The sequence below is a fragment of the Piliocolobus tephrosceles genome, chromosome 3, assembly GCF_002776525.5.
Source record: "Piliocolobus tephrosceles isolate RC106 chromosome 3, ASM277652v3, whole genome shotgun sequence".
Taxonomy (NCBI): domain Eukaryota; kingdom Metazoa; phylum Chordata; class Mammalia; order Primates; family Cercopithecidae; genus Piliocolobus; species Piliocolobus tephrosceles.
The window spans coordinates 119,435,147-119,579,325 of NC_045436.1; the positions used below are offsets into that span (position 1 = coordinate 119,435,147).

The 144,179-nt window shown below is 34.5% G+C and overlaps 4 protein-coding genes across 5 annotated transcripts; all 4 read right to left on the reverse strand.

Moving 5' to 3' along the window:
- Window positions 1-7,971: 7,971 nt before the first annotated feature.
- FDCSP (follicular dendritic cell secreted protein) lies at window positions 7,972-16,378 on the reverse strand. Its single transcript, XM_023190229.1, has 4 exons — window positions 16,357-16,378; window positions 11,273-11,329; window positions 9,150-9,182; window positions 7,972-8,163 (listed from the first exon to the last, which is right to left on the reverse strand). The coding sequence occupies exons 1-4, from the start codon at window positions 16,363-16,365 to the stop codon at window positions 7,996-7,998; spliced, it is 267 nt and encodes an 88-aa protein (XP_023045997.1). The 5' UTR covers window positions 16,366-16,378; the 3' UTR covers window positions 7,972-7,995.
- Window positions 16,379-41,642: 25,264 nt separating this feature from the next.
- On the reverse strand, window positions 41,643-50,033 carry ODAM (odontogenic, ameloblast associated). The gene is made up of 11 exons (XM_023190265.1): window positions 49,970-50,033; window positions 49,831-49,872; window positions 49,234-49,281; window positions 48,395-48,628; window positions 47,929-47,976; window positions 45,620-45,724; window positions 44,726-44,773; window positions 43,899-43,970; window positions 43,298-43,459; window positions 43,001-43,059; window positions 41,643-42,041 (listed from the first exon to the last, which is right to left on the reverse strand). The coding sequence occupies exons 1-10, from the start codon at window positions 50,018-50,020 to the stop codon at window positions 43,030-43,032; spliced, it is 840 nt and encodes a 279-aa protein (XP_023046033.1). The 5' UTR covers window positions 50,021-50,033; the 3' UTR covers window positions 41,643-42,041; window positions 43,001-43,029.
- Window positions 50,034-69,258: 19,225 nt separating this feature from the next.
- PRR27 (proline rich 27) lies at window positions 69,259-97,166 on the reverse strand. 2 transcript variants are annotated; one of them, XM_026446913.1, is made up of 8 exons: window positions 96,929-97,166; window positions 95,309-95,332; window positions 92,492-93,154; window positions 89,540-89,584; window positions 87,900-88,182; window positions 85,087-85,127; window positions 83,990-84,031; window positions 69,259-69,315 (listed from the first exon to the last, which is right to left on the reverse strand). In XM_026446913.1, the coding sequence occupies exons 1-4, from the start codon at window positions 96,977-96,979 to the stop codon at window positions 89,573-89,575; spliced, it is 750 nt and encodes a 249-aa protein (XP_026302698.1). In that variant the 5' UTR covers window positions 96,980-97,166; the 3' UTR covers window positions 69,259-69,315; window positions 83,990-84,031; window positions 85,087-85,127; window positions 87,900-88,182; window positions 89,540-89,572. The 2 variants fall into 2 exon arrangements, with proteins under 2 accessions (XP_026302698.1, XP_023046022.1); XM_023190254.1 differs by lacking the exons at window positions 69,259-69,315; window positions 83,990-84,031; window positions 85,087-85,127 and having other exon boundaries at window positions 85,316-88,182; window positions 92,492-92,596; window positions 92,687-93,154.
- Window positions 97,167-104,271: 7,105 nt separating this feature from the next.
- On the reverse strand, window positions 104,272-117,683 carry LOC111524925 (alpha-S2-casein-like). The gene is made up of 8 exons (XM_023190235.1): window positions 117,631-117,683; window positions 114,861-114,884; window positions 111,060-111,086; window positions 109,562-109,585; window positions 109,425-109,469; window positions 108,415-108,534; window positions 107,757-107,799; window positions 104,272-104,356 (listed from the first exon to the last, which is right to left on the reverse strand). Exons 3-8 carry the CDS (start codon window positions 111,060-111,062, stop codon window positions 104,295-104,297), a joined length of 297 nt encoding a protein of 98 aa, XP_023046003.1. The 5' UTR covers window positions 111,063-111,086; window positions 114,861-114,884; window positions 117,631-117,683; the 3' UTR covers window positions 104,272-104,294.
- Window positions 117,684-144,179: the final 26,496 nt, after the last annotated feature.

Below are 144,179 nucleotides of genomic sequence, written 5' to 3' on the forward strand. Positions count from 1 at the left end.
TCATATCTTTTTAAATAATCTTTTTTGTTTTGTAAAGAAATATAGAAGAGTTTTTAAAAATATTAATTGTATTCTTATTCAACTTATCCTATCTATTTGAACTTAAAACTGCTGTTGAAATGAAAAATAGCCACAATACTTTCACATTTTAATTGTTTCTTTTAGTTTAAGAACGTGGATTTCAAGTGATACTGCATCTGGTATAGACTGTGGTTGGTCTTCTTCCTTCCAGAATTACAATTATTGATTTTTAAAAATTAAATAATTGGCCATCTCACACATACCCAAGAGCACCTCCTTATAAAAGTCAAATCTGTATATGAAACATTTTAATTGGTGTAAAGTGGGGAACCATTTGCATTTGAGCTGCAGCACATTTTCTCCCATATGCATTGACTACATACTTAGTGATTTATTATTCTCTTATGAATAAACTTTTTAAAGATTTTAAATTTCATTAATACAGGTGAACCATTTTGAAAAAACATTATTAAATTATTGAATTGGAGATATTCTGTTTTAAGGAAAGTCATTTTGACTTAGAGCATAAATCACAAACCCACTGACATTGTGAATATTTTGGCAAAAAATAGCAAAACAAAAATTTTGTTTAGATGATTCAGGAAAGAATATTTTCTTTTACTTGCTTTTCTCAAGAAATAATGTTAACTGTGACTTCATTTTGGCTGTGAAGAACTGACCAGATTGAGGAACTTACAGGAATTAATGTAAGACTGCCAGAACACAAATAAGAAATAATATCAGCATTGTAGTTACATCTATGTTCCTATCTGTTTCTTAGAACTATTGCATGTCTTAGAAAGTTAGGAACAATATTTTAAACCCTATAATACTTATTTGGATTACACAGAGTAAAATGAGATTTTCTGTTTCTCAGAATAGTTGGTTTTTGCAGTTCAAAAAGAGATGACAGAATTTAAAATTGCTAAACCAAGCTGCTAAAGTAATAACACCAGCCATTCTATCTGAACTATTTAGTCACAGTGTTTTCCTTTGATTCTCAGGGTCCATGGTTGAAAGACTATGACCTGGTCATTCCTCAAATTTTGAAGGTGTTCTATTTCACATAATAATTTCTCAGCCATTGATTTAAAATCATAAGAGTGATAATGATTTTCAGTTGAGTATTGAATTATTTAATTTACAAGTAGCAGACACTCAGAACACTTCTGAAGACATTGTTTTCATAGGAAAATATATTTTAAGAACATCTGAGAGTGCTAATAATCTTTTCTCCCACCAAGATAAACACATGTTTACCATGATATCATCCATTCACTTCAAACACTCATGTAGCTTTTGTGGGGCTTTGCAAAACTGGACATTATTATTTGAGCACATACATTATTTTAGGTACTGGACATTATTCTTTGAGCACATACTTTATTTCAGGTACTGTTTCAGGCAGTAGGGATAAATTAGTAACCAAAGCAGGTAAACATCTCTGTTCTTGCGGAGTTCGTAGTCTAAAATTTACTTGAATACTGGTAACTTTGGATATTTCCCATGTCTACTGATCTAAGGCAATCTTAGTGAAAGTGTTTTGTTTTGAGTGACTGGAGTAGATGAACTAGGTGGATTCTATAATGGAGCTATCCAATGCTCTTGTGTTTTCCAAAGAGAAACAAAAGGAGGATCAGAACTCGCCTGACCTGAAATCTCCAAGGAAGCTGCAATAGTGCTGAAGAAGGCCTCCAAATTGAGAGTGTTTATAATTTGGAACGAATCCACCAGTCTTTATCTAGTTATGCATCCATCAATAGGGGGCATGGCCTGATTCTGGAATATCCCTGAATTATGGGACGAGAACCAACAGGCTTCTCAGTCCAACTGCAACTTCCCTTTGTTTAGGTCCTGATAGTCAGTGCATATTCATACCACCATTCACACACTGGGACTGGCTAAGAGGCTATTGTGGGTACATAAGTTCACATTTTAAGCATTATAAACAAAAACATTTTGCAATAAGTGACATAATGATTATTGACTCACATACACTATTTTATTAGTAACAACTTTTTGTTACTCTGTTAATGTTTCTTACATTTGAAATGTACATCATGTCTATTTTATCTTCCTTTGATGGTATTTACATGCATGTAGTTTTATTTTTTCTGTCTCATTTTATTTATCGGCCACTTCATTAGTACCAACCAGGCTGACCTCAACACTCTATTTTGTTCTTGAAGTACAATGATGTCTGTAACGGTAGTTGCAATGTAAATGACAAACACAGCTTTTCATAGGATTAGTAAGGCATCAGAAAATTGATACTTTAGTGTAGAAATTTGTATGCTTCAAAAATCTTTGCCATACGTATGTAAAAACCATGGAAAAAATAGCATAAAATGCTCTTAAAAATGGTCAACAAACTAGAGCAAAGTGGAATATCAAAATTTTACTCTCCTGTAGCCACATCTGTTAAACAAACAATGCACATACAAACTGTTTGTATTAGAAACAAAGTACTTTTGGGAGTATAACAGACAGCCACAATCTCTGTTTGAGGAGATTATCTAAGGAGATAGTGCTTTCTCCTGAACATTTACAGAAAGACTATTTTGAGTTTGTGAGGAGACATTTGATGTCATCTGGAGCGTAGAGTGAGTGTCATTAGGACTTTAGCATTAGCGCACACATTAATTTATTCCTCAGTAAGTTTTAGAGTCCAAAGACTTCTGAAGCCATTAAAATATACAGATTTAAAAATACAAGGAATAATCAATTTATGTAAAGTGTTATTTCTCCAGCATGATCCCAAGACCCCTATAATCCTGTCTTATGTTTACTTCATTCTTATCATTCTTGTTACCATTCAAAATAAACAGCCAGCTCATCAATGATCTCTGTGTAGCCAAATCTAATGGTAGCTGTTAGATATTCTTCCCACTCAATATTTTAGCAGCTCTTGGCATGGTGATTCATTTTTCTGACTGGTAAAACTTTTTGATTTTTCCTTCTTTTTTTTCCCATCGAGTCACTTAAAGCTGCTCTTAATTTTCATTTTGGTTCCTCTTATTTTCCTCAAACTCTAAATTTAGGAGAACTTTTAAAAATTCTTCCAGCATCCACCACCACTCTATCTTTTCTCCCTCTATCTTTAATATCTTTCTAGTTGATGTACTCAAGTCTTGTAACCTTAAGTATCATCAATAGGCTATTGCCTTCACTGAAATCTAGATTCAAGTATCCAATAGCTATTTTAAAATCTCTATTTGCATGTAAAATAGACATCTCCAAATTATGAACAAAACAAAATCTTTTATTTCCAAAAATACCCTGTTTCACAACTAGTTCTCCACTAGTCTCTTTGCTCCTTTAGTAAACAGAGCCATGATACTACTAGTGGCTCAAGGGCCATCTAGTGACCCCTATAGGTCATCTTTTCTCTCCTCCCTGCAACAACTTCTTAGAAGAATTATTAATTCTATCTTAACAGTATACTCCAAATCTGACACCACTTTCTAATCTGACCTTTGTTGCTTTAGTCCCGGCCACTGGCGTGTCACACCTGAACCGTCCTAATATTTCCGTTTTTGGTCTCTTTACTTTCACTCTTATCACCCTATATTCATTTTTTACACAGTTATAAAAATGTTATTTTTAACATATATCTGACATGATGATTATTCTGCTTAAATTCTCAATAGATTCCTATGCACTTACAACACATTCAAACTTTTTGCTACGAACCGTTTCTAAATAATTTGGTCTCTATCCATCTTACCTTAACTTCTACCCCTTTTTCTCTCACTGTGTGCTGGTTTCAATGACCTTTCTGTTCCTAGAATGTGCCAAATTCTTTTCTAAATCAGGAACTTCCACTTATATTCATGGTCCCTGAAATGTTCTTACTTCAATTCTCAGAAATGTTCCCTGTATTATTTGGAATTCACCTCAAATGTCTTCATTTCATAGAGGCTTTCCTTGGCACTTTGTCTAAATACTTCTTCTTCATCACTATTATTTTACCTTTTATTTTCCTCATATTACGACATAAAATGTTTTTTTTTTTAACTTATATATGTTCATTTACTATTTCCTGTCCTTTTCCACTAGAAAATAATGGTCCCAGTCTCTAAACCTTTGCTCGGCATATATTAGACACATACTTTTTGAGCAAATGATTAACTATCTGTACTACTTGTTTAAGTTGCAAATTCCTGCCTAACCCCACAACATGGAGTCAAAATTTTCAGAGCAGAAATGTTCCTAGAAATCTGAGTAACACATAAGAAACTAAATAATTTTTTATACAGATCAATGTTTTGGTTACTGCTTTCCTCTGGATGAGGCCAGAACCTAGGCAAGAAGAACTTCTAAAATAATCAGGCATATTATCTGTTTTCCCCTTGAATTCTAACTTCATAGAAGAGATAGAACATGTAGAGGAGGGATGGATTTTTCTGGGCTCTATTTTCCTGTGAGTGTATTAGAACTGACCTTCCTCTGACTATTGGGGAGGTTGGTCTGTAGCTGGGCTCTCATTTAGAGTGACCACAATTAGAATTCAGTGTGTCTCTCTGCTCTTATTTCATTCCCGTGCTAAAGCTTGGATATTTGAGGGGAAAGTAGACTCTTCCTTAAGCGATTGTGGGGAGGATCCATTAGGTGGTCCATGCCTTGCTGTACTGCTATTAGTGTCCTTCAGCTACCTTGGTTTGATGCCCATGGCTTTGGCCAGAGTTTCAACTCTGCCCGGGCATTATTGAATTAACACAGAATTCTAAATAAATACTGTCTCCTAGATATATTAGCTATTTTCATAAGGAAATAACTCATCAGGTTCCCTTTACTTTGTATCTGCATGAAAAATTGATAGAAATGTTATTTAGTGAACAAGAATATTATTAGGATGTTTATCTTTTGCTTCTCAGGTTAGAGGTTGTTCCCTAAGATTAATAGAACTTTATATATTTATTAGAAGTATGTTTTAAAGTATTTTACTCCCATCTTTTGCTCTTTTATCTTTGTCCAATGAAAATAAACATCATTAAAAATACCCATTTTCAATAAAATATAAAACAAAAAGAAAATAAAAGCAACAAACAAAAATACAAATTTGAGTGTAGAGCTTATCTAGTAAATGTCTATTAAGCATAGAATTTGTGCCTGTTTCCCTGTCAGTAACCTATTTATCCATTAAAGTTCAACTCAAAGTCACCTGTGGGACCTTTCCTAATTTGTGTAGGCAGAGTTAGTTTCTCCTCTGCTTTAAAACAAAAAGCTCTGTACTTTTTTGGAGCATTTATTACATTTCTTGAAATTTTGTATATGTTTATCTCCCCTATCTAACCTGTAAGATCGTTAAAGAGAATCTTTTTTCCTAATCTCCAGTATTTAGCACAACAGTATTTTCTCCAAATCTCCGGTATTTAGCACAACAATTGACAAAAAATAAGTATAGTCATGTGCTATATAACAATGTTTTGGTCAATGCCTATTTATGATGGTGATCTCATAAGATTAAAATGGAGCCAAAAAACTCTTGTTGCTAGGGGTGTCTTGATAATCCTGGCCCTGTGTAGGCATAGGCTAATATGTATGTTTGTGTCTTGGTTTTAAACAAAAAAGTTTAAAGGTAAAAAAGGTATTTAACAGTAGAAAAAACTTATAGAATAAGGATATAAAGAATAAAGATGTATTTATATCTTTTGTTGTATCTTTATATTCTAAAGATATTTTCGTACCTTAATTCATTATTGAAGAAAGAAAAATATGTTTTCATAAATTTAGTGTAGCCTAAGTTTGCAGTATTTATAAGGTTCACAGTAGTGTACATTTATGTCCTGGGCCTTCACATTTAATCACCACTCACTCACTGACTCACCCAGAGCAAATTCCAGGTCTCTAGGTTCCACTTATGGTAAGTACCCTATTTAGTTGTACCATTTTAAAAATCTTTTATACCGTATTTTACTGTATTTTTCTATGTGTAAATACACAAATATTCCCCGTTGTTTTATAATTACCTACAGCATTCAAGAATAATGCCCAAATTCACTGGGTGGGGGAAATAGTTAATTAATTTTAATAGGAACAAATCCAGCATTAAAAGTAGATGACAGAGTTGTTTTTTCTTCAGAAAGTCATTATGACACAAAATAAGGCAGATAAAAGAAAAGCTCTGAGAATTAAGAAGAAATGTCAAAGACTTTTAATGAAACAAAAAAGTGGGATAGATTAGATTAGATAGTAGATTAGTGGCACAGTAGATTACTTGCAGAGCTGACTCTTCCACATTTCAGAGCAACCATTTGTCTTTGGCCCCTCTTCAGGGCTCTGATTGCCTTTGTTCTCTCTGCCCCTCTATCTTATTTTCCCATGACTGTCTCTCCCTGGTCATGCAGTTGCCTCCAATCTGTCAGCTGTAAAGTGAGGAAACACTGCCTATAAAATTAATTTATCAAATTGTATTGACGACTGTTTGGTTTTCTTGTTGTCTTTCCCATATTTTAATTGGGATCACTGACTTTAATACCAAGAAATATTTAAATATTTGAGGTACCTGTAATCCCTGAAAGTGACCAAGGGAGTTAGCCATTTCCCTAGTCAAGTGCCAAGTGGCTCATTAGGCTGACTCTGATTTGTAGCCAGTTATGGATGAATGGTGGCAGAATTTCCATTGTTGATGCTAAGGGTCTCAGCAAGGTGAAGAAACACAATCTTTATTCAAAGAGAATTTTTCTGATTTCCTGATAATCAACTTGTGGAGACAAAGGTAGTCATTGTGACCCACTGAAAGGCTTATTGTGCAAGTAGAATCTTGTTGGATGACTTTTGTCACATGCTGTAGGACAGTTTGTTATTATCACCATCTGCCACCTCTTCCTTCTTCAGGGGATTGCTGAAGATTGAAAACAAATCAAGCACTTATCATGGAATTTGTGGAAATTAAGAAACCAAGACCTTTGCTTTCATGTTTATTAAAGAAGATCACTAAAGATATTGACTAGAGAATGCTGTGTGCTATTTCAATTACATTTGTTATTCTTTCATTAACAGGAATTTTGATTCTTCAAAGAAGTGGCTCACATTTAATTTTAGGTGACCTGAAATAAATAACAGACATACGGTTATTAATTGCAATGGGTCATTTTCTTGGAAACATGTACATTTTCTGCATTTTAATGACAACTATTGGCTTAAAAATATATCTAGTTCAAGGACTGGGAAACCATCTGCTCAAGAACACTGAGTAGATATAAAAAGAAAGCAAAGGTCTTTAGTGGTAAGTATTGTCTGAAATATTTTGTTTCCTAGAACAGATCTCTGGGTTCTAATTTAATCTTAGATAAGATTATTTTATATATATTAAATTTTAAATTATTACAGTAGATTAGATCTATAGTCTATGGTATAGACTATATTTCCTCAATTTATCTAGTAATTGACACATCATCCACTTTGTTTTTGATGTGATGAAATGACAGGGGTCACTGTTATAGGTGAAGCATGAAACCTTTAAAATTTTTTACTATAATGTGACATTCGGAAGCTAAGTTTGGAGTTTTAGTATTAGAAAAATTACATGGTTCTCTAAGGACTAAGCTGAAGTCTACTTTAAACACTAGGCCCATAAATTCATCTACTATGATCTCCACCTTGGTTACTCTGATTCAGTCCAAAATGCAGTTATTGACAATAGTATAAAGAGTTGCAAACATTTTGTAAACAATATTTTAATAACATAGGGATTGTTTCTGTTACATCACAACAAAGGAGGGATTGAAAGTGCTGTACTGGTTAGATCATGGAAGGGCACATATGTGTATCTGAGTGGACACACGTTACAGTATCTACCAGAGAAAAACATTAAAACAAATTGAAACTTAAAGGGGCCAACTGGGGACACAGTTAACATTTTTTTCCTTGAAATTATGGATTCCAATCTGCAAACTTAAACTATGATTGTAACTATGTGTACTTACCACATATTTCATCTTCAATTTTATTGTGACTTTTCATTCTTGTTTATTTTTCGCTAGGAAGGGGAGTTGTAGGGACAGATTCAGGTACTGGAACAGGAAAATTTTGTCTAAACCATGGAAATCTTGGAAATGGAAATGGTGAAAGTGGGCGAAATGGATATGGGTAATGGAACACAAAAAACCCTGAAGAAAATTCATCGCTGTCACTGATCTGTTGAAAGAAAGAAGTTAAAGGGTTATTTTACTTTTTACAAAGAAGAGAAATTAAACAGCTTTGCTTTTTAAATAATGGGCCTTTATTTTTAGGAAGAGACTTTAGAAGCTCTAAAATCCTTTATCCTTTCTGTGTGTACTATGGATGGGGAGTTTATTAATTTGCATCATTTAAAAATTATTTAGAGAGGTATGTTCTTGTATCTTTCCACTTCAAGGCAAATTTTTCTGGCAATTACTTCTTTACTTACAAGGCCAAGATGAATGTGGCGTTGCAGTACCATAAAATTTCTCCCTTTGCCTTCATGCAAGTTCTTTACCCAAACCACATGTAGGAAACAATCTCTCTCAGTATTTCAGTTCCTTCTTCCTGCTTTCTCTCTCAATTATCTGTCTGTATCTCTATTAGTTTTTGTATTCTTAACTCTCTGTTTGTAGTTTTTGTGATACAATCATGCTTTCCAGATAATAGGATTTCCATAAATAAAAACAAATCTTTAAATAAGGCTTTCCCTCTTAAATTTTATTTTCTTTTTATTAAACAATTTTAGTTAACTGTTTAGACTCATATAATCCATGAGCAAATTTGCCACTGGGAGGATCATAAAAGCTGGCCCACATCTCTTAATGCTCGGGTTTCATTTTCTACTTTTTTTGAAATGAGTTTCATAGAGCTCAGGCAGAGTGGAGGCCTGAGTTATTAGGCCAGATAAATCTAGTAAAAAATATTGTAACCCAAATCATCACAGAGTGATCCTGGATTTCAATCCTATTCTTACCGTGATATGAGATATGGAGATAATTTCCTTCCTATGGGCAGAGTTCAAATCCCTGAAGTCTAAACCTCTGTTGAGTGCTAATACCAAAAGCTTGTTATGAATCTCTCCACAGTTTGGGAGGTTTAGGTAAATCAATATCTTTAACAACAGTTATGAATATTTCACACATAAAACTTACATGTAAAAAAGAGAAAAGGTAACTTACACTTCTTTTTTCTCGTTCCTGGTCTTGAGAGACCTAACGGTCAAACAGTGAAATTAATTAAACTCTTGCTCATGAAAACACACAAATAAATATATACATATGCATGAGGGAAATAATTTGACAATCTATTACCTAATATTGTCTCATAATAACCGTTTTTTAAAATACCCAGAATTTGTCTAGAAAATGTAGAAATGATTTTCCTGAAAAGTCTTAATATGTATTCTTAAATGGCTCAAATTCACCACTACACCAAAGATATGTGGAACTGAATTATGCACTGAATGGTATATGATTTATAATATTTTCTGGAGTGTAATGATAAAAGGGCAGGTGTTAGGTATTCTTACAGAATACAGCATGTGTGTTGGGTATTCTTACAGAAGACAGCATGTGAAAGAGAAAAAACCCTGAAGATTCATGAATCAAGACAAAATATACAGTCATGCATTGTCTAACAGCAGAGGTAAGTTCTGAGAAATGGGTAGTTCAGTGATTTCATCATGCAAACATCATAGAGTGTACTTACACAAAACTAGATGGTATAGCCTACTACATACCTAGGCTAGATAGTATAGTCTCTTGCTCCTAGCCTACAAAACTGTATGGCATATTACTATCCTGAATACTGTAGGCAGTTGTAACACAATGGTAAGTATTCATGTATCTAAAAATATCTAAGACATATCTTAACATAGAAAAGGTACAGTAAAAAATATAGTATAAAAGATGGAAAATGGTACGCTTTATACCTATACACTTACATAGGTTACGTGCCATAAATAAAGCTTTCAGGACTGGAAGTTGCTCTGCGTGAGTTAGTAAGTGGGTTATTGCATATGAAGGCCTAGGACATTACTGTTTACTCCTGCGGACTTTGTAAACACTGTACACTTACACTACACTAACCTGATAAAAACGTATTTTTCTTCCTTTGATAATAAAGTAACCTTAGCTTACTATAACTATTTTACTTTAACTCTTTTGTAATAACACTTAGCTTAAAACAAACACATTTTACAGCTGTACAAAAATATGTTCACTCTTTATATCCTTACTCTATACGCTTTTTCTTTTTTACTTTTAAACTATTTTGCTTAAAACTGAGACACAAACATATACATTTGCCTAGGCTTCCACAGGGTCACGGTCATCAATATCACTGCTTTCCACTTCCCCATCTTGTCCTACTGGAAGGTCTTCAGGGGCAGTTAGACACGTGGAACTATCATCTCCTATGATAATAATGCTTTCTTATGAATACCTCCTGAAGGATGTGTCTGAGGCTGTTTTACAGTTAATGTTAAAAAAATAGTAGAAGGAGTAAACTCTAAAATAATGATAAAAGCATAGTACAATAAATACACAAACCAGTAACATAGTTGTTTATTATTGTATTATGAACTGTGCATGATTTTTTGTGCTCTACTTTTATATGACTGACAGAGGGTAGGTTTGTTTACACCAGCATCATCACAAACACATGAACACATGACTAATGCATTGCCCTATGACATAATGATGGCTACGGTATCATTAGGTGGTAGGAGGTTTTCAACTTCATCATGATTTTTTTTTTTTTTTTTTTTTTTGAGACGGAGTCTGGCTCTGTCGCCCAGGCTGGAGTGCAGTGGCCGGATCTCAGCTCACTGCAAGCTCCGCCTCCCGGGTTTACGCCATTCTCCTGCCTCAGCCTCCCGAGTAGCTGGGACTACAGGCGCCCGCCACCTCGCCCGGCTATTTTTGTGTATTTTTCAGTAGAGACGGGGTTTCACCGTGTTAGCCAGAATGGTCTCGATCTCCTGACCTCGTGATCCGCCCGTCTCGGCCTCCCAAAGTGCTGGGATTACAGGCTTGAGCCACCGTGCCCGGCCAATTTTTTTTTTTTTTTTTTAAGAGAGGTAAGATTGCTCTGTTGCCCAGGCTGCTTTTGAACTTGTGGGCTCAAGTGATTCTTCTGCCTTGACCTCCCAAATTACAGGGAATACAGGTATAAGCCACTGCACTTGGTAGCTCTGTTATAATCTTATGGGACCATCCTTGTATATATGGTTCCTGGTTGACAGAAATATGCGGTACATGGTTATACATAAATATTTTAGAATGTAGAAATCGATACTTACTGGGAAACCAACAGCCACTGCCAGGATGGCTGTGATCAGAAGGAGAACTTTCTTCATCTGCAAAATGGAGTAAATAAAATAAAAAATAAGAAGAACTTTCATTTTATTCATAAATATCCTAGAAGTCAGCAAAAAGACTATGAATTCAAAAGATCCAGTTAAACTATGAGTTAGTCGACAAATAGCTCTTTGAGTTTGAGCAAGTCACTTACAATCGTAGGAAATCAATCTATTTGTTAATAAAGAACTTTTATAAGATCAAATAAAAGGAGCTTTGTAATTTCAGAACTATAGTACACTGGTTACTTTAAAAATAAGCATTCACATATTATTTAAGAATAATAATTCCTATGTAACAAACCTACACATGTATCCCTGAACTTAAAATAAAAAATAAAAGAATAATACTTCTATGTACTTGTAAAGTACATAGTTTCTGGAAGAAATAATGCATGGGTTTATACACAGAATGCTAGTTTTGGAAGTTAGAGTGTTAGTTTGGAAGTAAGAAGTAAGTTTGAATTTAGTGATCTCAGAAAGTTCAACATTCCTTATACTAATGTCCATGAAAGTAATGTAGGTGACAGATTTATTTGCACTGGTTCCAGGCAACCCCAAAAAGTCCATGATGTGAAGAAGGATCTGTTTTCATGCCTGCTAATACAAAATCCATCCTGCAGTCCATGTATCAAAGAGTAATTTTGACTTTCAAGTTTTATTATTTAATAAATAATAAAGAACTTTTCCAAAGCATTTTGTTGTATTTTAATTTTCACTGTAGATTCCTTATCATATCACACACACTGTTAAAATGTATCAATTACAATATCGTTATATTTGAGAAAGCTGACCTAAATTAAAGATTTATTCAATAATTTTATAATGGAGTACACAATGAAACATAGAACATTTGCATTTACAAATATTTGTCATTAACACAATAAATGTGCATACTACTGGATTTCAAATAATAATGGGAAATTTTCTGTATTGGATGGTATCATTAGGCATTAATCCTCTTCTTTGTCATGGTGAGAATGCAGTATATGCTAGAGAACATGTTGGGGGTTCTGGGAAAGGCAATCAAGTTGAAAATGTGGATTAGCTATGGGACTTTCCTTGAAGTTTGCCTCATATTTGTTAATTTATTAGCTTATAAAGTTTTTCTTGATAACTGATTAAGTATGAGATGTTATTCTAGGTATTGTGTATGTGCAGGCATACCTCATTTTATTGCACTTCATACATATCTTGTTTTTTACAAACTGAGTGGCAATTTGTGGCAATCCGGCCTCGAGCAAGTCTATCAGCACCATTTTTCCAACAGCACATGCTCACTGCATGTCTCTGTGTCATATTTTGGTAATGCTAGCAATATTTTGTAGTTTTCAGTATTATAATATATTTTAATATCTATAAGACATTATAAATATGTAATAAGATTTTATTATACTTTTTATGGTGACCTGTGATGAGTGATCTTTGGTGGTGGTACTTTGATCCAATTATTTGGGGCTGTTATGGGAAAAATAAGTGGCAAACTTATTTGACAAATGTTGTGAACGTTTTGATTGCTTCACTCACTGGCCATGCTCCCAGTTATCTCTTCGTCTCCTCAGGCTTTTCTATTTCCTGAGATATGAGAATATTAAATTTGGGCCAGTTAATAACCCTACAATACCCTCTAAGTGTTCTAATGAAAGGAAGAGTCACATGTCTCCTACTTTACATCAAAAGGTAAAAATGATTTAGTGAAGAAGGAATGTCAAAAGTCAAGATAAGATGAAAGGGAGGATCTTGCAGCAACTAGTAAGTCAAGTTGTGAATGCAAAGGAAAAGTTTAGAAGGACATTAAAAGTGCTACTACAATGAACACAGGAATGACAAGAAAGTGAGAGTCTTGTTTCCAATAAGGAGAAAGTTTTAGTTGTCTGGATAGATCAAACCAGCCAACACATTTTCTTAAGCAGAAGCCTAATCTAGAACAAGGCCCTTATGCTCTTTAATTATACAAAGCCCGAGAGATGTGAAGAAACTGCAGAAGAAAAGTCGGAAGCCAGCAGAGATTGGCTATAACATAAAAGTGCAAGATAAAGCAGCAAGTGTTGATATAGAGGCTGCAGCGTTATCCCGAAAATCTAAGAACACTGATGAAGGTGTCTACAATAAGTAATAGATTTTTATTGTGGATGAAACAGTCTTATTTTGGAAAAAGATGCCATCTAGAACTTTCATAGCTAAAGAGAAGGAAACATTGCCTGGCTTCAAAGCTTCAAAGGACAGGCTGACTCTTTTTAAGGGATATAGCTGGTGTCCTAAATTGAAGCCAATGCTCATTTATCATTTCAAAACTCCTAGTGCCATTAAGAATTATACTACATCTACTCTTCCTGTGCTCTATGGATGGAACAACAAAGCCTGGATGGCAGTACATCTAGCACAGCATGGTTTACTAAATGTTGTCAGCTCACTTCTTAGGAAAAAGTATTTTTTTTCAAAATATTACTGTTCATTGAAAATGCACCTGAGCCCCCAAGAACTCTGAAGCAGATGTTCAAAGCGATGAATGTCGTTTTCATGCCTGGTAACACAACATCCATTCTGCAGCCCATGGATCAAAGAGTAAATTTGACTTTCAGGTTTCATTATTGAATAAATACATTTTGTTAGGCCAAAGCTGGCAAAGACAATGATTTCTTCGACGGACCTGGGCAAAGTAAATTAAAAACCTTCTGTAAAATATTCACCACTCCAGATGCCATTAAGACCATTTGTGATTCATAGGAGGAGGCCAAAATATCAACATTACAGGAGATTGGGAGAAGTTGATTCCAACTCTTGTGGATGACTTTGAGGGATTCAAGACTTCAGTGAAGGAAGTAACGTGCAGATGTGGTGGAAATAGCAAGAGAACTAGAATGAAGCTTGAACATGTGACTTAATTGCTTCAATCTAACGGTAAAACTTGAGTGAATGAAAAATTGCTTCTTATGGATGAACAAAGGAAGTGGTTTCTTGAGATGGAATCTACTCCTGGTGGAGACACTGTGAAATATTTTTCAAATGACAGTAAACGATTTAAAAACATAAACAATGGATAAAGCAGTGGCAGGGTTTTCAAGGGTTGAGTCTAATTTTGAAAGAAATATTGTGGGCAAAATGCTTCACGTGCTCCAAAATGCTACAGCATCTCATGCTGCTGAGAAATCTTTTGTGAAAGGAAGAGTCAATCCGTGTGTCAAATTTTGTTGTTGACTTATTTTAAGAAATTGCCACAGCCACCCTAGCCTTCAGAAACCATCACCCTGATCAGTCAGCAGCCATCAACATCAAGGCAAGACCATCCACCAGCAAAAAGATTATGTCTCAGTGAAGACTGAGATAATTGTTAGTACTTTTGAGCAATAAAGTATGTTTTAATTAAGATTTTTATGTTGTTTTTCTAGACATACTGCTATTATGCTTAACATATAATGCTATAGTGTAATCATAACTTTTATGTACATTGGGAATCCAAGAAATTCACTCGACCTGCCTAACTGTGATACACATTCTATGGTGGTGGTTTAAGAACTGAATCTGCAGTATCTCTGAAGTTTGCCTGTAATATCAGTTTGGAAAGTCCCTGATTTATGGATCTTTTAATCTCACTGTTACATTGTTATAGGTAAATACATTACAAAGTTTTCTAAAGATTATTTAATTTAATATTTTACATTGAAGAAAATGCCAATTTTTAATGTCATTATCATTTTCAAGTACCTTTGAGATAGTGGAGATTCTAGGGAAATTTTATCACCTTTTGATGTTTCCTATATATCTATAAGACAAAAGAACACAGTGTAAAAAATGTAGCAACACTTTGATCTCTGCCTTTATTTTCTGATGTTAATCAAAATTTGAATTCAAATTCAAAAAAGTACCAGATAATCTAATAATTTTGAGAAGACAGGAATGTAAAATTCCAGTCAAGTTCAGACTTCTACAGGCAGATTGTTAATGTAGGAAATCAAGAGTAAAAAATTATACAAACACTCACATGCATACACTCACACATTCTCACAGACACACACATACATATACATATGTCTACTTTCTATGTGAAAAGCATTGTGGTGGGTGCTTTCAGGGATACAATGAGAAAGCATAATTTTTTCCATATGAGACTTCCACATGGAAGACAGTTACAGATATTTCTATAATGCAATACAAAGTGTGATATATACCATATGTAGAAATTGCAAAATATTGGGAGTATTTAGAATAAGAAAGAGACAAGTTGAGGAAATAGTTTTAGAGAGGGTAGAATTCAAGCAGGGCTTTTACAATTTCTTTCAACAGGTTTCAAGAATTATTTAAAACTACATTAAGCAAAGAAGTAAATAAACCACATCACAGACTCTTCCAGATCATGTCTTAGAGTCAGGACATAGCATAATTACCAGATATCTCCTTTTATTTTTATACTTATCAAGTCATGATACCCATGGCAGTTTATTGCTGTGTGCTATAGAATAAATGATACCCCAGATAAATTAGATGCATCTTCCTAGAAAATTAATTTTATTCAAGAATTTATGGGAAAGACAAATGACTTTTATATTAAAATCAACATAAAATGTTATGGAATGGAATGTAAGTACTGCATATATTTTAAAGATAAAAGAGGAGGCCAAAGAAATTGGCTGTTGCTCAGATGTTAGAGAATCTCTGGCGGTGCATGTTTCCTCTCTTTGCTGACCTGGTGGCCACAAAGTTAAAAATAAACCTGAGGCTCTGTTGTCTCACTCTGTCCGCACTATTCCCAACCAGGGCTCCACTCCTACAAATATTCGTTTATGGTCACTCTAAAATAAATATTTACTGCAACAAGATAGTGATTTAAAAAAAAAGTTTTGCAAACAGAATACTAAAAATGATTTTCTAATTACTAAGTCTACAAATTCAAGCAACCATTACATGACAGTCTCAATAATTTAAATTTTTATGATTTAAAGAAAAATATATGGAGAGATGCTATATATTTATATTTACAAAATAGATATACAATCTTAGTTTACAATGATATTTAAGACCTTTCTTACCTCAGACATTTCAGTCAATTCTTTGTCTCTGACGCTGTTATAAGAAATAGCAAGTATCTGGCCCTGGAATATTGCAGCTGTTTTATATACTCGAAGGTATAATGGATTGGAGAAATCTGTGGCTTAAAGGCTTCTCCCGAAGGATCAGTTATTACTCATCAACTATCACACTATGTTGAAATTGGGGAATAACCAAAGTTTAGTTTCATAGAAACTACCAAATACCAAAATCTTTTGTGTTTTTTTCCTCCAAATTTTGTGTCTTGTATATTTGAAGCTTATCACTTTACATGTTGTTGTTCCGTTGTCTACTGTCACAATTTTTTTCCTTTACTTCCCACAATTTAAAATACCTCCAAGCGTTTTACTGGTATTGATTATAATCTATTGCAAAACATATTTGATAGTGCTGGAATCTTAAGAAAATAAAAAATCTAAAAATCGTTAAAGATGGGATTAAAATCTTTTGCATGATTCTGCTTTCAGCTTCTTCATTTTATTATCAGGATTAGAGCTTCATAGATGAGTGAATTGTATTTTTGGAGCACCACAGCATCTTGTTTACCTTATGGAACACTATACTTTGTTTCTCAACTAAAAATTCACTTGCAACAGAAAGGGTATCATCATCGTTAAGTGCTGGACTAGAAACTAGAGTCCACAAAACATTCAAGAATTACCTTAAATATGCACGCATATTGTATATGCCTTTTTCAAGAGTCATAAAATTTGAGCTTTAACTCATTTGAGAGCTTTCAAGAATATTCTATTATTGAGTTCAAGTTCTACTTCGAAAGAGGTTATATAGTTCAGATTGTAGTAGTAGTGCATCAAAGTCCCTTTTCTTCTTTTTATTTTTTCTAGAAATCACTTCTCAAGGGAACTCAGAAAAATAATAACAGCTAAGTTTTTTTGAGAACTTCAAGTGCTGAAGCACAAATTTAAATGCTTTATATATATAATATAATTAAATTCCCCAAACCACCTTAAGAGGAAAGTACTATGATCAACACCATCCCATTCTGAGACTGAGAAGCGAGAATATTAGTAATCAGTTTGGGTATTATAACTAGTCTCTGGCAGATACTGAATTGAGCACCAGCCATTTGATTCTAAAACCCACATTTATAACTAGTGCCTTATACTGTCACTGTAACAGAAGGTGAGAAAAATCAGCACAAAGTCAGAGAAACATTAAACTTCCTTTACCTCTAACTTAACGTTTAATCTTATCTCAATGATTTAAAGACAACTACCTGAATCAGAAACTTAACATATTAAACCTGGTACGTTATTGCATATTGTTTTCTGTTTTGACCAATATGGGGCTCACAGTACATTTCCCCAGGGCTGGGGATGACAGATGTGTGTGTGTGTGTGTGTGTGTGTGTGTGTCTGTGTGTGTGTGTGTGTGTGTATTATCCATTTCCTTACCTAAAACCTGTCTTTCAATGTGTTTTACTTCAATTTCTTTTATCTGAAATTGCTCTAATGGAGGTTGGCAATTGCCACTGAATTGTGAAAACCGTAAATGATTTTCTGTCCTTGTGTTACTTCAATTCTTTTGACATTTAACTGTGACTATTCCCATCTAGAAATCTATTTTTCTCTTCCTTGGATTCTTTAAGCCAATTTTTCTCTTCCTTGGATTCTTTAAGCCAATGGATTATTTTTCATGTTCTTTTTCTTTTAGTAGCAACCATAGGTCTTATTTTCTGATTATTTTTCTTTGATTTATTATACTTGACAATTTATTTTCTTACTCTTCACTTTCTCTTATAATATAATCTACTTCTGACTCCTTAAGCTCTGCCTTCAGCTAAAACTCTTCTCTAATTACCCACAGTCTTGTATCCAACTGAATAAGCATCAAAATATCAAACCCAACCTATTCAAAACCTAGTTTACTATTTTTCCCTCTTAATACGATCCTCACTTTTATGTAATCTCTCAGCTGATGATCATCAATCACTCAGTTATCCAAGCAATCAGTCTAAGACTCATCCTGTTTTTTTCTTGTGCCTTCTCTTCCATATCAAATAGTTGTTAACTTTTTCCTTCTTATAATGCTCTGGAATAAATCTCTTCCATCTTCTTTGTCTTTTCCTTAGTTTGGTTTCTCATTCTCTCCTAGAGTGTTATAGTAGCCTCTTATATAGAGTCCCTGTCGCCAGTATTTTCCTCTTCAAGCTATCTCCCACAGCAATGCTATAATGATCCTTAAAGTGGCTTTCAAAATTTTAAAAATAAAAGCCACAGTAAAAAATGCATTATATGTCATAACTCAGTCTGCACAAACACACATACACACACAACTAGGACAAGGATTTAATAAAATAATTTTTACATTGTTTACATGAGGAACATACTGAAATTTTCAATTTTTTCAGGTATGTTCTAACCTAGTTTCTTACATGTCTTTCATTCTATTCTAATTTATATCTCTTAAATTCTAGTAGTGACCCACAAAATTCATTTCTCAATGGAAAGAGAAGGATTTAAATAGTGGCAGAATACTAACAATCTAGAAAACGAAATAAACTGCTCATTGTATTATTCTTACTCACTTGAAGGTTTAAATTTTTAAAAATACAATATTGGGGAAAATTATTTTACTGAAACATTCTCTTCCTCATTGGCTTCTAAGCTCCATTAGGGCAAGGATGATGCATTTTTAATTCTTAGGTGTTGGATATCTAGCATAATGATTGCCCCATAACAGGTAATTAATAAATATTTGTTGTGCAAAAATATGCATTTGACTAGTTCCTAATATACTTGGAAAAACAAGAAGGAATTGTGTTTTGAAAGGAATAAGAAGATCAGAGGACTCCACTCTAGAAAAAGAAAGGCTAATTTGTATGAGCAATTGAAGTTGTTGTAATGGAGTTCACTGGACAACTACCCAATACTTTGTGTTGCTATTGTTTGTAATATAATTTTGCCCCAATGGGTAAAAATATGACTTAATATGAAAATATCCCAGGATTTTGTATGAAAAGCATTCTTTTTCAGTTACATTAAAAAAAAAAGTTTTCAGAAATTAAGGTCGATCCTTATCCATGTGCAAACATGTAGGCAAATCATGAGACTCAGTTTTCATACCTTAGTGTATAACTAAAGGTATTTTAAATATTTAATTTAATATGTTGACTTCATAATCTTAAATGTTGTGTCGTGCACATTGCAGATAGTAAATAATTGTCAGCTGTATTGAAGGAATATTCCTCTCTTAGCCATGTTTTTATCTTCAAAGAAAATAAAAATTGCTAGTTTTTCAGGACAATCTCCTTTTACAGATCATTTTAACAGTGAATTTGAGTAACTGAGGAAAAGAATAAACAGTTTTCATTGAACATTCCCTAGTTATTAGTTACACTTGAAATGACCTTTGTGGTTCATTTTCAAGGTGAAGCTGTCAACTCTGGATTTGTGGAAGGTTTGTATTATTTTCCTCAGAAAAGTACTTTGATATAAAAATCCAACAAAAAGAAGCTATACATTTCTTATGTTCGTTCGTCTTTCCTGTATAGAACTGGATTCCAGTGAGCACTTGTTCCTTTCTTGATTTTGTCTCCCATCTGTGTTGGCCCACAAATAGTTCTGATCAAGCCGGGAGGTTGTTGCCTAAATCTGTGACTATGCTGTTACTAAAATTCTAGCCACCATGAGGCAGTAGGAATAATGAAGTCAAGGATGGATAGCTCTAAGCTAAATGAGTTAGGAAGAACTATAGATTTCACAGATAAGACTGTGTTTAGATATTTAAATCTTCATCTTTATTAGTTGTAAGTGGACAAATCAGGCTTTCTGAGTCTCAATTTTCATCTCTAAAGGGAATTGTCTCTGGAATTGAGAATAAAATGAAATGAAAGGTATAAAGGCACTAATCATGTGTCTGACATCATTAATGGTGGTTTCTGCAGCATCAGAGGCATTGGCTCAGGATATCCTTTAAGTGTAGCTTTGAGTAGATCAGACTTCTTGCTGCCACCCATTTTCAGGGGTCCTCAGATACATAGGTTCGCTGGCTAATCTAAAGGTATATGAAAGCCACTTAAGTAGTAACTGGAATAAGACAGTAATATCTTAACAATAAGCTTAATATGTTAATTAAATCTGAATGTAAGTAGGCGAAGTCTAAACCAAGCAGTGTCAGGTAGGGGTAATTATTCTTTCTGGTTGGCAATCTGGTTATGTGACCTCCACACAACCTCCCAGTATTGTCTAACTAACTGTAATCCTGGCTGAACTTCTGCAGTAGAACCTGGGGTTGCTTTTTGTGTGAATCTTAATTCAATTGGCAAGAATACAAAATATAGAAAAGACTAACAATGTAAAAGTTACAGCTACAAAAATCCCCTCTGCAAATTCTTTAGTACATGATTATCCTTAAAAGGCAAGGGCAATCGAAGGAACAGCAACCAGGATGTTTTACTGGAAAGAAAAGTTGTGAGTTGCTTCACAGGAAAGAGGTTGGACATGTTATATGAAAAAGTCATACGTTTATTTGAGGGGATGCAGATGGAAGAAGTAAAAACTAATTTGGTTTTTCGTTTTAGTTTATTAAATTAAAGGTATTAATTTAATTTAAGGTATTAAATTACTCTATAAGAAAGGTATTAAATTACTCTACAAGGTATTAAATTACTCTATAAGAAATTTACTCTATAAGTAATTTACAAGGTATTAAATTACTCTATAAGAAAAAACTTTTTAAAGAACGAAAACATCCATCTATGCAGATATTCAAGGAGTGGATAGATGACCAGAGGCTGAATTACAGCAGAGGGGATTTTTGTGTAGCCATTGGAATTTATTAAATGAACTCTCTGTAATTCCCCTTTCAACCATGATATCCTCAGACTGGGTGTTACAGGGATGAGAATTATCTACTGGAAGAGGTTAAGCAACTTACTAAATACAAAGGCACCATTATCATTAAAGGATTAGACATTAGTACTAGGGAAATGCCCACTATGGGAAGCCTTAGCAGTGGACTAACTCACTATTACAACAATAAGAGAGCAGAAATATTTTATTTCATATCTTTTGGCCTATGGATTTTGCAAAAATTCAAAGCATGCATACCTTTTAGGCAATCATCCTTCTCTTCTGTGAATTGGAAACCATGATAAATGATCTGACCTTTACCAGGCTCACATATATGTCAATACTAAGGAGAAATTTTTCATTTTAAAAAGGGTTTGAGAGACTTTCTAAGAGAATAAACACAAAACAATCCACGAATTCTTATTCCATACTCTATGCCCATGTGTACACATTATTTAGCTTCCACTAATAGGTGAGGACATGTGGTATTTCATTTTCTGTTTCTGAGTTGCTTCACTTAAGAAAATGGCCTGCAGTTTATTTTACTTATTCATTTTCTTATTTAACTTTTACCCTTAGTGCTAGGGCAAAACTTAATTCTATCAACATGGTGTTTGCAGTTACAAGGTTGCTTTTCTGGTAAAAAGCCAGGGATGTTTATCAGATTCAATAAAAAGCCAAGGATGCTTATCAGGTTCAAGAAAAAGTCAGAAATGCTTATCAGTTTCCTCCATGTAGGTAGGATTCTAACTGCTTGCTCATCTCCACTGCAAAAGAAACTGCTGAAATGACTGCTCAGTTTTTTGTTGGTTTTTTTTTTTTTTTTTTTTTTTTTAGTTTTCCAGCTATTGGTTTCCCCCGGGATCCTTAATATCTTGTCTTGCATGTGCATATTTTATGGGTCAGCCAAGGATTTGGGAGAAATACATACACAGATTTCAAGGCTCCTAATTGAGAAGTTCTCACCTTTATGGGACTTTCTCCCTCAGCCATTCCCAAACTCTCTCTTTTGATGCCTCAGGCTAAAAAGACTGTGACTTAATTCTTGAAGTTTCTGCCCTCACACTCTGAAGTTGGGAAATGCCTACAAATGGAAACACAAATAAATATTTATCTGACATTTCTCTCAAAAATCAATTTCCTTGAGTTTCTGCCTATATTCCATCACTGTTGAATGTCTTCAAAGTGTTATTTTTCATATTTTGTCCAGAGTTTATCATTATTAGTAACAGAAAGTTTTAGGTCAATATAAGCTTCGTCATTACCAAAGGATGCAAGTCTATATTCTGAAGGTTTACTCTTATGAGTATCTCTTCAATCTCTTTCTTTTTATCTTCATTGTCACAACTCTCCTAAAGGTCACCCTCCTTGCTTGGCAGGATCAAGATATACAATGCTTTCATGTTCAGTCTTCTAACATAGAATGATCCATTCAGAAACGGAAGCCTAACCATGTTCCTCCCTTCATTAAAACCATTCAATACGTTCCAATTGGTCTCTGTTTAAATTTCAAAATGTTTTATTTGGTTTAAAAGGTCCATAATCACTTGGTCCTGGTGATAAATGGTCTGCCATTTACCTTCGTTGATTATTACACACTAGCCAAAGCAAATTCCTTTATACTCCGTGGAATATGCCTTGTACCTGTGATCTCTAAAATTTCACACTCTGTTTCCTCTGTCTGGAGCATTGCTCTTGATCCTCTTGATTTGGCTGATGCCTTATTGACTTTCACATCTTTACTTTTGTGTATTTCTATAGTACTGAACTTCCTCAGTCATTTCACATAGAAATTCTATTGTTATTTTTGTTCAATTTGTCTAAGAAGCTTTATAGCCTCTTATGGCTCTAGGAAGGCATGGACGATGTCTTCCCTGAATATTGTATTACAGTGCTATGCCTAGTGCCTGGCATATAATTAAAACATGATAAATGTTTAATGAATTAACAAATATAAACTACTTTGGAAACAACCTGATTCTATCCATAATTTCGAAACTTAAATGGCAAAGGTCAACAGCTGGCCAGTCACGAACTAATTTATAAGTCTTACAAATCATAAGACATGAAAAGTCTACCAAAACAATTTCTATATCATATCAAATTTTATTAAGAATTGTGTTGGGAAGCCGAGCCGAGCAGATCATGCGGTCAAGAGATTGAAACCATCCTGGCCAACAAGGTGAAACCTGGTATCTACTAAAAATACAAAAATTAGCTGGGGGGCATGGCAGTGGACACCTCCAGTCCCAGCTATTCGGGAGGCTGAGGCAGGAGAATCGCTTCAACCCAGGAGGCAGAGGCTGCAGTGAGCCAAGATCGCACCACTGCACTCCATCCCAGTGACAGAGTGAGACTTCATCTAAAAAATAAAAATAAAAAAATAAAAAATTGGTTGGTTTCAAAACTTCACTTGTCTCAATCAAAAAGTACCACCTTTTAAAATATATAGTTATTATTTAAAGCATATAAAACTAAAAAACTACATTGTCAACTAGTCTTTTGTTTAAATATATTTGAATGAAACCTCTCTTTCATTATAAAAATTGTTTTTAAAATAATAGCTAATGAAATTATTTAAAATTTTTGCCATCCCACTGTGATTCACTAGGTGGACTTTCCCCTAATTCATTTCATGTTCTGTGTTTTGTGGTTAGGAACTGATTAATTCTGAATTCGAGTTACACAGTTTATAGATTTGTAACCTTAAATACCTAACTTTCTAAGCACATTTTCTTCACCTGTAAAATGGGGCAATTTTATAATTTATCCTATGTACATCTATGGTGAATGTGTGTGCATGTACATATACACTTGTTTGTGTGTAGGGGAGGGGTGTGTATATAAAAAAGTGCTTGTCAGTTTCATAAGTATTTTGACAATGTTACATTAAATAATGTACACCTAGCAGGTCATTATCTAATTATATGAATCCCTTAGGATTTAGTGTAATTAAAATCTTTGTTAAATGCAAAAAAAAGACTTCTTATACTTAGATAATTCAAAGATAAAAACAATGGGACAAAAACTTAAAAGTTTGGACAATTAATGTGGTGAAGATCAGATATATACCCAAAGGAGACTAGCAGTTGAAGTTTGTACTTTTGACGTCAACACACTGCCATATAGAAAGCATCGTTTTTGTTTAAATTATTGTTGCTATGTGGCAAATAGAAAAACATGTTACTGTCATTTTAATGTGGAAAAAACTAAATGTTTTGCCAGGCATGGTGGCTCACATCTGTAATTCCAGCACTTTGGGAGGCTGAGGTGGGTGGACCATGAGGTCAAGAGTTCAAGACCAGCCTGGCCAAGATGGTGAAACTCCATCTCTATTAAAAACACAAAAATTAGCTGGGCATGGTGGCAGGCACCTGTAATCCCAGCTACTCTGGAAGCTGAGACAGAGAATTGCTTAATACCAGGAGGCAAAGGTTGCCATGAGCTGAGATCGTGCCATGACACTCCAGCCTGGGCGACAGAGTGAGAATCCTTCTCAAAAAAAAAATAAACTAAATGATTGTAAAAGGTTAAGAGATTTGCCCAAGTTAAATCTAGATGGGCATGATTCAGACCTATATGCGTGACTCCTCAGGCCTCTCTCTTAAACTCTGCAAAAGAAGCTTGCAACTGGGAAAAATATCTACTCAGCAGAGTCACAGGAAGACTGTCGATAGAGCTCTGTGTAATACAGACATGGCACCAGTACAATAAAACATGTTTTATGTCAAAATACTTATGGTCTAGTCAAACATTATAGAAAATATATATGATAGTGTATAGAAAGGGGTCTTTAATTTTTGGTGGATTCGTATTTAAAGCAATATTAGTTTTAAATGGAGATATTATATATTTTGCAAAGAGAAAGAGAAGTTTAGGAAAAGGTTACATAGGCAATTTGTAATATATACAAAATACAGACCTTTCTACCACTTAAGCCATGAGGTATAGAAAATTATTAATAAAACTTGATATACATTCAAATTATACTGGTAAAACCATGTGTTATGAGTGTGGGGGACAGTTAAGAAGCAGGGCTTCTCAGCTGTTGCTCTTCAGGCTTCAAGCTACGATATAAATGACAAAAAAAAAAAAAAAAGCACTAAGAAATATCCAAGACAGGTACTGAGGAGCTTAAATCCTTCACTCAATATTTATGAAGCACATAGTTGGTGCCAATGTAAGCCGAGCCCATTTCAGTGAGCAGTATGGTGGACATAGGGCTGTGTGGTAGTGGTTCTGGCAGTGGTTAGTAAGAAATCTGGGCATGAGAACTCTGCAACTACTTCCCTTTTTACAGCTGGGGCCAAGTATGCCCTAGAGATTCAGGAATTGACAGCTCTTCAGATTCTACAACATTGACACACAGGGTTCTAATTATTTTGTAAGAATCTACAGATGCTAAGTTGACTTTTAGTTGAACGCATAATGTTAGGAGAGGCTTTAATGAGAATTCATGGATTAATTTGTATTTATTCTCTTAGAAAGTCTCTCACAGGCGTTTTAAAATTAAGAATTGCTCCTTAGTATTAACATATATGCGAGCCTGCTAAAGGTCAGATCATTTATCACGGTTCCCAATTCACAGCAGAGAAAGATGATTGCCTAAAAGGTATGCATGCTTTGAATTTTTGCAAAATCCATAGGCCAAAAGATATGAAATAAAATATTTCTGCTCTCTTATTGTTGTAATAGTGAGTTAGTCCACTGCTAAGGCTTCCCATAGTGGGCATTTCCCTAGTACTAATGTCTAATCCTTTAATGATAATGGTGCCTTTGTATTTAGTAAGTTGCTTAACCTCTTCCAGTAGATAATTCTCATCCCTGTAACACCCAGTCTGAGGATATCATGGTTGAAAGGGGAATTACAGAGAGTTCATTTAATAAATTCCAATGGCTACACAAAAATCCCCTCTGCTGTAATTCAGCCTCTGGTCATCTATCCACTCCTTGAATATCTGCATAGATGGATGTTTTCGTTCTTTAAAAAGTTTTTTCTTATAGAGTAATTTAATACCTTGATAAATTAGTTTTTACTTCTTCCATCTGAATCCCCCCAAATAAACGTATGACTTTTTCATGTAACCTGTCCAACCTCTTTCCTATGACGCCGCTCACAACTTCTTTCCAGTAAAACATCCTGGTTGCTGTTCCTTCGATTGCCCTTGCCTTTTAAGGACAATCATGTACTGAAGGATTTGCAGAGGGGATTTTTGTAGCTGTAACTTTTACATTGTTATTCTTTTCTATATTTTGCATTCTTGCCAATTGAATTAAGATTCACACAAGAAAGCAACCCCAGCTTCTACTGCATAAATTCAGCCAGGATTACAGCTTGTTAGACAATACTGGGAGGTTGTGTGGAGGTCACATAATCAGATTGCCAATCAGAAAGAATAATTACCCCTACCTGACACTGCTTGGTTTCAGAATTTGCCTACTTACATTCAGATTTAAGAAACATATTAAGCCCCTATCTTATTCCAGTTACTACTTAAGTGGCCGTCATACACCTTCAGATTAGTCAGCGAATCGACGTATCTGAGGACCCCTGAAAGTGGGTGGCAGCCCGAAGTCTCATCTACTCAAAGCTACACTTAAAGGATATCCTGAGCCAATGCCTCTGATGCTGCCAAAACCACCATTAACGATGTCAGACACATGATTAGTGCCTTTATACCTTTCATTTCATTGTATTCCCAATTCCAGAGACAATTCCTTTAGAGATGAAAATTGAGACTTAGAAAGCCTGATTTGTCCACTTACAACTAATAAAGGGGAGGATCTACATATCTAAACACAGTCTTATCTGTGAAATCTATAGCTCTTCCTAACTCATTTAGCTTGGAGCTATCCATCCTTGACTTCATTATTCCTACTGCCTCGTGGTGGCTGGAATTTTAGTAACAGTATAGTCACAGATTTAGGCAACAACCTCCTGGCTTGATCAAAACTACCTATGAGCCAACAGAAATGAGAGCCAAAGATCAAGAAAGCAAAACCTACTCACTAGACTCCAGTTCTGTGCAGGAAAGACGAATCAACATAAGAAATATTTAGCTTCTTTTTGTTGGGTTTTTCTATCAAAGTACTTTCCTGAAGAAAATAATACAAACCTTCCACAAATCCAGAGTTGACAGCTTCACCTTGAAATGAACTACAAAGGTCATTTCAAACGTATCTAATAACTTGAGAATGTTCAATGAAAACTGTTTATTCTCTTCCTCAGTTACTCAAATTCACTGTTAAAATAATCTGTAAAGGGAGATTGTCCTGAAAAACTAGCAATTTTTATTTTCTTTGAAGATAAAAACATGGCTAAGAGAGGAATATTCCTTCAATACAGCTGACAATTATTTACTATCTGCAATGTGCACGACACAACATTTAATATTATGAAGTCAACATATTAAACTGAGTATTTAAAATACATTTAGTTATACACCAAAGGTATGAAAACTGAGTATTATGGATTGCCTACATGTTTGCACATGGATAAGGATTGGCCTTAATTTCTGAAAACTGTATTTTTTTATGTAACTGAAAAAGAATCCTTTTCATACCAAATTCTGGCATAAATAATTTCATATTAAGTCATATTTTTATCCATTGGTGCAAAATTTTATTATAAACAATAGCAACAGAAGGTATTGGGCAGTTGTCCAGTGAACTTCATCATAACAACTTTCAATTGTTCATACAAATTAGCCTTACTTTTCTAGATTAGAGTCCTCTGATCTTATTCCTTTCAAAACACAATTCTTTCTTGTTTTCCCAAATATATTAGGAACTAGTCAAATGCATATTCTTTGAAAAACAAGTATTTATTGATTACATATTATAGGACAATCATTATGCTAGGTGTCCAACACCTAAGAATTTAAAATGCATCATTCTTGCTCTAATGGAGCTTAGGAGCCAATGAGGAAGAAAATGTTTAAGAAAAATAATTTCCCCCAATATTTTATTTTAAAATATTTTAAATCTTCACATGAGTAAGAATAATACACTGAGCAGTTCATTTCATTTTCTAGATTGTTAGTATTCTGCCACTATTTAAATCTTTCTCTTTTCATTGAGAATTGAATTTTTTGGGTCACTACGTGAATTTAAAGATATAAATTAGAATAGAATGAAAGACACGTAAAAAACTAGTTAAAATATAACATCCCTGAAATAAAATTGAAAATTTCAGTATGTTTCTCATGTAAACAAGATAAAAATCATTTTATTAAACTCTTGTTTCAGTTGTGTGTGTGTGTGTGTGTGTGTGTGTGCAGACTGATTTATGGCATATAATGCATTTTTCTTTTTACTGTGGCTTTTGTTTTTAAAACTTTGAAAGCTACTTTAAAGAGCATTATAGGGTGACTGAGGGAGATATCTTGAAGAGGAAAAATACTGGGAATAGGGACTCTAAGTAAGAGGCTACTATAACACTCTAGGAGAATGAGAAACAAAACTAAGGAAAAGACAAAGAAGTGGAAGAGATTTATTCAAGGACATTACAAGAAGAAAAAAGTAAATGACCATTCGATGTGGAAAAGAAGGCACAAGAAAAAAATAGGATGAGTCTTAGATTGATTGCTTGGATAACTGAGTGATTGATGATCATCAGCTGAGGGATTAAATAAAAATGAGGAGCATATAAAGAGGGATAAATAAGTTAGGTTTTGAATAGGTTGGGTTTGATGTACCATCAAACTTCTAAATAGATTATTCAGTTGGATACAGAAATAGAAAATGAAATACCACATGTCTTCACTTACTAGTGGAAGCTAAATAATGTGTATACAAGGACATAGAGTATGGAATAATACTCAGAAAAGTGGGATTGTGGGAGAGGGCTGAGAGGTGAGAACTGACTTAATGGTCACATTGTACTTTATTTGGCTGATAGTTACAACTAAAAGTCCAGACCTATCACTACACAATATATTCATGAAGCAAAAGTGCTCTGGTGGTACTTAAAATATGCAAATAATTTTTTTTAAAAAAGATAATACAAAACAAAACAAAAACCTCCACAAGGGCAATATGAGCAATGCAACATTCTTCAGAGGAAGATGAAAGAATACAGGGTTTCTATTTTATCATTTACAAAGTCAAGCATACAGTCCAAAGTAAAACTGAAACAAACCAAAACCTTACATATATGATAGAAGCAAGTGAATGTGACCTGTACTTGAGAGCAAAAGTCATTCAGTATAGATCCATAGACAACCTACATATTGAAATCAGCAGATAAAAACTTCAACCGGGCTCCAACCATTCCAAGATGGCTGAATAGGAAGAGTTCTGGTTTGTAGCTCCCAGCATGATTGACACAGAAGACTGGTGATTTCTGCATTTCCAACTGAGGTACCTGGTTCGTCTCATTCAGACTGATTGGACAGTGGGTGCAGCCCATGGAGGGTGAACTGAAGCAGGGTGGGTCATTGCCTCACCCAGAAGTGCAAGGGGTCTGGGAATTTCCCTTTCCTTGTCAAGGAAAGCTGTAACAGACTACCTGGAAAAATGGGACTCCCTGCCCAAATACTGTGCTTTTCCCAAGGTCCTAGCAACCGGTAGACAAGACGCTTATCTCCCACGCCTGGCTTGGCGGCTCTGATGCCCACAGAGCCTAGCTCACTGCTAGTGCAGCAGTCTGAGATGAATCTGTGAGACTGCAGTCTGGCTGGGGGAGGGGTGTCTGCCATTGTTGAGGCTTGAGTAGGTAAACAAATGTCTGGGAAGCTCAAACTGGGTGGAGCCCACCACAGCTCAACCAGGCCTACTGTCTCTAGACTCCACCTCTGTGGGCAGGGCATAGTTGAACAAAAGGCAGCAGACAACTTCTGCAGACTTAAACATCCCTGTCCAACAGCTCTGAAGAGAGCAGTGGTTCTCCTAGCACCACATTTGAGCTCTGAGAATAGACAGACTGCCTCCGCAAGTGGATTCCTGACCCCCACATAGCCTAACTAGGAGACACCTCCCAGTAGGAGCCGACAGACACCTCATGTAGGCGGCTGCCCCTTTGGGATGAAGCTTCCAGAGGAAGGACCAGGCAGAAATATTTGCTGTTCTGCAATATTTGCTGTTCTGCAGCCTCCGCCAGTGATACCCAGGCAAACAGGGTCTGGAGTGGACCTCCAGCAAACTCCAACAGACCTGCAACAGAGGGACCTGTCTGTTAGAAGGAAAACTAATAAACAGAAAGGAATAGCATCAACATCAACAAAAAGGTCATTTACACCAAAACCCCATCTGTAGGTTACCAACATCAAAGACCAAAGGTAGATAAAACCACAAAGACAGGGAGAAATCAGAGATGAAAAGGTGAAAATTCTTTTTTTTTTTTTTTTTTTGAGACGGAGTCTCGCTCTGTCGCTCAGGCTGGAGTGCAGTGGCCGGATCTCAGCTCACTGCAAGCTCCGCGTCCTGGGTTTACGCCATTCTCCTGCCTCAGCCTCCCGAGTAGCTAGGATTACAGGTGCCCGCCACCTCGCCCGGCTAGTTTTTTGTATTTTTTTTTTAGTAGAGACGGGGTTTCACCATGTTAGCCAGGATGGTCTCGATCTCCTGACCTTGTGATCTGCCCATCTCGGCCTCCCAAAGTGCTGGCATTACAGGCTTGAGCCACCGTGCCTGGCTGAAAAGGTGAAAATTCTAAAAATCAGAGCACCTCTTTTCCTCCAAAGGATTGCAGCTCCTTGCCAGCAACAGAACAAAGTTGGATGGAGAATGACTTTGGTGGGTTGACAGAAGTAGGCTATAGAAGTTCGGTACTAACAAACTTCTCTGAGCTAAAGGAAGATGTTCAAACCCATTGCAAGAAAGCTAAAATCCTTGAAAAAAGATTAGACAAATGGCTAACTAGAATAAACAGTGTAGAGAAAACCTTAAATGACCTGATGGAGCTTAAAATCATGGCATGAGAACTTTGTGATGCTGCACAAGCTTCAATAGCTGATTCAATCAAGTGGAAGAAAGGATATCAGTGTTTGAAGATCAAATTAATGAAATAAAACGAGAAGACAGGGTTAGAGAAAAAAAGGGTAAAAAGAAATGAGCAAAGTCTCCAAGAAATATGGGACTATGTGAAAAGACCAAATCTACATTTGATTGGTGTACCTAAAAGTGATGGGGAGAATGGAATCACATTGAAAAACACTCTTCAGGTTATTATCCAGGAGAACTTCCCCAATCTAGCAAGGCAGGCCAATGTTCAAATTCAGGAAATACAGAGAACACAACAAAGATACTTCTCGAGAAGAGCAACCCCAAGAGACCTAATTGTCAGATACTCCAAGGTTAAAATGAAGGAAAAAGTGTTGAGAAAAGCCAGAGAGAAAGGTTGAGTTACCCACAAAGGGAAGCCCATCAGACAAACAGCAGATCTCTCAGCAGAAACCCTCCAAGCTGGAGAGAGTGGGGGCCAATATTCAACATTCTTTAAGAAAAGAATTTTCAACCCAGAATTTCATATACAGCCAAACTAAGCTTCATAGTGAAGGAGAAATAAAATCCTTTACAGACAAGCAAAAGCTGTGAGATTTTGTCACCACCAGGCCTGCCTTACAAGAGTTCCTGAAGGTAGCACTAAACATGGAAAGAAACAAGCAGTACCATCCACTGCAAAATTGTAAAGACTGTCGATGCTATGAAGAAACTGCATCAATTAACAGGAAAAATAACCAGCGAACATCAAAATGACAGGATAAAATTAACACATAACAATATTAACCTTAAATGTAAATGGGCTAAATGCCCCAATTAAAAGACACAGACTGGTAAATTGGATGAAGAGTCAAGACACATCAGTGTGCTGTGTTCAGGAGACCCATCTCACGTGCAAAGACACATATAGGCTCAAAATAAAGGGATGGAGGAATATCTACCAAGCAAATGGAAAACAAAACAAACCAAAACAAAAAAAGCAGGGGTTGCAATCCTAGTCTCTGATAAAACAGACTTTAAACCAACAAAGATCAAAAAAGACAAAGAAGGCCATTACATAATGGTAAAGGGATCAATTCAACAAAAAGAGCTAATATCCTAAATTTATATGCACACAATACAGGAGCACCCAGATTCATAAAGCAAGTCCTTAGAGACCTACAAAGAGACTTAGACTCCCACACAATAATAATAGGAGATTTTAACACCCCACTGTCAACATTAGACTGATCAATGAGACAGAAGGTTAACAAGGATATCAAGGACCTGATCTCAGCTCTGGACCAGGTGGACCTAATAAACATCTACAGAACTCTCCACCTCAAATCAACAGAATATACATTCTTCTCAGCACCACATCACACTTATTCTAAAATTGACCACATAATTGGAAGTAAAGCACTTCTCAGCAAATGTGAAAGGACAGAAACCACAAAAAAATGTCCCTCAGACCACAGTGCAATCAAATTAGAACTCAGGATTAAGAAACTCACTCAAAACTGCACAATTACATGGAAACTGAACAACTTGCTCCTGAATGACTACTGGGTAAATAACAAAATGAAGGAAGAAATAAGGTTGTTCTTTGAAACCAATGAGACAAAGACAAAGACAAATGACAAAGACAATGACAAATGACAAAGACAAAGACAAATGGGACGCATTTAAAGCAGTGTGTAGAGGGAAATTTACAGCACTAAATGCCTGCAAGAGAAAGCAGGAGAGATCTGAAATCGACACCCTAACCTCACAATCAAAAGAAGTAGAGAAGCAAGAGCAAACAAATGCAAAAGTTAGCAGAAGGCAAGAAATAACTAAGATCAGAGCAGAATCAAATAGATAGAGACACAAAAAACCCTTCAAAAAATAATGAATCCGGGACCTGGTTTTTTTTAAAAGATCAACAAAATTGATACACCACTTGCAAGACTAGTAAAGAAGAAAAGAGAGAAGAATCAGGTAGACACAATAAAAAATGATAAAGGGGATATCACCATTGATACTGCAGAAATATAAACTACCATTAGAGAATACTATAAACACCTCTATGAAAATAAACTAGAAGATCTAGAAGAAATGGATAAATTCTTGGACACATACACTCTCCCAAGACTAAACCAGGAAGAAGTTGAATCTCTGAATAGATCAATAACAGGCTCTGAAATTGAGGCAATGATTAGTAACCTACTAACCAAAAAAAGTCCAGGATCAGACCGATTCACAGCCGAATTCTACCAGAGTTACAAAGAGGAACTGGTACCTTTCCTTGTGAAACTATTCCAATCAATAGAAAAAGAGGGAATCCTCCCTAACTCATTTTATGAGGCCAATATCGTCCTGATACTGAAGCCTAGCAGAGACAGAACAAAAAAAGAGAATTTTAGACCAATATGCCTGATGAAAATTGATGCAAAAATCCTCAATAAAATACTGGCAAACTGAATCCAGCAGCACATCCAAAAGCATATCCACCACATTCAAGTTGGCTTTGTCCCTGGGATGCAAGTCTTGTTCAACATACACAAATCAATAAATGTAATACATCACATAAACAGAATGAATGACAAAAACCACATGATAATCTCAATAGATGCAGAAAAGGCCTTTGACAAAATTCAACACCCTTTTATGCTGAAAACTCTCAATAAACTAGGTATTGATAGAATGTATCTCAAAATTACAAGAACTATTTATGACAAACCCACAACCAATATCATACTGAATGGGAGAAACTGAAGCATTCCCTTTGAAAACTGGCAGAAGACAAGGATGCCCTCTCTCACCACTCCTATTCAACATAGGAGTGTTGGAAGTTCTGGACAGGGGAATCAGGCAAGAGAAAGAAATAAAAGGTATTCAATTAGGAAAAGAAGAAGTTAAATTTTCCCTGTTTGCAGATGACATGATTGTATATTTAGAAAACACCATCGTCACAGCCCCAAATCTCCTTAAGCTGCTAAGCAACATCAGCAAAGTCTCAAGATACAAAATCAATGTGCAAAAATCACAAGCATTCTTATACACCAAGAACAGACAAACAGAGAGCCAAATCATGAGTGAACTCCCATTCACAATTGCTACAAAGAGAATAAAATATCTAGGAATCCAAATTACAAAGGATGTGAAGGACCTCTTCAAGGAGAACTACGAACCACTGCTCAATGAAATAAAAGAGGACACAAACAAATGGAAGAATATCCCATGCTCATGGATAGGAAGAACTAATATCATGAAAATGGCTATACTGCCCAAAGTAATTTATAGATTCAATGCCATCCCCATCAAACTACCAATGATTTTCTTCACAGAATTGCAAAAAAACTATTTTAAAGTTGATAATGACTCAAAAAAGAGCCCTCATGGCCAAGACAATCCTAACCCAAAAGAACAAAGCTGGAGGCATCACGCTACCTGACTTCAAACTATATTGCAAGGTTACAGTAACCAAAACAGCATGGTACTCCTACCCATACAGATATATAGACCAACAGAACAGAACAGAGCCCTCAGAAATAATACAACACATCTACAACTATCTAATCTTTGACAAACCTGACAAAAATGAGAAATTGGGAAAGGATTCCCTATTTAATAAATGGTGCTGAGAAAACTGGTTAGCCACATGTAGAAAGCTGAAACTGAATCCCTTCCTTACACCTAATACAAAAATTAACTCAAGATGGATTAAAGACTTAAGTGTTAGACCTAAAACTATAAGAACCCTAGAATAAAACTTAGGCAATATCATTCAGGACATAGGCATGGGCAAGGACTTCATGACTGTAACACCAAAAGCAATAACAACAAAAGCTAAAATAGACAAATGGGATCTAATTAAACTAAAGAGCCTCTGTATGGCAAAAGAAACTACCATAGGAATGAACAGGCAACCTACAGAACAGAAGAAAATTTTTGCAATCTACCCTTCCTACAGAGCACTAATATCCAGAATCTACAAAGAACTCAAACAAATTTACAAGAGGAAGACAACCCCATCAAAAAGTGGGCAAACGATATAAACAGACGCTTCTCAAAAGAAGACATCAACGCAGCCAACAGGCACATAAAAAATGTTCATCATCACTTGATCATCAGAGAATTGCAAATCAAAACCACAATGAGATACCATCTCACGCCAGTTAGAATGGCAATCATTAAAAAGTCAGGAAACGGCAGGTGCTGGAGAGGATGTGGAGAAATAGGAACGCTTTTACACTGTTGGTGGGACTATAAACTAGTTCAAGCATTGTGGAAGACAGTGTGGTGATTCCTCAAGGATCTAGAGCTAGAAATACCATTTGACCAGTCATCCCATTACTGGGTATATACCCAAAGGATTATAAATCATGCTACTATAAAGACACATGCATTCGTATGTTTATTATGGCACTATTCACAATGGCAAAGACTTTGAACCAACCCCAATGTCCATCAGTGATAGACTGGATTAAGAAAATATGGTACGTAGACACCATGGAATACTATGCAGCCATAAAAAAGAATGATTTCATGTCCTTTGCAGGGACTTGGATGAAGCTGGAAACCATCTTTCTCAGCAAACTATTGCAAGGACAGAAAACCAAACACTGTGTGTTCTCACTCATAGGTGTGAATTGAACAATGAGATCACTTGGACACAGGGTAAGGAACATCACCCACCAGGGACTGTCGGGGGTGGGAGGCTGGTGAAGGGATAGCATTAGGAGTAATTCCTAATGTAAATGATGAGTTGATGAGTGCAGCAAACCAATGTGACACTTGTATATCTATGTATCAAACCTGCAAGTTGTGCACATGTACCCAGAACTTAAATTGTAATAATAATAAAAAGACACTTCAGCTAGAGTAAACATGCTAAAAGATTGATAGGAATATGCTGAATATATCGAGTGATGAGTTAGAAAATTTCTGGAACTATAAGAAAAGTGTCAAAAATTAAATACAAAATCCTAAACTTAAAAATTTTAAAAACTGGATGTATTTATTAGATGGTATCAGTAGCAGAAGCAGATTGGCTCTAATAAAAGAAAGAGTATGTGAAGCTGAAGTTAAATGGAAATTTTCAAACTGAAGTGCTCAGAAAATATAGATCAACAAAGGCTTAATGACCTAAGAAATAGTATCAATTAATCCAATATACATGTAATTGGAGTTGTAAGAATGAGAGAAGAGAAAAAAATGAAACAGAAAAATAGTCAAAGAAGTACTGATGAAACTTTTCCAATTTTTATCAAAATCAATTCACAGATTCAGAAAGCAAAGTGCACACCTAATATGATTCCTACAAAATTAGCCGCAGTTAAGTCTCCTAGAGTTAAACTGCTGAACACCAAAGAGAGAGAGAAAGTCATAAAAGCAGCTCTAGAAAAAGATACACTGCATACAGGGGAACATCAATATGAATGGCAGGTGACTTTTTATCCAAACCAATAGAGGCCAGAAGATAATGTTAGAACAATTTTAAAGTGTGGAAAGAAAAAAAAAATCAGTCAACTTAGAATTCTATATTTTAAAAAAATCTACAAAATGTGGGCCTAGTAAAGGCATTTTTTGATAAATAAAAAATGGAGGAATTTATAACCATCAGATACAAACCAAATAAATTTTGGAGACATTTCTTGATATAAAAGGAAAATTATAGTGGATGAAAACTCAGACCTATAGGAAGAAAGAGCACTGAAATTGGTAAATATGTAAGTAAATATATTTTTTTCTTTTAAAAATTATTTGAAAGCTATATGCAGAAGTAGTACACTTCAAAGAACATGTTATACTAATGACTGATAAGTACAGAAACAAATGTAACACCATTAGTCATCAGGATAATGCAAATTAAAACCATGAGATGCCTCTTTGAACATTTTAAAATAAAACACAGAATCCAGAACTATTTAATATATGAGACTGTAAATATGCTGAGATACAGATTTAGGAGCCAGTACCTTTTTATAAATCCTATTGAAGTCAAAATGGAAATGTTCATGCAGCAAGTTTTCAAAATTATACTTTATGTTCTGGGGTACATGTGAACAACGTGCAGGTTTGTTACATATGTATACATGTGTCATGTTAGTGTGCTGCACCCATTAACTCCTCATTTACATTAGGCATATATCCCATTGCTATCCCTCCCCCCTCCCCCCACCCCACAACAGGCCCCAGTGTGTGATGTTCCCCTTCCTGCGTCCAAGTGATCTCATTGTTCAGTTCCCACCTATGAGTGAGAACATGTGGTGTTTGGTTTTCTGTTCTTGTGATAGTTTGCTGAGAATGATGGTTTCCAGCCATGCAGTAATTTTTTAAAAAATCTATGCAGCCATTTTTTGGAGAGAGAGGAGAAAAGAGGACTGAGGTCAACCTCTTTGAAGGTTAACATTTAAGGGATGTGTGAGAAAAGAGGAATTTATAAAAAACAATTTTAAGAAAAGACAATTCTATAATAATTGTGCATGAGAAATTAGAGGAATTGGAATTCTTATACACTCCTAATAAGGGTATAAAATGGAAGAGCCACATTAGAAACTATTTAACAGTCTCTCATAACGTATACTTATCCTTTGAGTTAGAGCTATGTCTTGGTATTTACTTAAGAGATGAAAACATGTGTTTACAAAAAAATGTACAAGAATGTTCATCGCAGCTTTATTTCTGATATCCAATAACTGGAAACAACTCAAATGTTCAACAATAGGAGAATGGATAAAGAAAATGGCATATATTAATGCAATGTAATATACTACTTAAGCAATAACATGAATGAGTCACAAAAGCATAATGTTGAGTAAAAGAAGCCAGGCACGAAAGAATACATCATGTATGATTTAATTTATATAAAAACCCAGAGTAGGCTAAATTAATATATGTTAATTGAAATACAAAAATAGTTGCTTGACATGAGAGTGGGGAAACTAGATTGATTAGAGAAGACTATGAAAGAAGTTTATGGGGTGTTGGAGATGTTCTGTATCTTGATGGGGTGATGATTACAAAATATATACATTTTTCACACTACACACTTAAAATATCTTCATTTGAAAGTATTACTCTATTAGGCTATGATAATAGATTGAATATAGATGTAATGGAGGAGGTGAAGTCATGCCTGGATTCTGTATTTCATTCTTTTTTAAAAATTTTACTTTAAGTTCTGTGATACATGTGCAGAGCATGCAGGTTTGTTACATAGGTATACATGTGCCATGGTGGTTTGCTGCACCTATCAACCTGTCATCTAAGTTTTAAGCCCCACATGCATTAGACATTTGTCCTGACGCCCTCCCCTCTCCTTGCTTCCCACCCCCAACAGGCCCCTGTGTGTGATGTTCCCCTCCCTGTGTCCATATGTTCTCATTATTCAACTCCCACTTATAAGTGAGAAAACGTGGCGTTTGGTTTTCTGTTCCTCCATTAGTCTATATTTCATTCTTGAACTAATGCTGTTTCATTTAGATAGGAAACATCCAGTGGATAATTATTGGTAGGGAAAGTTTTGAGAATTACCAAATGTAAGCAAAGCTGATTTTAGAGAAATTTTCTATATAAAATTTTCTGGTCAAAACCTGTTCAAAATCTAACAGCTTTTCCTGCTTTGCCCTTTTCTTACGAGGCTGGGAGTAAGGGGACATTGGGATGCCAGAGGTAAAAGAAATAAAAACTACACTTCTCTGCATGTATTCTGATGATGTTTCCTTAAACTTCATACTCTTTCTAACTTTGTCAACAAAAATGATAGAATTTAAAGTTCCTTTATATAATATTTTGAAAATGGAATATTTCACTGATGGTGATTGCAGTATTCAGGTATTTAAACTGATGGTTGCAGTTGAATAGCTAAACAAAAGTTAACATCTTTCTGTAACAGATTGGGTACTAAATAGTTAAAGATTAGGTAATTTATTTTCAAGTCTTGAGTCATTCAATTGGATCAGAGTAATATAAAACTATACAGAGTAATAAGGTCCTATTAATATTGCCTGGAAAAAAGAAAGAAAATTAGTATGTTTGGTTGGACATTAATTTTTTTTTCTTCTTTTTTTTAGTGATGGGGTGTTGCTATGTTGTCCAGGTGGTCTCCAAATCCTGGCCTTACAAAGTCCTCCCACCTTGGCTTCCCATAGCACTGGGATTTTAAGCGTGCACCACTGTGCCTAGCCAACATTCATGTTAATGTTTATCGTTGCATTACTTTATTTATGTAGTATTTATCTACTTTATGTTCTTGTATATCTAATGTTACATTTATACAATCTCCATAATATCAATCAGTATTCTTCAGAGAAACAAAACCAATAAGATATACAGGTATACCTTATTTTATTATGCTTTGTGTTTCACAGATTTTGTGTTATATAAAATTATTATGATTTTATCTATTTTTTTTTTTTTAAAGACAGAGTGTCACTCTGTCACTCAGGCTGGAAGGTAGTGGTGTGATCACAGTTCACTGCAATCTTGAACTCTTGGACTCAAGAGCATTTTTGTTTGTTTGAGAGAGACATTTTTTTGCTCTCTTGCCCAGGGTGGTCTTGAACTCTTGGCCTCAAGCAATCATTCTGCCTCATCCTCCCGAGTCACTGGAATTACGGGTGTAAACCACCATGCCTGGCTGCAGATTTTGTGTTTTTTACATATTGAATATTTGCGGCAAGTAGGTGCTCATTTCACTAGCATTCTTAGTAACAAAATATTTTAATTAAGGTATATACACTGTGATTTTATACATAATACTATTTCATACTTAAGAGACTATAATGTAGTATAAACACAACTTTTATAAGCACTGGGAAGCCAACAAATTCATATGACTTGCTTTATTGTGATATTCACTTTGTAGTGTTCTGAAACCAAACCCACAATATCACTGAGGTATACTTTTATGTGGATATATTGAAAGAAATCTATTATGAAAGATTTGCTTATATGATTATGGAGGCTGAGAAGTCCCAGGATCTGCCATATGCAAGCTGGAGGCCCAAGAAAGCCAGTGAAATTGTTCCAGTCCAAATCCAAAGTAAATTCTGGGTCCAGTCTAAAGGCCAGAGACCAGAAGCTACAACGTCTGGGGCAGGAGAAGATGGATGTCCCAGCTCAAGCAGAGAAAACAAATTTGCCTTTCCTCCACCTTTTTCTTCTATTTTGGCCCCAGTGGATTAGATGATTCCCACCCACATTGAGGAAGATGATCTTCTTTTCTCAGTCTACTAACTGAAATGCTATCTTCCAGAAACATCCTCATAGACACACCCAAAATAATGTTTTACCAGCTATTTGATCATCCTTTAGCCAAGTCAAGTAGACACGAAAAATTATCACAACATCTTTTTCAAAGTATTTATTATCATACACCCCATACTGCCAAACTTTTGAGTTTCTTATAACTTGATATTTAGTTTTATAGGTTTTTTTGGGGTTCTTCACTGTTCGCTCTTGAACTGAATTATTATGTTGCACTTATTTTTCCTCTTTAGTCTCTGATCACTCCTTTTATTCTCCTCATTAAAGAGAAAAGCTAAGCATTCACTATGTTCCAGGATTTATTCTAAGATTTTAGTATGAATTACCTCATGTAAATTTTTCCTTGGTCCTGTAAACTATTGGAATTTTGCGTACAAGGTTCGTAGCTTCAGAATACCTGATTTTTTTTTTTATCAGACATATTATTGTTTGGCTCTCTCTGTCATTTCTAATATTAAGATATCAGTCAATTACCCAGAATTATATTCATTCAGTACATAAATTTAGGGAAAAAGGATGCAGAATAAAATGAAAGTAGAATGGATGAGTATTGGGTTACTCTTCCAAAAACCAAGTAGTAGATTCTAGGGTCATAACATTACTAAACGCTGAAACAGGTAAGATTCTAGGAATTGTGATCTACTTTAAAGTCTGGAATACTCATCAAGTTTATTGGAAACCACCTAATACATATTCATTCATTCACTTATTCATTCACTTAACTCATTCATTTTTTTTGTTTTACATACACCTACTCAAACACATCAACACACACATTTATATTACATCGAATACCAATTTTCCTATTTTCTAAAACTTTCAGCTGATAGTCTAAAGTTGAAAAAATAAGTGAAACATACAAATACTTTCATATTCACATGTGAAGGGAAAAAAATAACATTTTTATGAGCGAGGTATATTCATGTGTTAGTTCATGTAGTTCTTTCAGAAATTGTAAAAGGTGTTATTTTCAATTTATACCTAAAAAAGGTGACACTCATACAAGTGAAGTGACTTGCTGAAGATTAAAAGCTAGATTGAAAGCCAGATCTGATGAAACCCAAAATCTCTACCTTATTCTCTACAGGATGCTGCCTCCCCCAAGCAATCATACACTTTCCTATCCTTTTGAGTAAGGACAGACACCTCTCTATGTAACTGTGTCATATTAGGAATAAGCACTTTATGATATCTGCCACTGAATAATTTTGATTGTCATGAGAATGTCTCAGAAGGCAGCTGACTGAACGGACTTAGGGAAATAAACAGATGACATGTCAAATCTAGATACATATTTTACTTCATCAGTTCCAAACACAACACTCATCATCCATCCAATGACAATATACCTATCTTCATGGGTACTACCATTTTCCAGAGGCATCATTTACTAATGCAATTATCCAATTAATTTAATGATACTAGCTTTATTCTCAGTGTTATTATATTCCAGTTTATACAATGATAGGATATTTGAAAATACATATAATTTTGTAAAACAAGACTCATTACATGATTGTATTATTTTCTATGACATATTTAAAGAGTTTAATAACATTTATAAGTAAAAACAAATTTAGGAGAAGAATCCAGATATTTCATGTAGTCCAAAGAACTGATACTAGCATTATCTAATAGCCTAAAATTATATCCAAGGCATGGCCACGTCTTTCACCCTGAAAAATATAATAGAAAAGCATTTTAATATCAGTGGACTGCTTTGCATAAAATGTCTTAGATACCTTACGAATTGTTTATTAAAGAAATAGCTGTTCTTTCACTGACTCATACATACAGAAAAAAGGTCATAAAAATACTGAAATCTCTTTAGTATTTCTTACTGAATAACTTGATTTGCCTTGTACAATATAGTACCTTAGTGAGGAGGCTTTCCTAAAGTGGTATTATTACTATTTACTCAGTTGTATTTTTATAAACATTTTTCATCTGAAGAATGCTGAGTGCTCATTTTTATGGAAGGAGAGATCAAAAGAGGCTCATGGCAGCAGGGAGGAGATTTCAAAAACTTTGTCTTTTCGTTTGCCCTTCAGGTTAAATTGTTTGCTTTTCAGTGTACGTTTTTACTTTTTGGTGCTGTTCCCAGACTGCCCTTCTATCAAACTCCTATTGCAGCCTCATAGCCAACCAAGCTGATTAAAACAAGTAATTAGGTCAAGATTATGTCTGATATAGAAGTCATGGAATTTGAAATTTTCTTTTCATTGTACAATTTCTTTATCATTTTGAGATTTTTATTTTATTTCAAACTAATATACATATATTGGAATTATTACAATGTTTAGTTTGCAAATTGAAATGATGATTTGGGAGAATTGAGTCTGTATGGAGTATCTACAGAATGTCTTTTATAATGGACCTAGCATATCTAGTATTCGTGTTTTCAGAGAGTATACCAAGCTTATAGTATAGGCAGACACGATTCTCAAAATTTAATTTTGTTTTTAAAAACCGTTGAAGTCCATACTCACTATTAATTTTATAAGTATATATAGCTAACTTATTTTTATAACTACTTTGGTAAGAACTCCATTAGCTCCTCTGACAACTTTTATCTTTTGTCTTCATATGTAGGAATTGTCATGGCACCGAATGCGTGACTTTGGCAAATACCTACCCAAATCTCTGAATGATTAGGGCAACTTCTTATGGTTCCCTTAGACTATCAGTCTTGGCCTAGTGAGAAAAGGACATTCATAAGAAGCCTTATTAAATTGAAATTAAATTATATTCTGATTAATCGATTATCAAAGATAACTTTTGGCCACCTTATTCAGAGTTAAGACCACATATTTTTCATTAGTTATCTTCTTAATTTCATGACAAAGTCCTATAAATTAAAGCACTAATTTTATCACTGTATTTTTTCATTAGACAATATTTTTTACATAAAATGAACTTTTCATAACTCTACCTTCTCTTCTGGGAACTTTGCGGTAATAGATCGGTCTATAGCAGAAGTGAAAACATTGGTTGTGCTGGGTTTTGGTGAAGTCGAGGGCATGAAAACTCCTGCACTGTCATGTCTAAAGTTTATCACTTCTTTTTGTAAATATGGTATCTCTTCTCCTGTTGACTACAGAGAATGAGAATGAAAACAAAGTTGTCATAAGTTCAACAAGAAGGCCAAAATTGGGAAGAATGTAAAGCAACAGGACTGAGGTGCAACACAAGCATTATATTAAAAAAAAAGTTCTATTATTAGGTTTTTTAAATTGTAAGCTACATAAAAGACCATGAATATATACCAGCAAACATTAATTGTCTCTTAATATCTGCTTTTAAATAAAGGTGCATGAAAGAAGTATCTGGTATAGCATACTCAAAAATATTGATGAACTGAGTAAGAGTAAACTGAATCTTCACTGGCGAAATATTGTAAGAAGAAGAAGAAGCAGCAGCAGCAAAAATTATTGATGGAATTATAACAGAGATGATATTAAAATGAGCATTAGTGCAGTAAGTTGTCAATTGTTGATTTCCAGTAGCTGGCAAAGTGTTGTAAGGAATCTTACCATCACAGCAATTTCAGGAGCTGTGCCTAGTTGGGGATCAAAAGCTAGTTGCTGCTGTCCTCCTGGTATACCCTGAAAACAAAAAAGTTTTAAAAGTCTAAATCAGTGATCTATGAAAATATGCTCTTTGGCAACCCAGAGTACCAGAGTAGTAAAACACTCCCAAACTTCTTAAATTATTTTGCTAAAAACAGAAATAATAGTTTAATTCCTGTTATTAGAGAAACGGCTTGACATCTCACCTCTGCGTCTGTTCTGAAATGCTATTTTCTAACATTCTCTACCAGGACCAGGTTCTCATCTGTTGAGCATAAACAATTCTACAGAACACCAACATCAGACGGGGTGGAAAAAACCAAGACAACTTCAAAATTTTGTCTAAAGTAAGGTCACCATACAAGTCACAAAAATACCAGGTGTTCTCACATCTTGGCTAATATGAGCGACTGATGCTTCTTTACCCATTAAAGCTTTCGCCTTGCTCCACTATCCTTGCCTTAGAGGAATGAGCTTTTAAAATAATCACAGAGTTACCCTACTTTTGAAAAGAGCTACTCCACAGTGAATCACCACTTCTTTGCAATCTTCCCCAAATTACCTAAAAATAGCCCAAATTGTGTGAGAAGTCATTCTAATACTTTCCTATTAAGACACCCAAGACTCCCCACGTGTGTGTTCTCCTCCTTGTACTGAGTGAATATACAGTTTTGTTCAATTAGAGGTGCCCTCCTGGTCATCATTGGCTGAAGCACATTTATATATTTAGTAAACAATGAAGCAAGTAGTTTCAAAAAAAATTTTTTAATGAAAAATACGCATTTACTTACAGGTTCTGCTAGTTGTGGAATGTATCCAAATTGATCATAGAATGGTATCTGTCAGATTTTTTAAAAAAGTATCATATTTTCTGTGATTATTCTTGTCACAAGTTTACAGTAAATGATTACTTAAACTTATGTATCTTTTTATATAAATTAAAAGCATTTTAAAGTTTATATGTTCCAGTAAGTAAAAATTAATTATTGTTAAATTAGCAAGAATCTTTTTAATACCATATCATTTCTAGGATAAAACTGTCTCTTTCCCTTTAAAGCAACATGACAATTAGAATTAATACTACCAGTTTTTAAAAGCATAATTCTGAATTTTCTGTAACTTGTAATGCCAGGTTTTAGAGTTACGATTAAACTATATCAAAGACACTTTCATTCTAACAGGAAGGATGTTAATTATATATGAGCCACCTGAATTTATGTTAGAATTAAAAAAAATTTATTGCAGTTTCACAAAATTCAGTATAATGGTATCTAATTGTATCTCAAAATCCAGTAATCAAATATATCTTTCATCACGGTAGCTAAAATTTTTGTCATTTATTATTTTTAAATAGTAACCACTCACGCATATGTGGAAAGGTGGATGCTAGTAAATTTTAAATGTGAGAAAATTTCACTTTTCAAGGTTATTCAGCTTTTTGGCCTTGATTCTATTGAAGTCCACTTACTGACGTCATTGGCTAAAAATCCAGCCTTGGAATATTACCAAATAAGTTTACACAAATGATTTATAGCAGAGAACACTGTATCTACCCTCTTATGCCTGTTTCATGCTATTGAGTGTTCGCATTAAATATATTCAGCAGCTTTTTTCTATGGTAATATACCTTATTTGCTCTATTTTCAAGTGGAACTAGTAAGATTAAAATAAAACATTTGCAGTACCTGCTCCTCATACTGCTGCTGTCTTGTTTGTTGAGGTGACCTCGGAACTGTTTGCTGAGGTTGTTCCCAGGGTAGGAGCATGTAAACTGGATAGTACTGAAACATCTACTTGTAAAAAGAGAAGGATACAAGAGATTCCACTACATCAGCATAGGACATACTTTTTATCTTCTAATGTCAATTTTATTCAAAAGCTGTTTTATGTCTAGCAACTTTATATGATTAAATACAAAGCAAATAGATGAAGCATCCCTTTCCAAACTTTGGAAACAACTTGTATCCCAGGTAATGCTGGACTTGGTTTTTAAGGTTGCTTAGTCAAACACATTTAGGAAATGGTGGGTTTGGCCGGGCGCGGTGGCTCAAGCCTTTAATCCCAGCACTTTGGGAGGCCGAGACGGGCGGATCACGAGGTCAGGAGATCGAGACCATCCTGGCTAACACGGTGAAACCCCGTCTCTACTAAAAAAAATACAAAAAACTAGCCCGGCGAGGTGGCGGGCGCCTGTAGTCCCAGCTACTCTGGAGACTGAGGCAGGAGAATGGCGTAAACCTGGGAGGCGGAGCTTGCAGTGAGCTGAGATCCGGCCACTGCACTCCAGCCTGGGCGACTGAGTGAGACTCCGTCTCAAAAAAAAAAAAAAAAAAAAAAAAGGAAATGGTGGGTTGAACTAAGCAAAAGAGCTTTTTTGCTTTTTTTTTTTTTTTTTTTCTAAAGGACATCTTGGAAACTTTATATACAAACTACTTTGCAAATACCTAAGTGAAAGATAGCCTATGTAGCATTTTCCTTATATTTTTGAGAATCATCATTCTGCAGAATGTGGTATTAGACATTCTGCCATAATAAATGAAATGCTATGAATGTATTGACTTTAAGAATTGCCACTTTATTGAGATAATCCATACATATTTTAGGATATTTGGTAAATCAAGACATAGACAAGTAACAAACAAATCTCATCTGAAACTTCACCACCTACATTACCTTATGGCTTCCATTTATATTATTGCCTTCTACTTATATGTCTGTGTCTGTTTATATGTGTATATGTTCATAGAAAATGAAAATCGTAGTACATATGTTAATTTTTTATGCTGTTTTGTTGATTTGCATAAAGTAAGAGACTGTTTTAGACATGAGAGTTAAATAAAATAACTAGGGTTTCAGAAGGATTATATTTTGTACAAGCATTCTTAATCCTGGCTAAGAATCAAAATCACATTTGAGCATTTTAGAAGATGACCAATTCATGGGGTATTGATTCATTGGGATAGGGTTCAGACATTTGTAATTTTCAAAATTACCAGCAGAAATTATAATGTAAAGTCGGGGTGGAGAGCTACTGGTTTAGTGGTTAAAGAAGGAGACAGAAGGGGAGGAAAATTATATTCCAACTCAGCTATTTACTTTCAATGGGATCAGGAAATTGATCTCCTTAAGACTAGGTTTCTTGATCCTTAAGATGAAGCAATTCTAGTTATACATCTAATTCTCTAAATGCTTATGTCATAGAATGAGATAATGTCTAGAAGTAACTTTTGTTTTATAATGGGAGTGGATGTGGGACAAAGTTATATAGTTATAATTACAGTAGAGCCAAACACTGTAACTTTTTATGAAAAGGCCAATATTCTGCTGATGAATAATATAATTTATTTATAATACTGTTTCTTTGAACCCAGAATATTATAAAATTAATAATCCTGATATTTATAGGGTTTTCCCTATTAATGTGATGATTATACCAGTTTGCATTCACTTTTAAAAGATTCTCCTATTTAATGGAAATAATTACCATTTGATTGTAATATGGATTCAAATTGGAAATGTACAAGAAGCCTAAAATATTTTGAGCAGAATTTCGTAACTGCCAAATAACATAGGCAAGTGTTTCTTATCTCTACATCATATCATATATTATCAGCTTAATGCATCTCCTTCATTAGCAAAATTTAAAGTTGGATAAAGTCAGTCCATGGTATTTCTCTTGCGTTTTTCCCAACTTCCAGCACTTTGGATGCAGAGAGGACATGACCTGGGGCTTATTGAGCTCTATTACTCTTAACACAGCGATGCCCTGGAAATTCAGGGGTCCTGAAGACTCTTCTTAGCTGCCTGTTCTTAAGGAGTTGTTAAGTGAGCCCAACGTCAACAAACGATACTGGCCCAGCAATGATGTTATCTAGACAGTGATATCATTACATAGGTTTTACAGCCCTGCTATAGGAGTCAGAGCTAGAAATAGAAAGCGTTGTGGAGAGTGTATGTAGCCATCTCCATGGGCAGTGTTGTTACATCCATTTACCTGTCCTTGCTCTTGAGGCATTTTGAAGGAGAACACATAGGGCATCGCCTGCCAAGAAAAGAATTATATAAAAATGTATGCTTGACTTTGTTATTTAAAATCTCTGAGCTGCTTTTCATAGAGCTAGTCATATAAATTTATCATTTGTTAGCAAGTTTCCATGACGAAATGTCATCTGTTACATGTGCTGTCAGCAACATAAACTGCCTTTTATTGAAGTTTTCCTATCTTATCCTAGACTTGTTTTTAACTTTTTTGGTTTGTTGCTGTATCCTAGAGTAGCTGATTTAAATATCCTTCATCTTAGAAATCAGACAAAAAAGAACTTACAGTAATGGTAGAAACATATTATGAGAAAAAATATTGTTCAAAAACTCCTGCCTATTTCAAAGCTGATTCATATTCATTGTCAAATTCAACATGCAGTTCTCTCTCCTCCGAACAAAATCAAAGAGGCCTGACTTACGTGATTGGGGCCTGGTTGTGTCTGAGGCGGTGTTTGAGCCTGTGAGGGGTCAACTTGGCCTGCCTGGGCTCCTTGGCCAAAACTGGCCTGTCCTGGGAAGGGTATCTGATTTGGGAACAGTCCAGCAAACTGGTCTAGAGCTGATAAAGAGAACTGGGCGAGTCCTGGAATTTGAGCCTGCTGCTGCTGTTGTAAAACTCCAGAGAAAGGTGGAATCCATGAATTAAGTGGGCCCTAAAAAGACACAAAGGAAAGAAAGCATGTTCCCTTCATGCCAAAAAGAATTTAAAGGTCAGTCCCGAGCAAGAAAGAGACAAAATACAAACAATTTCTATACCTCCAATGTTGCAATATAAAAAAGGACAGCATCTTGATTCATTTTGAACCAAGCAAATAATGTGAAGCAAATGCTAAATTCCCGACGTCCATGAGAAATATGGGGCAGGATAAGGTTGATAAAAGAACACAACATCTGCATACGCCAGATTTGTTTTAAACCTTGTGTATTTTCCCCTACCGTAACCCTAAACCCCCCAACCTGCTGTTACTGGTTAACTGGGCATGACTTTGTGTAAAATAATTACTTGTAACTGTCTCATAGTTGTGAGAATTAATGCCTGGAATATACCAAGTTCTCAATAAATAAATGTTAATCAAATTACAGTTTTTACTTTAACCTTCAAACAAATGGTCACTAGAATATATAAGACAAATTCATAACATTAAAAATTGAGATTTCAGAAATAGGATCAGGAAACATTTTGTTTTCATAAAAAATAACATAAGAAATGAGCAATAGAAAAATGTTCCCCATAAAGTAATTATTGAAATAGAGGTACCTGAAGTCGTAGTGGCAAAAGTTGACCATTATTAAGATTAAGAAGTAGCTAGAAAAGGAAAAACAATATGAAATCAAGATTACTACACACTAAAATGAGTAAGAACAATGTTTGCTATAAATATAGCACAAGTCACAGCTGATTGCTCAATTTCTTATTAGAAGTGAGACATTTTCTCACTAGGCTTACATTGAATGACAGTGATTAGAAGTTAGATTTAAAACAAGGTTTGGATTTAGCAACCTCTCCCCTGTTGGGTATGAGATTACACAACGTTAGCTCATTCCAGGAGTTTAGTCATTTTATGCTTTTAAACACCTATATTATAATAACACCTATATTAGGTGTTATTAGAACAAAAAGATATAAACAATATTGTATCTGCCTTTGAAGAATTAACAATCAAGCAAGGGAAGTAGAATAATATTTTAGAGGTAACCTATCATATAATCAAACATGAACATTAGAAATGTGCTTGGATATACATAAAAGCTAGTGCAGAGGAACACAGTATAAATCAAATGATGACATTTATCTCTTCCCACTTGATTTCCATTAAAAAGAAAGATGGAGATTGTTTTAATTATTTAAACTAACCTCATTGCTATTGCTGGCAGACATAAGACGCTGTGGGATAAGCTAAAATTAAAAATGAAAAAAAAATCAGAAATAGTAAAAAGAAGGGATTGTTGAAGGTTTAACACAATGAGATCAGTAGTGCCATAAAATCACTTACTGGGGCTGACAATGTGGCTCCCAGGAGTCCAAGAAGAATTATAATTTTCATTTTTGTATGATAGATCTAGAAAATAAGTTGTGATCTTTAGCTTTATAAAGACGTTACTTAAAATTCGTGACAAAATAATTAGTATTGTTCAATCAAAGGAATAGTTGGGTGAATTCTATAGTATTTACTTACATTTTGGAATTTAAAATTTAAAAAGTTATATTTGTAAATTTCTACAATACAACTATTTTCTCTCAGACAAGCTGTTTATAAAAAACAAAATTGTTTGCTTGTCCTTTTAGCTTGAATAAAAAACTCATTTGGAGACATATGATGTGGTTGAATGCATTAACGAACAAGATGGTCTCCTGGTGCTGCCCTACAAGGAGAGGAGCAGGCCCTTCAAATCATGGGAGGTCATGACTAGGGCTAACCAACTAGGGACTTATTATAACAACAATTTTAATGTCTATGTTGAAAGTACTTCAATAGAGATTTGACAATACCAGTCCAAAACCAGATAATTTCCACTTAGTAGTCTAATAACAGAATAACATGTTAGAACTAAGCAACTGAGCCAATGTTTTTGTAATTTATGGAAATGGAGTATAAAACTAAAGTGTGGTGTTGATTTATGGTGTAGCCTGTTTAAGTATATTTCTCTTATCCTCTAGATGTGAAACTTTCTTCCCTGGTTCAAATCATTGACCTAATCAAGCATTTAGGGTGAACTTGATAATCTATCCTGCAGAGTTCACTGATTTTGGTTCTTCAAATTATAAAAGCAAAGATTTGATATCTTACCTTACTCCTGGACCTATAAAGAAAAATCTGAACCATGCAAGATCTGTGTTCTTTTCCTCTTTCAGCTCTGCTGCTTAGTGCTTCTCTTAAATTTTAAAACTCATCTTTAGAAATAAAGGACCAATCATTGTTCAAAAGGACCAGTGATTCAGTGGGTTTCAGACAATGGCTTAGCTAATAACCTCTTTCCTAATCATTTAGGTAGTATATGGATTCCCACACTTTCAGTAATGTTATTAAATTATCCCCTGAGAAATGTTTTCCTGTGATCATTTCTGGCTTCTGGTTTGGTTATGAGTAACTCTCCTAGGATAATTCTCCTAGAATAATTCTATTCTACTCTTTCTTTTATAATTCTTAAACTGGATACCCTAATTGAATAAAACTGGATACCCTAACTGAATAAAAGTTAATATCTTTAATAAAGTCAAGGATAAATGGGTGGTTATTTTTACTTCAAGGGCAAAATACAGAATTGTTAGAAGACACAGGTCTGAAAAGCAAAACTCCAAAGTCTACTTAGCAGAATTCTTTGCTTCTTCAATGCTGGGCTAAGTAAATATGGGTTAGTTTCCTTTAGGTTTGACCTTGAAAACATCAGTTGATCTCACTCTACTTACTGAATGCAATCTGTAAAAAATTGCTAGATTTCCATGTGTCTATGAAATATATTTGTATATGATCATGTTGCTTGAAATAAGTAATTTAATAAATATAAAGTATGATGTCCTACATTTAAAAAAAATAGTGGTGAATACATGTTTTTATTTAAAAATGTTTTTGTTATATATTTTATTTTATTTTATTTTATTTTATTTTATTTTTTTTTGAGGCAGAGTCTTGCTCTGTCGCCCGGACTGGAGTGCAGTGGCTGGATCTCAGCTCACTGCAAGCTCCGCCTCCCGGGTTTACGCCATTCTCCTGCCTCAGCCTCCCGAGTAGCTGGGACTACAGGCGCCCGCCACCTCGCCCGGCTAGTTTTTGTATTTTTAGTAGAGACGGGGTTTCACCGTGTTCGCCAGGATGGTCTCGATTTCCTGACCCCGTGATCCGCCTGTCTCGGCCTCCCAAAGTGCTGGGATTACAGGCTTGAGCCACCGCGCCCGGCCTTGTTATATATTTTAATATTCAAAATACAAGTAAGTATTTCTATTTGCACATTGTTATTATTTAAATTTCCTTCATAATGGGAGTTTTGCATTTATTTGTAGTTTGTTTGTTGTTAATATTGACTCCCCTCTAATAGATAGTTCAGGATCACAAGTGTTTTGACAACATGTTATCAATTAATTTTTATTATGGAAGAGTTTTTTTTAGCTAACTGAATCTTGAGCAACTCATGATAATCTTATGCAGGAGAACAAAATTATTGCCTTTTAGTAAATTTGTCTTTTTTGATAGGATGAGACAGAGTTTGCATGGTTCATTAATACTAAAGTAATTATACTGTTAGTTATTTATCTAGTCAAAAAATCCAAGTACATAAATCATTAGTTAGAAAAAAAGGACATTTTTCTTTGGTAAAGAAGAAAACCCACCACTAGGAGTTTATATCTATTAGAAAGTATTAAATTGAATTAAGTTTAGCCTAAAACTGCCTTCATACATATTTTAAGTTGGACCTAAAGCTTTCTTATACTAGTGAACTGTAACCTAATGATGTTAAACAAACTGTAACCTACTATTTTAACAAGAAGCTGAGTGACAGCCAATCACAAACAGCTGGCTGTTCAAATGTGTTCAAATAAGGTAGTTGCAGAGTTGCAACTGGTACCAACTCACTGTTTCTGTAATTCATTTCCATTTGCTGTACACTGTTTTCCTTTTCTGTCCATAAATGTTATTTGACCACGTGGCAGCCCCGGAGTCACTCTGAATGTATTTTTGTTCTAGGCTGCGTGATTTGCAAATCATTCTTTACTCAATTAAATTCTGTTAAATTTAATTTGATTAAAGTTTTTCCTTTAGCAAAAGTAACTTTCCTAAGATTTGTGATATTGGTCTTCTCAGATTAACTAAAAAGTTAGACAACCCTAGATGTTAACGGCAGATTTAACTAAAGTTTAAACCTAAAGGTGGTTAATGTAACCAATTGTTGCCTGGAAAATGCAGTAGATTTGTTGAATGAGTGAACTAGGAGGAAGGTTCTGTATTGCATGATACTATGTATTTACAATTAATGATTTTGGTCTATTCTGAATATTGTCAAATTAAATATACCATAAGCTCTCAGACTCTTGAGAGACTATTTTCTATTGCAGGATGCAGGGTCTTAATCAGCTAACCCTACTACTAATCCAGAAAATTGTCAAGACCAAGCACTGAAAAGGTCAGCAACTGGATTATAGAGTGAAAAACACAGTCAGTTTAAAAATTATTTTGATGATGAATTGTTTATCTAACTATATTTCTCAACTCTGAAGAAAATTGGAAGACTTCTGTCATTGTGTTCTTTTTTTATTTTTCATTACCTGAGTATTTAATGAAAAGCAATTGAAACTCTCCAGATGTTCAGCAGTTGACGTGAAAAAAGAACAGGCCATGCTTTATTATCTGATAACTTTCAAGAACCTACGTCATTGGAGACAAAGTTATCTCTAGGTAGGAGGGCAAGTAGCAAGGGACTCTAATTCTCATCACATTGTAGTGTGGATATTGTATATGTCTGTTTTTCCCATTCGACTAGGTTGAACATACTCATTATCTATTCCCGTGTCAGTCACCAAATAGGTATTCCACTAAGTTTTGTTAAATAAATGGTTTCTTCATTCAGGGAAGAAAAAAAGGTGGTATAATTCCGGAGCAGTGTGAGTCTGTATGGATTAAGTTGCAGGGACATAAGATGAGGAAATCCGGAACCTGATATCGTCATCATAACTTCATTATTTTGGTTTAGTTCAATTACCTGAACATCAGACAACCCTCCATTCAAATAAAAGTACAAAAACATATTCTAATGCCAAGTACACATGACTGTTGAATTATGTACCATCTATATCTTGTTCTGTTCCAGTAACATAGATGATGAAAAGTAAACAACCATGGTTTATAAATCAGTGCTTTCAAAATGTTATCCCTGCTTTATTTTCCTTCAGCTATCCTGAAAAATCAATCAAGGCTTACAGAGTACCATTGTGAAGCAGAGCAATGTTCTGTGAATCATGACAATAGAATTTAAAATTTATCAATTTTTAAAATAATTTTCATCCACCTGAGCTGTAATTTCCCAGGGACTTCTAATGATATATCAAGGTAGGCAAGATATGTATATATCACTCTCATGCTTCAGCAAGAAACCTGAAGTACAGAAGGTTCAGTGACTTCATTCATTAATGAATTAGTTTATTTATACAAGAAATAGTTGTTGCACAACTACTGTGGTCCATGTCCTTGCTAAGCATTCAAAACTTAGTGCTAATGATAATGCAAATCGTTTTTGCCTTCATGGAAATTACAGTTTTTTTTCACACTTTCAAAAAGTATCAGACTTGTGGCTAGAATTCAGGTCTTTTGATTCTCAATTATGTAGTCCTGTCTCAAAGCACCCAGATGCCTAGCTAGAGAGGAGAAAGACATAGTACCATAATAAAGACAATTAACAAAAAAAATTATAACTTGAGCAGGAAATACAGAGAATCAGCTAGCTGTCAACTAAATCTCTCTATTACGTTGGGTGTTTTAACTACCATGAGACTTTACTAAAGTAAGCCCTTCTATTTGATACTGTACATTATTGGATACTAATCATCTTATGTCCACTATGACAGGATGTCCTAGCTTAGTAACTCTACCTTGATTAGATGAGTCTATCTTATTATATTTAAGATTTGTAGGTATGTGCATGTGAATTATGACTATAATTTCCAGAAGTGTTGGCTTAGATATAAAGGGTTAAGAAAAATAAAAGAATATACTTTTTCCTTTTATAAGAAGGAATTCATAAGTTTCAGAGCAGTTGAGAGGGGCCAGCACACAGCTAAGTTTGGGCTAGAAATGATCAACTTTCTGCGATTCCCTGAAGTGTGGCAAGTCAAGTATGCCATGGGAGACATGTCTCTCAAATATAGCTTATTCTGGCCTGGGTGTAAATTAACATCCACTTTCTCTGAAAGTAATTTCTTTTGTCCCTTGACCTGAAAGGGTTTCTTTCTCTACTAAACCTCTATAGTATTTATTTTCCCTTCGCTTTGTGAATTCCATCCTTGTCATTTTAATGACTCCTACATCTGTTTCTTTGTTTGGAGCCTGCAATTAGTTTGGCCTTAACCCAGTTTTTGTACTAAAACTTGTTAGAGAAACAAAACACATCACTAAACAACTCAATTTTAAACAAAATCTTATGGTTCTAGTAACTTGCATATGATTGATGTCATGAGGAAGTCCACAATGTTTGGCCAATATCAGGCTTTCTCCTCCTTCCCAAACATCTAGCAAACCCCATGGTGTGGTGATGGGACTCTCTTGTGAATGTCCCAGTCGAGGGGAGGGGAGTAATACACATTGCCCAGTCTGCCTTTGTTCTCCCTCAGAATTCTGGTGATATCTTTTTCCATTTTGTTACATTAAAAGTTTATCTCCTTAATAAGATGTTATGCTTTCTGATAGCAATATATTTTATTCTACTCTTCAAAAAAATTGCTATCTTGTCTTTCTTTCTTATTCTCCACTCCTTTCTCCTTCTCTTTTCCATTTGCTCTTCTTCCTTTTTTTCTTCCTCTTCTTCTTCCCATATCTCCTATTTCAATTATTTTCCTCTTCTTCTTCTTTTTATCTTCTAAACCTGGTTTGCAAAGTCCTCAGTGGTCTGGTCTTTGCTTTATTCTTCCACTTCATGACTTCTCGTTCTTCTCCTTATTCACTAAGCTCCAACCCCACTAGCTTTCATTCTGAGTTTTGAACATGTTAAATGCATTGCTCTTTAAGGCCTTTTCACCTGCTGTTCCCTACGCCTGGAATGCACTCCCTCCAATGAGTGAGGGGCCGGTGGATTCTTATAATTTATATCTCATTTTAGGTATCACTCCACAGAAGAATGCTCCCAGATTACTCAATCGAGGGCAGCCACTTCTATCATATTACCCTGTTTAAGTTCTCTGCAAAGCGTGTGTCACCATTTCATATTGATATATTCATTTGTTTTCTTTTTGAAATTTTAATTATAAAATATTCTTGAAAAAATCTAAACTATTAATTTCAAAGTATTATTCAGGAGAATCCCCTTGCTTTCACCAACACCTCTCTTCTCCAACTCTATCCTTTAGGCAGTGGTGTGTGATAAAACAGATCTCTGCCGAAAAAGAGAGCCCCGATTTATAGCATCTCCCAGTTTTTATAGCATAAAAACTCCCACCAGGGCCACATGATCTTTCTTATGTAATATAATGATACTAAAATGATAATTTATCTGGGGGGTGCAAGTATTTAGAGATATGTGAATCTAGCACATGTTTAGTGTCATACATCAGATTCTTGGCTGTCTTTTCTATACACACTTTCTGAATTGATCCTAAGCATATCCAAAATATCATTGTCATCATACATTGAGGAAACTGAGACTCAGAGAGGTTATTTTCCTGAGGTAGCACAGTTCTCTAGTAATGGAGCTCAGATTTGAACACAGGTCTGTTTCCAAAGAAAATATTTGTTTCAATATCATACTCTATGGGTTTTCACATAACCAAGACATTGGATAATTTTTTTACATGCACTTTTAGGATATATTAAATAAACTTTATGACTCTCTTGATTAACCATTCTTTCTCATCATTTGTTGAAGATTCTCCAGGTTTCTTGAATGTTGCTTTCAATTGCAATAACTACAACTACTTTTGCACCAACCTACTATAATCCCTGACATACATTCTGTAATAATCAGTATCTCCCAATTTCTGGATTTTCTGAGGTTTGTCTTGGATTGTTAGGACTTTTTAAAGACAAAAGTACTGAACTACACTATTTCTGCTCCTCCAAAAGCCTTAAGAAACTCATTCTGATATGAGGAAATATATCCAGGATTGTTCCAATCCACAGGTTAAGTGCTCTAAGCTGAGATTATCAACCATGAAGGTCACCTAAGAATAGTGCTTATTGTTCAGGTCACATTTCAATGAAAGAAGTTTTATTTTGCCTATTCCTTTTCCAAGAAACTTTTCTACTTACAAAAACAATCATTTTAAACCACAAAAGCCAAGAACTTATAAACCAATGCCACAGACAACTTTCCTTATCATGACCGCTTTCAGAAATGTAGGAACACTGTGAAAATACTATATTGTATTTTAATCAAGCATCTGTTTCATGGGATATTTTAGAATAAGTAATTAGAATTCATTTTAAAATTACCAGTCAAATTATGTTTTTATCAAATTAGAATTTTCTGTGATTCCTGATAAATGATAATATTACTTGGGAAGGATTCTACTTTTTTTGAAATTAAGTTCATGAGTATATTGGAGGCCTCATCAAATGTTTAAATGTATGTACTATTGCAGAGCATATTCTTACTCTCACATTCTCTCATTTTCCATATATATATATACATAAAGAATTACACTCAGCACCTTTTTCTGAATGATGTTAATTAGAATAGAAATAATATATGTTTATCTAACATGTAGATTGTATCAGGTATTCTTCTAAGTGCTTTATTTACACATATCAACTCAATTGTATTAATCTTCACCACAGTCTTGAGTTTTAGATGTGATACTGATATTCTCATTTTACAAGTGAGGAGCATATGGCTCATTGAGATCAAAAGCTCTCCCCAAGTTTACGTGGTTAATGAGTTCCAGGATCAAGATTGGAACTGAGATGTGTTCAACTCTGAACTCTTCTACTTGACAATCATATTATGCTGAAACACATAATTTTAAAAGACCTATTTCATAACGTTCATGTTTACATTGAAAAAAAGTGTCACTTTCAAAAAAATTTACTTGGTCAAATGGTGCTCTAGCATGATTGATGGATGTGAACCTACATTTGTATAAATGTATTTTTCTTCTCTTGTATCCTATGTATATAGGAAGAAATTTAGTCTTTACTGATAATTTATTATTAAAATATCTCTGTCATGCCTACTTTTCAATATCCTGGAAAATATTTTCTGATGTTTTTATTCATCAGGCAAAAATGAAAAAAAATAGTGTCTTGGAGACAAATCAATTAAAAGTGCTACAAAATAGTAACTCAGAAAGTGTGAATGGATGTAAAAAATTACCAAGAAAGATTGGTAACTCATATCTGTAATGCAGAATAAAATAGTCCATGAATTTCTTTTGTTTTATTTTTGTTGTTGTTTTGTTCTGTTTTTTTGAGACAGAGTTTCATTCTGTTGCTCAGTTTCATTCTGTGCAATGGCACAATCTCAGCTCACTGAAACCTTCGCCTCCTGGGTTCAAGCGATTCTCCTTCCTTAACCTCCCTAGTAGCTGGGTTTATTGGCTCGCACCACCATGCCTGGCTAATTTTTTAATTTTCAGTAGAGATGGTGTTTTGCCATGTTGGCCAGGCTGGTCTCGAACTCCTGACCTCAAGTGATCTTCCCGCCTCAGCCTTCTAAAGTACTGAGATTAGAGGCATGAGCCACTACACCCAGCCTCAAATAGTCCATAAATAAACATTACATAATGATTTTCAAGATGCCTAAGAACGGATTATCTGTCTAAGCTCAGACTTTGAATAAGTGCTAGGTTGAAATGACTCTCTTAAAACCCAAGGTGAATGAGACATTTTGTGGGAAACGATTTTGAGACAGCATGGTCTGTTGGATTGCAAGGACAGCAGAAACAGCTTGACTAGTTGGGCACCTTTCTTCAGTAATTACTCATCTGATTTCTCTAGAACACACAGTTTAATGAGTAGTCCTGTTAATTATTTGTTCTGTCTTTGGGTTTTCTTATTGTTGCTCACTGGGTTTTCTTATTGTTGAAATAAGCAATTTACATTTGCTTGGGTCCTTCACACACATTCTAAGCCCAGGATATGACAAATTTGGAATAAACAAGTAAACTCTCTAATCTAAGTAGAATTTTTAAAGACACTTTTATTACTTTCGTATAAAATGTGTCTGTAAAGGAGTTTAAAATCACTTTACCTTGCATTATAGGAATAAAGTTCCTAGCTGTTCATTTTATAAGTACTTCAGAGAACTGACTTTTAGATTCAAAGATTAGATGAGCTTTAAGATAGAAATGTTTTTGGCATAGAGGGATACAGATTGAGTCCACAAAGGAGTAACTGTGAAGATCTGCTCTGGGGCTTATTGTGGGAATTAAGGAGAAGGTGTTTTAGAAACCTCTGGCAGTTCCATGGTGATATTAGGAAATATTTGGTAGAAGTTCCTAGAAAACAAATGCATTGCTCTTTTCCTTTAAATGTCAAAAACATTAAAGAATTAAAGGACACATTCTACCCAATGATGCATGTGGGTTTGGGTAGGTAAGTAAGACATGAGGTTTCTGGGTAAATAACCACCACGCAGCACCAGGCCCAGCATAAACCTGAGACTGGCAAAAATAGTAGCTGCTCATGAAATATGATTTCAGTAAAATTTGTGAGTTACTCTATCACCTACATAACTGATAAAACCTGAAGTTTGTAACTTATCAATGCTCTTTCGAAAAAAAAAACATTGTTAGGTGAGGAGCCCTGATGAAACACAGAGCAGAGTGATTCATCAGAACAACAACTCCCATTAATGTGCGAATATAAAAAATTTTTCACATAAACAGTTTTCTACATCTACTTGCATTTATTGTGTAGATGGCATGGCTTCAACATCAAAAAGTCTTAGATTTGAAATCTCACTTCAGGTCCTTATTGGCCATGTCACTTTGGGCAAGTTAATTATTTTCTCTGAACCTGTTCCCTTCCCTGTAAAATGATGCAAATATGTACTTATCTTCAGGGTATCTACAGAAACTATGTGCCATTAAATGAGAAAATGTATTTGCTCAGTGTGGTAATAATTCTGAATAAAACATTCTAGGGGAAATTTGACACATCTTGATCCTTTAGGGAGCAGTCTCTAAGAGAGAAGAAGTCTGAAAAAGCCTCCAAAACAGATTCACATATATGTGACTTTCCACTTTAAATAAAATTCACCAGCTTACATTACAAAAAAGTTACTTAGGAAAACAAGTTAACTTTATCAGTAAAGGGTAATACACAATCCCAAGGCACCTATGTGCCTATCCATCTATTGTCTCACATTTTTTTCAAAACTCCCTTGGTTTACTGTAGATATTAATTTTGCTAAACCTTGATATCTCCTATTAGAATACTGATGACTTCATTTCTTCAACCAGACATTTATTGAGCACTAGCAATCATGGAGAGATATTGCATTCAGGGCATGTACAGTATAATAAATGAGAATTACATATGAACAAATGAGTGTGGCACTCTTTGATGAAGACGGAAAAGAGGTAAAGCCATGGTGTGTTTGGATTAGGAATGGAGTGACCTGATAAAAGTACAGAGCAGAAAACCCCTGAGTTGAGCCCTGAAGGAAAACTGGGATTTCACCAGGCAGACATAGGGGCAAATGCATGAGGCATAACGTTGTTTGATATTTTGTGGGATAATAACTAATTCAAGATAATTGGTACATAGGATACCTGTGGGAAATGAGGTATGGCATGTAGTTAGAGGTCACATCATAGTGGGTTTTCTAAGACAAATAAATGTGTCTGGATTTTATCCTGTCGGCAGCTGACATCAATTAAGCAAGGGAATCTATGGTGTTACTCATTAGTAATGCCTAACAAATATTTCCATTCCTCCTTCTGGGAATATGTAATGTTCCAGTTTCCAGCCCTTGAATTTAGTGACTTACTTTGACAAATTAAGTATGAACAAGAAATAGAACGTGTCACTTCCCAATGGAAAATTAAAGATTATTCATCACTGTCTCTGTTTGCTGTGGCCACTAGCAGTGTTCCAGGTGGTAGCTTTTCCATCAACTTGAGTTTCTACAATTGGGATCCCTGAGTAAGAACAATGTAGAGCAGAACTTTGAACTGACCCAGGGAAAATATAGTGCAAGGGAGAAATAAATCTCATAGTTTCAAGCCACTGATATTTTGGGGTTGTCACTGAAGCATAGTTTAACTTGTCTTTATTATTACACTGTCAGATTGGTATTTTTGCAAAATCTCTCTGGCAGCAGTGCCATGGACAGACTTAAGGCAAATGTAAAGGCAGGGTACCAATGCAACGGGCCACTGAGTTGGTCCGATCCTGACTTTGCCATTTACTACCTGTTAGATCTAGAAGTCAGTTGACATCTTTGAGAAAATTATTGATTTCATGGCAGAGGGATTTATTGATTGACTTTTCCAATTCTGACATTCAATTGTACAGATTGGAGACTAGAATTTATGGACAACTAGAACAAATATATTCTGACTATATAGAATTTAAAAAAATGGAATCAAAGATCTCAGTAAGTTTACTGATTTTTACTTTCAGCTTTTCCCTTGCCACAACCCTTCCTTCTACTCCACCCAAATTATTTTTCTCCTTTAATCCTACTAAAGCTTTTTTCCTAGGATTTTTCATTCCATCTTACTTTCCAGTGGGAAGCAGTATATTATGCTGGCATCAGATTATTCTAATCTCTGTAATATATTACCTGTAGTACTTCAAGAGAGCTACCAAACCTTTCCATGTCCTAATGTTCTGATCTGCAAAATTAGACTAATATGTGCCTTGTGAGACCATCGTGAGAATTAAAACACATTATAAGAAGTACTTTGTATACTGTCTGGCATAAAGGAGGTACTCATTAAATAGTAGCTATATCTATCATTATTTTTAGTATTGCAATTAGGCCCACTTCATTCATCTCGACCTCTCCACTCTGAGTGCTTTGTAATGCAAGGGGCTTAATTTCTGGAACAGTTAATCAGTGACCAATCCCATTTATTCTTTGAACTTCAGGTTTTATAACTCTGATTAGGTAATAATCTCAATAGCCTGAGACATAAGGTTGTTGATATCTCAGCATTTATTTGAGCCATGTTGATTTAATGGTAGTCATAGTACTGTCAAACCTTTATGATTTTTAATTACAGCTTCACTCTTGAAATAGTAACAGCTACTTGAGGGTTTCTGTTGATGAATATAGGCTATATATGTTTTGTTAATAATTTTACTTTAGGATGCAAAATCCTCTGTTCCATGAACAATATATAGAGCCAGTCAAGTTTACAAATTGTGTGACTTCATTTGTGTATATGTACTTGACGGGGTGATGGTAGAATAAATATGACATGGTTTTGGTAAGAATGAACTACAGGTAATAGGACAAGAGAGTCTCTAAATGAAAGGGTACCCCTGTGTGTGTGTGTGTGTGTGTGCATGTAGATGTGCCTGTCTGTGTGTGTGAGTGAGAGAGAGAGAGAACAAGAAAGGGAGAACATACGGTTGGTGATGTGCTACTGTTGCAGAATTAAGTTTTTCATTTTACCTGCCTGTTTTTGGACAATGAAGTCTTTCATATAGAAGCATTAACATTTAAAGAAAAAACAATGAAATATGACATCAGAAACTTGAAAAAATGAATCTTACTAGTTACAGTTGAATCTGATTACTTTCTGAATATTTTCCCTAAATGTTTCTGCGGCTAATTGAAGGAACTAAAGTTTTATCTTAAGTGCCTGTCATAACTGAATGTATGTAGCTACTTAGAATGTTGTGGTGTGTTGGATTTTCAAGGCTAAACCATGTTAATGGTTGAAATGATTACAAGAGGGGCCCCATGACTTCGTAAAACTTTCGACAATAAAGCAGAGTAGGCACTTGTCAATGCAATGCAGTTCTGCTTGTTCATTACCACATGAGGGCGCTCTTTCCATCAGCTAGTCATATGTTAAGTATTTTTCCCCCCTTCAGTGTTATTCTTTCTTTCCTAATTAAAAAAAAAAAAAAAAACCCAAAACTCGTATTTATCATGCAGCATCTTAAATTTTACAGAAATCCTAGGTTCATGCCATAGAAAATACATCTCCAAATACTGTAGATAACACAAACTTAATCTTAGCTAACTGGATTTGTTGAAAAAATCTGAAAGGCTTCAGATCCTACTGCTAAGGGAGAAATTTATGCTGGGTAGATTTGTACTTATGGTGCTTATTAGGATTCACAGATGTGTGTGTATCTCAAGTAGTTTCTCTGTAAGTGAAGTTTGGAGGTGTAAAAATAAGAGAATATTCAAAGTACTTCTTCTGGAAGAGCTCTTTAGCTACTGAAATTTAATTATTAAATCGAATATGTGATGGATGGGTGCTATTTGTCTGATTGTTACTGTTTATTAAGTAATGCCTAAACATTATGAAGTGTAAGTGGAATCCATAGTGGGAATCAATCAAAACTGGTACTTTTTTTAATTTACAGGTGTTTAAGTGTTAAATACTAATAGAAATTTAGTGCCAACTCAGAATCTTACAAAATGATTTCTCAAACCCTCATGACAACATTAGGAGATATATCCAGCTTCCGTAGGGATTCCACTAAGAAGGGCATAGACCAACATGTCATTTGTGACCACGAAGGACAAGTTCATCCAAGGCATGTACCAGGGATTAATGTTTAATACAAGGAAAATAAGTATGATGACAGAAATCAATACAGACATTCACAAACACGAACAGAGACACTTTGTTTGCTAACCAAAGAAAAGTCACAGGAAATAAAGGCAGGAGGAAAAGTCAGGAGAATTAAATTCACCTCAAGGTACCTCAGGGACAATGCTATTATTGGTGCATTAGGGCTTAAAAGGACAGACCAGAGGCAAGCCAAATGTGTGCATCCCCAAAGGCATGATTGAACTGTATTTCTGCCAATTGTTTATGTAGTTTGGTAATTTCAAAGGCCAGATATTTTTTTCATCCATGTGTTCTGCTTATCACTTGCTCAGTGATGCCAAGATTTTCCCCAGAAAAGAGTGATTTCATTTTCATGAGAGCTTTTGATCTCTGTTCAAACACAGCCGTTTTATGTTAGAGCTTTGAGCTCAGATAATGTGCTGCCTTTTCTTGAAAAGAAATGCTTACACATTTACGTAAATGAATAAGTGCCAAGGATTTAAAATTTCAAAAGGTTGAAGATGAAAGTACAGGTTGCCCTAGAAAGAAGTGCTTTGTAAAAGGTCATTCTTATTGTTAAGTTACCTTTGAGGGTCCAGGTATAGATAGGAATAGAATAGGAGGACCCTGAGAAGATATTCTGGTTGATGGGAACAGGTTTATAAACCCGAGACCATTTTAACCATTTTAACCATTTTATAATTATTCCTGGAGCTGGTATCATTGAAAATTGTCTTTTATGTATTGTCATTTTCCTGACCAGTTGAGTTGTTGGAACAACTCTCCTGAAATAAGGGAACTTCTATTCTAAGTAAGTGCCAAATATTTAGATTACTGTGTCTAGATTTGTAGTTTGAAGTGTGTGGAGGATTTATAGAAAATCTCAGGGAGATAATTAAGATAATTAAATGTCTAGGAAACAGATGCATGCATATAGGCTAAGAAATTGAGATCTTTTGACCCGTAAAATAGGACTTCCAAGTGCTACATGTATTTAAAATATATACTGCAGAAAGTTACAGTTGCGGCTTGCTCTCTTCCCCATATCACCCTCCTTCCAGTGCTGGAGGATGAAAGCTGCTCTTGAGATTTTTCTGGAGCCATCAATGGAGGGTTTGTTCTTTCTTCAAGAGGAACTGATAGAAATAGAGCTGACAAGGAGGCTACAGATATTGAAATTCGACAACATAATAAGTATTTTTTATACATTTTTATATGAAAATTCCTTCGTATCTGTGAATCTTTGGTGACACAATTGGAGAGAAGTGAAGACATTTTTCAGATATCATATTTGAATGTCTTTCTTCATGTGAATTATTCTGCTTTTCCATTCTTTGTTGAAGTGGATTAGCCTCTCCTTTCCATAATTACTTGATGATTTTAGTCACAACTGAGACCTCTTCATGAGTTTCTCTTTTGTGCTTTGTGTTCAGGTACCACTAATTTCTTTGCAGAAACACTGAGTTCAATAATTGGATTGCAATTTAAAAATTTATTATGATCAATTTTTTTTTTACAGGAAACTATTATCTTTCACAGTAATTTTAGACATTCATCTTCACATTGGCAAAGTTATTTCCATTCTCCGATTCTCTGTTGGAGGAAGTTGTATAATCGACAACTATAATAGTTCAAAGAAGAGAGATACTGGTTGAAGTAAATGTTGGTGTGTGTGTGTGCATGTGTGTGTGTGTTTGTGTGTGTGTGAGAGGGGAGAGAGAGACAAAGACTAAAAACAAGGGTGAGAGCAAAATCAAATACAAATAGGCCTCGTCCAAACATCATTCTGTAAGCAATTCTGCCTTACCTGGATCCTGGGATGAGGACAGTGATACTACTTAAATTGTGTGTACTCTGTTTAAGTAATTAATGGATTATGTTAACTAGAAACAATATAATGGATAGCTTAGGTTTTCTTCCTTCTTTCCTAAGGATTTTAGCCAATTTCAGATAAACATCATTTTTTTAGCACAAGTATGTCCCAAATATTGCATAGGATATACTTATCCTAAAAAGGGTCATTGTTGATTCAAAATTAAAATTTAACTTGGTATCTTACCCTTTATTTGTGTTAATTCTGGCAACCTTACATATGAACAAACACCCAGAGGAAGTGAGGCTGCAAACCGTGCAGAAAATGAGCATTCCAGGCAAAGGAAATAGCAGATGCAAAGGCCTTGAGTTAGGAATAAATCCAGTGTTTTCAAAGGTTGGCCAGGAGGCCAGTATTATAGCAGAAGGAGTATTATAGTAGTAGGAAGAACATTAGGAGACATAGTCAAAGAGACGAGAGCCAACATTTAAAGGGATTCTGACTTTTATTATGACATAGGAATCTCATGGAAGGCTTTGAGCAGAAGAATGATAAAACATGGCTGATATTCTGAAATGATCACTCTTGTAATGACATTGATTTTGAGAATAGACTCAAAATGAGAAGAATGGAAGCAAGAAGCCCAGTTTGGAGGCTACCGTGCTACTCACATGGAAAATGACAGTGGTTGTGAATAAGGCACTTGCAGTCCAGATGATGACAAGTTGCTAGATTGTGGATATTTTTAAAGGGAGTGTTATTATGACTGATTAATGATTTCCTATGTGGCATATGACAAAAGAACAAAGGATGACATCAGTGTTTTTGTTCTGAACAACTAGAATAATCTCATCTTATTTAGTTATATATAGAAGAGAGTGTACGAGAGGCTTTGTGTGTCTATTAGACCGGGGGAGAACAGTTCAGATTTTATTTCATGAATAATATAATTTCTTTGTAATAATTCATTGAGCTGCAAAATTATAAGTTGTGTATTTTTGGTATGCATATGACAACTTCATAAAATACTTAAAAATAAATAAACAAAACAAAAATAAAACATCAGAAACAAAATAGCATGAAAGAAAACCCAAGAATGAACATTTTAAAATGTATAAGGCCTACAAATAAGATCTGAGATCTTATTAAATATCTAACAATTAAATATGAGTGCTTGTAAATTTGCCAGTGAAACTGAATGCAATTCCCATTGAGTTTATGTTAATTTCAAGACTAGATTAACAACAGCTGGGATGTTGTGAGGAATGGGAAACATACTCCCTAATTGAGAGGAACAGAGGCATCATGAATAGGATGGAGTGGTAGAAATGCACAGGAAAGATGGAGCCAGAGAAATAGACAAGACTTGATCCCTACCATAAACGAGAAAGGAAAGTCATGTCTTCCTATCTTGCACTGGGACATCCCCAAGATAGTCCTGTCCTTTCCTGAGATGGGAAATGCAGCTTGGGCATAGTAGAGAGTTGCAAGAGGTCAACAGTGATCAATAGCTTCTTCTCTTCCTGCTGCTTCCTGCACTTTCTCAGGAGGAAGGTTTAGGATATATAAAAAAAAAAATCAAATAAATAAAAACGATTTATATAGTCTGTTTATGAAGTACATACATTGTCAAGAATGTTTATTGCCATTGCATATTTTAAATTCTAACAATAATCTTTTACAGCTATAGAACAATTTTTTTCTTGAAAGAGAATGATCGACAATCCATATAATCATTACTTCTGTAATTAAGCTGATGAAAGAACACAATGCAAAACAAAAATATATTTTAATGCGTAATCAGGAGTAAAATTTTAAAGAGAAGAAAGGCATTTAATATAGATTTCACTGACTTCTTCATCTATAAAAAGAAGAATATTATTAAAATAACAGTAATATTAAGTTGGTATTTATAAAATGTATAAAGATTCACAAAAGCAAAATTGAAGTTTCTCTGGCTTTGTAATTTCAACATTTTCTTTTTGCTGCAAATTAATATTTCTTAAAATAATCCTGTGGCAGTCAATAACCTTTTTTAAATATCAGATTTATAATAGGCATAGGCATTGGAAATAATTCAGGGTCTTTCTTTTGTATTTTAGTCATTTATATATGTGTATGCTGTATGTGGGGATTCTGATTGTCCGATCAATATTATCTACTGGTACTGTCATTGAAAATCTACTGGTACTGTCATTGAAAATTTTTACTTGGTGGTCTTCCTCTACTTTATGTTGAAAGATCTTTCTTAAGAGACTTTTCGGAAAATTTAGAGTAAAAGAAAACTAATAATCACATTCATAAATTAAATATGAATTCTGTCTGCAAATGTTTAATAAATATTTGCATAGTGAGGACAATAAAAATAAGAGCAAATATCATGAGTTAATGAACATCAGGCTTTTAAATTACTGGAGCAACGTATGTACTTAGAAGAATTGTTACCGCTGTTTTAATTGTGAGTTTAAATTATGCACAGTTACCAATTCCTACTCAGTGGACATACTGATTTGCCAAAAGAGTCAAACAAGCCTTGCTATTTTCTTGCAATGCATAGTATATAATTAAAATTTAGACTGATTTTGGAAGGATAAAAAAATGAGAACATCGAATTATGGTATTGATTGCTTGTGTCCCTCGATTGCCTTGCTGCACAACTGTGGCTTCTAGACCAGCAGCATCGGCATCGCCTGGAATCTATTGGAAATGTAGAATTTCAGTCTCCAATGCAGACCCACTGAATCAGAATTTGCAGCCCAGCAAAATCGCTGGGTGATTTTCCTGCCAGGAGTGAGGAGAAAGGAAGAAGGAGGGCTTGTGAATGTTTTAAGACTGTGTTGTTTTAACATATACTTTAATTTTCTAAGTGAGTTGGTTCTTTCCAGTAGCATTATATTCACATTTTCTGGAGTATTCATGAAGAGACCATAATCACTTGTTTTCTACAATTTACTTCCTTCACATCCTATTTGCCTCCTTTATTTTAGTAAAGAGTTTATAAGACTTTACTCCTATGAAAAGGTGGAAAGTTAATTTGGTTTAGACTATTTCTGGAAATGTTCATTTTTATATTTTAGATAAGTCAGGAGGCTAGGCCAGAAATGATTGTATTTGCCAGTACTTGATTGTCTGATTTTATTTACACAGAAAGGAATTTTTTTTTTCTGAAGGAAAAATCCCATCGATATTTAGAAGGATACAGCAATAACAGAATTTAGTGAGTGCTTACTATATTATAGATATATTACATAATCTCATATGCTACTAAAAATTATTAGTTCAGTATGCTAAGTCCTCATTTAACATTGTTGATAGGTTCTTAGAAACTGACTTTAAGTGAAATGATGTCTAAGGAAACCAATGGCTAATGGATATAAACACGAGTTAAATACTTATGGTATATTTCTGCTTACAAAACCATCACCAAACTTCTAAATAAAGACCAAAACGCTTCTAATATTAAACACTGAAATAAATGTGAGTCATACATACATTTAAGAATGTTAATAAAAACAAGTAAGATAATGATTTGCCCAATGATTCCAGTTCGGGGCTGCAGGTGTCCAGAATGTGCACATCACGGGAATGTGAGAGGAAACTGCAGTACCTGGAGAAATGCATGCAGACAAGGGGGAGAATGTGCAAATTCCATAGACAGTGGTTTCTATTGGATTTGATATACATGTTTTCTCATCAACGTTGTAACAGAATGACTTTAACTAAATAATGTTATGTGAGGACGTGCTGTACTAGCATTTTCCCAGTGCTGTTTGAGAAAACACCAGAGCAACAATTTGCCTTGAGCTACATTCTTTTTAATTAATGAACCTGAAATTTTAACCTATTGCATCTTATTCTGGCATTAATTCTATTTTATCTGATTCCAGCACCCATATTATTTAACCACTAAACCAACATACTCTACTGTCTATTATGCATACTTTTGTCTGAGTTTATGAAATATTTTATGACAAAACAATTTAGAGCTCATTTTTTACATTCAGGGTAAACAATAAGTTACCTGTATCCATTAATGGTGTCCACAAAACAGAGGTATATTGACCACCAGAAAACCAGGGAGTCTATTCTATAGTTAGGTGTTTAACATGAATATTGTTTTGATCATATTCACGGTCATTTAAATGCTAAGGGAAAATAGAAAAGCACAGTTTCAATTAATATATATTTTTGATTAATAATAAAAAGCTTTCGTGAAACTATTTTTGCTACTTAAAAGAAATGAGAATCCAATTTTAATTTGAAATAGAAACAACAGTAAAACATTACAAGTAAAACTAGTCAATACATTTATAAAATATTAAATTCAACATTGAATGCTAATTGAATGCTAATGAAATGTTGATAGCACTATTCCAAGAGAAATACTTACACTTTCTCATAGTTAAAAGAGTTAGATACTTGGAGATGACAATTATACTATTTAATTATTTAAATAATGTAATTACTTTTTCTCACTAATTAATTACCATTTTATTTTTATTATTTTCCCCCAAATTTTCTATTATTATTTCAGGGTTTTGAATGTGTCATCTATGCATAAAATAATTTATGTGAAACTGTTGAAACTGAGTGGGAGGCATTAAATTGTATACATAAAGACTACTTGCTTGAAAACGACCCTCTGTTTCAATTTATTTAGAAGTGGCGGCTTATTTCCTGTTCAATAACTTAACAATAATGTTAACATGAAGAAACATTTTTGAGAGATTAAACTATGCTAAATTCTTTACAATATTCTTTCATCACTTCTATATATGAATTTGTAAGATTGTAAGTCATTACCTTCCTTTTTGAAGATGAGGAAATCTGAGCTTAAAGGAGTTAGGCAGAGTATTAGGATGTGGGAAATCTGGGATTAAGATCTTTATGAAGAGCAACCCATAACCTCCATATTGCATGTTTATTTGGTCCTTCTATTTGGATTAAGACTAATTCTACTCTCCCTCCCTATGTAGATGGAGGTTAATTTCTCATAAATTATATGTCACTGTTCTTCATATATTTAAAATAATTTATGAAATCATACTTTAGCTATTCATGTTGTGGGTAAGAAAAGTTTAAATCATTTTAAATCATTAATAATTCCTCTGACATCTTCCATGTATGATCTTTGTTTTACTGTTTTACTATCTTTTATGATCGGCTCAAAGGTGCTGGATTTCTTTGATCCTTAGATGCATGTTTTTCATATGTAAATATCCTCAACTCCGGATCTATCTAATAATAGATGTCTTCTTACTGTGTTTAGATTAAATTTTAAAAATAGTGATCTTTTTATTAAATAGACATTTAAATGTCCTGTAAAATATTGCATCATATTTTGCAGTGGAACAAAAGGGACATGTAAAAAGAAAAGCACAGGAAGAGAGTGGCAGGATGTAGTTTTGATTTTAGTGAGGATATATTCATTGTCCAAGTAATGAAAGCAATGCTGTACTTTCACACAATGAAAAAGATAAACACCCATAAGAAAAGAAGCTGCACTGTTTTGTGATTGAGATGTATAGAGAAGTTGTATTTCACATGGCAAGCAATGAACAGGAAGGTGAAAAAATAATGAAATGTTTTGGAAAAAGAATGCATTTCAAAGTAATGAGATACATGACCCAACCCTACAGAGACATATATATTGACAATGTAGTGTTGATACTTCTTTTGGGCTTTTGAACTTCACATTTTTCTGTGTAGTATGATAAGTAAATCTTAGATAATATTTAATATTAGCATTGTCATGCACAGTGCTTATGCTCTGTATTATTTCTATAACTCCTTAACCTACTTTCCCCTTCACAAATCATTGAATTTTAATTAATCAATGGTTTATTTAAGATATAATCAGTATAACTTTCCACAAGAAACTTTATTGTCATTCTTTGAATAACTTCTTCTCCTCCGGTACATATATAAAGAGAAAAGAGAGAATAAAGTTATTACTAACAAAATTACCTTATTTCCAAGATTAACAATAAGCAAAGAATTCTTCTGAAAGGATCTAATGCCTAGACTTACAGCTATATAAACTCTTTGAAAAATTCAGGGCCCATTATCTTTAATCATACCAGTCTTTTAATCTAAGCACCACTAGTAATTTATATGGTTACTCAAAGGGTTAATGGCTTTCATATCCTTCATCATTTTGAGAAGTTTATAATCTCCTGTATTATAAAAAGGGATCACAGCATGACAGATTTACAATGTTCTTTATAGATGTGTCTTTTTTATCTCTTCAATTTAAAAAAGAGATATTCCAGACTGCTAAAAAGCAATGCTTTGTCAATATAAATACAGTGAACGTTTCCTTTGTAGAATAGTAGAGTTGCTTTTGTACGTTTATTGGAAAAATAAATCTTAAATATATGATTCACTTATTTAAATACTTTATTCTCCTCATTAAACTTACGCATGAGACACAGTGGTTCACTTGCAGAATTTCAGGAGGACAGAGATGACTCTGACATGATCCTTTTTATTGCTGTGTAGAAAATACATTAGGAGGATGTGGAAGATGTAAGAAAGGAGAGGTTAGTAGGTGATTGTGATAATCAATGAGAGATTATGGTGGTTTGTATATGGTAGTGATAGGGAGGGATGGCAAACAATGAATAAGACCTACTTGATAGCACAATAGTCAATAATAACTTAATTGTATATTTTAAAATAACTTGAAGAATGTAATTGGATTATTTATAATTCAAAAAGTAAATGCTTGAGGGGATGCATACTCCATTCTCCATGACGTGCTTATTTCACATTGCATGCATCTATCAGAATATCTCACATACCCCATAATATATGTATCTACTGTGTATCCACAAAAATTAAAACAAAGAAATGTTTGGATTCTAGATATATATTGAAGTTGGCATTTCCAAAATACATTGTCATGTCAGCTATGGGGGTTTAGAAATAGAGTATAATCAAGAAAGACTTTTAAGTGTTGTGCTTGCACAACTGGAGGACTGAAGTTTTGAGTTACTAAGAGGAGGAAGATAGCAGTAGGGAGAGATCCAATGGGGAGGTAATCAGTAGTGGAGTATTAGACCAGCATTATATTTAAGTTGTTTACTGGACAGCTAAGTAAAAAAGTGTAAATATAGTAATGATTCCATGTTTAATGTTTTGACAAATTGACAAAATGTTTTTCAAAGCAAGAAAGCAGTTGTACTATTATATATTCTCAGTAGCAATGCATGAGGGTTCTGATATCTTCAGATCCTTATCAACCCTTGTTTCCTGACTATTTTATTCTAGTCATGTTTGTAGGTGTGTGAAGTGATATCTCACTATGATTTCTATTTGCATTTCCCTGATGACTAATGATGTCGAGCATCTTTTGCGCTTATTGGCAATTTGTATATGTTGTCATGAGAAATGCCTCTTGAAATCTTTTGCCCATTTTTAAATTGTGCTATTTGTAAGAATTCTTTATATTCTGAATACAAGTCCTTTATTTGCTGTATGATTTGTAAATATTTTCTCTCACTATATGTGGACTGTCTTTTCATTTTCTTGATGGTGTTTTTTTGATGCACTAAAGTTTTAAATACGTATGGAGTTCCAATTTATCTATTTTTTATTTTGCCATTTGTGTTTTTGGTGTAATATCTGAAAACTGCATAATTCATGGTTGTAAAGATTTAATCTTGTGCTTTATACTAAGAGTTTTTATAATTTTCATAATTTTTAAATAATTTTTATAATTTTATAATTTTCACTCTTTTTTTTTTTTTTTTTTTTGAGACGGAGTCTTGCTCTGCCACCCAGGCTGGAGTGCAGTGGCCGGAAATTGGACATCTACATGCAAAATAATTAAGTTGAACCCTTACCTGTTAACCATTAATAAAAATGGATTATACACCTAAATTTTCACTCTTACATTTAGGTGTATAATCCATTTTTATTAATGGTTAATAGGTAAGGGTTCAACTTAATTATTTTGCATGTAGATGTCCAATTGTCCTAGTATTTTTTTTTAAATTCTTTCCCCATTGAATTTATTTGCATTCTTATTGAAATTCAGTTGACTTTAAGCGTAAAGGCTCATTTCTAGATTCTCCATTGTAATCCAGTGTTCTGTATGTTTATCTTTATGCCAGTACTATAGTGATGTATAGTAAACTTTGAAATTCAGAAGTATAAGTACTCCAACTTTGTTTTTCTTCTATATGACTGTTTTGACTATTCCATCTCCTTGCATTTATACAGGAATTTCAGAAACAGCTTGTCAAATTTGCAAAAAGAGAAGCTGAGGTTTTGATAGGAATTATATTAAATCTGTAGTTCAATTTGTGGAGTATTGCCATCCTAAAATATTAAGTCATTTCGTCTGTGAACATGAAATACCTTTTCATTTTATTTAGATCTTTTATAAGTTATTCCAACAATGTCCTTAGAAATGTGCCAGGTTTATTTAGATCAAGAGATAAAGTGAAGGTTTAGAGAAGTTTAGAATATAACATGTTTACCGGTGACTTATGAGTGTCATAGGATATAACTTAAGGGACTCAGGAGATGGGAAGTGCTGTCAGACGGTTCAGAGAAATAAAATACATGGATATGTATGAAGATTAGGGTCCAGAAGAAGAGGAAACATTGGGAAATCTGTGGTGTTTGTGAAGGCTAAAATAACAAAAAAATAGAAATAAGAGACATGAGAAGCTTAGTCCTGATGGTTGGCAGGAAGAGGGTGATTAGGTTGTGAACTCTGGAGAGAAGCTAGAAGAAAGTCATGTTTGCCAGGAGCAGATAGCATTTTGTCTCTCTCGCTTAACTCTTGTGGATGAAAAGTTGAAGGCAAAAGGAAGTCTTTTTAAGTACACAGTAGTGACTCCCTCTTAACCCTATAGATGTAGTTTGCTAAGATCAGGTCATACTTTGAGAGTGTTCTACTTCTTTGACTCTTTCTTCCTGCTCTCTTTAGTGGGTTCTTACTTCTGTGCATGCCTATCAGACATTGGTGTCGTCACATATCTAAATAGTAACCCACTAGCAGTAAGAAATATGGACTTGAGAATCAATGATATGTGAAGGCATATTTATGTGAAATATTAGTAAGGTTTTTTCTTTTCTCTCCCCATTTTTCCTTCAGGAACCTCTCAATTTGAGCTATGAGTTATGAGAGTCTCATTGCCCTTAGAGGTTGCACGTAACTGTCAAAATAGGAACACTTAAATCTGTGTATTATATATCAATTATACCTCGTTAAATCTGTTTTTTTTTTTTTTTTAAGAATAATGGAACAAAATCTTAGCTTTAAAACTAAATAGTCAGGCTTTCAGATGTAATAAAAAAACTTTGCAAGTGTATGAAATCATCAGGCCTATGAACAGACCTAAGGTGGGGAAAAGTGAGAGAGATGGAAATGCTACTAGAGAGTTAAAAACCATTTATGAGTGAGAACGTGAGGTGTTTGATTTTGAGTGCAGCAAACCACCATGGTATGTGTATACCTATGTAACAAACCCGCACATCCTGCACATGTATCACAGAATTTAAAGAGCATATGTATATTTAAACAGCTATTGTTTTTGATACTACATCCTGCCCCTCTCGCTTATCCACAAACAGAGCCAAGCTCCAGCTTAATGGGAGATAACACTCTTCCTTCTCAAGTGAGGTTGGGATATCCCAGTGCATTTCTTTCTGGGTCTACACTGGGGAGATGAGAGCTCCTGCAGAGAACTTTCCTGTGCATCTTTGTGTGTCATCTATGTTCAAACTGGATATATGGAATGAAAGAGCGATGGTTTCATACTTCCACAGACAAAGTGGGGTATGGGAGAGCATTCAAATTTTCTTCTGCACATATCATTTTCAGCTTGAAGTAGGGTACAAAAATTACCTGATATAAAGAGTGCCGGTGGCTAGGCACAGTGCCTCACATATTGCAAGGCCCAGGTGGTAGGATCAGCATAGGCAACATAGTGAGACTCCATCTCTCCTTAAACAACAACAACAACAATTAGCTGGGCATGATGGTGTGTGCCTGTAGTCCCAGCTACTTGGAGGCTGAGGCAGAAGCACTGCTTGAGTCCAGAAGGTTGAGGCTGCAGTGAGCTATGATTGTGCCACTGCACTCTAACCTGGGAGACAGAGTGAGACTCTTTCAAAAAATAAAAAAAAAATTAAAAAAAAAATTAAAAAAAGAAAAAAAAAGAAAGAAAAAAGAAAAAAGAAGTGGACACTCCACAGGAATCAGACAAGGATGTGGTCCCCTTAGGCCTACCACAATGGAGTGAAATGACTAAGCCTGTGGGTCAGTTGAGAACAATTACACATTTGTAAACGTCAGAATGTAGACTTTGGCCAAAATATATTACACCTTATCACAGGCAGGATGTTACCTCAGTATCTAGTAAAAAGAGATGATACTCAGGGAGGAAAGAAGGAAAATCCTTAATGAGTCTGAATTTTAGCTACATGTAAATGAGGCATCCCCCAGATTGGCTGAATTTACTTGGAACTGACTAGACTAAGTTTTCTACTCCAGGAACTCAGGAAAAAAAATAAATTCAATTATAGGACATATAATAGTAGTCTTTTACATAGCTATTGTGGTTATGGTCTTTACATCAGTGTTAAATGTATGTGGGTAGTCATGGAATTGAAATTTTGTAGAAAGTCTGTCTTTAGAAAGAAAAGAAGGGGATTGAGGATTATTCCATGATGATGAGATGTAAAATAAGATAAAGCCTTTAACATATCCACGGATTTATCAAAAAGGGGTCACTGGTGACCATAATAAGACAGTTTCAGAGTAAGAAAAAGGTAAAAACTAGACTGTAGGGGCTGAGGAGTGAATTTTAAATGAAAAAATAATTACTGCTGGTGCAGGCTTCCAGATAAAATTTGACTATGATGGTGAAAAAATTACAATTCAAGACTAAGAATATCAAGGCCTTTGGTATTTCTTTATAGTTTATATTTTGTTAGAAAATTTAGCATGTTCAAGTGATGACAGGTGAAATAGAGATCTAGAGGTTGAAGATAAAGGATAGTAAACAGAGATGATCCTCAAAAAGAGGGATTAATCTTACATAAGAAATAAAGGAGAGGAGTGTGTGTGGATATACAAAGTGCTACATTCTGTGATTTGGTGGTTGAATGCTTTCTTCTTCAAAACCATTTTTGTGTAAATAAGGAACTAGGTTTGAGGGTTTGAGTAGAGTCATCTAATGAAGAGAACTGGAATTCCCTCATGGCATTCTTTTCATAATATACTATATTTAATTGCTACAAAATTTTCCTAATTGCAAGTCTTTGTTACAGTTTTTCATTATAAAATATAATGCCAATACGAGAAAGTACCTTAAATGTAACTATTGAGCAAACACCGATGAACCATAGGCCATCAGTTCATTAAACATAGAGCATTGCCAACATCTTCGTGTGTGTCTATGTTTTCTTGTACCTTCCCTACTCTCTAGAGACAACTGTAATTACTATTTGTTTTCTTTATAGTTTTAACACTTCTGTTGCATCCCTGATGAACATATTTTAGCTTTGCTTATTTTTGAACATTATATAAAGGAAATTATAATGGCATGTATTCTTCTTTATAATTTGCTTCTTTTGATCAATATTAAAATATTAAAATTCATCCACACAATATGTACAGTGTATTCATATAAGCTACATACATACAGAAACATACACATGCATATATATGTTTGGGTGTATATATATTCAAAGTGTGACTATTTTATTGCTTATTTGTGGCTTGCATTTTTGCTATCTTTACAGGGTATGCTGAGGAACAGATATTCTTAATTTTAACACAGTCAGAATCATCACTAGTTTACTTCAGGTTAAAACTTTTCCTCTACTTAAATGTCATGAAGATATTCTGCAACGTCATATTCTAAAAGACTTTAGTTTTCTCTTTCACATTTGGGTCCATAACAACCATAGAGTTGAATTTTGACCTGATATTGAGTAGAAATCCAATTTAATTTTTTTCCATATTTATAACTAATTGGTTAATGGCATTACCGTGAAAAAAACTGCAGCACTAACCCTTTCATAAATTGTGTCCCTATGCATGAGACTGTTTTTATGTTTGGTTTTTTGTTTGTCTTTTCAATGCCAGAGTTTTAATTAATTATAGGTTTATAATAATTCTTGCGATCTTCTAGAATAGGCCCCTCAAACATGCATTTGTTTATGTTTATTGATTTTTCCAGGTGATTTGATTTTGTCTGACAATGTATAAATCATATTGTCAAATTTCAATTCTGGTTTGAATTTTGGAAACATATTACTGTATCTACATTATCAAAATTCCCAATCCGTGAACATAGGATCTGCATTTTTTTGATATCTACTTTACCAAAGTTTTATAAACTTTCCCACAGAAGTCATGCACTTCTTTTGTTGGATTCCCCACTCCTAGATTCTTGATAATTTTTGATGAAAAGGAACATTAAAAATGTTATTTGGGAACATTTAAAAATTTAGGTAAAATTCACAAACAGTAAAACATATATAATATCAGTGTACAACTCATTAAATATTACATTTTTATATATCCATGTATTTGCTTAGGTCCAAGATATAAACCAATTTCTTTCCCTAAGATCACCATCAGTTTTCTAAAGTGATTATGTCATCTATGCATCTACTGGTTTTAGTTCCGGTTAGTCCACAACTTTATCAACATATGGTGCCATTAGATTTTTTGCCGTTGTGACAAACGTGTAGAAGTAACTAATCGTGGTTTTAATATCCATTCTTATGGTAGGCAAATATGTTAATCAGCTTCTCTTTTGTTGGCCATTTAGTTATGTTTTGTGGGAAATGACATTTCACATATTATATCTTTTTTATTGGACTGTCTGTAACTTTATGGTCTGTGTAGGGATTGCTTATTCTTTCCATTTTCCAAATCTGTGTGTTTTCTCCAGATACACTGGTTTCCTCCCACATCTCAAAGATGAGCAAGACAGGTGAATTGTCTTCTCTAAGCTGTCCCAGTCTGAGTGTGGGTGTGGGTGTGAGTGTGAGTGTGCCCTGAATTGAGATGAGGTCCTGAACAGGGCTGTTCCCGCCTCATGCCCTGAGCTGCTGGGATAGGCTCTCACCACTGAAGCTGAAATAAGTGAGTTGGAAAATGAATGAATGAATGAATGAAGACAAATTATTGAAAAATAAAAATTGTAAAGGATATAAAATAAAAATGGTAAAAGGTCATTTAAATGCACAACAATAAACAATGTGGTACAAAAGAGCTCAGCAAGACCATCACATTAATTATTGTTTGTTTAGAACTGCATAGTGGTAGGAGGTGCTCCTTGCAATTTTTGTTTTGCAGACATTTACATTTTGATCTAACCTATCACCATCATGACTGCCATTGCTCACTGCCTCACCAAAAATTGGGTAAATAATTTTCTTATTTGTTTCTATTAATCTTTCTTAAATATATGCATAGCTCACATTTATTTCAATGTTTTTGTGACCAGAAATATGCCATGGGAAATTTATACTTTTTTTCTTCTATCAATTAGCCTATGGTATTATTGGTTTTGTTATACATCTTCTTGCTCAAAGTCATAGTTTCCAAGAATATAACCAAGACGTTTTAAGTGAGGACTTGCTATATATTATTAGCTGACACTTAAGTTTTGTGTTAAAGTATGTTGAAATTCCCTTGAACTATTTTCTTTTAAATTTTATTTATGTATTTATTTTAGAGATTAGGTCTTGGTCTGTTGTCAAGGCTGAGTGCAGTGCGGATCATAGCTCACTACAACCTCAAACTCCTGGGCTCAAGCCATCCTCCTGCTTCTGCCTCCCTAGTAGCTATGACTACAGGCATGTGCTACCATGCCCTGCTACTTTTTTTTTTTTTTTTTAATTTTTATAGAGAGAGTTGTTGCAGGAAGTCAGGGATCCATAACGGAGGGACCAGCTGAAGCCGCGGCAGAAGACCATAAATTGTGAAGATTCCATGGACATCTATTAGTTCCCCAAATTAATACTTTTGTACTTTCTTACACCTGTCTTTACTGTAATCTCTGAACATAAATTATGAAGATTTCATGGACCCTTATCACTTCCCCAATCAATGTCCTTGTGATTTCCTATGCTTGTCTTTACTTTAATCTCTTTATCCAGTCATCTTCTTCCTAAACTGAGGAGGATGAATGTTGCCTCAGGACCCTGTGATTGTGTCAATTACACAAATTGTTTGTAGAGCATGTGTGTTTGAACAGTATAAAATCTGGGTATCTTAAAAAAAAGAACAGGATAACAGCGATGTTCAGGGAACAAGAGAGGTAACTTTGAGCTGGCTGCCGGTGAGCTGGAAGGAACAGAGCTATATTTCTCCTCTTTCTTAAGCAAATAGGAGAAATATCGCTGAATTCTTTTTCTCAGCATGGTACATCCCTGAGAAAGAGAATGTGCTCTGAGGGTGGGCCTATAAACGGCCCCTTTGGAAGCATGTACCGTCTTTCACGGTCGAAGCTGAAGGGATGAAATAAGTCCTGGTCTCCTGTAGCGCTCCCAGGCTTACTAGGAGGAGGAAAATTCCCACCTAATAAATTTTGGTCAGACAGGTTGTCTGCTCTCAAACCCTGTTTCCTGATAAGATGTTATGGACAATGCGAACCCGAAACTTCATTAGCAATTTTAATTTCGCCCTGTCCTGTGGTCCTGTGATCTCACCCTGCCTCCATTTGCTTTGTGATGTTTTATTACCTTGTGAAGTATGTGATCTCTGTGACCCACACCCTATTTGTGCACTCCCTCCCCTTTTGAAAATCGCTAATAAAAACTTGCTGGTTTTAGGGCTCGGGAAACATCACCGATCCTGACAACATGTGATGTCTCCCCCGGACACCTAGCTTTAAATTTCTCTCTCTTGTGCTCTTTCCCTTAAATTTCTCAACCCAGCCGAGACACTTAGGAAGTAGAAAAGAACCCGGGTTTTCCCGATAGTCTCACTATTTTGCCCAGGCTAGTCTCGAACTCCTGGCCTCAAGAGATCCTCCCACCTTGGCCTTCCAAAGTGCTGGGATTTTAGGCATGAACCACTGCACCTGGTTCTCCCAAACTCTTTTTCATAGCGCTATGTTTTAGGAGTTTTTTTTTTTTTTTTTTTAAACACCTGTTTTATCTTCTGATTTTTAAAATTCACTTATTTTCTGCTTAATGCCACCGTAATGTAATTTCAGTGAGAGTAGACTCCTTGCTATTGTCTATGCCTAAGTTCCCAGTATGTAGAAAATCTCCTGGCACAGAGGAAATCAAAAAGCTCTTTGTTGAAAGAATATCTTTGGAGTTGAGCTCAAGGAATAGTAAGGTAAGGTCTGATGCCTTTATATATATATATTACTTAAGTCTATGACTTGTGATTTTGGGTCTTTTATTTTGCAGAATAAATTAACTGTTTTTTGATGAGTGGTAAGGGGTGTGATACCATTGGTAACACACATTTGGTAAAAACAGGGACATAACAGGCAAGCCAAAGGAAAAATAATAACCTTGACTGTTATAAGTGAGTCTTAGAAAAATGAAATAAAATGTAGCAATAAATTATATGCTTGCAAGAGAGATTTAATAGTAAAAGCAAAGCAATTCACATCCCAAAGTCATTTGTTATTCACTTCCGTTAGTGTTCATGATATAATCCACAGATGCTATCATAGTAGGACCAAACTTCCGAATAAGGAACATTGAGTAAGATTTTGATTTGTTAGAAGTATACAAGTGAGTATTTTGAAGGGAGATGTTTCAGGAATCCATATCCGAAAATTTGAATATATATGATATATCATGACTCAAAATTTAAAGCAAAAGTTTCATTAATTTGATTTGATTATTCTTCAAATTATCTTCACTTCGCACATACTCACAGTATTACTAATAGACACAATACTATTGTAGAGAGAGTAAGTGCTACACTTTCTCCTTTACATTTCCCAGACTTCCTTGCAGGGAGTGTGTAGGCATATGCCTAGTGCTGACCCATGGGCTGTGATAAGTTGTGTGCGCCATTTTTTGGCTATGGCAATTCAATAAGAATTTGTATTTTTCCCTATCTCTCTCTTACTCTGATATGGAACTTTGGAGGGGATGTGTTCAAGACGTAGCACATGAAATTCATATATAATACCTGCATTAGAACCTCAAGTGATGTGAAGAAGAAATAATCTTAAATTGTATATGACACTAATATTTTGAGGATTATCTTATTACCATAACATGAAGAATCTATATGAATGATACAGTGATTATTGATTTATGTTTGAATAATGGTACGTTTGACAAACATATGCACATAATTCTTTTTATTTATTTATTTATTTTTTATTTTTTGTCTGTCACTCTGTCACCCGGCTAGAGTGCAGTGGCCCAGTCTTGGCTCACTGCAAACTCCGCCTCCCGGTTTCACACCATTCTCCTACCTCAGCCTCCTGAGTAGCTGGGACTTCAGGCACCCGCCACCAAGCCCCGCTATATATATATATATTATTTAGTAGAGATAGGGTTTCACCATGTTAGCCAGGATGATCTCGATCTCCTGACTTCGTGATCCACCTGCCTCAGCCTCCCAAAGTGCTGGGATTACAGGCATGGGCCGTTGCACCCGGCCACAGATTTCTTAAAATGGGATACTAAGAACAACAATCATGTTATCCCTGGAAAGCATAATGCTGATATATATTTTATAATACCAGGGCACATTCATGAACTAGACATTTACTTATTTATTTGTTGCAAATATATTATCTCAATTATTACTCCATAATCTAGTAACACAAAGAGAAAATTTGGGCACCTCAACGACATGAGATACTGCAAGCAAGTTTCTGTCACCTGCTAACAATGTGATTTCAGGCAAATTAGTCCTTTGCATCTCATAAATAAAATGAGACAGATAATACTAATGACTCTTGTAAAAACTATGTCTTAAGTGGTAGTTCAGATAAGAATGCTTAGAAAACAGGAGAAAATTAGTATCTGCTTTTGAGAGTTCATTTCTGCTGATAGGTGGAAGAGCAAGTTGATGTTAATATGTATCTGAAAGCATGCTGAATCTGGAATTTCATTTTTATTTATGTATTAGATTAAAGAGCTAGAATAAAAATGACTATTCTTTCATCTTAATTATCTTTTTTATGGGTTTATTTATGTGATACAGAGTTTTATTAATGGAGAAACTGCTCACTGATTTTTAAAAAAATCTTGGAACAATAATAATTGTATTTATCACACGCTTAGTGTTTTGCTTAATTTCATATTATACTTAAACTTCTATTGGTCTATACTAGTGTTAGCTCCACTTTACAGATGAGAAAATGAAGGCATACAGAAAGTCAGTAATTTCCTTGGACTATCTTTGCTACTAAGTGTTCATCCTGGGGTATGGACCCACTTGGTCTGACTCCAGCATCTGGTATTTTGTATCCACAAAATTCTATTGTCTATCACAATTATTTTGTCTGTGCTTAATAACTGTATTTATCAGAAAATTATTCCAGAATGAACCATTACATTCACAGGTAAATTTTGAGTTACCTTGTATTTAGTAAGAAGGTTTAAAAAATGACAATCTCCCATATGCCAGAGGATTTGGTGAATTTGCTTCTGAAGGTGGGGGTTCAAAATAATCATCACTTAAATCAAGGTCACTTAAGTTCTAAGGATAAAATAGGCAAATGAGAAAGAAAACACCTGTGTTGATGATGAGAACGGCATTCTGACTCCTGCTTTGTTGATTTCAGTTCTGGAAGAATGTCTTGAATGTATTCTTTCAATGCTCACCGGAAGTATTGCTACCAGTTCTTTCTTACATGAAGACATGCTAAGTTTTCATATAACCTTCCTTGCTTTACTCAGATCCCTTTATGTGTTCTATGGGCAGTGAGTAAGCAGGATAAAAAATCCCACCCTGACTTTTCCAGAAATTGGCAGGTGACGAAGACTGTGGATGAAGAAATTTTTATGAAACAGTATCTCCTATCCCTACTGAAGAATCTCTCAACTCCTCTGATACCTCTCAGAATGTTTCATGGCACTAGGTAGTATATTATATAATAATGGCATAATTGCAGAAACATCCTTGGAATAAAAATTTCTTTTTTAAATGAGGAAATTCACTAATTATCCCTGTAACTAAAATGTAGGATATCCATGCACTTGCTTTGGAAAGGATGTCTGTATTGTTTTACACTTCTTATTGTATTTTATAATAACTTCATAGATACATTTTAGGCTAAATAATTCAGGGAGAGGAATATATTTCCTTGTGCAGACATGTACAAAGATTACATGACAGAGGACATCTTCTCACTGGATTGCCACAGCAAAAGTGGAGAAGTTTGGTACTTTAAAATATCACTTGCATATTTCCACACTGCATGTACCATTGATCTGTTATCTGGTTATATAATAAAAATAAGTAAATTGACATTTCAGTCAAGGAAAAGCATCAAAACATGAAGGTAAGATTTAGCATTCATGTCATCCTTGTACACACTCTGATTTAAATTCCAGCCCTTAAATTACAGCAATTCACATATTGTATTTTCTCTAGATATAGCTTAATAAGAAATGAAGGATGCTATTTTCTTACTGTATGTTAAAAATTTAAAGTTAATGAAGATACTGTTAAAAATTAAAGTTAATGAAGATACTGTTAATATTACCTTAAATTTTTTGATAGTGATCATAATTATTACACCAATTTTCATAAAAGAATTTTTGAGAGTGAAGAATTGGGTTACACACATGTGGAATTAAAAAACATAAAGCATGAAAACATATTTAAATGTAAGAATGTTAGGGTGCTACCTCTCCACTGAATGAATCACAGTGGCATTAAACATCTCCCCACTAAAAACAAGAAAAAAAAGGGACTTACTTCAGTTAGTTATTTCAATAATATTTTAATATTTGCTATTAGAATCCATGATTATTTGTATTCATAATGGTTAGAGAATAAGTTCTTATTGGCATCATACTCATATATGTATTTCATAACTTGTCTAAATATGTAGTCATTTAAAAAGGATTATCCATTATGATATTGGTAGAAAATAGTATTTTCTCCTATAATTTTTTTATTTCAGCTTTGATTTAAGATTTTTATTAGGTGTGCACATGCACACATATATACACGCATACATATATACATATGATAATATAAATAATGAAACATTTTATTCAGGCTAGTTGCAAAGGCCTCAAATAAGGCCTATAACTAAATTAGTCTATAAGTTCTACAGCATCATCATATAGGAAATATAGTTTACTTTTTACTCAGATAACATGTGATATATTTGATCTTTCATGGCAAACATCAATTAAAGTGAAACTATTAATACATTCAAAAATGTGAAAAGTCTTAGAAATATAAATGTTGAGTAAAAATAGTAAGTTGCAGAATGATATATCATTTATTATATGCCTTGTTTATATACCTTTTTAAAACTCATAAAACTCTTTTATATATTGTAAGTGCCATATAAATGCATACTAAAATTTTAGAGAAAAGCTAGGGAATCATACACACAAACTTATACCTCTTTGAGGTCCTGAGTTTCTGGCCACAAAAGAAAAAAATAGAAGAAAGAATGTGTAGTGGGTCATCTGGCAATCGCTGGAGAAGTATAGTGGTCCTTGCAGTTGATACCAGTGCGAAGGAGTGAACATTTCTTTTTTTTTTTTAATCCTTTTTTATCCTTTTTTTTTTATTATTATACTTTATGTTCTAGGGTACATGTGCACAACGTGCAGGTTGTGCACACGTATGTTTATTGTGGCACTCTTCACAATAGCAAAGACTTGGAACCAACCCAAATGTTCATCAATGACAGACTGGATTAAGAAAATGTGGCACATATATACCAAGGAGTGAACATTCCTTAATCATAAATGAGAATAGTTACCTGTCTGTAGAAAGTAGCACTGAATAAGAATCAGACACCTTCTATAAGCAACGACATTATGTCATTTTCCAGTGGCTAAATAGAACACTATACAGTAAAGAAGTATGTAAGACGGATATAAACACACATACAAAACTGTAAATGTATCTTAATATTGATCAAAAGATATAATACTCCAAATAATCTTACAGTAGCATTTTTCAATAAAAAGCTCAAAAGTAGGCAAAAGTGAACAATATTGTTTTATAGAATACATTAGAGGTGGAAAAATCATTTTTAAAAGTAGAATGAATTACCCTAATCCACTAAGTAGTTTTTAACTCTACATATAAGGAAGAAGGTGGATTGATAAAGGGGCATTAAACAACATATGCAGTGATGGAAGTGTTTTATAATTTAGTGTGAAATTTCCAGATGGTAGTAGTTACATGTATGCTTTATTTTGAATTATTTATGATAATACACACTTGTATGTAGTATTTTGAATGTGTTATAGACCTTACCAAAAATGGCCTTTAAAGTGTATAATTAACAACATTTTTGACTAATTGAATGTAATAAATGGAAGCCAAAGTAATTTAGGAAGTTCCCAATCTTCCGGTTTGGATGACTTTTCTGTGTCTCAAAGCTGATGTCTCTTTACTAACAACAGTTTGTTCCACAGTGGAAATTACATCAATTCAAATGTTAGTGTTTACCTTTCACTCAATCTAACTCATCTCAATGCAGTCAGGAGGAATAAAATGAACACTAAAAACAAAGTATTATTGTAGTGATAGACTTAAATTTCATACTCTCACAACTGTCAGAGCAGAACATTTTACAGCACTTTGTAGTAAAAGCAAAAACTGTAAATGTTGCTCGTGATAAGATGTCATGTTTATTTTAAAAATCCCAAAATTTTCTTGGAATAAATTCTTTCTCTTGCCCCATGAAAAACGTAACAAATGACTAAGTTCTAAATGTGATACTAAATACCACATAATGTCCCATTAGCAATTATAATTTGCTAAGACTTTGTAGCCTCTTGATGTTTATATTTTGGTTCATCTTCTTCATCTTCCTGTTGTTTCTTATCCAGTCATATTTACGAATTCTTCTTTAAATCCTCAATTCATACAAAAAGCCTGAATTTTGACAACATAATCATTAAAAATGAATATCATGTATGATTACTAATTTATCATTAAATATTTAGAGGTGAATATTGCATATATCTGTGAGAGACAGATACTATAATAATAGTTTCAGATTATTGGCTAAGTCAAATTAAAGTTAGCTCCTACTGGACTCTAGAAGATGGAAGCAAACATCTCAAGGTAACAATTTTACTATCTAAGAAAGTTTCTCAGTTTTTGAGACCATGTCCTCATGGCTATACATAACAGTAATATTCTGATCCAATGTAGGATATAGGGAAAAATACAAAATTATTTCAAAATAAAAAATACGCTGAATGTTTGTAAAAATGTTTCCTTCCTTCACTCTTTGCTTGTTACTTCATTCTTTCCTGTTTTTTTTTTCCTTCCAAAAATATTCACTGGTCACCTAATATGTCCCAGGCATTGCTATAGGCCCTGATAAAGCGCTGAATAAGACACAGAAATGCCTGTGTTTATGGAGCACATATTTTTGTGGAGATAAGATGAGGGTAACAACAAAGACAACACACAAATAAATCAAAAAAGGTAAAAAGCAGTAATAGTAACTTCTACAAGGAAAAGAAGTCAGTAATAGAACGAAAAGCACTGGGTTGCAGAAGAGGGATTTATGTAGATAGAGTGTTCAGGGAAGACCATTCTGAAGCAGGATTTCTACACGAGACCCCCAAAGTAGAAAAGCACTTATTCATACATCAGGGGAAAGGTTCTTGGATAAGATCAAAACCAACATATTTGAAAAGGGAAAAAAAAGAAAAAAAGCTGCTGTACCAGGAGTATGGGGCAAGATGGAGAATGATAGGGAATAAAGTTAGAATTAGTTCCCCCAGGTAAGTCTTGCGTCCTTGGAGAGGTGTTTAGAATATATTCCATGTTAAAAGAAAAAGTGTCAGAGGCTTTTCAGAGATCCTATCTGAATAATGTTTGATTGGACGTCTGATTGCGACTGCTCAGTGGATAATGCATGTGATCAGGGTGGAGGAAAGGTGGAAGCAGGTAGACCAGTTAACACGAAATTCCAGCAGGGCGTGGTGGCTCACTCCTGTAATCCCAGCACTTTGGGAGGCCGAGGCAGACAGATCATGAGGTCAGGAGATCAAGACCATCCTGGCCAACATAGTGAACCCCTGTCTCTACTAAAATACAAAAAATTAGCCGGGCGTGGTGGCACGCGCCTATTGTCTTGGCTACTCGGGAGGCTGAAGCAGGAAAATCACTTGAACCCGGGAGGTGGAGGTTGCAGTGAGCAGAGTTGGCGCCACTGCACTCCAGTTGGGCGACAGTGTGAGACTTCGCAAAAAAAAAAAAAAAAAAAAAAAAGACTCTTTCTCCATTTCTGTTACAGATAACAATAGCTAGAGATGGCTAGATGCAGTGGAGAAGGTTAGAAGTATTAGGATTTGGGGGTATATTTTGTGAAGTAGATCAAAAGACAATTGGTGATGAATTGATTGTGTGCTGGCATAAAAGAGATGAAAAACTGTAAATGTCGCATTTGAACTGCCCATTAAGTCATGGATAGCATAGTTCATTAACATGTTGTTTACCATAGGTTAAACACAGATGCTTTACTGTTTTGTGACAAAAAGATCCTTGACTACAAAATATGCTTGTTCAGGAAAAAAACCTATTACATTCAAAACCAATACTAACATCATCCTATAGTAGTTGTATAATTGGACTCCAGACTAGGCTGAACGATTGCCGTTTCAGTCCTCCCTAGAGTAGTTTTCATTCAGACCTTATCACCATTAGTCTAAATTATCTATTTTATTTATTGAATTATCAATGTTATTTCAATACAAATTAAGTCCAAGGAAAAATCATCACAAACAAATCAATGTAGTGAGATGAATACTCTGAATACAACAGAATGAAATAGTCTTTGGAAAAGAAAGAAAATTTTTGTAGATTTCACTGATTTCTGCATCAGTATCTGAAAGAAGAAAATAACATATTAGTTTAATATAATAAAATGACTAAATGACTCCCACTTAAAGCACAATTATTTTTCTTGATTTATGATTTTAATGTTATTTTAAAAAGACTATTGAATGATTTTCTACAAATTCATGCTACAAATAAAATATACTTTTAAGAGACTCATCTTGTTTTCTTTTGTCTTCTTGTAGATATTATGCATTCTTGCAACAATTATGTGTACCTGTAACAATTAATAATGCATTCTCATAACAATTCATTTAAAATGTAATATGAATTCAATGTTATAATTTGTTTGACTGCCTGTATATATTACACATGATGTTTTCTGTGTGGGTGCTGGTTTCAGATCAACACTATCTCCTGATATCAAATGATGTGAAGTTCCTTCTCTGCCTTAATAGACTTTACCCAAGAGGTAGTATTTGTTTTCCTTTACCTGTTGTGAATTGGGTAATTTATATGGCAAAATACTAAATACAAATGACTACAGAATGTATGAAACTATTATGTGTATCTAATATCTTGAACTAACTCATCAGCCAATTGTTCATTTTACATAAAAGTAAAATAAATGAAAACCAAAGAGTATAGCAATAGTCAAGGTTTAACTAAAAATGGGTATCTTTTAGTTTCTTTGGCAATGGCTGCTGTAAAGAGGTATCACCAACAACAATAACTACCATCACATTTGCTTTTCGATTCTACTTTAGCTAATGATGTCACCCCAGAAATAACCTTCATTTGGCTGACAGTCAAAGCCTTGTCATTTACCTTTCTGGTAAACATTAAAATTGGAACATCTTTGAGAAGGGATGAAGGATGAGAACCTGAAATTAAGATGGCCAGATTTCTTGCTTATCCCCTGATCAGATGACTAAGACACAGTGAGTCCAGTTGAGCTGTTTGTTTGTGCCTTTGGGTGGTGCAATGTGGGGACAGGGAGACTTCAGGTCTAAATTGAGGTAGGATGGTGGCTGAAGTGATAGCACACAGAATAATCTGTGAGAACGTAAACAATGCCTCTTTCCATGTATAGTCCTACCCTCTTTCCCATGTTAAAGGTTTTTACCTATATTAACTACTGTTAATTTAGAATCTTCAAGTCATAATCAATTTGGATCAATTTAAGGAGGAACTCGCTAGTTGTTCAAAAGTAGCCTGAGTTCCTTACACAAGACATGAGTTAATAGTTTGAAAGTTTCTGAGGCACAAACTACCAGTGCTTCTTTAAGCTCCACTTTCTCATTTTCATGTAGTAAAAAACATAATACATTCCAAGGTAGCTTCTGATTATGAGATTTAACCTCTTTATCTGTAATTTCTAAATTATATTATCACATATGACTTACAGAAATGAACCCATGGTACTCTTCTAGAGAATTTCACTGATTTGCCTAGAAAACAAATAAAAAGATCTTTTCATAAACAATCAAATGTACTTTATTTCATAGTATTGGGCCTATCTTTTCTAAATAATCTTTCTTCTCTAAGAAGTTGTGTTCTGCTGATTTCTTCTTAACATGTTTAAAATATTACATACTACTACTAGATTTAGCTTTCTGAAACAGAGAACTGGTTGAATCACTCCTCTCAGTGAAGGTCTCTAATAAATTGCTTTGGCTACAGGATAAAGTCCAAAGTATTGATTAGTGTTTTCAAGGTCCCTTCTTATCAGGTTCTATTTCTTTTTATCTTCACTTTCTATCATTTCCTTCTACTCTCATGTGAACCCTGAGCTACAGGTATATATATATACAATATCCATAATACCCTGGCAGATGGAAAGTGCTTGAGTCAAATCTACTGAATGAACACGTTTAATGTGTGAAACATTGGAGAACAAGCCTCGCTCATCATACCTCTCTAGAGAAGCTGCAAACACCGTTGAATGTAACCCACTGGTGAACATCTTAAAAGAAAAAGAGTTCTTATCTCCTAGGAAACAACTACTAGAGCTTTCCAAGTGGTGGCAATGTGCTGCATAAATAATTCATTGGTGGATTTAAACTTCCATTTGTTTTTAGCCTCTTGCCAGGGTTCAGAGTATCTTCTATGTATTTCAGAATCATGGTTTCCCTTTGGTAAAATAGTCTAATTCCTTGGGTCATATCTGCTAAAATTTAGGGACTAGGTGCTTCTTAAATTTTTTTTTATCTGAAAACAATTGTTTTTCTAAAAGTTTAGTAAACTTCACTAAAGCTAAAGTTCAAGATGAATAATAGAAACTGCATTTACTCTCTTGCTCAAAACAAAAATAATGTGCAAACATGAGAAGAAAAATGAAAAGGAACAATTTTTCAAGATCTAACTATCAGGTTGTGTAAAACTGATCAGTAAGAGACAGGAAGCAAGGTAGTTGTTCTCTATGATTGTCCTATCATACTGCCTGGAGTGAGTTTCCACAGCTTGGTGCAAGAGAAAACACACACACACACACACACACACACACACACAGAGAGAGAGACAGAGACAGAGACAGAGACAGAGTGTGTCCCAGCAGATTCTCTGAGTTAAGTAGATGGAACTGGGACTCCAGGAAGGTCAAGATAGCCCACATTTACAGGCAGAGTACCTGATGGGAAAACAGGGCACAAAGATGTAATACAAAGATCTAGATATCATGTGTTCTCACTTATAAGTGGGAGCTAAGCATTGAGCACACATGTACATAAATATAGAAACAATGAACACTGTCGCCTACTAGAAGGTGGTGGTTAGGGCTGGGTTATGAAACTACTTCTTAGGTAGTGTGCTCACTATCATGGAGAAGGGATTCATTCTCTAAACCCCTGCATCACACCATGTCCCCATGTAACAAATCCGCATATGTACCTCATGTAACCCCTGTATCTAAAATAAAAGTTGATTTTTTTTAAAAACAGGATACCCTCGGCTGGGCGCGGTGGCTCAAGCCTGTAATCCCAGCACTTTGGGAGGCTGAGGCGGGCGGATCACAAGGTCAGGAGATCGAGACCATCCTGGCTAACACGGTGAAACCCCGTCTCTACTAAAAAATACAAAAAACTAGCCGGGCGAGGTGGTGGGCGCCTGTAGTCCCAGCTACTGGGGAGGCTGAGGCAGGAGAATGGCGTGAACCCGAGAGGCGGAGCTTGCAGTGAGCTGAGATCCGGCCACTGCACTCCAGCTTGGGCGACAGAGCGAGACTCTGTCTCAAAAAAAAAAAAAAACCAGGATACCCTCACATTTCAACTGAGTATTGATTAATTATATGAAGATACTACCTGAGGTCAGGTAGAGAACTACCTGAAAGGACAGAATAGAACAACAATTGGTACTCACATAGGGCAGGAAAAAGTTCTTCATCCCACCAGCCAGAGTGAAAAACCACAAAATTCACAGGACATAAGTTTGAGCACTCGGAATGGCTTGATCTCAATAAAGGAAAAATTAGCCTTCGATAAAAATATTTATCTGTTCCTGTTTAATAAAGTGTAAAAGCATACTAACCTAATAGCATTCCAGAATAAAACTCATGAATATGTATGTCCACACACACATATATGTGTATACTACATATACACATTATGTACACATGGTGTATGTTATAGATATAATAATATGTGTGTACAATGTATACATGGCCCCAGGAGGAGGAGGGTATGTAGGTACATATACATGTGCATGTGTGTGTGTAAAGATATGTTAAAAAACTTAATGCTTTCCCCTAATATTAGGAACAGAGTAGGGATGTCCATCTAATCACTTTTATTTGACATTGTACTGGATGTTTAAGCCATTATAGAATGTAATAAGTAAATAAATGCATCCAGTCTGGAAGCTCATATCTGTTTAACAGATGAATGGGTACACAAATTATGGTGTATCTGTATAATAAAATAATAATCTACAAAGAACCAAACTGTTAATAAACACAACTTCATGGATAAATCTCTAAAAGTGAATGATGTCTGACACAAGAGTACATACAATATTATTCCACTTACATAAAATTCTAGAAAACGCAAACCAATTTGTTGTGACAAAAAACAGTCCAGAGATGGGAGGATGGGGAATGTGGGATTACAGAGGAACAGGACGAAACTTTTGACTGTGGTAGATACATTCCCCATCCTGGTAATTCTTTTCATGAGTGTATACTTATGTCAAAACATATCTAAGTACACACTTTAAATATGTGTAGTTTGTGGTATGTCAATTGTATCTCAATAAAGCTGTTCAAAATATCTAAGTTGATATAGGTTTGCTTGGGGAATGGTTTTTTTTCCCTTCTACAAATCTCATTTCTCATACATTATAGTGGTAAGATATAAGCAACCTACCTGGTGAAGAGATGGAGAAGGGTGAGGTTCTGGGGCAGCAGGCTTGGCTGTAGCAGGTTCAGCTGGTGAAGGTGAATCTGCAGCGGGCTCAGCTCCAACAGGTGCCTCTGCAGCAGGCTTGGCTGCAACAGGTGCCTCTGCAGTAGTCTCGGCTGCAACAGGTGCCTCTGCAGCAGGTTCAGCTCCAACAGGTGCCTCTGCAGCAGTCTCAGCTGCAACAGGTGCCTCTGCAGCAGGCTCAGCTCCAATAAGTGCCTCTGCAGCAGGCTCAGCTGCAACAGGGGCTTCTGCAGCAGGCTCAGCTGCTACAGGTGTGGCTGTAGGAGGTGCAGCTGCAGCAGGCTCAGCTGCAATAGGTGGGGCAGCGGGTGCTGCAGCTGCTGAAAAAATCCTTGAAGGAGGGACAAAGGGGAAATCCCTAGGAGGGAGCGGAGGAACATTCAACCGAGTAGCTAAGGGAAAACCAGGGATGTGATAGACATAGCGGAATCCAGGAGCAGTTAGAATCCAGGGATACGGAGATAACCGGGTTTCAGTGTAAGTAGTTCCAGGGTAATTGGGGACTGTATTCACTGGGGGATAGTAAAGAGGAGGTGGCAAATTCCGTATGCCATAAGGAATATTCAGAGATGGATGAAGTGGGTGATGATAGTCATTGTAATCCTAAAGGAGAAACAAAGAAGTCAAAGTTGATTGTTTGTATTTGTCCTGTCTGTATATAACTTACGGTACAACTGTGATGATATATGATAAGTAATGATATTTTGAAAGAATTCCAATCTCTTTCTTAAGGCTAGCGTACTTCCATATTTTTGAAGTAAGAAGTAATAATCTCTTAAGAAAATTGAATTAACTCCAACTGAAGAGTAAATATTTTGTGTTTAAGCAAATAAGAGTATTATAGTCCACAGAATATGCTAACCTAGGCCAGGATAAAGATAGAAGGAAAGCACGCACACTTTTAGGATTGATAGAGGATTATGAGATTGGCAGCTCCAGGCCTTCTTCTCTGCACCCTCCGTTGTCTTTCCCACTGCCCTCAGCACTCTCTGTGCCTCTAAAGTGTCCACTGAAGCCTCTGATTCATTATTCCTCTTCCAGGTGTCCCATATTCCAGACTTATCTTTCTCAACTTCCTACCTCTCTTTATCAATGCTTCCCTTCCTTTAACACTGTGCATCTTAAATTTTTATTAAGAGGGTGAGCAGATTGGGAGGCTGAGGCAGGAGGATCACGAGGTCAAGAGATCGAGACCATCCTGGCCAACATGGTGAAACTCCATCTCTACTAAAAATACAAAAAAAGTGACTGGGTGTGGTGGCGGGCACCTGTAGTCCCAGCTACTTGGGATGCAGAAACAGGAGAATTGCTTGAACCTGGGAGCCAGAGGTTGCAGTGAGAGGAGATCAGGCCACTGCACTCCAGTCTGGCAACAGAGGGAGACTCTGTCTTAAAAAAAACAAAACAAACAAACAAAAAAATAAAAATAAATAAATAAATGAGACGGTGAGCAGACTGGATGTAGATGTTGTTAATGTTATTGTATATAATATTATTATTATATATAGTAATATACAATACTGAGAAGTTTCCCAATAAACGTAGGTTGTTCCTCAGGGTCTTTGAGATATTTTAAGGTTTTTCTTGATGGAAGTTCTATGATTTATTTTTTAAAGTATAAAATAAGTACCTTCTCTGTGCCATCTCTGTGCTAGGTATTGGGATCCTACATACTGGAAAAACAGTCAAGGTTTCTTTCTTCTTGTGTCTGGGATGCTACATTCCCCAGCCAGTCAAGCGTCTTAATTAACATTTAATCTTTTTCCAATTTTAGGTAGGTTTCCTGAATTACTGAGTTAAATTTTTCTCACGAGTCATATTACCAGAGACCCTTGAGGTATGACATACATACATAATTAATGTATGTATGTCCCCAGGTGTTCATAGAGGCAAATATCAATTATTTGTATTGTGGATAATAGAACCCGAGAATCTGAGGACTTAAATATTAACTCATAAGAAATTCAAAATAAGATCTAATACAGTTTCTATTTTAAAACACTATTTTCAAAAGATTTCCACTCCTTTGTTATATGTCTGATCATTGTTGGTCAAAAGTGTGCACATCACAGATTATGTCTCTTGGACTTTCTTTGCTAGGATGTCACGTTGATTTATGGCATACTTGTGGATGGGTATAAGTGTAATTTTCTTAGTACTCTTCCATTACCAGAAATTGAGGCACAAGTAACAAAGAACTGAAAAAAAAAATCTAACATCAGTTAATCAGTATGTGCTTTGGTCTCATAGGGATAATTTATGGGTATTTCCTGCAGAGAAATCATCTAACTCATTGGGATACATTCGTCCTGCTAGTTGTTCCTAGCTTGAAGACAGACACCTGAATATATGGCTGGCCCACTACTTCATGCTTTCTTTTGCTCTAACCCCTCATGCAGACAGAGCATCTCCAGATTCATCACTAAGTTTGTTCAAGTAAACTTAGGATATATTGATAATGTATTTTAGAGGCATGAGGGGAAAACCTTGTCATAGCAAAAATTTTCTTACGCTGCAAAGGGAGTGCACTTAATGCTTCTGCTCATTAAAAAGACTAAAGACCTTTTGCTAAATATGTTGAGCACAAACATATTCCATAAAATTTTCTATCAAATCAGAAGAGTTTAATAGCACTATTATTTTAAGAGCAATAGCAGTCATTAAATTTCATTGTAAAGGAATCAGAGTTTTAAAATGTAAAATTTATTTTAAGATAAAAACAAATATACTTGCATGTAAAGAAAAAAAAAGTTTTACCTCATCATTGAAGGGGAACCATCTCTAAAAGAAAGGAAAATATATTTTAATGTGGTTACGTATTTGAAAACATCTGTACCCACATTTCCATATTGCTGAAAAATTTGCAAAGTTTAACAATACTTATAGTTAATTTTCTTGAAAATTGAGTCACTGGTATGAAAGTTTTTAATCATCGTCATCATTATCATTATATGGTTTTGACTTAAACAGTTTCCTCAGGGAGGTTTACTTTGGCTGGATGGATTTTGGTTTGTAATATTCAACATGTACATAAATCTTTATTATCTGAAAGATCATTCAGCTCTCATTCATATATCTGATTTTGCTATTCACTTTTTACCTCCCAGGTTTTGTCTGTAGTGAGTGTGTGTGTGTGTGTGTGTGCGTGCATCCGTGTGGTAAAGAGTAGTCTTTGTGCTGGGGGCGGTGGCTCACGCCTGTAAACCCGGCACTTTGGGAGGCCAAGGCGGGCAGATCACAATGTTAGGAGATCGAGACCATCCTGACTAACAAGGTGAAACCCCGTCTCTACCAAAAATACAAAAAATTAGCCGGGCTACTTGGGAGGCTGAGGCAGGAGAATGGCGTGAACGCGAAGGCTGAGTTTGCAGTGAGCCGAGGTCACACCACTGCACTCCAGCCTGGGAGACAGAGTGGAACTCCATCTCAAAAAAAAAAAAAAAAAAAAAAAAAGAGTGATCTTTGCCACCTCATCACAGTACCAGAAGGACCACATATCCATTTGTTTTCCAATGAAGCTTCAATATGGTTTGTGAATTGACCACAGATTATGAACTACAGAATAAAAATAAAAAGTAGTACAGGAAAATCATAATTTGTTATTTTAATAATTGGAGCTTAATTTATCTAATTTTAGGGAACAAAAACAATAGTTTAACATTTGGATGGCATGGTAATAACATCAATAGTAAATAGTATCATGTAGCAGTTGAGTTTCTATCATACCTGAGGTACTCTGCTAAGCACTTTATATAATTATCTTATAAAATCTTTAAAACAATTTTATGGTATAGGTGTTATTATTTTCTCCATTTAAAAAGAGATAATATTTAGCATAGTCACTGGCTATTATTAAGAATTTGAATCAGATTTGTCTTACACCAGAATTTCATCTACTTACATTACACTGAAGGCCATTACACTGCACTATATTACTTTACATTCCACTAAAGGTATGATGTGCATTTACTTCTATTCCATCAAGTATCCCTAATGTCTGTACATAAATACCTCCAGCAATGGCACTTCACAGCCATAGGAAGCCCAATCCAGCATTCTGTAATTTGAAGAGATAAACTCTGTTAAGATAATCTACATGGGATCCTGCTTTTCTATAACTTTTCTGCCTCCAGCCTCCTACATTTCTGAACTCACCTCCTTTCCTTGCTGTTTATCTATTTGCAGATATTACAACTTTATTATTTTAATTTCTAAATTTTCCTTTGAAAAGTCTGACACTACAAACTTCATGTCCATCTATGTCTCTTTGCTGCTTTATTATAAATACTAGAGTAACTTTATCATAAGCACAAATCCCTATCAACAATTATTGAATGGTTATACAATTGCTACAATTTTGGAAGTCCTTTTACTTACCTTCCTTGCAAAAGCAACACATACAATGCAGGCCCAAAGGAGAAGCTTCATTTTGATTGACCTTACGAATATTAATACTATAAATTTATTGTTTTAGAAAATATGCACTATTTTTTAAATTATATTTTTCTTCTTTTAGAGAGAAACAAAAGAATACATCGCTTTGTTAGTCTGTCTAGGAACACCCTTAACAGAATAGTTGGCCCTGCTATGTAACTACTGTCTGTATGATTTAACATGAATATCACTAAAGCCAAAATATATATATATTAGCAGATACCATTCAACAGTTAATTGACTTCTAACTAAAATGTCTGAAAGTAAATGTCAACTCATTTAGCTCCCCAGGGACACATTTTGCAATTAATTTATCTTGGAGGTCTCACCAGGAAATAAAATTGCTTAAATGTCACCATTCTATGGGTGCTTCTTAATATTTTGTTTTTGTGAATTCAGTGTGAGATTGATATCACCTACTTAGAAAAATTTGTAATCTTAAACTTGATCATAATTTTTTTTTCTCTATTTCTGAAGAATAGTGGAGAAGCCATATTCTCAGGTATGTGTCTTGATTAGGCTCAATTTTGTTCAAAGAACTTAAAACCATTCTCCAACGGATTGATTATTAAAGTTTATGGCTTCTTACTTCTTCAAAAACAAAATAGCTCCACTTGTACCAAAAAATTGCATATACAAGGACACTTATAGCATTATTTAGAATCTCATAATATGAAAAATATAAAATCCCAACAAGAAGTTTTATTAAGAATAATAATATTAGGTTCATGATATATTGCTAAGTGAATATTTAAATGTTAAATATTGCAAAGATAAGCCATAAAGTGAAAAAAATCATGTCCTTTTCAGTAACATGAATACAGTTGGAGGCCATTGTCATAAGTAAATTAATAATGCAGGAACAGAAAACCAAATATTCGTGTTCTCCCTTATAATTGGGAGCTAAACATCAAGTACATGTGGATGTAAAGATGGCAACATGAGAGACTGGGGAATACTAGTGGGGGGAGGGAGGAGAGGAAGTGGGCTGAAAAACTACCTATTGGGTACTATGCTCAATACCTGGGTGAAGGGATCCATCCTTACCCCAAACCTCAGCATCATGCAATATACCCGTGTAACAAACATGCACATGTAGCCCCTGAATCCAAAGTAGAAGTTAAAATTATAAAACAAATAAATAAATACAAATAAATAACTAAAACAGAAAATAGATACAAGAATAGTATTCCTACTCTAAAGACTTGTAGCACTGTAGGAAGAGCACCAACTTTATATATGACAGAAAACTAATTTAAAATAAAAAATTATGGAGTAGACAAGAACATAAGTATTGGTAAAATATTTAATGAATTATTATGAATTAGAAGATGACTTTTTTATAATTATTTTTATATTTTTCTTTTATTTTCTGTAATCTAATTTTGTGAAGTGAGAATGTATTGCTTATATGCTATGCATTTTCTAATAATATAATGAACTTCCAAGTTTTCTTTGATAAGATTGTGGATGCTTTCCTACCTAATCCTTATCAAAATCTAGGCTGGAAAAAAATCATCATATTTCTCAAAACATATTTTTAATCTTGGCTAAGCTGCTTACCTCTTCAACATAGCTTTGACCACATACTGAGTGGCCTTTGCTGTAGTGATCTTTGGTATTGTACATCAGGTTTTCACTGACACACAATTTGATAAAAAGTGTTTCGTTATCCTTTTCCTTGTTTATTTTTTCTTGAAATAGCATGTTAAGTAAGAGAGACTTACTTGACCCTATTTTTCAGTTCTTCAGAAGCACAATGAGGCTTTATGAATGGAACTGATCTGTTTTTTTTCTAGGGTTTATGTGAACTCTTGAGTCCAGTCTGAATGTAGGGAAAACAAATTTCTTTCTAAGTCTCGCCTCATACAGTGTTAAAGTGAGAACTCAGGTGTGAGGTGGACTAGATTTATACAGACTAGATTTTGTCATCCATCTCTGCAAACTATGAAAGAATATAAATATGCCATGTATTTACAAGTATACTATTAAAGTCTATCCGACTGAAATCAGGTAGAGAAATTTTTAAAATGGGAACATCTTAACATAAAAAAAAAAGGATACCTTGTTTCCAGGGTCCAAACTAGTGGATGTAGCTCCTGATTTTGACCTGGACAATGTGCCTCACTCCCTTTCTTTCTAGGGATATTTATAAGTTCCTAATTCAATGTTTACTCTTTCATTTTGAAACAAATTAGCATTGACTCTGACAAAAATAATTTAAAAACCTACGAATTTGACTGTGAATTACTTCCTTCATTTCAGAGAACCATAAAAATTGGGAAGTTTCTCCCATAAAATGACAGTACAAGACAAATTTAGGAACTATATTAAGCTTAATTCCTAAATTCACTTTGCAAATATTCATTACTTGACTTTATTTTGGCATCAATTAGATATTATGATAAAGAAAGTTTATGCTTTACTTCATTTTATGTTAAGAATCTAATAGAATAATAGCATAAATTTTTTAAAACAATGCTGTGGTTTCTCTTCCTGTAATAACATTATAAACATGAATTAACTAATGTAAATAAATATTAGAAGCTGAAAGAGCCCTTCTATCCTGTGAATTTATTACTGATAACCTAACAGCACTAGTATCATGTTATATCAAAGAATAAATGAGGCATACTAATGATTGTCAGTGCACACATCTTACATCAGAGTAACGTGAAGTAAGTTAGCTTGATTCTTAGGTCATATACTAGGTTCAGTGTTGTTTGTCAGGAGTGACAAAATCCTTTTGTCTAAGTGTTTAATTCCTCTCTTGTGGACTAGATTAACACAACCCCCTATACTAAGGCCCTCGTAGAAAGAAAGTGGGCTCATGTTTATCTAATGACTATACCAAAAATCAGGCATTCAATAAAAAATTACAAGACACACAGAAAAGTGTAAACAAGGTCTGAAGATTTTTAAAAAAGCAATAATTAGAACAAGAGTCAGTTGTTACACAGATGTTGAAATTCTTGAGCAGGGGATTTAAAATAACTTTGATTATTATACTAAATATTCTGATGATAAAGATAGACAAGATTCAAGATCACATAGATAAATTCAGCACAGAGAAGGAAACTATAACAAAGAATAACTAGAAATGCTATAAAAAATTTACTAACAGAGAAAAAGAATTCATTTGACTGGCTAATCGATAGACTTGACACAACCTAGGAAAGGATTCGAGACCCTGAGGATTCGAGACGCACACACAGCATATTGTATTGAAACTGCTGGGAACTAAAGACAAAGAAAAAATCTTGAAGACAGCAACAGAAAAAAAAAAGACTGATTATCTACAGAAAAATAAGGACAAGAATTATAGTAAATTTTTTGTCAGAAATCATGCAAGAAAGAAAGAGGAAAATAATAAAATCTTAAACATAATGAAATAATACTGTCAACACATAATTCTAGGTCCAGGAAATATATTCCTCAAAAGTGAAGGAGAAATATTTTCTCAGACAAAAATGGAGGGAGTAAACCAGTAAGAAAAAAAAATGATTTGAACAACACTATCAACCAATTTGATCGAACTGACTTTCATAGATCACTCTACTGAACTACAATAGAATACACATTCTTCTCAAAGTCACACGGAACACATGCCAAGATAGACCATATTTAGGGCCATAAAACACACCCGAACACATTTTTAAACATAGAAATAACAAGTGTTTTGTCAGTCCAATGTAATTAAGCTAGACATCAATAACAGAAATATATCTTAAAAATTATCAAATATGAGGAAATTAAGCATCATACTTTTAGATGACCTATAAGTCAAAGAGGATATCTCAAGGAAAGTAGAAAATATTATTATTTTTGCTGTTACAACATCCAGTCAAAATGATGTTTCCTGAAGTTTCCTAGCTCACTCCTTTACTCCTACCCTCATTGGTGAGGCTATGCCATATATTTATACATACTGTTGGATTCATTTGTCACAGGCTGTATTCCATCTTAGGTTTCTGCAACATCTTGGTTTACTTCTATTTTTAATTTGCAATTAGCAATATTCACTCTTAAAGCTTAAGCCTTCTACGTGTTTTGGCAAATGTATGTAGTCATATATTCACCACTACTTTATCATATGTAAGGTTTCCATCATGCTAACATTTTCCATGTGTTGACCCTATGTAGTAAAAAACAAACAAACAAACAAAAAACTAACAACATCTTTCCTTTCCATCAACTCTAGAAACCACTTAGTAGGTTTTCATTCTCATAGTTTTGCCTTTTTTTCTATTTTCCCCTTATATTCATTCCTTTCTTTGTTTTTTTCCTTTTTTTCCCTCCCTCCCTTCCTTATTTTTTTTCTTGTTTTCTTCTTTTAGTCATTTAAACGATGTTAGTGAGTACTGTTATAGGCAAGAAAATATATGAGAAAGGCAACCCAGCAGATAAAAAGTATTAGTTTGGTGCAAAAGTAATTGCAGTTTTTGCCATTACAAGTAATCATATAGTGACATCATTAATAAAAAGCATTTGTAATGTAAAGCTCCAAAGGCATTATGGTTTTGTAAATGAAGAAGTTGAAAACCTGTGTTTAAACTTAATTGATCCCTTATTTGAGAATGAAATACTAAAAATTAGGTATTGTTAAACTCATTATTTTGTGATTAACAAGATAGGAAATCAGTAGGTTATGTCTGACAGTTGAAAAAAGAACGGATGATAAGCATATGAGTAACTTCTTTTGTTAGACACAATCTCTCAATCCACAAACGGTAAGTGATTTTAGAAGACCGATGGACCAGAACACGTCCTGCTATTTGTAGTCAGGGAAATAGGGTGCCTTCTCACCCGTGACGGACTGCTATGCTCTTGAAAATGTCAAGGGATTTAATTTACAAGAGAAATATTCTGCAAAGATATGTTACTAAATATGTTGCCTTAAGTATGCAACTCATTGGCAGATTTTTATAACGTGTTTGTGTTTTAATATTTTCCTAATCTCCTTCAATTACAGGGAAAATCTTTAGTCATCTTTCTATACCAATGTGATAAACTTGAATCTGAAGAGTCTATGGCAAATTGTGAATGTTTGTGTTCTAATGGCAAAAAGGAGCTGTAATAAATGCTATGTTCTAGTTTAATTTATGAAAATAAACTATTAGGCCTGAAATATATGGAATAACTTGAGAATTCATCTGAATATCAGATAATGTTTGGAGTACTGGATATTCAAAGTGAAAACAATGCTCACATTTATTAAAAATAATAATGTGATAATAAAATAATATTCTATTTAATAATATACTAATAATAGTTACATTGATAATACAGTAGGAAATTTAATAGTAATGTTAATTGAGACAAATATGTAAATTACACTCCACGTAGCTGCTTATTCAATTGTAGGCATTAAAATCATCATTATTACTTTTGCTACAATGAACATTATCAAAAGGGATGGATCACAGAGGAACTTCTAAAAAACATCAAAACAGCTGTTAGCTTTAAACTAAAAGAAGGTCATATATCCTTTAAAACTTGAGTGAATTAAAGTTATATTCAGATTTAGAAAAATTATTGATGTGTCCTACTAAGAAGTGGATAGTGTTTATGCTCAATGGACTCAGTGTTGTCTATGAAGCAGAAAGGAAAATTGTTTTCTGGTGAGATAAGTTTGAAGTTTAGGGAGAGTTGAAGGCAGTTAACACTAATGTCAACAAGAAAAAGAGTTTGATAAGATGTCTTTGGTTACCAGCACAGTTTAAAAAACATAAACTTACTTTAAAATTCATCTGTTTTGTGGAATGGCAGTAGAAACCAAATTCAGAGTTTTGTGTGGTTGCGTGTTTTCCAGGTAGGGTTGGCTAAGTGTAGGGGGGCAGAAAAATTACATGAGCTATCAAGATAATATTTAAAATAATCAAGCATGAAGTCTGGGCTGTGTAAGAAAGGAAGTGAGACCAATAGAGAGTAGAAACAATGAAATGTAATCAGGATCTTAGTGGATGGGAATGGAGTGAATGGGTTCTATGAAGACAAAGAAAAATTCTCTTGGCTTCTACTTATATCACCTTTTCAAAAAATATGTCATATGTCAACTTCTGAAAATCCCTGATATGTTCAGTTGAATAAGAAAGGAAGTAATGCTAAGAGGAATTGGATAGAATGGAATACAATGGGAATTATAAAGGATTGATGTATTCTAGGGGGTCAAAGATAAAGTCTTCAAAATTTAAAGTTTTTCACTCGTTGATGACATATATCATATAATGTTACTCCCCAATGGAAACTCCTGTAATGTATTCCCATTACAAGCAAATGCTTAACAAATAACTTTCATCCCTATCCCCTCCTTCCTGATCTGCTTTCCTTATAGCTTTCCCTATCCCTCCATCTTCTCAGGATGTGTTGACTCTCTTGGAGCCCAAGTATGCCTCAGAGCCCATGTTTGCACCCATGTGTTTGCTTTTGCTCTTTCTTCATTTGGTGACACCATTAATGAGGAGTCTTGAGAGGTTTATAGTCTTAGCGGCTGACTCCATACTTTAGTCTGACAAAGTGGACTGAGAGATGAGGACTGAGGGCTCTGGTGAAGGTTTGAGGTTAAAATTGTGGCAAATAATATGCATGAATAAATCAGAAAGATGGTAGAATGATGGCTTAATAGTTCTGTGAGCTAAGCCATGGTGGGAGAACATAAAACTTGTAGTGTTCTAGGTTATTGGTTATGATAAATAAAACTGAAGTGTTCAGAAAGTGTATATAAAGCATTTTGGTGGTACATAAGCTAGTTTAAAGTTAAGTTAATTAACTGCTTATATTAGCATCAATAGCCTCCGTGGTCAATATGAACAATAAAAATGCTGATTATACACCAATGAATCACTTGAAATTTTATTTTGAGGGGAAAAGAAATGTGTTTTTGTAACTCAGAAGCATTGGTAAAAACATCTTAAGTAGTCATCAACCTAATGAAACCACAATGCAAACCCAACATATTCAACATGAACTCATGGGAAGGGTATACGCAATTCAGGAAATACTCTGAAGTCTTCTTTGACTCAGTATTCCTGTTTTCACAATAAGCCTGTCCAAACATCCTGGTAGTATGAAGTAATATGGTAGAGAACTGTGAAAGGTAGATTTTCCAGGCAAACCTAAAAAAAAAAAAAAAAAAAAAAAGAAAAAAAAAAAGCAATACTGGACTTATATATTACAGAAGATAGTTTTTGTTTATGTATACACACACACTTGTCCATCTTAGTCTGGCAGAATGTTATTTATAACTATTATGAGTTAACATTTTCTCATGCTTAAGATAATTCATGGCACATAATATTATTTTTAATAACTATCTGTGTTTCTGCTTGATAGAGTCAATACAGTCTATGAGGTAGAAGGAGAAATTGTTTCCTGGTGAGATAAAGTTAAACACAGTTTAGTGAATGAGAGTTAATAGCAAGCTTATTCGATCTAGCATACAAAAATAGCATTGTTATTTATTAATGGTACATATGTATATTTTCAGCCAATTTTAAAGGAACATTTTAATCTTATTTTCTAAGTTGCTTATTAGGCATATAAGATATTACTGCTTCCTATAATTTAAGCCTTTTCATCTAATTAGAATGTAGATTTTGGTAAAATAATGTTTTATGTACAATGACTTTGGGGTCATATTTCAATAAATCATTTTAAAATTAAATTCTTCAAATTACACTGTACATTTTTTGGCTTCTCTGTTTCTTTTGTAACTTTTCTGTCAATTCAATACCTTCTGCCTCTATTTCATCTCTGATTCATCACTTGAACTTGTTGTATTATTATATCCTTCTATCTCTAATTAGCAGTTAGCACATTGTATTGTCATTTCTGTGTCTTTGTCAAAAAGGGCTTTAATGAAGGTAAATTTGGTATTATAATTCTGTATCTCTCAGGTCTCTCACATCATGGGACATATGATAAGCTTTTTAAAAAATGTAGAATAAGGATGGGCGCTGTGGCTTATTCCTGTAATCCCAACACTTTGGAGGCCAAGACGGGTGGAACACCTGAGGTCAGGAGTTCAAAACCAGCCTAGCCAACAGGTTGAAACCCTGTCTATATTGAAAAAAAAAAAAAAAAAACTAGCAGGGCGTGGTGGCAGGTGCCAAAATCTGAGCTATTTTGGAGGCTGATACAGGAGAACTGCTTGAACCTGGGAGGCAGAGTTGTAGTGAGCTGAGATCATGCCATTGCACTCCAGCCTGGGTGACAAGAGTGAAACTCCGTCTCAAAAAAAAAAAAAAAAAAAAAAAAAAAGTGGAATAAATATGTGAATAATGGCAGTAAGAAATATTAGTATTTATAAAACACAACTGTATTTTTAGCTCTTATCCAGAACAATTATGGTATTATTCTTGTACACATGAGATTACTTTGTGAAGTTGCCTGACACTTTTTCATTATTAGGAAGGCCAAAATAATATAATAAAGAAAATCAAGTTTGTAACAATGTACTCAAAGTCAGAAAATATCCTCTCAAAAAACCTTAACGTGGGCTTTTGGGTGCAGTTCGGCATTGGTAGTAGAGCATTTGAGTCCTAGGGCTGGAAATCTGTATTCGATTTTTGTGGACTTTTTTATTTTCTCAGGATTATCATGAACAATTTATTTATCCTCCATTCTGCCTCAGGTTCTTCATCTCAAATCAATTGATACTTTGATTATGGCTACTCTTTCAGGAATAAGGTGGCATTGCATTGTGATTTGGGTTTGCATATCCTTGATCATTTGTGATATTGAACATTTTTTCATATGTTTGTTGGCCATTTGTTTATCTTCTTTCGAGAACTGTCTAGTCATGTCCTTAGCCCACTTTTTGATGGGATTGTCTGTTTTGTTCTTACTGGTTTGTTTGACTTCATTGTAGGTTCTGGATATTAGTCTTTTGTTGGATGTATAGATTTGAAGATTTTCTCCCACTCTGTGGGTTGTCTGTTTACTTTGCTGACTGTTCCTTTTGCTGTGCAAAACCTCCTTAGTTTAATTAGGTCCCAGCTACTTATCTTTGTTTTTATTGCATTTGCTTTTGGGTTTTTGGTCATGAAATCCTTGCCTAAGCCAATGTCTAGAAGGGTTCTTTTTTTCCAATTTCCCAGAATTTTTATAGTTTCAGGTCTTTGGTTTAAGTCCTTAATCCATCTTGAGTTGATTTTTGTGTAAGGTGAGAGACGAGGATCAAATTTCATTCTCTTACATGTGGCCAGCCAATTATACCAGCACCATTTGTTGAAAAGCGTGTCCTTTCCCCACTTTATGTTTTTATTTGCTAATCAAAGAATCAAAAACAGTAGATATTGGCATAGATGTGGTGATCAGGAAACACTTATACACCGCTGGTGGGAATGTAAACCAGTGCAGCCACTATAGAAAACAGTGTGGAGATTCCTTCAAGAACTAAAAGTAGAGCTACCATTTGATCCAGCAATCCCACTACTGGGTATCTATCCAGAGGAAAAGAAGTCATTATTAGAAAAAGATACTTGCATACGCATGTTTATAGGAGCACAATTCACAATTGCAAACCATGGAACCAACCCAAACGCCCATCAATCAATGAGTGGATAAAGAAATTGTGGTATGTATATACAATGGAATACTACTCAACCACAAAAAAGGAATGAATTAACTGCATTTTCAAGGATGTGGATGAGATTGGAGACTATTATTCTCTGTGAAGTAACTTGGGAATGGAAAACCAAATATATGTTCTCACTGATATGTGGGAGCTAATCTATGAGGATGCAAAACCCTAAGAATGATACAACGGACTTTGGGGACTTGAGGGGAAGAGTGAGGTGGGGGGGATAAAGACAACAAATACAGTGCAGTGTATACTGCTCGGCTGATGCGTGCACCAGGATCTCACAAATCACCACTGAAGAACTTACTCATGTAACCAAATACCACCTGTACCCCAACAACTTATGGAAAAAAAATCAGCTGATAGTATTAACTACTTGATAGGTATTTTGTGAACATTAAATTAGTCAATATAGGCAAGGACTTAGAATTGTAACTGGTGCACTATATGACCTCGATAAATTATTATTACTATTATTATTTATTGTTTTGAAACCTACTTTGTCATGTTAGAAATCTATGTTCAGGACACATAAAAAGAACAAAGCATTTAAATTAAATGAGACAGAATTCTAGGATAGAAGATAAACCTGAATGCTGCAAGAGCAAAATAAGAAAAATAAAACATGACTACACAAAGGGCATTATAATTTTCTTGAGTTGCCATCATGGCCCTAAATCCGTTGAATAAATTGTCAAAGAGAGAAATTTAAAAAATAAGCAAAAATTTTTGTATAAAACATTAATTTTTCCAGAGAAAATGATGCAGGAAATTTGTCTTAAATGGCTTGAATTGTGTATGAAACTCTCTTGATATTGCATATCTTTTCTCAAACCAAAGTGCCAGGTCTGAATTTCTTGGCACAGCTCAAAGATGACAGGAAATCATCTGTGTGAATACTATGCCTGTGACAATTTTCACTCAGAGCCATTGCTTCTGGCTGAATGTATCATTAGCTATGGAGGAAATGTACTATAATTTATATTTAAAATATTTATGAAATATGCATGCAAATTACCCAGACAACTTACATTTGTGAGTCGAAAAGATGAAAGCAAAATTTAAAACACTTTATAAACCAAAATATGATTTAATTAAAGTTGAAAGTATATTACTTAATAATGTTATTTAATATCACTTTCTTCACATAAAAGTTATTGCTTAAATTCTAGGCCTAAAGGCACTTACCGAAGTAAAGTAGAAGCAGTGAATTCAAGAATCTTAAAAATCCCTCTTTGAAGAGAAAAGACAAAATATTGAAGAATTTTATTTAAAAAAATGTACAGGAACAAATCTCCATCTCCTATGCAAATCATAGGTACTAAATTCTGATTTTTCTCAAATTATATGGAAGACACTTTTAAATGCTACATGCATATCTAAAAAACTAAATCATATTTAAAAATATCCAGAGAAATAATGTGACTTGCCTAAGTTCAAAAGCCTATTTATATTAGGTCTCCTGATTCCAAAACCCATGTTGTTTATAATACATTTTAGTTCTCTGGGTTCAATGTCCTGTTCTCTCATTCATTCTTCATGTTAGAAGAAATGTTTCCTAGGTCAAATGTCTGGTTTTTTTTGAAAAAAAAAATAAGATAAAGGATAAACGTTAACTAGCACTTGGTCCAGCTACTTTTTACAATTTCAGATACTGTTGTAGCATTGTTTTTATTTATTAGGCTGTATTTGTATTATGACTTATTATTTAATTTCTAGCTTAGACTTTTTATTTGTTTCAGCTTCTACTTGAGTTTATTGGGATTATGTCAATTTCATCCCCCCAGTTTACTTTTAGCACAAAAGATAACTATTTTTAAGTTGCAAATAAAAAGAGAGCACTCACCAGAGTGGGGATAACTTGGTAAGCATTTGTCTTTATGCTTTTCCATGGTTCCATAATTTTGCGATATTGATATTTTACATATTGGGGCAAGGTGAACTGATAATATTGGTTGATTTTTTTCTAGAAAAATATATAAATAATTATCTCGATATCCCATGAATCAGAGAGACCTGAACATAACCAAATGAATCAAAACTTTATTTGGATAAATTCTACATTTTACCAAATGAATCTAATTAAAGGAAAATTGATTCATACAAAATTAACTCTATGCTTACATTTATAGAATTAACTGTAGAAGTAAGAAAATTCTTTGCTTAATTCAGACCCCAAAGCCACAGTGCTTGAGTGAAAGAAATCAAAAACAAAGAAAAATAAAATTAAAAATACATGTAAAAAGGCAAGAAGATAATTTCTTGACCAAGATAAGTGACCCCAGTTGTGGTTTATTTTCTATTTCTGGTAGGAAAATTCTGGTACTCAGAGTCATATAGAATGTGTGATTTACCTTAGTGGAATCTATGACACTGAGCCAGTTAATCTCTCTGAGTATTATTTGTCTTGTAGAAGTAAAAGAATTAATACGGAAAGAGTACTTTGCTTGCACAATGTCTCCCATATATTTTATTATGAGTACATATTTCCCTCTTCTATGTTCTATTTATCTATATAGATTTAGCCACAGATTGTTGTAGGGATTTAACTTGGAATTAAATACAGTGGCATCTTCTTTTAGGCTAAGTTATCATTTTTACAAAGTGGAAAATCAATGGAATTTTAGAATTGCCATGGAATAATTGTTGGGTGGATACTTAGCAATAATGTAAGTGGTACAGTTGGCGAGTGCTTCCGTAACCATTTTTAAAAGTATAAGAAGACTTTTATAAAAATTAGAACTTGGTAAACATAGTATTTTTTTTTTTTTTTTTTTTTTTTTTTGGTCAAGAGGATTGCGACTTGGCAGTTTCCAAGTAAAATCTAATCATGCTATGATTGTATGGAAAATTTACCAGATATTTTTGGTAATTCTTTGCTTCTTCAGTCAGCTCAGTTTTCTGCTAATAACAAAAATAACTGGTCATAAAATACAAAAGAAAATGTTTTGACATTATATTTTATTAATTTTGCTCGAACAAAACTTACTTACCTCGGTGAATACTTCAGTTGATTCCTTAGGGAAAGAAAATGAATAAATAACCACACTGGGATAACCCAATAGTAATTTTTGTCCATATCATAATAATATAGAATTAGGGCTAATTATTTTAATAATTCAGGGTCAAGTTGTTACTACCAAAAAACACAGTCTTACTTTATAGAAATCTGTTCTGAATTAAATGAATGTAAGTACACATTAAAAGGATATATCCTGTGTCAACATAATGGTACCTGACTGAAAATACATTTTATTTCATATTTTCCATTTACCTACATTGTTCATATAATGTCAAATTTCCAAGTAATATGGGCAGATGCAAAAGAGAGAGAGAGAGACAGAGAGAGAGAGAGAGAGAGAGAAAGAGAGAGAGGAAAAATAACTAAGCCTACTGAGGTGTGTGGCAAAATCTGCATGTTCTTTCTTGGAGGACCAATGTTTTTTAGATTAGTGTCCACAGGCCCACAGTTTGAGGTGGAGAGAAAGGGTAAAGCATGTTTCCCAAGGCACTAAGAAGGAAGATCTGGCTTGCTTTAGGCCCCAGGCCACAAGATCCTGTGCCACAATTCATACTTCATCTTCTCAAGACCCTTTCCAACTGTGCTCTCCCACTTGGCACTTTCTCTCACAGTGGGTGTTCCCTGAACCTGTGATTTACATAACTTGTAACCCAGTCCAGTATTCAACTCCTAAACGATATTAAACTACAGTGAAGGCAACTGACAGAATCCTGATTTGACTGTCTTATTTTAAAAATTCATTTTTTCAAATGTAACAGAGGTCAGACATATTATCTGAAAGTGTGTGATAGAACAGCTGCTCTTGACCATGTAGATGGTTCATTCCAGACCTCTAACATGACTTTGAGTCTGTGTATGTTTTACAAGGGTTTTCTTTTGTTTACATTCGATATGTCAATAGCATAACACCTAATTTACTTAAAATAATTAGTCAACAGCAAGAAACAGAGTATTTCTCAATGAACTGGTTAATTGTTTGATTTTTAAATTATCATTTTCCTCCCTAGAGATAATCTACTAGAACATTATTTGAGAAATAAAAAGTATAATAATCAAAATTTTAGAATCAGGGCAATTAAATACTTAGCAGTATATTCTTAATATTTGTAGACAAAAGATCTTTTTTGTATTACAGCAAAGGTATTATTATGACAGGTGTAAAAGACTAATTGCAATAAAATTTTCAGTTCAAAAAATGGTAGAAATCTGTTTTTTAAAAAGAGAAAGCAGCAGCAAAAAACAGAATACTTAGGCTATGTTGAGAGGTCTTGCTAACATGGAAGGTCTTGACTGAAAAAAATTTATATTAATTGAGAAAATCACAGTTAAGGAGTAAAGAGGATTTTTACGTAAACTAAAATATCACTCAATTTTATTAAAAGAGGAGAATTTCAGGAGTATTAATATTTTAATGTTTAGTTTTCAGAAATATGAATCAAATACAGCTTCATATAGAAACAATACTTTACCATATTAACAGTCTTTTTTGGTGTTTCCTTAAAGGAAAAAAACAAGAATTAGACACATTGTTCTCAGTGTATTGATTATACATAATTTTCACTTGGATGTACGGAGAAAAATACTCTTTTGTAAAGGAGAATAATAAAAATAAATTTCTTTGTAATGCTTCTTTTAATCACTTTTTTATCTCTAAGATCTGGAAACATGTAAGGGACATGGTATTTGCTAAATACAATATTTCTTAAATAAATAATAATTGAATGAATGAATTTTTCATAAGAGTAATTTAGGAAGCACATACTTTTAGGCAACTCATTTAAATAATTTTGATAATTGCATGTTTATTTAAAACATATATATAATCAAACTTGTAAGTTAAGTATATATAACATTTCTTTTATTTTTATTTGTATTTTTTAAATTTTTGAGACAGTCTCTCTCTTGTCGCCCAGGCTGGAGTGCAATCATACTCTCTTGGCTCACTTCTACCTCCACCTCCTGGGTTCAAGTGATTCTCCTGCTTCAGTCTCCCTAGTAGTTTGGATTACAGGCACCTGCCACCATATCTGGCTAATTTTTGTATGTTTTTAATAGAGATGGGGTTTCACCATATTGGCCAGGTTAGTCTCAAACTCCTGACCTCAGGTGATCCACCCGCCTTGGCCTCCCAAAGTGTGTGAGCCACTGTGCCCGGCCTAACATTTCTTCTTATTAGCAATAACAAGTTTTGAAAAAACATTTCAGGAAAAAATATTATATAAATAATAGCTTGGATAGAGAACAGGTAAGGGGAAAAAACAAATTGGCAAGTTTAAAAGTTTACAAGAATGAAAACTTACAGGAAAGCAAAAAACTAATTTAAAAGATTCCCTTCCCAGAGAGGATCTGGATTCGGAGAAGCAATGCCCTTTGGAGGATCACTAACAACAAATCTGGACGCTGATCTCTCTTTTCCTCCCCTCCTTCGTGAAATTCCCTCTTTGTCCAAGGCTAGGGCGAGGGCTATCTCAGATACCCTGCTGCTGCTTTGCTGACCACAGACAAGATTTCTTTTTAGGGCCTGATCTCCTCCTTGCTTCTTACCTCAGTCTCAAGTCTGACTTTATTTTTTACTCTGTGTCACAATTAATACCTTCAGAAGCAGAAAAATCTCTTCAATTGCCTCTGTAACAAACTCAGAAAACTATGCAAGATGAAAAATCATGCTATGGAGATCTTGCCAGGTTATAAACTAAATCTATCAGCTATCTATAAACCTCCCAGGTTGGCATTGTCTGATGGGGTGGTCTTGGGTTGTCACTGCTCCCATTGAGGCCTGCCTGGAGCAGAAGTCTCTTTCTGGTCTCTCTTGCATAATGCCCATGAATGAGTTTCTAAAACTGCTTCAAGATCTAGAAGAGTGTTGCATCAGAAATGCCAACCACTCGGTCAAAAAGCTACTGTAAATTCCTATTTATTAGTGGCTGGAAAAAATTTTAGTTCACCTCAAAGAAAAATAGTTTGAAAATACCTACCAAAACTAAAAATAAATATACTAAACCTAAACAACTCAAATGCCTTCTAATTACAGAGCACTAGAGGACTGAATTGTGGAATATCATCAGCAGTGTAAACAGGTCGATTATACCTGCAAGTGACAATATGGATGAATGTGCTAGAAATCTATTGAGGGAAAAATGCAACACCAAGGAGGCTACATCAAGTATGATATTCTTTGTAAATCTCGAAAACAAACCAGACTACACAGAGAGAAACTACTTTGAAATTCAGGGTATGTATGCTTTTCAAAAGAAATGAAGCCCAAACTAAACACTAATATAAGTTACTTGAAGGAGATTTTCAAGAGGAAATAAGGCCCTTAGGATCTTTCTGATATCATCTTGTCATACTCAGAGTCTAACGTTAGCTATGAGAACTTACTGTGTGGTAAAAGCAATTTATTACTTAATATATTAACTTTATTAAAAGTAATGTTATTGTCTAAAATGAATGTTCTAAAGAGAAATAAACACAAGCAAAACAAAATCCTGTTTAGGATCATATATGTTATGTATGAAATAAAACTGTTATAAAATATAGAACTATAAGTATTAATTACAATACTCATAATTTATGGTGACATATGTATTACTTATTAATTTGTGGTATTAAAGTTTGTGACAAAAATATTATATAAATTTCATGTACATATCCTCTAACCCCAAAATTTCACTTTTAGAAATGTATCATATTAATTTATTAGTATATGTATAAAATAAATTATTATAAGAATATTGTTATTTTTCTAATTAAAAAATAGAAACAACATTTATCATTAGGAAACTAATGAAGTTGTACACAGTGGAATTAACCGAAAAAATTTTAACAAAGAATGTAAGCCACTGACTGATTAGGCTTCCATTTCTCATGGGAACTGGTAAATTTAGTTTGGTTAGTTGATTCATGCAAGTTTAAACCTCCTTTACTTGATTATTCATAAAATTATGACAAAAGTAGTTGTTTGTTTTCATTATCACTGGTTTCCTATGTTTTCAGTTTTTTGGTGATCATCAATATTATAACATAAGGGAAAAATCAGCTTAAATATGTATTCGAAGAATGATATATAAATAAACTTATGCATATAGATGCATATACTCTCACATACACATCATCTGCTATGTCTCCATATTACTGGCAAAAATGTAAAATATTTTAATTCTGATAATGAGGATATGTCTCAGTAAGTGTTTTTAAATTTTTATGTGTTCAAACATCCCTATAAAACTTAGATAAATTCAATAATTCTTCCTTTAAGAAAAATGCAGATGTTTACAAAACAGTGAAATTTTCCTATTTCCTATTTATAAAACTCTCCATTAGTCTCAAATTAAGATCTACTACTTTCCCTTAGAAGTTACAGGCTAATATGAAAATGGAAACTAGCTTTCCCATATCAATGGAGTAAAAAGGAAGGGAGGTAGAGCAAGATGATGGCAAGTTTGGTGTCTGTTCATTGGTGTAGGAAGACTGTCCCAGGTCTTTTAACCAATTAATTCTGCAGGGCTTCCCTATATAAACAGCAGAATCTTTATGCCAAACTAAAACTATCATGTTTTTTATATACAGAATATTTTTAATGTATATTCTAACAATGAAATAACAATCTATATTAGCAATGACAAATTTAAGTTAATATAGTAAATAAATTTAAAGAATACAGAAAATCCTGTTATTTATTATATGAGTTGATATTATATACTGTTTCCAAATATGCTTGACTATTGGTTTTTCTCAAATACACTGCCATTAAATTGTTTCATCTTTTAGGTTTTAGAATGAGGTGCTTTATATTCTTGGAAAGAAATAAAAAAAATGTATCTACTGATTCAAGAGGAATATAGTGCCAGTCTAGCATTTGATGACAAACTTGCAACCAATTGGTGATAGAAAGGTGATAGAAAACTGACAAGAAATCTTTTCAGGAATATCTAACTTTGACAATGTTGTTCACGAATGTCACACAAGCATATTTTCTTGGGACCCTCTTGACATCCATTCATTACCTCTTTCATACTTAGGTATTTAAAAAGATACTTATAAGGAATAAGATTGGGAAAACATAATGTACATGCATCTAAGATATATCTCATCGATGAACCAGTAAATACATAAACACATTTTACCTGACTGGTATGTATAACTACTTCATTTTTCTCCTTATATTTCAACAAAATAAATAACATATTGTTATAAATAAAAAGCAAGTCATCATAGATAAATAAAGAGTAATTCTTTAAGTATATTTAATATAAGCAGTTTATACTTACTTTCTGAGAGATGCTGGCAGATTCCTTAAAAAAATATAAATAGTATGTTTAATTACTTATAACATTGTCATTTTTCCCTTTCTTTGGACTTTTCATTATTCCTGGAGATGAAGTAAGGGAAATCAAACTAGGCTTTTTATTGGGTGGCTATATTTATTGGTCCTGTAACAAGAGAAAAAAGCTTTAATTTTATGGTCTGATCAAAAGGCTGAGGAGAACTTGGATTATTTATTGCTCATATTAGAAAAATCTCCTTAAGACAAATCCACTTTATGAAACAAAATGGAAATGGTTACTTAGAGTTTGAGCAAGTACTTCCTTACATTTCCCCATATTACATTTCCTTTGTTAAATGAAGATACTGGTTTCTATCCTCCCCCCCTACATTAAAGAATTGTTTGAAGGACCAAGTGAAATGATATATGAGCAAATACTTAGGGCATATATGTTAGATTTAAATTAAATTAGTACTTATTTGTCACTATTGCTACTATTGTTATTTGTTATTATATTTGGATTGTCTTACTTTTTTTTTTTTTTTTTTGGTGAGACGGAGATTTACTCTTGTTGCCCAGGCTGGAGTGCAAGGGCTCGATCTTGGCTCACCACATCCTCCGCCTCCCAGGTTCAAGCGATTCTCTTGCCTCAGCTTCCCAAGTAGCTGGGATTACAGGCATGTGTCACCACGCTAGGCTAAATTTGTATTTTTAGTAGAGACGGAGTTTCACCAAATTGCCCAGGCTGATTTCGAACTCCTGACCTCAGGTGATTTGCCCTCCTCAGCCTCCAAAAGTACTGTGATTACAGGCGTGAGCCACTGCACCCGGCCAAGACTGTCCTACTTTTAAAGTTAGAACTTTTGGGTGCATTTTGCTTCTAGTTACTGTACTTTTTTTTGAGAGGGAGTCTGGCTCTGTTGCCAGGCTGGAGTGCAGTGGCAGATCTTGGCTCACTGCAACCTCCTACTCCCTGGTTCAGGTGATTCTCCTGCCTTAACCTTCCAAGTAGCTGGGATTACAGGCACGCACCACCACCTCCAGTTAATCTTTATATTTTTAGTAGAGACAGGGTTTCATCATGTTGGCCCGGATGATCTCGAACTCCTGACCTCAGGTGATCCTCCTGCCTCAGCCTCCCAAAGTGTTAGGATTACAGGCGTGAGCCACCGCACCTGGCCACTATATATATTTTTATCCTGTACCCCTCGCCCCTTAAAAATGCAAAACTTACTAGAGTGGGAACAAAGGGATAGACACTTGTCTTACGCTGATCTCCTGGGTTCATAACAATATGATGTTGATAAGGAACCTGAAGAAACGGGAGGAAGTTCCACTTCTGATAAAATGAGCTGATTTTGTTCTAGAGAGAAAGGAAATTATGAATATTTATTCCACTATTTTATATCCTTAATGAGTCAAAGCAAATGTTGGCAAAACTGAATGAATTAGAATTTTAATTAGAAAATTTATAAGTTGTGGCAAGTTTACTTAGAAAAAGTAATAGTTTAGATACATAAAATTTACCTTAACTGTGTCTACATTTATAGTAAATTGCAGAATTGAAAAATTATCAAATTAAGTAAGACCACGGGAGAAAATTATCTATGTAGGGAAAAAAAGTATGTTTAAGAAAGGAAATGGGGGGGGGGGGGGAACACACACAGACACACACAAGATCACAAGGTGTGTGTCTCAACTTATTCCTTTTCCATGTTTGTTGGAAGTTAGTCTGGTCTTTGGAGTCAGAACTGAACTTTAGTTTTCTTTACCCAGGGCACTGGAATCCACGACCCGGATCAAATTGCTTAAACTGTCTGAGCGTTACTTACCATGTAGGATTATATCTGTTAAAATATAACGAGAAGTTTGCCTAGTAACTAAGTATTCTAGTAAGTTCCAGAGCCTTTGAACTGACTTTATAAAGATTGTTTTTAGAATTAAATATAAAACCACAATAGCATTTTTTCCTCAGGAGAATTTTCTTTTAATAGAGAGTGAAAAATAAGTGTGTGTAGAAAGTCAACGGGTCTTTAGAATTGTTGGATGGTTACGTTAAGAGAGGTACAAAATGAGAATGCTATTGGAAGTATTTTGACAAAATGTAGGAAAGATATTTATAGCAACAAAGAAGTTAGTAACGATCTAAATTCCTAAAAAGACAGGTTTTATTTGGAGCATTCTATTTTTAAGTGTTCAAAAACAGATGTTTCTATTATAAAGGTTTTAGAAAGCATGCCTGTTCTGTGTTGAGATAGGATAATTGTCAAATTTTTAGATGAATTTACTGTGTTCCAAGCAATTTTTGTATAAATTAAATATATGTCATCTAATACAATCTTACGGGGTTAATGTAGCTCTCCATATTTTCAGTTAAGGAAACTGGAGCTTGGAGAGGTTAAGTAACAACTCGTGGAGTTGGAGTTGGAATACAAGTTGCCTGATACCAAAATCTATGCGCTTTCCCTGCACACGCAGCAAACTTCTCTAGTCCGCAGAGGATGGGTTACATCAGGAGTCCCCAACCTTTTTGACATCAAGGACCGGTTTTGTGGAAGACAATTTTTTCCACGGATGGGGCGGGGGTATGGTTTGGGGATAAAACTGTTGTACCGCAGATCATCAGGCATTAGAAAGATTCTCATAAGGAGCATACAACCTAGATCCCTTGCATGCGCAGTTCACAACAGGGTTCACTGTCCTGAGAATCTAACTCCAGAGCAGATCTGACAGGATGCCCAGCTCAGGCTAATGTTAGCTTGCCTGCAGCTCACTTCCTGCTGTGCTGCGGATGGTTCCTAACAGGCCAAGGACCGGTACCCCCTGTGGTTTGGGGACTCCTTGATTATATGACCTCCTGTAGCTTGAGAATGTTTACACTTCAGATATTGGGGATAAATTTCTCTCTCTCTCTCCCTCTCTCTCTGTTTCTTGATGGAATCTCGCTCCTTTGCAAGGCTAGAGTACAGTGGCGTGATCTCGGCTCACTACAAACTCCGCCTCCCGGGTTCAAGCGATTCTCCTGCCGCAGCCCCCTGAATAGCTGGGATTACAGGCGCCCCCCACCACACCCAGCTAATTTTTGTATTTTTAGTAGAGAAGGTTTTTCACCATGTTGGCCAGGATGGTCTCGATCTCTTGACCTCGTGATCTGCCCGCCTCAGCCTCCCAAAGTGCTGGGATTACAGGCGTGAGCCACCGAGCCGGCCGATAAATTTCTTAATGGGATAGAATGAGTTGTGTGAATATTTGAGAGAAGAAACAGCCAAAATAAGATGTTTTACTTGAAATTATCATTTATATGAGAAATTTATCAGTTGTTTTACATAGTGCTTTTGGTCCACAGTGTGCTGAATTTCCTGGTTAAAAAAAACAAATTCTCTAAAAATACACAAAAAGAAAATCCTATTAAGTGGTATTAACTTTATTCTTTATTTTATTTGAATGAAAATTACCCCTGTGAAAACTTCTGCAGATTCCTTTTAGGGGAAGAAAAGAAGAAGTAACATTACTTGCATGATTAAGCTTTGGAGTCATGCTAGAATATTAGGGGTAATTAATTAAATACTCAGGGCCCAGGCCACTACTACTTAAAAATTATGTTATTTATTAGGAATTTAATACATTAATTAAAAATTAAAACATTTATCATCAGAGTCATCACTATCAAAATAGCACATGAATAAAAATGTTTTATTTTAAACTTTTATGAATTTTTTATTATTCATACAATATCAAATGCCTACAGAAGGTGACAAAGGACACAAAATATTATGACACTAGGTGGCAAACTAAGTCCCACATACCCTTTCTGGAGGACACAAATGTTATCTTTAAGTGACTGTCAACTGTCCATTTGAAGGTGATACTTACAGCTTGGAAGAAGAGTAAAGTATGTTTCCTAGCCCCTGACTAGGAAGAGTGCAGGCTGCACCTAAGGCCACAAGGTTTGTGGTGCCACCATGCTTCTTCCTTTCCCAGTTACTTTTTCCCATCACGTTTATTGTTTGGGTATTTCTACCATGGCAGGTGTATCTTGTACCATTGATGTACACAACTTCTAATCTAATCCTTTATTCGGCCTCTTATTTTTAAACAGAAGAATCTCAAATTTTAAAGTGCATCAGAATATAATGTTGATGCTGCTAGCTGAGGGGCAACACTTTCAGAACCTCTGCTCTAAGAGATATTGAGAGGTTTTTCAGGATAAAACTATGTTGAAGGCAAATGGCAGCCTCTTGATTTAACCCTGGCTTCTTTAAAATTCAATTTCCTCTGAAATCAGATGTCTGATACACACTGTCAAAGAGCACAAAACAGGAAACCAATGTTCAGATAGTCAGTTTCAATCTCCCTCAAATACCATTGAGTTTGGGTTACAATTTGATGAACAATCTAATTGCTAAAAATCTGCCACGTCTTGGTGAACCTGCTTTTTGATGTTAAAAGAAAATATATCTTACCTCACTGGAAGAGCTGCTAGAAGGTTGCTTGAGAAATAATATTAATAATCAAAGTTTAGTGACCAGAAGAAATCCCCAGCATTATTTCTTTAATTATACCGGTTGTTTTAGATAGACCTCAAATTACCTACATAATCATTAGTATGGTAGATTGAAAGTATTGAAATAAAAACAACACATTAGGTTTCTCAACTGTTCATCATTGATTATCTTTGGAAAACAAAAGAGATACAAATCATCTTATTATTGAACGGAAATGTCTCAAGAGAATATAGTGCAATTTAGGTGAGTACTATTAAGGTGGGAAGGGAGAAATTGTTATTTTAAATAAATTCATATATATCTCTTTTTAGTTTACTGAGAGAGGAAATTTACAGATATTTCCACATGCCGTTGATATTATATTACATGTTAAAAATGTGAACAAAAATTGTTCAAGCAAATAAACATTTCTCACCATTTCATTCATGTTTCTTGTGGTTTCCTTAAATACAGAAGAAAAATAATTAGACTTATTTTCTCCACAGCTTTGTTTATAAAGTATTTTCTCCAGAACAGAAAGGGAAAATTTTCTTTCCCATAAGGAGAATCATAACAATAGAGTCACTTTTAATATATAAGTTTTGTATAAATTATATTAGAATTTCCCATTTAGTAATAAATATACAAGCAGTGGTAAACTGGAATGTGAGGACAATGAGAGGAGGATTTTGCCTGCTGTATTCAGAGTATGCCTCGAGTCTAAGATAGTCTTCTCCAATACATGTTTGTCTAATAAATGAATAAACACACCATTATAATAATTTAGGCATTGCATTGATAAACTTCACTTTACTCATCATGATTTATTAGAAAAAATATATCTCCAGGCCAACTAATGTGTTTTTGGTAATGCATATATAATGTTTCTATTATGAAAATATTAATTTAAATTTAAATGAGTCAATTTTGAGAAAAAAATTGCATATCAATCTAAATAGGAGATTAATTTTTTAAGAACAATAACGAAAATTGAGGAATTTTTTGGAATGAAGACCAAGTGACAAGTTCTCCACTCCTCATGAGATCTTAGAATTAAGTATATTAGTTGATTTATGCAAAAAAATATATTTTTCAGCTGAATTATTCACAGACTTTTAAAAAGAGAAGATAACTTTGGTATCATTCTTTATAAATAGCTTTGGTTTTCAAATTTGATTCCTTTGGAAATCCAGGTTAATTTCAATTTGGGTTAAAGTATCACAGTATTTTTCTTTCCTATTTTGCTATAGATGTGCTATCAATATATACCTTACAGGAAGAAGAACAAATATCCTCCTGAAAAGAAAAGAAAACGAAGAGGGAATATATAATTCGCTGAAATGAGTATAACATAATTTCACATAAATGTATAGCAAAGGAAACACAACATTGTGAGCAAAAGAATGTAGAGACATTAAGAAGATATCTGTTTTAATAATATAACTACTAAATCTTTTATTAAGACCTTTTTCATATTGCTGCACTGCCTTTTGGCAAATCAATGAAAACATCACCATTTTAACAATCATAGCTAAAAACCTCATTTTTGGTGAGAAAATGACCTGTGTTTGATGGAAAAAGAGACGTTATCAAAGATTAATACATTAAAGGAATTACATTTTACCTCATTGGGAAAAATGGCCATATTCTTGATCTGCTTAAATTTCTACAAACTAAATAAATTTCTTTTATAACCTTCATCAAATAAAAAAGTTAAAATATATTTAATTTAAGGAGTCAGGACTTACTTCCTGGGAGATGATGACAGATTACTTAGAAAAGGAAAAAACAATAATTACTTACTTAAATTATATTTGTACTAGCTATAAGGTATCAGTTTACACTCAACATCCAGTGGTAAATAACATATTTATATTTTTCTGAACTATAGGATTAAGTTGACAAAAGTTTTACTCCCCACACAACTAATTTATCATATTTTAAATAACTAACTCATTTTGATATTGTGTTTTGGGTTATTAATAACTATAACAAAATTTTCCAAACTATGAACCACAAAGAAGAAAAGAAGTTTTTATATTTCTTCTACATAATTTTAAATTTTCTTCTGTTTTTTAAAGGGGTTAAGCACATTGCAGGAAAAAGAAAGAAAACCCTCAGGCAACACTAAAAATGTCTTTTATGCACCCCTGCCCAGAAAAATCATTTGGGAATTAACATTTAATATGGACCCAGATGAATATGATTCCTTATTTCAGAAATGTAGAATGATTTCTTGTCACTCTTCTCCCAAGATGCGGAAGTTTCACCATAGTTTCTGAGCTAATATCTTTATCATTGGAAACTATTTAAAGGAAAAAAATGCACAAATTTAATCTGGATAATTTGAATGTGTAGATTTTTGGTCTTAACACATATAAAGACTTAGTTTAGGGCATATCATGTGTTTACTAAGTGGAAAAATTAAAATGTCTTACCTCTCTGGAGGAGTGATGCTCCATATGCTATATAAAAAACAAAAAGTAATACAAGTTTCACTTTTATCACTTATTTGAAATGTAAATCTGTCTTTCCATTTTGTTTCTTTTGTTTCTTGGTGGCAAGGGAATTTTAGTCATCTGATTGTAGGAACCTTTAGCTGCATAAAGTTTCTTTGTAAAATTTTCTTGGTTTCCTATAATGTTAATGAACAAATCATTGTACACCTCAAGTGAATTCTTGTCATGGTTTAATATATTTCTTTTAGGAAGTAGGTAGGTTCTTAGTTTTTGAGTATTAACTGTTTCACAGTTTAAAATATAATTATATTCATAAATGTACCACCAAATCTTAAGGTATTAAAACTCTGGTGTAATATTTTATTTTACTTCACTTATACTGTTCGAATTAAAAATATTGGGCGAGTGCTTCTGTCAAGTGGCATAAATAGTAGAAGATTAATTTTTAAAATATGAAAACCTGTCATACAAACTCAATTTTGTACTTATGTTCTCAATAGATTGTGACAAAGTTAGCTTTTAATATCTGTGGTCTGTCACTTGCTAGTGAAGCCACCATATTAGTTGAACAAAATTGTTTTATTTACATAAAAGATCGAAGGCAGTTATTGACTAGAGAGAACAGGAACAAAGTCAGACTGGATCATAAGGACAATCAAGCTTGGTGGGTGTGAGATTGCCAAAGTATTACTATTTTTTTTTTATTTACCTAACTAGAATTTTTATCTAGCTTTGCCCATGAATTGGCTCTAAATTTAAGAAATAACAAAAACTTGTCAAGATTTATATGGGAGATATGAAGACATAGATGAAGCAAGGAACTCTGATCACCCTAAATAAATGATGTGCTTATGAGGAGTAAGATACTGGGTATGGGAAAGGTATGGATGGTGCCGGCTGCAGGGTAAGGAAAAAAAACTGAGTTACTTCTCAGGAAGTGAATAAAGTAAATGTGTGCGTGCGTGCGTGTGTGTGTGTTTTCAAAGTACTTCACTCAAAGTAATATTGCCATCTTTATCATTTTTTGATATGAGTATTAGTACTATATTCTCTCAAGAAAAATATAATGCTTTGAGAAGTTGAGGAATTGTTTTGCATTAGGTTATTTTGCAAATAATTTACAAAGTCACTCTTCTTTCCTGTCTAATCTTCCTAGATTCTGAACTAATGTAATCAAGAATGGTGAAACTCTATCACTTATTTGAGAGATGGTTTTGAAGTCTACATTTTTTCTGTGGCTTTTCTGCACTTTCAAAGAGATATGCCACAGGAATGAAAACAGTTCCCTGGTGAATGCAAACAGACGGAGATGGAAGTATAGGCCATTTAACCTATAGGTAAAAAGTCTCCACGGAACTACAAGAATACATCATACAAAGTGTGTCCACTTTCATATTTTATATAAGGCAAGGCCAATGCTGTATTTGATTATAGGTTTAAAAGTTCACACACTTAATTTCTTTTCCTTGTTGCCCACCCCGCCTTCATTTGCATAAAATATTTACCCTTATATTTAAATTAGAATAGATACTTATAAATGTTTCATTATACTTACATGCTTCGCAAGAGCAATGGCCAAAAGGCAAGTAAAGATGAAGAACTTCATGTTTACTGAGTCCTATAAAACAGGTATATAGCAAATCAATAATAATTTAACTCCCTAAAATCAAACATTTCCTCATTAACTCTGTTTTAATTTATCATCAGAGACAACTGGGAAATAGAAATGATCAATAAAAACAGATTCATTTGAGAAACATGGGTATGAATATGACAAGTTTTTTACTTTAATACATTTTTAAGATAAAATGTATTAATATAACAATATAAAATATTGGTTTTTAAAATATAAAAGGTATTTTCAGGAATAGTAAATTAGTAGGAATACTGGTCCTATGTAGAATTGGTTAATTTATTTATTAATTTGCTCATTCAATAAATAATTGCTACCACATGCCAGGCACCATTCTAGGCATGAAGATATATTGATACACACAACAGGTGTAATCTACCAGGCCATATTATTTACAATTCTTCAATCTTGTGGAGAACAATCACTAGAAATGCAAAATAGAAGAGAGACTCATTTGCAGATTAGTTTCCAGGTGAGCCGAAAATGCAGTATGGCAAGAAGTAGCAGGTGGAAATAATACTGTGTGGATGCATTTGGCTTCCTATTAGTCCTAGCTTGACCTGGGACTGGCTACTGAAGCTTAGCAAGTCACTGAACCTCTCTGCCCCTCCTTTACATCTTAAGTAATGAAAGACTTTACATGATTGCTTTGACCTAAATCAATTTCTAATAGTATGATACATATAAACCCATGAATTTTCTGATCACATATCAACTCAACTTTTCCTGTGATTAAACAAAGAACTGAAAAATAAAGTTACGTTACTCAGTATCTTGCTCATTGTATCTTACAAATATTAATTAATTATTTTTAAAGAACAATTTTTTCACACAGTTTTAAATATGCCAGTGAGCCATAAATATGCAAATCTAAAGAATGTGCACTCATACATATTATTTTATGTCATATACAGAGATTTGCATTATCTGCTTGTTATTAATTTCTTACTCTATTAAAATAACTCTAATAAAATATCTGATATTTGTTTACTTTTATAGGATAAAATGATCTTTATGTATATATAATATTAATTTTAGAAACATTTTATAAAAATGTTTTAAAATGATAAATTCATAATTACATTATTGCCTCTTAATATTTGAAATACATTTATCATTTATTGCAGTTTATCAATTTCATCATTATATATTTCATGTGAAAGGAAACTAGAACATGGACAGATGTTACTTGAGAGTTAAATAAATACTTTAACTTTTTGGTAATTGAGAAATTTAGAAATAGGTGCAGTTACTAAGTATCTGCTCTATCCCAGACACTGTGCTGCATATGTTTTAAATACTATCTCTAGTCTTCAGAACAACTGTGTTAGATAAATGTTTTGCTATGTGGATACCAGACAAAAAGTAATCCAGGAGGTCAGGAATCAAACACACAGTGCCCTGGATTTCCAAAAATTTCATTAGGTTGACCTTGCCCTTAAAATAAGGCTTTGACATCATAAGATGGAACAGTATAATTAACCATTTTCAGTGTCTATTTCTCAATCTTATTTCTATCCAAAGCATCCAAATGGAGATAAATCAGTAGCTCATGTTAATTATTAAACAACCTCTCAAAAAATCCTAAGGTATAGTGGCATAAATTTCTTTAAATAAATTTTGCAGATCATTAGGTTTTACAATATCATTAGGCATGTAGAATAACAAAGGGATACATGAAAATATTACCTTATTTCCTAAATGGTAGATAAGAAGCCTAAACAGAGGGAGACTTTAGGCGGGTTATCTTAGCACTATTTAAATCTTACTCTTGTGTGATGTGGTCATTCAGTGGTTTGAAATATCTACAAGGGATTTGAATTCTAAGAAGTCATAATGATTAGAAATTGTTTTTCCATTTATTTTTGTAACACGTATTCCAAGAAGTGTTTTTACTCAGGTTGATCTAGAACATGATAGCCAGAAATGAGGATGTTATTATGTGCAATGATTATCTATATTCCAGTTTGTATATCTTACCTCTACCAGGTATTAACTGCGTGGCTCAAGGTAATTTTTTAATTTTTCTTTATTTTTTGTTGTAATAATATAATCTTTTTATTAACAGACTTCTGCTGGAAAATTGTTTTAAAATATCTAAAGCAGCAGTATCTTTTTTTCAAATTTATGTTTTAAACTGACAAATAAAATTGTATGTATTTATCATGTGTAACTTAATGTTTGGAAGTATATATATATGTATATATGTAATGAATGGTTAAATATTGCTAATTAACAAATGCATTACCACACATAGTTATTTTTTGTCATAAGGTCACTTAATGTCTATGCTCAAGAATGCATAATGTATTAACTGTAGTCACCATACTATACAACAGATCTCTTGAACTTATTTCTTTTACGTAAGTCTAATTATGTATCCTTTGATCAACATCGGTCTCTGACAACCGCCATTCTACTCTCTACTTTTATGAGATCACCTTTTTGAGATTCCATTATGAAATCATAAAGTATTTGTTTTTCAGTGCCTAGCTTACCTCACTTAGCATAATGTCCTCCAGGTTCATTGATATTGTCACAAATTATAGAATTTTCTTCTTTTTATATCTAAATAGTATTCCAATGAGTGTATATATTACATTTTCTTTATTTATCTGTTGATGAATACTTAGGTTGATTTCATATCTTGGCCACTGGGAATATTGCTGGGGTAAACATGGAAATGCAGATATCTCTTCAACATCTTGATTTTATTTCCTTGGGCTAGAAGCCCAAGGGCTAACTCAGTAGGTAGGGCATGAAGCTATTAATTTCCTTGGGCTATGCATCCAGTAGTGGGATTGTTGGATCATATGATTTTTCTATTTTTAGTTCTTTGAGGAACCTCCATATTGTGTTTCATAATGTCTGTACCAGTTTACCTTGCCACTAACAGTGTACAAGCGTTTTTTTTTTTTTTTTTTCCTCCACATCTTTGCCAATATCTTTATCTTTTATTTTTTGGATAATTGTCATTCTGACAGGTGTGGAATGATATGTCATTGTGGTTTCAATTTGCGTTTGCCTTATAATTTGTGATTTTGATCTTTTTTAGTATATCTGTTGGTCCTTTGTAGTCTTCTTTTTAGAAATATCTATTCTGGTCTTTTGCCCATTTTTAATCAGGTTCTTTGTATCTTTACTATTGGGCTTTTTAGTTTGATATGATCCAATGTGTCTGTTTTTGCTTGTGTTGCCTATGCTTTTGAGATCATATACAAAAAAAATCATTGCATAAAAATGTCATGAATATTTTCCCTATATTTTCTTCCAATAGTTTCATGGTTTCAAGTCTTACATTTAAGTCTTTAATCCATTTTGAGTGATCATCGAATATGATGAGAGATGAGAGTATAATTCTATTTTTCTGGATGTGAATACCCCAACATCATTTATTAGAAAGTCTTCTTTCCCCATTGTATTTTCTTGATGCCTTGTTAAAAATCAGTTGGCTGTAAATACATGATTTTTTTTGAGGGGAGGGGGGCTCTCTATTCTGTTCCTTTGGTCTGCATGTCTGTTTTGAAGCCAGTACCGTGCTGCTCTGGTTACTATAGCTTTGTAGTATATATTAACGTAAAGTAGTGCTATGCTTCCAGCTTTGTTCTTTTTTCTTCAAGAATCCTTTGGTTGCTCAGGATCTTTTGTGATTCCAATAAAATATCAAGAATTTTTTTGTAAAGACTGTCATTATTATTTTGCTAGGGATTGTATTGAATCTGTAGATTGCTTTGGGTAGTATAAAAATTCTAGTTTGCTAATATGTTGTTGAGGATTTTTGCATCTATGATCATTAGCGATATCAACCTATAGGTTTAATTTTTGTTGTTACTTTGTCTGATTTTGGTGTCAGGAAAATACTGGCCTTATAGAATGAATTAGAAAGAATTTTCTCCTCTACAATTTTCTGAAACATTATGAGAAGAATTAGTTATTAGTTCTCATTAAATGTTTGGTAAAATTCAGCAGTGAGGCCATCAGATCCTTGGCTTGTCTTTGATGGAAGACTTTATATTACTTGTTCAATTTCCTTACTCATTATTGATCTGTTCAGATTTTTTTATTTCTTCATAATTTCTTATAGTATGTGCCCAATAATTTATTTCTTCTATGTTATCCAATTTGTTGGTGTGTAATTGCTCATAATAGTCTCCTATGGTCCTTTGTATTTCTGTATTATCAGCTGTCCTTTTTCATCTCTGATTTTATTTATCTGAGCCTTATGTTTTTCTTAGGTAATCTAGCTAAAATTTGTTTATCTTCTATAAAAAGTAAGTCATCATTTTGTTGATTCTGAATTGTTTTCCTAGTCTCTATTCCATTTATATCTGTTCTGATATTTATTTTATTCCTTCTTCTTTGAGGTGCTTAGTTTTGTCTTGTTTTTTGAGTTCCTTGAGGTGTGATGTGCCATTGTTTATTTGATATCTTTCTTCTTTTTAGATGTAGGCATTTATTTCCATAAACTTCATCTTAGAACTGATTTGCTATATCCCACAGGTTTTTGTATGCTGTGTTCCCATTTTCATTTTTATTAGGAATTTTTAAAATTTCTCTTCTAATTTCTTCACTGACCCGTTGGCTATTCAGGCATATGTGGTTCAATTTTCATGTATTTGTGAATTATCCAAAGTTCCCCCTGTTATTTTTTCTAGGTTTATATCATAATGATTGGAAAACATACTTTATGTGATTTAAATATTCTTAAAGTTGTTAACGCTTTTTTTGTGGCCTGCTGTATTGTCTCTTCTGGAGAATGTTCCATGTGCAGTTGAGAAGAATGTATATTCTGCAGTTTTTAGATGCATGGTCCATTTGGTCTAAGTCCAGTGTTTTCTTCTTTATTTTTTGTCTAAATGATCTGTCCATTGGTGAAAGTGGGGTATTAAAGTCTTCTACTTTATTGTTATTATTTAAAACATTATTTTATTGCAGTTTATCTCTCCCTTCAGATTTGTTGATATTTGTGTTATATATTTAGATACTTTAATATTAGATGCAAATATATTTACAGCTGTTACATTTTCTTGCTGAACTCATCACTACATGACTTCATAATAACATTTTTGTCTCTTTTTATAGTTTTTGACTTAAAGTCTACTTTATCTGATATAAGTGTAACTATTGGTGTTCTCTTTTTCTATCCGTTTGCATGAAGTATTTTTTCATTCCTTCATTTGCAGTCTATGTGTGTCCTTATGGGTGAAGGGAGTCTCTTCTTGGTAGCGTATAGCTGAGTTTTGTTTCTATTCATTCAACCACACTATCTTTTGATTGAATTATTTGATCCATTTACAATCAAGGTAATTAGTAATGGGTAAACACTACTGCCACTTTGTTATTTCTGGTGATTTTGTAGTTTCTTTCTTCCTCTCATAGAGTTTTCCTTTGTGGTTAAATACTTATCTCTGCTAGTGCATTTTGATTTCTCACTTCTTATTTTTTGTGTTCCTATTGTCGGTTTTGGTTTTGAGGCTATCATGAAGTTTTCGAAAACCTCTTATAATAGGTTATTTTAAGCAATAACAATCTAACTTTGATTCCAAAAACAAAAACAGAAAACAAAAGCAAGACACCTTGGTATATTAATATAAGTAATTTACACACCATCATTACAATATTAAAGTATTCCAAATTTGGTAGTGTACTTACTTTACACTAGTGAGAATTGCTGCTAAGGAGCACTCCCAAAAAAACTGCAATTATACTTTGAGAGAATTATACTTTTAGATGTTTTCATGTTACTCATTAGCACCCTTCTCTTTCAGTTTAAATACTTCTTTAGTATTTTTTAAAGCAGATCTGGTTTCGTTTGTCTGAGAAAATATTTATTTCTCCTTTATTTCTAAAGGACACCTTTGCTTGGTACAATATTATTGGTTGACGGATCTTTTTCTTTCAGCAAATTGAATGTATCATTTCTGTCTCCTGTCCTGTAAGATTTCTACTGAGACGTCTGCTTCTAGGTATACTATGGCTCTCTTATGCTTCTTGCCCCTTTTTCCTTGCTGCTTTCAGGATCCTCTGTTTGTCTTTGATTGTTGACCATTTAATAATATTATATCTTGAGTTATCCTATATGGATTTAATTTGATTGGAGATTTTTGACCTCCATGTATCTGAATATTTAGATCTTTCACCAGGAAAGTTTTTTGCTATTATTTTAGAAAATGCTCTTTTAATCCCTTTATCTTTCTACACTCTCTCTTGAATTACAATGACTAAAAATTTGCCCTTTCTGGCTGTTCCATAAATCCCATATGCTTTATTTATTATATTTTCTTTTTTTCTGCCTATATAATTAAAAATAGCCTGCCTTCAGGTACACATATTTTTCTTTTGCTTGATCAGTTCTATTGTTATTGTATTTTTTCATTTAATTCTTTGTAATTTTTAGCTACAAAATTTCTACTTTTTTGGATGATTTCAATCTCTATGTTAATTTTTTATATGACTACTTATTGTTTTCCTCATTTGTTGAATTTTTTCTTGAAGTTTGTTGAGCTTTCTTAAAACAGCTATTTTAAATTCTTGTTACATCATTCATACATCTCCATTTGCTTAGGGTTGGTCATTGATACCTTGTTTTGTTTGTTTGGTGATATGTTTTTTTTTTTTTTCTTAATTCTTGTGTTTTTCATTGATGTCTATGCATTGCGGAAGTAGGCACTTGATTACAGTCTTTACAGCCTGGCTTTGCCTGGGAAAGCTCCTTAACAGTAAACCTGTCCAGAGATTCTGGAAAAACTGTCTGGCATGGTGCCTAAATTCGTGACTGCTACAGTCATTGCATCACTAGAGGGCATCCTAAGCCCAGGGCCATAGTGGCTGGTACAGTGCCAGGCTGGAATTCTTTGGTTACTAATGCTAATTCAGTGTTTGGGCACACCCACAGCTCGTAGACACTGAGGCCCGCTTCCTAGCAAAGTTTGTCTGGAGCCCTTGGCCACTGCAGTTGGCTAGCAGTTATATAGATTGCAGATCAAATCCATGTTGTAGGAGTTACAGGTTCTTGACTGGTGCCAGAGCAAGTCTGGGGGCTCAGTCCTTGGATACTGGCTTGGTGTCAGGAACTATAGAGGTCTGCCTGGCACTAGGTTTTGCTATGGCAGGAATGGTTGTTGGGGTTGAAGAAAAAATCCTATGTTTCCTCCCGTCTGTCTTTCCCAAGTATATGATACCTCTCCATGCTCTGCTGCCTGGGGGTGGAAAAGAAGTGATATGGGCAATGTAAAATTATCCTTCCTATGCTCTTTAATGTATCTCTTTTTCTTATTATGCTACAACTAGATACTATGATCTTTCTGAGTCCTTGTGAAGGTATTTTTTGTGCATGGATGTTGTTGAAATTGATGTTTCTGTCAGGGGACAATTGCTGGAGAGTCCTACACATTTCTCTGCCCTCTCCAAATGCTGATTTTTCTTAGAGGTACTTCAATGTGTTCTCTAGTCTAAAATATCCTAAATAAATATATCAAATTATATTTTTGATACATCAAATTGTGTAAGCATGTGAAAAAAATGTGTTCACCATATCCATTGCCTATAATTTGTCAACACTAAAAATAAAATAAGCTATGTACATGTTTATGTGATATAATGGGAAACTCAGTTCTCTAACTTAATAGCAGTAACTTTCATAAAAGCTTGTTTTCTTAATTTCTTTCAGAGATTTCTACATATTAAAATAAAAATAGTAATATTTAACATATAAAGTTGTAGCGGCTAGCAATAATTTATATCAAGTAAATTGGCATCTACATGGTGATTACTTTTTCAGAAGTCACAAGGTAAAATGTGACCAAGGAGATCAAACATCTCTGCTCTGCTTCCTGGGGTTAGAAAAGAGGCAATTCGGCTGGGCGCAGTGGCTCAAGCCTGTAATCCCAGCACTTTGGGAGGCCGAGACGGGCAGATTACGAGGTTAGGAGATCCAGACCATCCTGGCTAACACCGTGAAACCCCATCTCTACTAAAAAATACAAAAAAAAAAAAACAAAAACAAAAACAAAACTAGCCAGGCGAGGTGGCGGGCGCCTGCAGTCCCAGCTACTCGGGAGGCTGAGGCAGGAGAATGGCCTAAACCCAGGAGGTGGAGCTTGCAGTGAGCTGAGATCCACCCACTGCCCTCCAGCCTGGGCGACAGAGCCAGACTCTGTCTTAAAAAAAAAAAAAAAAGAAAAGAGGCAACATGAGGAATGTTAAATTACCCATGGATAAACATGAGTAAACTAAAATCAGTAAGATATTATGGGAAGAGAAGTCTTCCTAAAAGTGCTAGCTTGATCTGAACAGAAAAAGTTAATAGTTTCAGTCAATCTCGAAATATAAAATATATGCCTCATTGTTGCCACTGCTGCTATTTTTCAATATTTATTTAAAATATTTTTACATATTATCCAAATTTAAAACTGTTGAAAAGTTTTGTGTCTGGCCTGGTGCAGTGGCTCATGCCTGTAATCCCAGCACTTGGGGAGTCTGAAGGGGGTGGATTACAAGGTCAGGAGATCAACACCATCCTGGCTAACACTAAAATCATTTTAGTTTAACCTGGACCTGCCTAAAGTAGGTCATATCTGAACCTAAAATAGGTCCAAATTTCCTGTCTCTACTAAAAATAAAAAAAATTAGCCAGATGTGGTGGCATGCACCTGTAGTCCCAGCTACTCTGGAGGCTGAGGCAGGAGAATCGCTTGAACCTGGGAGGGGAAGGTTGCAGTGAGCCAAGATCGTGCCACTGCACTCCAGCCTGGGTGACAGAGCGAGACTCTGTCTCAAAAAACAACAAAAAAGTGTGTCTAAGACTGGACAGGGTGGCTCATGCCTGTAATCCCAGAATGTTGAAAGGCCAAGGTAGGAGGATCGCTTGACCACTGGAGTTTGAGACTGAGACTGGCTGTGCAACACAGTGAGGCCTTGTCTTACTATAAATAAAAAAATTAGTCTGAAGTGGTGGCACATGCCTGTAGTCCCAGCTACTCAGGAGGCTGAGGTGGGAGGATCGCTTGAGCCCAGGAGTTGGAGGCTGTAGTGAACCATGATTACACCACTGCACCCTAGCCTGACCTACAAAGAAAGAGCCTTTCTCAAAAACAAATCAAAACTCCCATCAAAAAGTGGGCAAAGAATATGAACAGACACTTCTCAAAAGAAGACATTTATGCAGCCAACAGACACATGAAAAAATGCTCATCATCACTGACCATCAGAGAAATGCAAATCAAAACCACAGTGAGATACCATCTCACACCAGTTAGAATGGTGATCATTAAAAAGTCAGGAAACAACAGATGCTGGAGAGGATGTAGAGAAATAGGAACACTTTTACACTGTTGGTGGGGTTGTAAACTAGTTCAACCATTGTGGAAGACAGTGTGGCAATTCCTCAAGGATCTAGAACTAGAAATACCATTTGACCCGGCCATCCCATTACTGGGTATATACCCAAAGGAATATAAATCATGTTGCTATAAAGACACATGCACACATATGTTTATTGCCGCCCTATTCACAATAGCAAAGACTTGGAACCAACCTAAATGTCCATCAATGATAGACTGGATTAAGAAAATGTGACACATAGACACCATGGAATACTATGCAGCCATAAAAAAGGATGAGTTCATGTCCTTTGTAGGGACATGGATGAAGATGGAAACCATCATTCTTAACAAACTATCGCAAAGACAGAAAACCAAGCACTCATAGGTGGGAATTGAACAATGAGAACACTTGGACACAGGGAAGGGAACATCACACACTGGGGCCTGTCATGGGGTGGGGGGAGTGGGGAGGGATAGCATTAGGAGATATACCTAATGTAAATGATGAGTTAATGGGTGCAGCACACCGACATGGCTCATGTATACATATGTAACAAACCTGCATGTTGTGCACATGTACCCTAGAAATTTAAGTATAATAAAAAATAAAACAGAGGGCTATAAACAGCAAAAAAAAAAAAAATAAATAAATAAATAAAAATAAAATAAAAAAATAAAAAAAGAAAGAAAGAAAGAAAAAAGAAATAAAAGGAGAGAAAAGGAAGAGGGATGAACAAGGGGTCCTCTTCCTGCCTTTAGTGTATGGAAGTGATACTTGGAGTTATAATAATCACCTTATGATCATGAGAGGTCAAGCCTGAAAACAAAAAATCAACATGCTGTGGCTGGAAAAACAGAAATGTGAAAAACACCTGCATTCATAATGACATTGAAATGTCATTGACTTAATCAACCACAAAAAGCCCTAGCCACGGACTTCTTTATGAGTGAGGAAATCTTCTTTAAAACCTTGTTTAGGTTGGACATTATGCTACCTGCAATCAAAAGCATTCTAAATTCAATAAGAAGATGCTATCCAAAGTGTTTAGGGAAGAATTAATGAAACGTACATGCAAAACTAAGTAACCCCCAAAGACAAGAAAAGCATTAATTTCAGGCTTTTCAAAAAAAGCTTTACAACAAAAGTTTTTTTTGTTCAAAAAGCTGTACAAAAAATTTCAGTAAACTATAGATGAACTGTGGAAAGCCTGTACATAATAATAAAATAATCATTACATAAAAACAAGCAAACAAACAAAAAAGTGTCTGCCTACAGAACCCAAGGACAGTGGGATTTTGCCCAAGTGCCAAAATGCTAATTTCTAGGTGTCTATAATCGTTGGAAGATGGAGAGTTTTGGATAAGGAAGTCTCCTAATTATCTGAAACATTGATATTTAAGCACTAGAATGTTAAAATTTCTAATAATTTTATGGAAAAATATTTGTCTAATTTACCACATATGTGAATATATTTTTAATATTACATAGGACTGATTATTATCTTTAGTATTTATAGCTATTCATAGATTTAAATCTTTTTCTTTCATGGGACTATGATTTATAGAACTGTCATTATTTTATTGTTATTCTGATTTTTATGTAACCTTCATTGCTACCTAGGGATTATCTTGTTTGACATGGAAATATATGAATAACTTCGTCTTCCTGAAGAGAAGAAATCTGGTTTTTCATATTTCCCTCTCTGTCACTCACGTTGGCCTAGTACTTGTTGATGTTTAGTAAACTTTTTAATTTCCCTTAACAATCAGTGTTACTTGTCTTTAGCAGCAACTGTTTTGGCCCTTGCTAATTTCTGAGTTTGGAAATCAGACAACCATGTTTGCTCACTTTCATGACTCTTCATTAATTGTTCTGAGTTAATTCTCTGTGAGATATGGGCTTATCTGCTCTTTCCTCATTCTCTACAAGCTTACTTATATATTTGTTACTTTTTCCTGGTACAGCTTTACTTGTTTCATTTGCACCTGCTTCTTTGCTTAGCCTAAAATATCCTTAATTCTCCTTCATTTTATAGATATCATCATTCTGTCCTGCCCACTAACTGAATCACACAGTTTCCCCTTTCATTAGCCAACAAAATTCTTGGAAACATTTATACTTTGACTTCTTCCACCTTATCTTTTCAATCTATTGCTTCTTCATAGTTTATCTGATGTTGCTGATATACTCATACTCAGCTTTCTAACAGGCTTTCTTATATCTTATCTGTTATTTGTAAAATGCATTTTCAAGAGCATCTTCACAAACATTTTCTCTCTAAACTAGATATAACAGGTAATTTTAATGAATCAAAAATTTCTATGGTCTTGTTATAAAATCTAGGTAATGTTCAAGATATTTAACATAGAATTCACGATCAATCAAAATCGTTCTAGAAGATATTTCTGACTCCATTTTTTGACAAGTCTCATGTGCCATTTACAGTCTTTCCAGAGTACATGCAACACTCCATATTTCATCTACCTGAAAATGCTCTTACTTTACATTTTCTATATTCTCTCTCATGCCAATTTTCATATGTTGATGAAGATTCAGTTAAAATTTGAATCCATCTGTGAAATGATCTCTAAAATATTTGATAAACACAGTAATTCTTTTTGGAGTACACTTGAGATTTTTGCATATGCAATGGAGAAAATATTTTGACAGATGCTGAAGTTGACAATACAGTTAAGATTCTTTACTTTGTGTGAATAATTACTGAGTATCTAGTATGTGCCAGGAATTTTTATAAGCATCTGGAATAAAATCGCAAACAGCAATGACACTAAGAAACTCTGCTTTTTGAGGAGCTTATATTTTGACTGGCTGAGAAAAATGAACATGTTAAAAGTAAGATATGATTGGTTGGATAGTGAATCATACTAAGGAGACAACTGAGTTGGAGAAAGACGATAAAAAGTATTGGTAGGGAAGGGATGTTCTCTGTTAGATAGGATGGCCAGGAAATGCCTTCCTGAGCAGGAGAGTAAAATCTTCAAGGAAATAAGAAACAAAACCTTGCAGAGAGTCCAGGAGGAAATCACTTGCAAAGAACTTGATATATGATCATTACTGGCAACTTTGAGAAATATCGTATAAGCCAGTGTAGTTGGATAATAGTGAATGTGGTCAAAATGGTCAGAGAGACAAATGGGACCATAATATAGGGCATTTGAGTATTATGGAAACTTCAATAAAACATTTATGCGATTGGAAATTGATGTAAAGTTGAGGAGAACTCTAGAGTATCTGCTAAAAGTAAACTGAAGGAGCTAAAGGAAGAAACATGAGAAATTTCGAGGCTATTTCAATAATTCACACATATTAGTATGGTAGCAGTGGGAATAGTGAGAAATTGTCGCATTCTAGACATACTTTGAAAATTATGGAAAATGTAGCTTAATAGGTTGGAAGTGAAGTGTGAGAGAAAAAAGTGGTTAATAATTATCCCAGGTTTTTGGCTTGCTTACCTAGAATAATGTAATTATTACTTACTGAGTTGACAAAGATGGAGAGAAGAGCTAGTTTGGGGGAGAACATTAGGAGCTTAGTTATATAAAAGTTAACTTTGCGTGGAGCAAGATGGCCGAATAGGAACAGCTCCAGTCTCCAACTCCCAGCGTGAGCGACACAGAAGACCGGTGATTTCTGCATTTTCAACTGAGGTACTGGGGTCATCTCACTAGGGAGTGCCGGACAATCGGTGCTGGTCAGCTGCTGCAGCCCGACCAGCGAGAGCTGAAGCAGGGCGAGGCATCGCCTCACCTGGGAAGTGCAAAGGGGAAGGGAATCCCTTTTCCTAGCCAGGGGAACTGAGACACACAACACCTGGAAAATCGGGTAACTCCCACCCCAATACTGTGCTTTAAGCAAACGGGCACACCAGGAGAATATATCCCACACCTGGCTGGGAGAGTCCCACACCCACGGAGCCTCCCTCATTGCTAACACAGCAATCTGTGATTTAACCGCAAGGCAGCAGCGAGGCTGGGGGAGGGGTGCCGCCATTGCTGAGGCTTAAGTAGGTAAACAAAGCCGCTGGGAAGCTGGAACTGGGTGGAGCTCACAGCAGCTCAAGGAAACCTGCCTGTCTCTGTAGACTCCACCTCTGGGGACAGGGCACAGCTAAATAACAACAACAACAACAACAAAAGCAGCAGAAACCTTTGTAGATGCAAACGACTCTGTCTGACAGCTTTGAAGAGAGCAGTGGATCTCCCAACACGGAGGTTGAGATCTGAGAAGGGACAGACTGCCTGCTCAAATGGGTCCCTGACTCCTGAGTAGCCTAACTGGGAGACATCCCCCACTAGGAGCAGTCTGACACCCCACACCTCACAGGGTGGAGTACACCCCTGAGAGGAAGCTTCCAAAGTAAGAATCAGACAAGTACACGTGCTGTTCAGCAATATTCTATCTTCTGCAACCTCTGCTGCTGATATCCAGGCAAACAGGGTCTGGAGTGGACCTCAAGCAATCTCCAACAGACCTACAGCTGAGGGTCCTGACTGTTAGAAGGAAAACTATCAAACAGGAAGGACACCCACACCAAAACCCCATCAGTACATCACCATCATCAAAGACCAGAGGCAGATAAAACCACAAAGATGGGGAAAAAGCAGGGCAGAAAAGCTGGAAATTCAAAAAATAAGAGCACATCTCCCCCTGCAAAGGAGTGCAGCCCATCGCCAGCAATGGATCAAAGCTGGTCAGAGAGTGACTTTGACGAGATGAGAGAAGAAGGCTTCAGTCCATGAAACTTCTCAGAGCTAAAGGAGGAATTACGTACCCAGTGCAAAGAAACTAAAAATCTTGAAAAAAGAGTGGAAGAATTGACAGCTAGACTAATTAATGCAGAGAAGGTCATAAACGAAATGACAGAGATGAAAACCATGACACAAGAAATACGTGACAAATGCACAAGCTTCAGTAACCTACTTGATCAACTGGAAGAAAGAGTATCAGCGATTGAGGATCAAATGAATGAAATGAATCGAGAAGAGAAACCAAAAGAAAAAAGAAGAAAAAGAAATGAACAAAGCCTGCAAGAAGTATGGGATTATGTAAAAGACCAAATATACGTCTGATTGGGGTGCCTGAAAGTGAGGGGGAAAATGGAACCAAGTTGGAAAACACTCTTCAGGATATCATCTGGGAGAACTTCCCCAACCTAGTAGGGCAGGCCAACATTCAAATTCAGGAAATACAGAGAACACCACAAAGATACTCCTCGAGAAGAGCAACTCCAAGACACACAATGGCCAGATTCACCAAAGTTGAAATGAAGGAAAAAATCTTAAGGGCAGCCAGAGAGAAAGGTCGGGTTACCCACAAAGGGAAGCCCATCAGACTAACAACAGATCTCTCAGCAGAAACTCTACAAGCCAGAAGAGAGTGGGGGCCAATATTCAACATTCTTCAAGAAAAGAATTTTCAACCCGGAATTTCATATCCAGCCAAACTAAGTTTCATCAGTGAAGGAGAAATAAAATCCTTTACAGATAAGCAAATGCTTAGAGATTTTGTCACCACCAGGCCTGTCTTACAAGAGACCATGAAGGAAGCACTAAACATGGAAAGGAACAACAGATACCAGCCATTGCAAAAAACAGGCCAAAATGTAAAGACCATCAAGGCTAGGAAGAAACTGCATCAACTAACGAGGAAAATAACCAGTTAATATCATAATGACAGGATCAAGTTCACACATAACAATATTAACCTTAAATGTAAATGGACTAAATGCTCCAATTAAAAGACACAGACTGGCAAACTGGATAAAGAGTCAAGACCCATCAGTCTGCTGTATTCAGGAGACCCATCTCACATGCAGAGACATACATAGGCTCAAAATAAAGGGATGGAGGAAGATCTACCAAGCAAATGGAGAACAAAAAAAAGCAGGGGTTGCAATCCTAGTCTCTGATAAAACAGACTTTAAACCATCAAAGATCAAAAGAGACAAAGAAGATCATTACATAATGGTAAAGGGATCAATTCAACAGGAAGAGCTAACTATCCTAAATATATATGCACCCAATACAGGAGCACCCAGATTCATAAAGCAAGTCCTTAGAGACTTACAAAGAGACTTAGACTCCCATACAATAATAATGGGAGACTTCAACACTCCACTGTCAACATTAGACAGATCACCGAGACAGAAAGTTAACATGGATATCCAGGAATTGAACTCCTCTCTGCAACAAGCAGACCTAATAGACATCTATAGAACTCTCCACCCCAAATCAACAGAATATACATTCTTCTCAGCACCACATCACACTTACTCCAAAATTAACCACAAAATTGGAAGTAAAGCACTCCTCAGCAAACGCAAAAGAACAGAAATTATAACAAACTGTCTCTCAGACCACAGTGCAATCAAACTAGAACTCAGGACTAAGAAACTCAATCAAAACCGCTCAACTACATGGAAACTGAACAATCTGCTCCTGAATGACTACTGAGTACATAACGAAATGAAGGCAGAAATAAAGATGTTCTTTGAAACCAATGAGAACAAAGATACAACATACCAGAATCTCTGCGACACATTTAAAGCAGTGTGTAGAGGGAAATTTATAGCACTAAATGCCCACAAGAGAAAGCTGGAAAGATCTAAAATGGACACTCTAACATCACAATTAAAAGAACTAGAGAGGCAAGAGCAAACTCATTCAAAAGCTAGCAGAAGGCAAGAAATAACTAAGATCAGAGCAGAACTGAAGGAGATAGAGACACAAAAAACCCTCCAAAAAATCAATGAATCCAGGAGCTGGATTTTTGAAAAGATCAACAAAATTGATAGACCGCTAGCAAGACTAATAAAGAAGAAAAGAGAGAGGAATCAAATAGACACAATAAAAAATGATAAAGGGGATATCACCACCGACCCCACAGAAATACAAACTACCATCAGAGAATACTATAAACACCTCTACGCAAATAAACTAGAAAATCTAGAAGAAATGGATAATTTCCTGGACACTTACACTCTTCCAAGACTAAACTGGGAAGAAGTTGAATCCCTGAATAGACCAATAGCAGGCTCTGAAATTGAGGCAATAATTAATAGCGTACCAAGCAAAAAAACTCCAGGACCAGACGGATTCACAGCTGAATTCTACCAGAGGTACAAGGAGGAGCTGATACCATTCCTTCTGAAACTATTCCAATCAATAGAAAAAGAGGGAATCCTCCCTAACTCATTTTATGAGGCCAACATCATCCTGATACCAAAGCCTGGCAGAGACACAACAAAAAAAGAGAATTTTAGACCGATATCCCTGATGAACATCAATGCAAAAATCCTCAATAAAATACTGGCAAACTGGATTCAACAGCACATCAAAAAGCTTATCCACCATGATCAAGTGGGCTTCATCCCTGGGATGCAAGGCTGGTTCAACATTCGCAAATCAATAAACGTAATCCAGCATATAAACAGAACCAAAGACAAGAACAACATGATTATCTCAATAGATGTAGAAAAGGCTTTTGACAAAATTCAACAGCCCTTCATGCTAAAAACGCTCAATAAATTCAGTATTGATGGAACGTACCTCAAAACAATAAGAGCTATTTATGACAAACCCACAGCCAATATCATACTGAATGGGCAAAAACTGGAAAAATTCCCTTTGAAAACTGGCACAAGACAGGGATGCCCTCTCTCACCACTCCTATTCAACATAGTGTTGGAAGTTCTGGGTAGGGCAATCAGGCAAGAGAAATAAATAAAGGGTATTCAGTTAGGAAAAGAAAAAGTCAAATTGTCCCTGTTTGCAGATGACATGATTGTATATTTAGAAAACCCCATTGTCTCAGCCCAAAATCTCCTTAAGCTGATAAGCAACTTCAGCAAAGTATCAGGATACAAAATTAATGTGCAAAAATCACAAGCATTCTTATACACCAGTAACAGACAAATAGAGAGCCAAATCATGAATGAACTTCCATTCACAATTGCTTCAGAGAGAATAAAATACCTAGGAATCCAACTTATAAGGGATGTAAAGGACCTCTTCAAGGAGAACGACAAACCACAGCTCAGTGAAATAAAAGAGGACACAAACAAATGGAAGAACATACCATGCTATGGATAGGAAGAATCAATATCGTGAAAATGGCCATACTGCCCAAGGTGATTTATAGATTCAATGCCATCCCCATCAAGCTACCAATGAGTTTCTTCACAGAATTGGAAAAAACTGCTTTAAAGTTCATATGGAACCAAAAAAGGGCCCACATTGCCAAGACAATCCTAAGTCAAAAGGACAAAGCTGGAAGCATCACTCTACCTGACTTCAAACTATACTACAAGGCTACAGTAACCAAAACAGAGATATAGCATGGTACTGGTACCAAAACAGAGATATAGACCAATGGAACAGAACAGAGTCCTCAGAAATAATGCCACACATCTACAGCCATCTGATCTTTGACAAACCTGAGAGAAACAAGAAATGGGGAAAGGATTCCCTATTTAATAAATGGTGCTGGGAAAATTGACTAGCCATAAGTAGAAAGCTGAAACTGGATCCTTTCCTTACTCCTTATACAAAGATTAATTCAAGATGGATTAGAGACTTAAATGTTAGACCTAATACCATAAAAACCTTAGAAGAAAACCTAGGTAGTACCATTCAGGACATAGGCATGGGCAAGGACTTCATGTCTAAAACACCAAAAGCAAAGGCAGCAAAAGCCAAAATCGACAAATGGGATCTAATTAAACTAAAGGGCTTCTGCACAGCAAAAGAAACTACCATCAGAGTGAAAAGGCAACCTACAGAATGGGAGAAAATTTTTGCAATCTACTCATCTGACAAAGGGCTACAGAACCTACAAAGAACTCAGACAAATATACAAGAAAAAAACAAACAACCCCATCAAAAAGTGGGCAAAGGATATGAACAGACACTTCTCAAAAGAAGACATTCATACAGCTAACAGACACATGAAAAAGTGCTCATCATCACTCGCCATCAGAGAAATGCAAATCAAAACCACAATGAGATACCATCTCACACCAGTTAGAATGGCAATCATTAAAAAGTCAGGAAACAACAGGTGTTGGAGAGGATGTGGAGAAATAGGAACACTTTTACACTGTTGGTGGGATTGTAAACTAGTTCAACCATTATGGAAAACAGTATGGTGATTCCTCAAGGATCTAGAACTAGATGTACCATATGACCCAGCCATCCCACTACTGGGTATATACCCAAAGGATTATAAATTATGCTACTACAAAGACACATGCACACGTATGTTTATTGCGGCACTATTCACAATAGCAAAGACTTGGAATCAACCCAAATGTCCATCAGTGACAGACTGGATTAAGAAAATGTGGCACATATACACCATGGAATACTATGCAGCCATAAAAAAGGATGAGTTTGCGTCCTTTGTAGGGACATGGATGCAGCTGGAAACCATCATTCTTAGCAAACTATCACAAGAAGAGAAAACCAAACACCGCATGTTCTCACTCATAGGTGGGAACTGAACAATGAGATCACTTGGACTCGGAAAGGGGAACATCACACACCGGGGCCTATCATGGGGGGGAGGGAGGGACTGCATTGGGAGTTATACCTGCTATAAATGATGAATTGATGGGTGCTGATGAGTTGATGGATGCAGCACACCAACATGGCACAAGTATACATATGTAGCAAACCTGCACGTTATGCACATGTACCCTAGAACTTAAAGTATAATAAAAAAAAATAAAAAAATTAAAAATTAAAAATTAAAATAAATAAATAAATAAATAAATAAAAGTTAACTTTGTGATGCCTGTTAGATATTTAAGTTGTAATATGAACAGTGTACAATAATAGTTGTAATATAAACAGTGTACAATAATACTTAACTACCTAAAGGCTTTGGTGAGAATATTAAAGGCCATACCTAAAGGCTTTGGTGAGAATACTAAAGCCTTTATCTGTATTAGTTATTATTATGATTTAACCTTTTCTGATGCTAAACTCTCACTTGGATGTTGTTTAAATCACACACACACACACAAAAAAAAAACAATCAAAAAGACTTTAAGAAGTACAGAAAAGAAATGCTTTTATGTACTTCTTGATACCTAATACAGTGTAATACAGTTGCACTGCTGGCAACATAGACTTTACAAAAAAAATTAGTTGTATGAATAAATACTAAACAATTAGAGATAATTGGAATGAATAATACAATAAGTAAGCTACAATCTGTAAATCCATCTTGTACATGTTCTTGGCTTTTTAATGTCTACTAAGTACCCTAACCTGCAACAAGTACAATCAGCAACACTTGTCATCGAAGTCATGCAAAGTAAATGCAGCTTTCACTCATTTGGGGAACTATTGAAAAATGCTGATGTCTTGGCTCTGTCAGAGATTTTTATTCAATTGGTGGGATTCTGGCAACTATATTTTATTAAATTCCCTAATGCATTCTAATTCTAGGATTAAAAACTCTTCTTGATCTTATATGAAAGCATGAAAACTGAAGACCTGGGAATATTATAAAATTTCTTTTTAGAATAACATTTTAATCTTTTTAAATACACCTCATAAAAAACTTCAAATTCTGCAACAGATGCAACATTTTTACTTTAAAAATTAATGTCTCATCTTTTTAAAGATAAAACAGTTTTTTTGATTCAAAGTTGAAAGCTGCAAATGATTATAGATATACTAAATATATTTCTGCACAGTTTAATTTGAATTTCAATGAACAATAACAAGGATTTCTTATTCTTCTCCACAATAAGACAGAAAATCCTGGTTACCTCTGAGAAAGTAAGGACAAGAAAAGAATTGAGTGGGAAGAACAAAATTTCAGTTGCATTCAGAATAATTTTTCTTTTCATTAGTAACTTAAAAAAATTGAGGTATGATTATATGTGGTGAAACCTATTTTAAGTGGCTATGTCAATCTGTTATCAGGATAGAAATACATAGTGTTTCCATAATCCCCTAAATATGGAAACCTAATTTAGTCCAATAGGCAGGAAGGAACTTTATGGTTTTTTTTTATCAGGAAAAGACAGACATGCACATAAAAGCAGTGTACAGCTAAAATGAGAATGAAAAAAATTAAAGCAAAATTAAAGCTCTTTCCACCAGTTAAAAATAAAAGGCATGGAGTATATAAGTTCAGTAAGATATAAATAAACAGAGAGAAAGAAAACAAATCCTGTAATATAGAAAGCCCTATATTATTGCAATGTGTATACGCATACACTTGTTGTCAGGTTTCACTCTTTAATGTTTAATGCCTTATGATGATTATATCTGTAGTTCATTAAGACACCTTCTTACAAACAGAAATGTCCCTACGTATAAGAACCACATCTTTGGGAAGGGAAATAACACATGAGGGAGTTATTACAGTGTTGAGGGCATTGAGAGGTG

Excerpts from the sequence above, each read along its gene's own strand:
- LOC111524925 (XM_023190235.1), bottom strand. Across the intron at positions 109,470-109,561 it reads CAACTGAAGTATTCACCGAG|AAAACTGAGCTGACTGAAGA; the intron begins GTAAGTAAGTTT and ends TGTTATTAGCAG. Across the intron at positions 107,800-108,414 it reads ACCAAGTTATCCCCACTCTG|GGATTTTTAAGATTCTTGAA; the intron begins GTGAGTGCTCTC and ends CTCTTCAAAGAG.
- ODAM (XM_023190265.1), bottom strand. The coding sequence starts at position 50,020 with ATGAAAATTATAATTCTTCTTGGACTCCTGGGAGCCACATTGTCAGCC. Across the intron at positions 49,282-49,830 it reads CTGCCAGCAATAGCAATGAG|CTACTTCTTAATCTTAATAA; the intron begins GTTAGTTTAAAT and ends TTCCTTTTCTAG. Across the intron at positions 45,725-47,928 it reads TGCCTCAAGAGCAAGGACAG|ATGTTTCAGTACTATCCAGT; the intron begins GTAAATGGATGT and ends TTTTACAAGTAG.
- PRR27 (XM_026446913.1), bottom strand. The coding sequence starts at position 96,979 with ATGAAGCTTCTCCTTTGGGCCTGCATTGTATGTGTTGCTTTTGCAAGG. Across the intron at positions 95,333-96,928 it reads GTGTTGCTTTTGCAAGGAAG|AGATGGTTCCCCTTCAATGA; the intron begins GTAAGTAAAAGG and ends CCTTTCTTTTAG. Across the intron at positions 93,155-95,308 it reads GGTTCCCCTTCAATGATGAG|GATTACAATGACTATCATCA; the intron begins GTAAAACTTTTT and ends TTTCTCCTTTAG.
- FDCSP (XM_023190229.1), bottom strand. Across the intron at positions 9,183-11,272 it reads CAGTGGCTGTTGGTTTCCCA|GTCTCTCAAGACCAGGAACG; the intron begins GTAAGTATCGAT and ends TTTGACCGTTAG. Across the intron at positions 8,164-9,149 it reads AGGAACGAGAAAAAAGAAGT|ATCAGTGACAGCGATGAATT; the intron begins GTAAGTTACCTT and ends TTCTTTCAACAG.